At 44.0% G+C, this 144,179-nt stretch overlaps 1 protein-coding gene across 2 annotated transcripts; it reads left to right on the forward strand.

Annotated features, from left to right (window-relative positions):
* Window positions 1-16,749: 16,749 nt before the first annotated feature.
* LOC122932670 (retinol dehydrogenase 7-like) lies at window positions 16,750-64,315 on the forward strand. Of its 2 annotated transcripts, none has more exons than XM_044287217.1 (5): window positions 16,750-16,881; window positions 39,101-39,422; window positions 45,008-45,266; window positions 52,089-52,252; window positions 63,999-64,315. In XM_044287217.1, exons 2-5 carry the CDS (start codon window positions 39,110-39,112, stop codon window positions 64,214-64,216), a joined length of 954 nt encoding a protein of 317 aa, XP_044143152.1. In that variant the 5' UTR covers window positions 16,750-16,881; window positions 39,101-39,109; the 3' UTR covers window positions 64,217-64,315. The 2 variants fall into 2 exon arrangements, with proteins under 2 accessions (XP_044143152.1, XP_044143153.1); XM_044287218.1 differs by lacking the exon at window positions 16,750-16,881 and adding an exon at window positions 33,148-33,200.
* Window positions 64,316-144,179: the final 79,864 nt, after the last annotated feature.

Genomic DNA, 144,179 nt, shown 5'->3' on the forward strand with positions numbered 1-144,179 from the left:
GCAGCAACTTTTCCAATTTCCAATATTTATGTAATTCTCAAAACTTTTGGCCACGACTGTAGACCATGGGTAACGGGGGAATCATGGTTCAATTCTGGAGAGGGAGCCTGAGAAACAGCTACAGCTACCACATCCAAGAAGGTCAGCATGTGCGCAAATTACCTATTAGGTATAATTAGGTAAGGGACTGCAGAAGAACTGACCCTGTAAAAGATTGTAGGTAAAGGCCTGCTGGTGACCCTCAAAAATATTTGGAGCAAGGCCCTGCTGATCTGACCACCTAAAACATTAGGGCGAGGGCCTGCTGCCGCTTTGGTGACTCTAGATAACCTGGGGCCAATCGCATGTCCCTGTGACGGCGAAAATCCATTTGGATGTCTGCCCTATCAACTTTCAATGTTATTTTCAGCCCAAACCATGTAGACCATGGGTAACGGGGGAATCATGGTTCAATTCCAGATCTGGAGCCTGAGAAAAAGCTACGGCTACCACATCCAAGCAAGGCAGCATGCGCGCAAATTATCTATTAGGGTTAATTAGATGAGGGCCTGCAGGTGAGCTGACCCTGTAAAAGATTGTAGGTGAAGGCCTGCTGTTGTCACGGTCCCTCAGGTGACTGATGTTGGGAAATCAAGGAGATTGGCTGAGAGTTGAGGAATCTAACAGCCTCCTTGAATTCTCTTGATTCAGTGTTGATAGGGTTAATGACCACTTCCCTTTTCTCATCTGTTGATCAGTGGTCATCACTTCTACCCTTTATAGTCTCAACCCACCCTTCTGACTATGCGGTTGATAGCTACATTTTGGTTTGGCTGAGCTGGTGTGAGATCCTCTCTGGTATTCCTGTTCTTCCATCTCTACAGAAGTTAAGCATTGTGTTTGTTTGTTATATTCCCTGTTGTTGTATCTGGGCCTGAGACAGAGACTTCCAGTCATCCATCTGGGGAGGAATGGGTTGTCTCTGGTCCTATACTTATTCCAGGACCTTATAGGGAAATCAGGGCCTAGGTATACTGCTTATGAATATTCCTACCTTCAATGTCTATTCATATTGATAGGTAGCCAGGGCCCAGAATAGAGTTGTCTAGGAGGTGACCTGTTTCTTCCCTAGTTTCTAGGACCAGTTACTGTTCTCCTTCCCTCCTGTGTTCAGTGTGGAGTCCCCCCCCCCCCCACACTGATCGTGACATTATCAACCGCCACAAAAACCGCCATTTCGTTCAGGTCAGTGCAGCTATAGATCCTATGTCTGTACTGGTTGAACAGCTGCAGGGACTCTCTTTGGATGTAGCTGACCTCCACGCGACAGTCTTACGGATTCAGAGACCACAGGCGGCTGGTTCCAATGGTAGGTACCAGGCCTGCCCTGAACCTAAGGTTGCCCTCCTGCACAGATTTTCTGGGGGTAGTGACAATTTTATTTGGTTCAGGGAATCGTGTAAATTGTACTTTAAGCTGCGTCCATACTCTTCTGGGAATGAGTGTCAACGAGTGGGTATGATCATTTGTTTGCTTAAGGATGATGCACAGCCTTGGGCTTTTTCTCTGCTGACCGGATCACCGTCCCTCCAGTCGGTAGATGAATGTTTTAGAGCCTTGGGTCTTATTTATGATGACCCAGATCGGATCTCTTAGGCTGAGACCATGTTACGTGGTTTACGCCAGGGAGAACCCTCCGCGGAGATCTATTGCTCTGAATTTAGGATATGAGCTGCGGATACGGAGTGGAATGATCCTGCTCTCCGTAGCCAGTTCTATTAGGGTGTATCTAAGAGGCTGCAGGATGTGTTGGCCTTTCATGAAAAACCTGAGTCATTAGAAGCAGACGCCTGAGGGGGAGATCTAAGGGTCCTCATCCTCAGGACGTACTGTCAAATAAGGTGGCGGCTTCCCTTGACACTTAGGGTAAAGAGACACCTGTGGTTACGCTTTGTGAGGAGCCTATGTGGTTGGGAGGAGCTACTCCTGGGACTGCTTGCAAGAGATCTGGTCATATGAAGGGAGTCTGTTTTTGTTGTGGAAAGAAGGGACATTTCGTGAATATTTTTCCGTACATTCAGCGTCAAGGTCTAAACAAACAAAAAAACGCTTAATCCCCAAAATACTATTGGTGGTGTGGGTGGGGAGCAATAAAACTTACTTTTGTCATTTACTGGTAGTACCCGATTACTCCTGTCTGCCGAGGTGGCACTAGAGTCCAAAACTGTGGAAATCTAGGTATTTATCAACAGTGGGGCTGGGGTTAACCTGATTGATGGACAGTTTGTTCATATTCATGGGTTGACTACTAGTGCACTATAGAGAAGCTTTTTTGTCTTTGCAATTGATTCTGCACCTCTTACCCCAAAATGCCTGTCGCAGGTGGTAAATGACATCCATTTAAGAGTGAGTAATTTCCATCAGGAATCTGTCTCATGTTATGTGTTGGAGGGGTTGCCTGCTCCGATGGTTTTGGGCTTACCATGGTTAAGCAAACATAACCCTACCATCGACTGGCAAGCAAGACAGATTCTCGATTGGAGTAATTTTTACACGGCCAACTGTCTTAATGCCTCTTTCTCTGTGGTCACCACTAAAACTGTACCCTCATTAATTTCCGAATTTTCCAATGTGTTTTCTGAGAGTGGTAACCAGGAGTTACCCCCACATCGGGAGTATGATTGTCCCGTCAATCTTATTCCTGGAGCTAAAGTGCCCAAATCTCGGTTGTATAATCTTTCAGAGCCCGAAATAAAGGCTTTGTGAGAGTATATCACCGAGAGCTTGGCGAAGGGTCATATCAGACCATCCAAACCCCAGTTGCTGCTGGGTTGGTCTTTGGAAAAAAAAAAAAGATGGTACCCTTAGACCATGTCTGGACTTCCGTGAGCTCAACCGTATTTCCGTCTGTGATCCTTACCCCCTTCCTTTGATTCTGAATTTGTTTAGTCAGATTGTCGGTGCCAAGGTGTTCTCTAAATTGGATCTGAGGGGGGTATATAATCTGGTAAGGATCAGGGAAGGGGGATGAGTGGAAGACCCCTGAGGGTCATTTTGAAAACCTGTTCATGCCCTTTGGGTTAAACAATGCTCCAGCGGTTTTTTTTAACACTTTATCAATGACATCTTTCATCATCTGGTGGGGAGATTTGTTGTTATATATCTGGATGACATACCAATTTATTTTCTAGACATGGAGAGTCATAAGGATCATGTGAGACAGGTGTTACAGATCCTAAGTGAGAAATTCCTGGGTTACCTGCTCTCACCCTCAGACTGTTGGTATTCAGGAAAAAAGGGGGTTAGGATAAGACATACCTTCAGGCCCCCTTAATTTACTTATCCTAAAACAAAAGGACACGGACACCGCTCAACTGTTTCAACTCTCTTTTACTGGGTGATTGTCGGCCACAGCTCACATTATAAAGGCACATTTAAACTCCTCCTCCAACCACTCCTTCGGTGCGGTGTGCCAACCCCTGGACACCAGAGGGCACGTGCGCCAAATCTGCTCCCATCATGCTCCTGTTCTCTACATTGCCGCCAGCTGTGACTTCCGGATTCTGCACCAACTCAGGAACCTCGAAAAAGGAAAGACTACATAACCATCCAAACACAAGACAAACAAAAACCATAACAGGGGAGGGAGGGCGGGACCAGCTTGCCTTCGCCGAACAGAGGAAGAGGCAGGGGCAGGGGGGGAAGCGTATATATCACTTGCCATCGCCACCTCCCCTTCCTGCTCCTTAGCCACACCACCATTCCTTTAACCCTTCCCACCCCATTCCCAACCCCATTAACCATACATTGCCCCAACGGGCCATAAGGAAGAGGCAGGGGCCTGCTTATAACCTGGGAAGGGATGGAGGGGGCACCATCAGTCCCTCATCACCCTCCTTAAACTGTCGGGTGCTCTCCAGGTTTTCGTATGGATCCTGAGAAAGTCCATGCGGTGTTGGACTGGGATCGACCCGAAAATCTGAAAGCGATTATGCGGTTCTTGGATTTCACCAACTACTACCATAAATTAATCTTGAACTATTCAACTGTGGTTAAACCTTTAATAGACAATGACTAAAGAGGGGGTTGATTTCTCTGTTTGGTCTGAGGCGGCATTACAGGCCTTTTCTGCTATGAAGGAATGTTTTGCTTCAGCCCCTATTCTGGTGCAACCAGACATGTCTCAGCCATTCATTGTAGAGGTTGATGCATCTGAGGTACCAGATTTAACTTTATTGTCACCTAACGCCCTGGGGTTAAAAATGTCAAGGCAGATGCTCTGTCGCGCAGCTTTCCTGTGGGGGTGGGGGTGAGTCTTAAGATCCTATTCCTATTTTGTCTGAAGGGGTAGTCATATCTGCCCTATATCCTGATCTTGAGGCTAAGGTGTTGGAGGCCCAAGAGGATGCTCCCGACTCTTGTCCTCCAGGGAAATTGTTTGTTCCTTCAGACTTGCGTCATAGGGTATTTGAGGAACATCACTGTACTGTCTTGGCTGGACACCCTGGGAGTAGATCCACTGTCAATCTCCCGGGGCTGCGTAAGTGTGTTGAGGACTATGTGTCAGCCTGTTGTACCTGTGCTCGTGCTAAGGTGACACACACTCGGCTTTCTGGTTCTCTTTTTCCATTACCCATCCCGTCCAGACCTTGGACGCATTTGTCCATGGACTTTATCACGGATTTATAGAATTCTTCGGTAAAAACCACGATCTTGGTGGTAGTTGATGGGTTTAGCAAAATTGCAGATTTTATAGCATTGCCGGCTCTACCTAATGCCAAGGTGTTTGTCGATAACATCGTGAAACTGCATGGCATTCCCTCTGATGTGGTGTCTGATCGGGGGACTCAGTTTGTTTCCTGTAGAGGTGGGACGAATCAATTTTTTTTCAAATCCGAATCCGTAAAAGGTTCTCGAATATATTGAATCTTTCGAATCTCGAATCATACGAATCCTGTACATAAGAATTGTGTGAACGGTGTAAGAAACAAAGTGATCCAAACCCAATATTCTTTTAATATGAAAAAATAGAGTCGTTACTTTTTTTAACAAAGTATTCGTCAACACAGAAAGAAAGTAATCTTAAAGACAACTGAAATGAGAGGTATATGGAGGCTGCCATTACTTAAGCAATAACAGTTGCATGGCTGTCCAGCTGTTCCTCTACCTCGAAAACATTAGCCATAGGCCCTGAAGGAGGAGCAGGCAGTTACTTCCCAAAGTTCCCAATAACTGCCTTTAATGAGGACCATAGGCTTGGTCTATAGGACAGCTTCAGGTGTGTGCAGTCACAGTTAGACTGCACCCTCTGCATGTCTTATAAGAGAGGGGCTTATTGTGTCTACAGAAAAGTGACAAGATCATTGGGAAGTGCATTGGTACTATGACCCCAATCATCAGCCTTCCACTCACATAACAATAGGCAGCAGACCAGCGCAGCACAACTTACAAGAAGTCACTACTACTACTCCAACCCTCTCCTGACATAACAGCATGCTCGGTGCTGTAGTTTCAAGAGGCTGTTCAGTGAGTGCAATGAGAAACATAGGAGTACACAGAGCTGCGCACACAACTTACCCCGGAGCTCACAAACACATCTCTGAAGTGCAGCAGCCAGCAGATAAGGCGCCAGCAGATAAGACTACGGAAGCCGCCAGAGAATCAACAAGCTCAAGGACAGCGGCTGAAGGCATCAGTTTGTCTGAAGCTCCTCCTCCTCCCTATTTTGTGGGTGGAGAAAAAAAAAATTGGCAGGAGAGCTGTGCAAACAAGTCCAGAGAGTGTCACCCGTTGCCCGGGCACGGCAGAGGCGACTGCCAGGACTCGTGTGAGTGCGGTCCTCAGGCTGCTGTTATGCGGTGCTTGCTTAGGGTTTTACTAGGGAAAGTTCACGGGTAGGTAAATAGCAGGCGTCTCGGGAGGCGCGGGGACGTGACGTCACGGTGGGATTTGTCGAATTTGAATTTTGTAAATTACGTCGGGATTCGAGTCCACGAATCTGTCACGGATGGTGTAACAGAAAACAAGAAGTTACAAATAAGGATCCGACTGGCTTGATCCGAAACTAAGGAACAAAAGGGAGACCCCTATTTAAGCCCTGAAACTCTCCCTGTCTTCTCAGCCCATGCAAAGATCTCTATGATAGAAAATTGCATGCCCTCGTGCCTCGACTGTATGACACCTGAACACCCTATAATAGTGAGGGGACACGACCACCGGCTCCCTACACTTAATACGGAGGGAGTCAGGGTCACCTAGGATCAAGCAAACAGGAAAACACTAATTAATGAACAGACTTATCTGTAGAAGCATAAGTTGTAGCATCTAGCATGTACACACTCCAGGAAGTTGTATAAACCACAAAGTGATGCAGTATGGGAGGGGATTTAAAGGGATGCAATCAGTGCAACTAGATGACAGCTGAGAGAGGGAAACGAGATGACAAAACGAAAGCAAAACAAAAGAGCCTCAAGCAGGAGGTTCTGAAGAACGTCTGTCAGAGCTTCTCAGATGTCTGGTGGTGACAGAATCCCACAAATCCAGCAAAATTTGAGGTATTCGTGGAATTGACGGATTCATCGTCCCACCTCTAGTTTCCAGATTCGGGAAAGCGTTCTGTACTCGACTGGGGGTACAATTGTTTGTTTCTTCGGCTTTTCTTACTTAGCCGAACTGACAGACGGAGCGCACCAATCAGAATCTGGAGACTTACTTGAGATGTTTTGTTTCGGAGAGGCAGGAGGAGTGGTCTTCATTCTTGTCGTTAGCTGAGTTTGCCATTAATAACCATAGACATGAGTTCACTGATAAGTTGCTGTTTTTTGGGGCATATGGATTCCATCCACAGTTTGGCACATTGTCTGGTTCTTAAATTTCCGGTATTCCTGAGGAGGAACGATTTTCCTCTTCAATGTCTTCGATTTGGCAGAAAATTCTAAATAACCTGAAGAAGATGGGCAACAGGTATAAGCGTGTGGCTGACAGGAGACGTATGAATGGTCCGGACCTGAGAGTGGGTGATTCTGTGTGGCTGTCCACAAGAAACATTAAGCTTAAGGTACCTTCTTGGAAAATGGGCCCAAAATGTATTGGTCCAAATAAGATCACTGCCATTGTTAACCCTGTAGCCTTCCGTCTTGAACTTCCTCAGGCTTTTAAAATTTATAATATATTTCATAAGTCGTTGAAGAAATGTGTCGAACTTTTTGAGCCGTCCTTCTTGCCTCCAGCTCCTGTCATGGTGGACGGTAATTTAGAATTTCAAATCAGCAGGATTGTGGATTCACGAGTTCTCCGTAGATCCCTCCAGTATCTCATCCACTGGAAGGGTTAAGGACCAGAGGAGAGGATGAGGGTTCCAGCGGCCGATGTTAATGTGAATCGTCTGGTGAAGGCCTTTAACAGAGCCCATCCTGATAAGGTCGGTCCTTGGTGCCTGGAGGTCACCCGTAGAAGGGGGTGCACTGTCACGGTCCCTCAGGTGACTAATGTCAGGAAATCAAGGAGATTGGCTGAGCGTGGAGGAATCTAACAGACTCCTTGATTTTTTCTTGATTCGTCAAATTTGAATTTCGTAAATTATGTCGGGATTCGAGTCCACGAATCCCACAAATCCAGCAAAATTCGAGGTATTCGTGGATTCGACGGATTTGTCGTCCCACCTCTAGTTTCCAGATTCGGGAAAGCGTTCTGTACTCGACTGGGGGTACAATTGTTTGTTTCTTCGGCTTTTCTTACTTAGCCGAACTGACAGACGGAGCGCACCAATCAGAATCTGGAGACTTACTTGAGATGTTTTGTTTCGGAGAGGCAGGAGGAGTGGTCTTCATTCTTGTCGTTAGCTGAGTTTGCCATTAATAACCATAGACATGAGTTCACTGATAAGTTGCTGTTTTTTGGGGCATATGGATTCCATCCACAGTTTGGCACATTGTCTGGTTCTTAAATTTCCGGTATTCCTGAGGAGGAACGATTTTCCTCTTCAATGTCTTCGATTTGGCAGAAAATTCTAAATAACCTGAAGAAGATGGGCAACAGGTATAAGCGTGTGGCTGACAGGAGACGTATGAATGGTCCGGACCTGAGAGTGGGTGATTCTGTGTGGCTGTCCACAAGAAACATTAAGCTTAAGGTACCTTCTTGGAAAATGGGCCCAAAATGTATTGGTCCAAATAAGATCACTGCCATTGTTAACCCTGTAGCCTTCCGTCTTGAACTTCCTCAGGCTTTTAAAATTTATAATATATTTCATAAGTCGTTGAAGAAATGTGTCGAACTTTTTGAGCCGTCCTTCTTGCCTCCCGCTCCTGTCATGGTGGACGGTAATTTAGAATTTCAAATCAGCAGGATTGTGGATTCACGAGTTCTCCGTAGATCCCTCCAGTATCTCATCCACTGGAAGGGTTAAGGACCAGAGGAGAGGATGAGGGTTCCAGCGGCCGATTTTAATGTGAATCGTCTGGTGAAGGCCTTTAACAGAGCCCATCCTGATAAGGTCGGTCCTTGGTGCCTGGAGGTCACCCGTAGAAGGGGGTGCACTGTCACGGTCCCTCAGGTGACTAATGTCAGGAAATCAAGGAGATTGGCTGAGCGTGGAGGAATCTAACAGACTCCTTGATTTTTTCTTGATTCGTCAAATTTGAATTTCGTAAATTATGTCGGGATTCGAGTCCACGAATCCCACAAATCCAGCAAAATTCGAGGTATTCGTGGATTCGACGGATTCGTCGTCCCACCTCTAGTTTCCAGATTCGGGAAAGCGTTCTGTACTCAACTGGGGGTACAATTGTTCTTTTCTTTGGCTTTTCATCTTCAGTCGAACGGAGATATTCAAGATTCCGGTGATCTGTATAGACCACCACCGGATTTTCTGCTCACTCGAGTAAATGGTGCTACTCTTCCAGGGCATTCTTGATGGCGAATAATTCCCACTCGCCAACATCATAATTGCGTTCATCCCCGGTGAGTTTGCGGGAGTAGAAGGCCACGAGGTGTAACAATTTCTTCTCCTCTCGACACTGGAAAAGTACTACTCCGACTGCCCCCTCTGAGGCATCCATCTCCAAATAGAATGGGTGAGCGGCATCTGGCTGTGCCAAGACAGGAGCTTGTGTAAACATGCGTTTAAGGAGCTGGAACACCTGGTGGGCCTGGTGTAGTCTAGATATACCACCACATATGAATCGAGAAGGTCACAGAACATGTCATTGAAGTGCTGAAAAATGGCTGGAGCATTACAGAGCCCAACGGGCATTACGAGATACTCATAGTGCCCGAATCGTGAGCGAAAGGCCGTCTTGCATTCATTGCCTTGCCGAATGCGGACGAGATTGTAGGCACCCCAGAGGTCGATTCTGATTAAAAAACCTAGCGTCCTTCACCCTATCCAGTAAATCCGGAATGAGGGCAAGAGGGTACCGGTTCTTTTTGGTGATATCATTGAGAGCCCTGTAATCCACACAGAGGCAGAGGCCGCCATCCTTTTTTCCACTAAAAAGATGCCGGCTCCAATGGGAGAAGTTGAAAGGCGGATAAACCTATTTGCCAGATTCTCATCTATATATTCCTTTAGGGTCTTGGATTGTGATTCCGAGAGATTATACGGGCGCCCGTATGGCAACGGGGCCCCAGGGAGTAGGTCTATGGGGCAATCATACTGCCTGTGGGGCGGCAAGGTATCGGCACCCTTCTTCTCAAACACATCCGCAAACTCCCGGTATTTGTCTGGTAGGGTGTGCTCGAGGGTACCGAGGGCTGTGGGAGGTTTATTGATGGAAAGAACACTCACCACAGAGCTGGGAGGAAAACTAAAGGTGATGGATCCAGTGGCCCAGTCAATCAGAGGATTGTGTTTCCAGAGCCAGGGGATACCCAGGATGACAGGGAACAATGGAGAAGGAACGATGTCCCACGTGACTAGTGCGGAGTGATGGTTGCTGATGCAGAGGAGCAAGGGATGGGATTCCATGGCGATGGGGCCGGTCTGGAGGGTGCTGCCGTCCACCATGTGCGGCTGGGATGGATTACTCTTCGGACAATCGCAATGGAATCCCCAACTGAAGAGCCAGTTAGTAGTCCATGAAACAGCTGCTGGCACCCGAGTCAATAATGGCAGAGAGATTAATGCCATTCTTGTTCGACTGTAGGAAAACAGGAATGGTAAGGTGACATGACTGGTTGTACATTGGAGGGGTAACACAATGTGAAGATACGTCCGGCTTCCCTGCGGGAGGTTTGATGGGACAGTCCTTCAAGAAGTGGCCTGGTTTGGTGCAGTAGAGGCACAGGCGCAGTGCCCACCATGTGGTCCTTTCGACCACAGAAAGAGGGCCACAAACAACCCCAATCTGCATGGGTTCTTCCAGGGTGACATCGCCAAACATGGGAGCGGGAACCAGCCCCAAGAGAGGTAGGGGGTCCGGTCGTCGTGCCGGTGGTTGTTGTGTCAGCTGCCTCTCCTCACGCCTCTCGCGGAAGCATCTGTCCAGGTGGGTGACCTAGTGCATCAGGGCCTCTAGGGTATTGGGTACACTGACATGGGCTAGCTCCTCCTTCAAGGGCTCTGACAGTCCATTCCGAAACTGGTCTATGAGTGCGATCTCGTTTAGTCCTGTTTCCGGGGCTACCTCACGGAACTCGATGATACAGTCTTCCACCGGACGCAGAGTACTCCTGTCGGTGGAAGCCTGTATCATCATACAGTCCCTGCATAGCAGTGACAAAGGACTCCCAAGTAGAGAGCACCGGATCATCAGCCTGAAGTAACTGGTGTGCCCAGGTCTGGGAAGGCCCTGAGAGGAGAGGGATATCCATACGTACTTTGATATAATTAGTGGGATACATGCGTGGCTTCAGGGCGAAGAGGAGCTTACAGGAGACAATAAATGAGCAGTACTTCTTCCGATCACCTGCGAAGCACTCAGGAAGGCCGATCGATGGTTCACTGACAATGATTTCAACAGCATATGCTCAAGTAGGCGGAGGTGAGGGTGGCAGTGCGGTAGTTTCTGCGCTACGTTGCTCCTGTGCAACCACCCTTTGGAACAGATGCTCGTGACTCGTCTGCATCTCCTGAAATGCTTGTGTCATCAGTCTCGTTTTTGCAAGAGAGCTGCAATGGCGTCTGCTGCTCCTGCGGGTTCCATGGAGTGGTTGAGTTATTATGTCAAGTTCTGACAGGCGAGCTTAAGGAAAACAGCGAGGAGGGAAACCCACTGGCAGGTAGCCAGCCAGGAACGAGGTACTCAAGCACAATTCCGGAGTAGTCAGGCAAAATCCAAGGTTAAGGCAGAATGCTAAGGGTCAGAAGCGGGGGTTGGTCAAAGTTGGTACATGGAAATTCAGCAAGGAACAGCGAACAAAATGCCTAGGAAGCTTTGTATGTCTCACCATAAGGTGGAATAACTGAGTCAGGATCTAATCAGGTCTTTATAGCCAGAGGGTGTGGGTGTGGACCGGGAACCTCCCCCAGCAAAGCACAGCTATATATAAATATGTGCAGTAACCCACGTATCCCACGCCGCACTCTCTGACCCCAAGGGGAGATGACATCCCCGGCTTCCTGACAGCGCACACTTTAAACAGGAGATGTGGCGTGGATAATTTAACTGTCCGCAGCGGACACCGTCTATGGAAAAAGTACAATGGATGTCAAAAAAAATATTCAATTACACTCTCTGTCCCTTCCTATGCTCAGCTTTCCATGACTATGAATGAGTCGAACATGCATCATCAGGTGCTATATAGCACCCGATGACGCATTCTGGCCAGCCAATCACTGTAATGCCAGTGAGGGCAGTACTTACCTGCACGTTTATTGGCTGCATAGTAGCTAAGAAACGTGTGGGGAGGAGACTCAAGAATGGCGCTCGAGCACATGGCGGTACTTGGCCGAGTACCGCCATGTGCCGAGCATTGAGATGCTCGAACCAAACAGGTGTTCAGCCGAGCATGCTCGATCAACACTAACAGTGAAGACTCTCTAAGTACAGATATTGTAGTAGATGTTCCCTGCAGTCCTATGTGTAGTGCCCTGGACATTTGTGGACATTTCCCAATTGCAAATAAATATTATAAACATACTTTATTTCACATTAACGGGTTAACTTGCAATGACTTATACTGTTTAGTACTGTGTAACTGCATTTCATATGTTTGGTGTGATATACAGCATGCCCTGTTCATTTCCACAACACTGTGGACAGGGTTAATGGACACTGAGATACTTTTGGGACTGGTAATGTTTTGGAGCGAAAAAGCCAGACATTGGTTACCATCAAAACCAGACAGACTGACCTTCTAAATGCCAGGTGCTGCTATGTTGTTAGGTCCGAAAAACTGTTTTTGTCTGAGAAATCTGTTATGTCATTGGGTATTATTGAAACTCTAATGTAAGTTTATGAGAGACAGGAGTTGAAACATTTTATTTGTTGTGCTGAGCTTCTCCACTCCACCCCTCCCACTAGAAGGTTCTAGTTCAGCTAGAAACTGTATATAAGGAGAGCAGTCAATGCCCCTAAGGGTTCTGCAGTTAGGGAACGGTGCTTAGAAGAGGAGACTCTGCCAGACTACTGAGTGACCAGAAGAAGACACTGATACAGGAATACTCTACCACAGACCCGAGGCCTCCAGCCTTTGTACAGGGTACCAGCCTTCTGAGAGGGAGACACTTCTGCCTTTCAAAGACACTGTAATTTATCAATTTTTATTCAGAATTTGTGTGAGCAAGAGACTTTGCCTGTGTTTCAAGAAAACTGCTCTTAAAGAGTGTTTATGTGGCACAAGAACTGTATGCTTATTTTCTAGGAGATCCCAACTTCATGTATGCAGCGTCTCGTCTGGAACCAAAGTTCCTACCTATTTTTCCCAGGGGGGACAAGGATACTGACCATACCCTGCCGGACGCGAAGAGGACTCTTTCATCTTGAAAGTGTCCACGGAGCTGATGTTGCAGCATTACTCTCTGGACAGCCACAAAAGCAAAGAAAAGAGCTCCTATCCAGCAAAATATCCGATCCAGCAGTAACAGTGCAAGTCATTGTGGATCCAGCCCTAGAGAATCAAGACAGCAAGTGGCGATTACAATAATGCTCTAGCCTGCATCTGAGGTGAACCATCCCCATGAAAGCGTCTGCAACTGTAAGTGACTGTAAGCAAGTGACTGTACTAGTGAGACTGTATCCTGCATTACTAGCTAGTGAATTGCTAGTGAGAGACTGGGTTACTGCCTTATTGTGCTACTATGCTTTGCTGCCATGTCAGTAGACAGAGACCGTGATATGCCTGCTAGTTCTGGGGTCTCTAGCCCTTCTCTAATACCCTTGTCAGTACCATACTTTTTTGGTGCACCATGGTTAACAAAATATGGAGTAGCGTCTACAAGCCTCCAAGACTTTAGAGATCAAATGAGTGCCATTTACAAGATGATTTCCCTTAATGATGAACAGAAAGTTGCCATGTTGATTGGCCAATTGGAGGGAGCAGCCCTCAGGGAGGTTAAGTCATGGCCTAGTACTGAGAAGCGTACTGTTAACCAAATTTTAGACAGACTTCCCTGCATGTTTGACAGGCGCACATTTGTAGGGTCTCACATATGTGCGTGTGGTCCACTCTAAATTGTTGCTGAATCCATATTACAGGCTGGTAACATGCATTACATACTTCCACCACTAGAGGTCACCATAACACCATTTATATAGTGCAGACACAGGGAGTTAGAGGGAGATTAGGGGTTGGGAGTTAGGCGGAAGGAGAGGAGACAGCCTTTCTTTGTTCCCCCGGGCCTAGCCCGGGGAACCAATTTACCTCAACCCTTGAGTCCAAGATTAGGACTATCTGATCCTGCACTGTAGATTACCCTTCCGGGGAATAAAGTGATTTATCACTTTGAGGACCGCAACCTTTTAAAATAATGAAGCAGAGAGTTTGCCTGCCATGAGGGAGATCGCCCTTGGGTTGCTGGATTACTCAACTATAGACTATTGACAAAGGAAGATAATTGCTGTTTATCAGGTTCTATTCACCTTTGCATTAGGTGGAGAGTTTCTAGGCTACCGGCTGCCCACCATAACTAAAGATAGGCCATCTGTCAGAATACTCACTTACAGAGGATCTAAACTACTATTGAAAGGCTGAGTAACAAAAGCAAGATCAGGAACCAAGTACAAGTAAGAACATCACCTGTACTAAAGTGAGCTGGAGCTAACCACTACACTTCACCTCAGGGAGCCTGCTAATTTGGATTTGCAGTTTTACCCTTTTTGCCATCTGTATGCAAGACAAAGTGATGATATTGGATGCCTTACTATATCTGACAAGTAAAGGTCCTGTTTGGTTTAACTACTGTCTCCTTCCTCATTCTTCTGCTCATCTCATGAACTCAGGGGCCCAGCCACCAAAGCACCATAAGCATACCCAATTACCATCAAGGGCACCTCAACTTCCATCTGACTGATGTTCGTTCCCTACAATATAGAGTGCCCCAGAGGATTTAGTGCTGTCTTCCTCATCACTGCACACCGACCCAGGGAGCTACAAAACCGTGAGTACTACTACTCCCATCAGCCCACCGTTCACTCACATACTGCCCCTGCGGTCCAGTACGCTGCACATTATCAAAGTTAAAAATGCATTTCTTTAGCTGTAAACAAAAGATGGCTAAAAACGTGCAAGATTTTGCTGTAAGTCTCCAGGAAGGTCTGAGTGCCATCCAGCACATGGTTCCACGAGATACTTAACCCAGACCATACTCTGAAAGACCAGTATGTCTAGGGTACCAGACTAGATATTGCAAAAACCCAGCTGAGAGTTCTTGCATTACAACACCCTGATATGCCATTCCTTGACTTTAAGAAGCTTGAAGTAAAGGTATTGATTCAGACCCAGTTTATAATTGTGCCATTATGTGTAAGTGTTACAAAAAGAGGTATAGGGCATGAAACAAGGCCGCCATCCTGATAGAGGTACTGTACTTGGTACCCTAGAGACAGACTGAGATATGGTTCTAATGGTAGCCCTAGGAATTATGATCAACTACCCACTGACCAATGGTCAACCTACACGTATATGTCGTAAGTGTCAAAACCTCTGTGGGAAGGTGATCAGGGCATATTGGTTATATAAAATACACACAATGCTGCCCTGATATACTTTGTGTGTCTCTCATATGGTACCAGGGCAGCGTTATCTGATGTCATCAATGCGGCTGCAAGGGTGTTGTCACCCAGCTTTTCCTAGACCCTGAACGGCAAGCTGGTTTAGCTATATAAAGAAGTGTATCACTACATACTTAGACAAATTTGAATTTCAGCAATCTAGGAAAGCTCAGAAATAATCTCTGTGGGGCGGTGATGGGAGCATAGTGGTTACATAATATACACACAGTGTTGCATGGATACATTACGTGAATCCATCATATGGTACCTGGCAATGTAATGTGTTATCACAAATCCAGCTGTCTAGTGTTATCTCACATCTTTTCCGGGACCAAGAATGTCAAGCTGGCCTACCTGTATGAAGGGATTTATCACTACATAGATCCTAAATAAAGTAATCAGGACAACCGTGAGTATATACTTTGTAGGGAGTAGAAGGCAAATCTGGACAATCATGCAGTGAAGGGAGGAATTTTCACTGCATAACTAAACAGATTAGCTATTCAGCTGTATGTTCTATAGGTGGTATTATGTATATACCACAGCTGGTCGTGTAACTACATTTATTTTATACTATTAGTAACTAGGAGATTCCGTATAACAAAATGGCCACTCTCTCTGTGTAGTCCAAAAATTTCAGACATTACCCCCTCCCCCTTAAACGTACTGACTCACATGTATTAGCATCATCGAGGATAGAAGGAAAAGGAGAAGACATGGCTGCAGCCTGAGAGAACAATACGCTGCTATTCTAGTTTGTTTTTCATTGTCTGCAATATGATGATATCTTATGAAACAAGAAGAAATATCAAAGGCACATGAGAAGATTGTTTGTTGTTGCTTTTTTCTTTGTTTAGATTCTTTGTTTAGAGGCCCTTTAAAACAATCCCTCATATGGCTATGTCAATGGAAACATAAAAAAGTTATGGCTCTTGAAATGTGAAGATCAAAAAACAAAAAGGTGCCAAAGGCTGCACCCTTACAGGATTAAGAAAGGAGGAGACAATCTTTGTAATTAATCCATCCCAGACTTTCTTGCTACATAGACTGTATGAATACTGCTTGAAATAGTAAGAAGGGAACTAAAGGGAAATACTCTGAAAGAGGAAAAACAGCCTTTATCACATAATGCAAATAAAAACCAGTGTGAACACAATGTCTACGTGTTTTAGGTCCAACAGTAATGATTAAGTGTAGATGTTGTGTTCACACTGGATTTTATTTGCATTAAGTCATAAAGGCAGTTGCGATATTTTTGGAAGCTGGACCTGTTTTTCCTCCTTCTGCATTTGGACTTGTGCTGTGTTCCCATGCTACCATCGTAATTGATTCAGGAGAGCTCAGCTACTCATTTCCTTTTTGTGGTTGTTGTGAAAAATCCTGTTGCACTCCAGCACAGTGGGTTGCACTGTAGACGCCGCACTGCCATGTGTGCTCTCTCATCCATGTTTTCACACTTCTCAGTGGGTTCTTCCTGTGAGCTTGCTTCCTGCAAGTGTACGCCTCCTGACTCTGACCGCTCTGCGCTGTAGAGGGGCGGTTACATGATAAGTTATGCTCTGTCTGTTTATGCTGCCTTTGGTTCCTTATCTTTTTATTTTACACAAAAGGAGGGGGATCAGATAACAAGTAATAAAGTCCATGGCTCCCAAACATGGCCTGTGACATTTGTTCCCTATCATGTGGCACATTTCCTGCTTACCGAGTGTAGCTCCACATCAATTCCTCCATTTCTCCTGTCTTTTGAGAGGTACAGTAATGAAACACTTCTCAGCTATTGTCTACAATGCTAACTTTCATTTTGCATATAGGTTGCTTAAGTCTACTTTCACACTGGCGTTTTGGCTTTCCAAAACGGATCAGTTTGGTCCTAATGCATTCTGAATGGATAAGGATCCGCTCAGAATGCATCAGTTTGCCTCTGTTCCATCTCCATTCCACTTTGGGGACGGACACCAAAACGTTGCTTGCAGCGTTTTGGTGTCCGTCTGACGAAACTTAGCCAAACGGATCCGTTCTGAGACATAATATAAGTCAATGAGGACGGATACGTTTTCACTGACACAATCTGGCACAATAGAAAACAGATCCGTCCTCTATTGACTTTCAATGGTGTTCAAGACAGATCCGTCTTGGCTATGCTACAGATAATACAAACTGATCCGTTCTGAACGGATGCGGACGGTTATATTATCTGAACGGATCCGTCTGTGCAGATGCATAACGGATCCTCATCAAACGCGAGTGTGAAAGTATCCTAATAGAGCAAGCCACAGAATAATGCATGTGCAGTTCAGTACTAGAATGTAATATTTTACGATGGATTCCTTATGTTTCTCTGCCTGATATATGTAGAGGATAGATAGATAGATAGATAGATAGATTAAATAACTTCTACTATCTATATATTATTATATACATCAGTCAAATTAGTCATTCTTGAGTCTATATTGAATTTTAACTGTTTGATGAAAGTCAAAAATGACAGAAAATAATAAAAGAACCAGTAGTTACCTATTAGACATCCCTGCGGCTCCACTGCCACAGCACTGGTATGTGCCATTTGTTTGCTTAGTGTGCTGCAGGACTGCATCAGACTGACACGAATGATAGCTGCAGCCAATCCCTGGTATCAATGGTCTCAACATTTCCCATCACTGCCCCTTTTTAGGATAATCCTGAAAAACCCTTTTAATTTTTAAAGAAATTAATCAAACGAAACTACACGCCCATTGAGTACTGACATCTAAGACATCTGTATAGTTGAGTTATCGGAAGGTCGGCAGTTTGATATGTCAGTATGTATAGCTAACACTGAACAGGCTCTGGCTGCAGCTCTGAACGTAGGATTGAACTCTATAAGGCTTCATGCACATGGTCGTGTCCATATTTTGGTCTGCAAATAACAGACCCACAAAATACAGATTCATTCAGAGGGCATTGTACATTTTTCTCAATCTCGTCAATAGGAAGGGCTATTCTTCTCTGTAATAGGGCTTTCCACAATTTGTGGAATGGCCAAACAAATCGCAAAAATAACGTATGTGTGCATGATCCCATGGAAATTAATAGGTCAGTATGCCAGTCGCAAAAAAACTCTGCTCCACTGACTGCCTCCACAGACCTGAACCCAGCCTCTCCTCTCATTGACTGACAGCCTCATTCCCAGCCCTCTCCTTCTCCTCCCCAAACTAGCATGCACTTCCTTTCAACTTAATTCCTTTCGCTTCTCCCAAAAATTCTGCAACATATGAGGCTGAAAAAATTTATTGATGCTGTTCTCAACATAGTAAGGTCATATTCACATCTCCGGTGAACGTTTACGACAGGCTGTTCTTCAAGAGAAAAGTCTGCTGGTGTTCACCGGATCCAGCATTGCCAGGTTTTACAGATCACCTCTGGATCCTCTGGTGGGCCCAAGCTCTGACAATAATGGGCTGTTAAGGTGAAATATACACAAAGGGTGGGCCCTCAGAGTCATTTCCTCGGGTGGGCCCAATGGATTTCAGTCCAATGCTGCTCTGACTCTTCAACTAACTTAGTCTATCTTATGTGTGCACAAGAAGTCAGTTTCTCTATTGGATCCTATGAGAGCCTCAATGTCACTCTCCTAGGAAAAACTAGAGAAACTGACCTCCTGCCCACTTGTTACAAACAACAGTGTTTTCCCTGTTGTTCTTGTATGCTTACAGTTACTATACATCTGCCTAGCGTCTGATTCTGCGTTAGGTTATCACCTAGCTTAGCCTGGTTAATGTTGCGTGGAGTTGCTGATTGCTTAGCCTTTATATGTTCTGGCCGTATTCTTCTCTGGTTGTTGGGGATAGCATATGCTTTTTTCATTTTTTTCTAGATTCAGTACCTAGTTTTTGCTTATTGGATTTTATCAGTGTATACTAGGACTTGTGTTCCTCTGGTTTTTCATGGTTGTCAGCACTAATGTCTATCTGTTTACGTAGTTGTTTTTTGGTTTGTTTAGCTGTTTTGCTGGATTGTATTTCAGAGCATGGTCGTTTCAGTATATTTTTATTTCCATTCAGTCATTCGTCTCCTGCCTGCTTGTATATTCCAAGGCCGGACTCTCATCTCCTCCATCCATGGTCATCATGAGTTGGTTCCTGTGAACTAACAATGAGTTTATTTTAATGCATTATTGTCTGCCAATGTTAATATGTGCTTCATACACGTTTTCTGCGATAGAATTCAGTCCCACTGTAAGTCCTGTTGGTATCGGGGTTCTAAGAGACACTTTTATTACCTGAAAAGGTGACTGCTATAAGTGAAGTCCAGTTATGTGGTCTTGTGAACAACTGACATTGTTACACTACACATAAGACACTGTGTCAGTAAGAGAGTCAGAGTGTCAGCCTCATGATACAGCTGAGGACCAAAATGAAAAAGATAATCCACAAATACAGTCACCCGTTTAATCACTGCAACCAGGGGTCAAGTCCTGGGAAAAAAGTGTGAGAACTCACCCAAGATCCACTGCCACCCCGCTCCCCCAAAATATATATAGAAGGAGAAGGAGTGTGGGAGACTGTGAGGCCTTTTTTCTCCAAGCTTCTCTGGGGAAAAAAAAGCTAACAGCCCCAATGTTAATAAGACCCCAATAAGACCTCAGATCACATCTCAGCTCAGACCCCAATATAAATGACCCCCAATCAGACCTCAGATAAGAGCCCCATGCCTTATAGCAGCCCCCAGTGGCCTTATAGCAGCCCCCAGTAGCCTCATAACAGCCCCCAGTAGCCATATAGCAGCCCCCAGTGCCTCTCCCTCAGCCCCCAGTGCCTCTCCCTCAGCCCCCAGTGCGTCTCTATCAGCCCCCAGTGCCTCTCCATCAGCCCCAGTGCCTCTCCATCAGCCCCAGTGCCTCTCCATCAGCCCCCAGTGCCTCCCCTCTTCCCCAGTATTAAATTCATTGGTGGGCAGTGCGCCCTCCCCCCTCCCGGTATTAAAATCATTGGTGGGAAGTGCACCCTCCCCAGTATTAAAATCATTGGTGGGCAGTGCGCCCTCCCCCCGTATTAAAATCATTGGTGGGCAGTGCGCCCTCCCCCCCTACCCAGTATTAAAATCATTGGTGGGCAGTGCGCCCTCCCCAGATATTAAAATCATTGGCGGGCAGTGCACCCTCCCCAGTATTAAAATAATTGGTGGACAGGGCACCCTCTCCGTATTAAAATTATTGGTGGTCAGTACGTCCCCCTCCCGGTATTAAAATCATTGGTGGGCAGTGCGCCTTCCCCCCTCCCCTCCCCAGTATTAAAATCATTGTTCCACATTTCTGTGTAACGCGTGCGCAGCCTAAACATTTCTGTTACATCCAGTGTACTTTTTCTGTAGACAGTGTCCACTGCCGACAGTTACATTACTTGCGCTACATCTCCTGTATAACATTTGCCTATCCTAGATATCAGTGACATTAATTCAGTGTAATTTTTTTTTAGCCGCTGGTGACAGCGACATTACTTGCGCTATACTTCCTGTATAACGTTTGTGCACCCTAAATATCAGTGACATTCATTCAGTGTAATTTTTTATTAGCCGTTGGTGACAGCGACACTACTTGCGCTACACCTCCTGTTTAACGTGTGCGCATCCTAAAAATATCTATGACAATCTGTGTACTTTATTTGTGCATACACTTACAAAACCTGCGCTACTGTATATGTGACAAGCATATATACCATTTCATATGCGCAAGGAGAGCAGTAAGGGATGGGAAATTGGCCGTGCTGCTGATGGTGCACGCAGAGGCCGTGGCCCTGGGCGCAGTGAAACCGTGCCTGCTGCCAGAGCACAAGAAGCACACTTATCCACAATACCTAGCTTCATGTCCCAGTTTGCAGGGCGGTGCAGGACACCACTCTCAAAGTCATACCAGTGCTACCAGGTGGACGGTTGGAATGCAGCAGATAATGCTTCCAGTCGGTTAAGCACCACCCTGTCTTCCACAAAGTCCAGTCTAAGTAGCCAAGAGTCTGGTCAACAGAATCCTCACCCTGATACTCCTTCCACCCACCATGGAGAGTCTTGGCAAACAAGTGATCCCATACTCGGATATTCCGAGGAGCTGTTTTCATCACCATTCCTTAATTTGGGCCTCTCGCCAAGCCTGCTTGAAGAGGGACATGAGGAGATCTTGTGCCCTGATTCCCAAACTCTAGAGCATCGACAGTCAGAAGAAGATGATGGTGGGGAAAGGCAATTAGTGTTTCACAAGGTGGATGATGATGATGAGACAGTTGTCAATAACTGAGGTTGTTGTTAGGTTAACAAGTCAGGAGGATGACCAGAGTGAAGAAGTAGAAGAGAAGGTTCTGGACGATGAAATCACTGACCCAACCTGGTAAGGTGGCAAGCCGAGCGAGGACAGGAGTACAGAGGGGGAGGGATCCGCAGCACCCCAACAGGCTGGAAGAGGAAGTGGGGTGGCAAAAGAGAGAAGGCAGGCCACACCAAACAGGCCCGCAACTGTTCCCCGGAGCACCACCTTGCGGAAATCTCCCTTGCCAAGCGGTAGGTTTTCCACAATCTGGCGCTTTTTTGAGGAAAGTGCGGAAGATAAAAGAATTGTCATTTGCAACCTGTGCCGTACCAAAATGAGCAGGGGCGTGAACACTAGCAACCTCACCACCACCAGCATGATCTGCCACATGGCATCAAAGCACCCTAATAGGTGGGCCGAACGCCTGGGTCCACAACCAGTGTCTGCGGGTCACACCACTGCCTCCTCTTCAACTGTGTTACGTACTGGCCAATCCCCTGTCCAAGACATAGGCCCGTATGCCTCCCGCTATTCACCTGGACCTTCGCAAGCACCATCAGCTAGCACATCCACTTCTGTGTCCCAGCACAGCATACAGATGTCTATACCCCAGGCCTTTGAGCGAAAGCGTAAATACCCAGCCACCCACCCACAGACCATAGCACTAAATGCGCACCTTTCCAAATTTCTGGCCCTGGAAATGTTGCCATTTAGGCTTGTGGACACTGAGGCTTTCTGCAGCCTGATGGTGGCAGCTGTCCCATGGTACTCTGTCCTCAGCCGCCAATATTTTTCACGGTGTGAGTCCCAGCCTTACACCAGCATGTGTCCCGTAACATCACCCGTGCTCTGACCAATGCAGTTATTGGGAAGGTCCACTTAATGACTGACACATGGACAAGTGCTTTTGGCCAGGGACGCTACATTTCCCTGACAGCACACTGGGTGAACGTTGTGGAGGCCGGGAGCGAGTTGTACCCTGGGGTGGCACAGGTGCTACCGACGCCAAGGATTGGGGGCCCTACTTCCATTAGGGTATCCGCTGCCACCTATGTTAGTGGCTGCAACCCCCCTTCTCCTCCTAAGCCTCCTCCTCCACTTCCACCTCTGAATTATTATCTTGCAGCACCAATCAGCCATCAGTCAGTAGCTGGAAGCAGTGTAGCACTGCAGTGGGGAAGCAGCAACAGGCCGTGCTTAAACTTATCTGCTTAGGTGACAAACAGCACACCGCCACAGAGCTGTGGCAGGGTATAAGGGACCAGACTGAGCTGTGTCTCTCGCCACTCAACCTAGAATCAGGCATGGTTGTGTCTGATAATGCTCGTAACTTGGTGGCGGCTTTGGAGCTCGACAAGCTCACACACATACCATGCCTAGCCCACGTGTTCAACCTAGTGGTTCAGCGGTTTCTCAAAACCTACCCCAATTTGCCTGAGCTACTGGTGAAGGTGCACCACGTGTGTGCCCATTTCCACAAGTCATCGACAGCTTCCGCCGGTCTGGCAAAGCTGCAGCTGCGCTTGCAATTGCCAGCTCACCGACTGTTCCACAACTTAATGTTCCACATGTTTGCCAGGCTTTGTGCACAGCAGAGGGCAGTAGTGGAATAGCAACATGGTCATCATCTCTCCACTCAGCTTCCGCTCTTCACAAACGAAGAGTGGGCATTGATGTCTGACCTCTGTGAGGTTTTACGCAACTTTGAGGAATCAACACAGATGGTGAGTGGTGATAATGCTATTATTAGCATAACCATCCCACTTCTGTGTCTACTCAAACGCTCGCTGCTCACAATTGAGGAAGAGGTGGAAATGGGGGAAGAAAGTACACAGCGTGATTGCCAGACCACCCTCAGTTTGTCTTCTCAGCGCAAATTGGATGATGATGAGGAGGAGGAGCAGGAGACGGCAGCCTCCACTACAGAGGATTCGGCGTGGATGGATAGAAGAGGAGGAAGAGTATGAGGAGATTGTGAGTCATCCTCCTGATAAGGACAGCAAAGTCTTGTCTGTTGGCACACATGGCGGACTTTATGTTAGGCTGCCTTTCCAGTGACCCTCGCATTGTACGCATTTTGGCCAACACGGATTACTGGTTGTTCACCCTTTTTGACCCCGGCTACAAAGAGAACTTCTCATCTCTCATTCCTGTGGTGGAGAGGACAAGCAAAATGGTGCAATACCAGAAGGTCCTTGTGGAAAAATTGTTCCAAAATTTTCCAGCTGACAACAATGGCTGCAGAGTACGTAGTTCCTTGGCCAACCGAGGAGGAGAGACGAGGGGAACACACTTCAGTTCCAACAGATTCAGGGCAACACTCTCCAAGGCCTGAGACAGTTTTAGAACACCCCGCCAGCACCCTCAACCTAATCCACGGCCTAGTGTCACAAGGAGGGAAACATTTTGGAAGATGGTGAAGGAGTACGTAGCAGACCATGTCAGCATCCTCAGTGATCCCTGTCTGGGTTAGAACTATTGGGTGTCAAAGCTGGACACATGGCACGAACTGGCGCTCTACGTATTTAGTGCTGCATGTATTTAGTGCAGCATGCCCTCGCCCACAAAATTCTTTAGATGGTCAGCTCGGCAGCAGGCCCTCACCCCTAATGTTTTAGAGGGTCACCAGCAGGCCATCAATCATAATTTTTCAAAGGTGTGTATGATACCCTCCTTTATGTGTAATAAAGGGTGTATTTGAGTGCCGGTTCCTTGTAATTTTTGGCAGCCCTTTCCCTTAGTGCATAGGCTTTATGAGTGTAATAGTCCCACTACCTGAACAATTGTACCACAATGTGAATGAGGCTCTCCTTTATGTGATATTCAGGTTGTATCTGAGTGCCTCCTCCTTGTAATTGTTGGCAGCACTTACACTTTATATACAAGCAAATATACAGGAAAGAAGGTTTCCTACCAATTTTTCCTCTAAAATCGATTTTATCTTCGGTTTGGTGCATATTATTGTCAGTCTGTAAAAGTGGCATACTAGTCGGACAACATCGTTCCCAACAGCAAACTGGGAGTCCAAGATGCATCCAGACATCCTCCCCATGCTGTTCCCCAACCATTTCAGTGGTGTTTCTGCAATGAGCTGGACCGGGGTATGCACTCTGACGCAAAATTATGCAATGGCTGGGTCAGGTGTAGGTGACGGTCTATAGTTTTGTTTCAGTGTGTGCAGGGTACTGTCACAGGGCCCTCTAAGGTGTTGTAACTCACGTACCAGGTTAGGAATGCCAGAGTGGTGTAATGTCTCTGTATGGTGGTGGTAATGGTGTCAACGGTGTCTCCTACCTAGGTATGGCTGGACTCCTGGATCCTGGCTCACTTGCAATAAATTTAGTGTGGTGCTAGCAGGAGTAATAGAGGAATTAACAGAAGTAATTGAGATCCTTTACTGGTTGTAACTTTCATCCAAGCAAGGTACAGCATTAGTCTTTGGTCCCAGCAGGTATTGCAATGTGTGGCAGGAATATATCTTCTGCTCTATCATGTACCTGGAGCTTTGCAGGAAAAGGACGTATGCTTAGTAGCTCTAAACTGTGGCAGGAATTTGGCTTCTGTACTCTCTATCTTCTGCTGTCTGAGGACTGACTAGCTGAGGAGGAATATGTCTTCTCCTGAGTCTCTGGTCTGTACTCAGTTATTGTCACAGGGTATGGTTCTTCCTGGAACTGGAGTTGTCTGCTGGTTTCTTCCAGCTGAGGCTGAAGCTTCTCAGGCTGGGGATGATGATCAATGTCTCAGCCGAAACAAGATCCTGGCTTGGATCCCTATACCTGGGAGCTCCTAGCATGCACATCCTACCCCTAGCAGGGGGTGGGCTACACTAACTCTAACTTCCTTCCCCCCCCCCATGGGGCAGGATATGGGAGCAACCCATTTTGCTCACAGAGGGGGGAGTAAACTGGAATGAACTATTCCAGTCTAGAAACACTAAATTGAAACTAAGTCCTTGCTAACACATTGCTGCTACCTGCTGGTGAACACGGAAATTACAGCAACATACAATTAACAAGGTTTTCAATGCACATTTGTGAGGCTATAATGTAAAATTACATGAGATGACAAGGTTAAGGCTCTTAACAGATTGTAGCGGGGTAAAGGAGTTTAGTAACACAACTCTGGGGTATTACTTTTCCATCAATTTCTGACCTTTTCCTATGAACCTGACACCCTCCCTTCTTCAGAGCAGGGGGTGCCTGGTTTAATGTTCGGGTTCTCCCATTGACTTCCATTGTGCTTGGGTGCACCCGAGCATCCTGAGGTGTTCTACTTGAGCACCCGAGCACTTTGGTGCTCGACCAACACTAGTCACCAGGTATGTGGTAACAGATTTTCTTTAAATGGAACCTAATTACAAAGTACATTAAAATCAGCCCTCGGACTAAAGTAGACAGTATTGTTTATGTAAAAATACTGCTAGGAGCTTTCTTATTAGTAAGGAAGCTGCTGGTTGGTCCATTTGGGAGGGCTGTTGTACCATTTGGGGGTTCACATTGAGACTGCTGAGGAGGATGACTCGTGTGGTGTGGTGCCGCAAATGTTACCAGTGTTCTGGTATAAGGTTATTTTCAGAATTGTTTCCTTTTGCAGTAGTAGCAATCTGATTATATTCATGTAGCTTCTATGATGGCGTGTCCGCCCTGTGCATACAAGCATCCCTGTGATCAGTTGCAGTGAGCCATACCGACAGGGGAATTATAGGTGGGCCAAAGTAAATACAATTCTGGTTACTCACAGTTATTTCGTCCCTGGGCAGGCCTGCACAATTAATGAGGAGAACGGCACAGGAATTCTCTGAGGCACACTCTGGTGTAAGGGACACAGGCCAGATGGTGTTTTTGAGGTGCCCTTGATGGTCTGTATTAATCTTCCTATGGCAAGGTCCTTTGTAGTTGTGACGCCAGTACCTTTTATGGTGGTGCAACCATTTACTGTAGTTTTAATTGAGGAATTGGAGACTGAGACAAGGATGGTGTGATCCAGCTCATAACCTTTACTGAACGTTGCTCCTGATAACGGTTACATCCAAGTACAAAACAGTCTCTAGTACATCCAGATATGAAATACAGTATTACATCCAGATATGAAATACAGTCTCTATTACATCCAGATATGAAATACAGTCTCTGATGCATACGAGGGTAGAATATTGTAAGTCCTCAGGTAAAATAGGCTCTTTTATTTATATGAAAGCTACTACTTCAGACTAGGCTTTTGAAGAATAAAAAGTCTTAGGCTGGTACTAACTCTCGCCTTATTCAAACCTGAATTAAATGTGGTTTTCAGAATCCTTGAACATCTATTTCCAGTGCTTTTGTGACAGTTGTCCTAACTGTCCTCAGGATTTAAACTGGAGGTGTGGATGCCGGAAGCTGTGTCCTACACCTAATTGCAAAGTTGCCTGGGAAGCCTTTGAGTGCGACCATTTGCTATCCTTTGACTTGAATAAAATATACTAGTCCCCTTGAATACTTGCTGTTTGCAGCTTATTACTAGTCACCCCGGAGGAGCGAGCTATAGAAGTAGATTTCTCACCTCTAGGCTGAATCTTATAGGCTTTAACCCTGGACTGTGGAGCCAACAGGGAGAGAGCAGAGAGGCAGGAGGCCTCTCTCCAGCACGCAGCTACATCATGGCTGCTCACTGACTAGACTTCAAGAAAAGAGCTTCTATTTTTTATTTATAGTCGGTATTGTACCACTTTTATCTAGAATGACCCCCATTTCTTAGCTCTATTGTTTGTATATATAACGGTGTGCAGCCATTTTGTTTTTTGTATTCAGGAAAAAAAGAGTCCTAACTAGGCCTGAGCTAAGCTATATATACACTGTAACACTGCCCCATCTAGTGGAGAAACTAGTGTAGTGCACTACTAACTAGGCCTATATAAAGGATCTTACACATATAGAGTCACATAGTGACATGGGAGAATATGACATGAGATGAAGTACAGCATACAGGCATAATATATGACAATAAAACACAATCAAACTAGTTTGCGGTGCCCACGATCACAAGTGGGACACTGCACAGTCACCGGGACTGTTTCCTGTAGGGGACAATATAACACCCCAGAGTTGTGTTACTACACGCCTCTACCCCGCTACTATCTTCTTGGAGCCTGTATATTGTCATCTGATGTAATTTATATTATGTCTTCACAACTGTGTATCTAAAACCATGTTAAACACAATTGTTTCTGGAATTTTCCCAGGTTCACCAGCAGGTGGCAGCAACACTTTGGCAAGGTACAAGTCCCAGTTTAGTGAATCTAAACTGGAATAGATTATTCCAGCTTAGTGCCCCCTCTGTGAGCGAAGTGGGCTGTTTCCACATCCTGCAGCATGGGTGGAGAAGTAAGTTAGAGTCAGTGTGTAGCCTCCCCCCTGCTAGGGGAAGGCTGTGTGATAGTGTTCAGGAGAACCCCTGCATAGGGAAGACAGCAAGGATCATGTCTCAGCTCAGAGACGTGATTACATCCCCAGTCAGCCATTCCTCCTGAGCTGGTCTGTCCCCACGGGGCATAAGGTTATAGAAAAGTGCCAAAGATTAATTCCTGCCACAAGTGCAGAGCTTCCGGGCAGACGACTTGTCCTGTGGGCTCTGGATTTGGGGGGGCGGGGGCGCTCATTCCTGCCAATACTTGCCGGAACCTGCTGGGACCAGAGACCAAAGCTGTACACTGCTTGGATGAAAGTTATCTTCAGTAAAGAAACATTTGAACTTCATTTAAAGGTCTGGACATCATTTTTGCTGCAGGGTTCCTCTACTACTCCTACTGTCACTACACTCAAATTTATTGCAAGTGAGCTAGGAGCCAGGAGTGCAGCCGTACCCAGGTAGGATACACCATTGACACACTTATCACCATCCTACAGACTTTATAGGCCATTACACCACTCTGGCATTCCTAATCTGGTACGTGCGTTATAACACTTTGGAGGGCCCTGGGGTAGTACCTTGCGCCCGCTGCAATTGGCATCACGACAAATACAGAACTTTAACAACCCGTATCTTGGCCATTGCAACAATATCTGTTCATGCTCCAAAAATTTGTCCATGCATCAGAATTTTATATGTGCGCCAAAAAAGTGTTCATGCGCCAAGAAATTGTATAGTCTAAGTTTACAGAACCTATAAGTTTCACAGCAAAAATGTGCCAAACTTTTGCAGCATTACTAGAACGCTGAGCTACATTTAGGCCACGTCCCTTTCCACAAAGTCACAACCTTTTCCCGGAAAGCCACGTCTAAATCTGCCCCACTGAGCTAACAATACACCAAAAGTTTGGCACAAAATTCAAATGTAAAGTAAGGGCTGGTACACATCATCGTTATGGATTCCGTTTTTGTTTTCCGTTATAACATGGTTATAAAGGAAAATAACGGAATCCATAAGATGGAACTCAAAACGGAAGCCTTTAAGAGGCATTCCATTTTGATCCATCATAATAGAAGTCTCAGGGAATCATAACGGATCCATCTGGTTCCTGTTATACAAGATGGAAAACAAAGTCCTGTCGATAGGATTTTTTTTCCGTTCTACATAACTGAAACTAGACAGATCTGTTATGATTCCCATAGACTTCTATTATGGCGGAAAGAAAAACGGAATGCCTTTTAAAGGATTGCGTTTTGCATTCCATCATAATACAAGCCTATGGGCAGTATAACGGATCCGTCCTGGTTTCCGTTATGCACGACTGGACTCCTGCATAATGGAAACCGGGCAGTTCCGTTATGCTGTCCATAGACTTGTAATATATAGGATCAAAACGGAATGCCAATTAAAGGCTTCTGTTTTGACTTCCGTCTTATGGATTCCGTTATTTTCCGTTATAACCATGTTCTAACGGAAAATAAAAACAGAATCTATAACGGTGATGTGAACCCGCCCAAAACGGGACAAAAGTGTGTAGCCATGCACCAAATTTGTTATCCAGCATAAGCAGCTTTGATAGATTTGGAACATTTTTTATACCGTTTAGTTTAAGCTTACACTGTATAAATAGATAGAATTTGTAAACCTTCCCCACTGTGTTATTGCTTCATTGGATAAATGACAAAAAGCAGTAATCTCCCTCTACTGGTGGCTACAGGTTTGAGCTCTGCATAAAGAAAAAAAATATTTATTTTTAAAAAAATGTGCAAACACAGTGTCCACTTAAGGGGGGAAAAATTCCTTCCCGACTCCAATCAGGCAATCAGAATATTTCCCTGGATCAACGACCCCTCTCTAGTAGCTATAGCCTGTAATATTATTACGCTCCAGAAATACATCCAGGCCCCTCTTGAATTCCTTTATTGTACTCACCATCACCACCTCCTCAGGCAGAGAGTTCCATAGTCTCACTGCTCTTACCATAAAGAATCCTCTTCCATGTTTGTGTACAAACCTTCTTTCCTCCAGACGCAGAGGATGTCCCCTTGCCACAGTCCTGGGGCTAAATAGATGATGGGAGAGATCTCTGTACTGACCCCTGATATATTTATACATAGTTATTAGATCTCCCCTCAGTCGTCTTTTTTCTAAAGCGAATAACCCTTATGTTGATAATCTTTCAGGGTACTGTAGTCCACCCATTCTAGTTATTACTTTAGTTGCCCTCCTCTGAACCCTCTCCAGCTCTGCTATGTCTGCCTTGTTCACAGGAGCCCAGAACTGTACACAGTACTCAATGTGTGGTCTGACTAGCGATTTTTAAAATGGTATGACTATGTTCTCATCACGGGCATCTATGCCCCTTTTGATGCAACCCATTATCTTATTGGCCTTGGCAGCCGCTGCCTGACACTGGTTTCTACAGCTTAGTTTGCCGTTTATTAAAATTCCTAGGTCCTTTTCCATGTCAGTGTTACCGAGTGTTTTACCATTTGGTATGTACGGGTGACTTGCATTATTCCTTCCCATGTGCATAACCTTACATTTGTCAGTATTAAACCTCATCTGCCACTTCTCTGCCCAAGCCTCCAATCTATCCAGATCCCTCTGTAGTAGTAAACTGTCCTCTTTTGTGTTAATTATTGAAGAGAATAGCGCCCAATACTGACCCCATTCTTAGATAAAATGGTATTGGACATTCACTTTAAGGCTACATTTAGATGGACATTGCCACACTTTTCCCTTTTGAGCTGAAGAGAATGACCTGTTATTTAAATCACATTTTTATGTTCAACATATTTTTAAAGATTTTTTTGATTGTGTTATTTTTAATTTTGCATGTAAATATCTATATTTAAACAAAAAAAATATAAAATCCTGCAGTTTTTGCATTGGCTACTAAGCCTAATAATAGTAACTACTTCTTGCTCTGTACAGAAAAAATTTAAAGGGGTTCTGCAGTTTTTTTAAACTGATGATCTATCCTCTGGATAGAACATCAGCATCTGACCAGCGGGGGTCCAACATCCGCGGCATTCTCGTTGTTTACCGCAGGCCCAGTGACGTCACGACTAGTATCAATGGCCTGGGCGGGGCTAAGCTCTGTTCACTTGAATGGAGCTTAGCCGCGCCCAGGCCAGTGATACTAGTCGTCATGTCACTGGGCCTGTGGTAAACAGCGAGAAGGCCACCGCGCTACTGCCAGCGCCGCTGTCTTCTCAAACAGCTGATCGGCAGGAGTCCCGGGTGTCGGACCCCTGCCGATCAGATGCTGATGATCTATCCAGAGGATAGATCACCAGTTTAAAAACACTGCAGAACCCCTTTAAGGCAGTTATCTGCTTATCTGTCTCAAATGTTGTCACCTCTGTGTATAGATAAGACTGGGTCCACCATTCACAATAAGGATCTTATTACACCAACAGATAATCTGCCCAACAAAGATATGTGTGTGTAAACCGTCATCTTACCAATAATTGGTCAGGAAATCTATTAGATAATCTGTTGGTGTAATGCAGCCCTTCATTGACAAAGCTTATCTATTCTTTCCGTGTACAATGACCTCTGCATCGGTCACAGGGCATTCCTAGAAAACTCTCCCATAGAAGTCAATGAGGTCCCCTCCTGACCATTGTGTCTATGGACCATGGGGCTACCGTAAAGCAATTTTCTTAATGCTTTCTAAATGCTGTTAAAAAAAAGCTCAGGCAAGATGGCCGCCCCCCATAATCATGTTCAGAAACTAGAATTTAAAAAAATCTGTAATCAGAAAATAAAAACTGATTAAAAAAGGATATGTGTGTTGCTATCTGGTTTTCACTGCGATAACATTTTTGGTAACACATTAAAAACTATGGGTGATATATAGGAAACTGGTGTAAAGTAGAACTGGCTTAGTTGCCCATAGCAACCAATCAGCTTCCACCTTTCATTTTCCAAAGGTGCAGTAAAAAATGAAAGGTGGAATCTGACTGGTTGCTATGGGCAACTAAGCCAGTTCTACTTTACACCAGTTTGATAAATGACCCCATATATGTGCAGTACGCAGACCTGCAGGGTATTGCGATGTGAGGTCACGGTTAATAGGCACACGAGGGTTGCTCTGGGTTACTCACAGTTTGTAGGGGGACCCTGGGCAGGCGTACAGCAGTGATGGAGAGGCTGGCACAGGAGACCTCTAGGGCACTCTCGGTGTATAGGGACCAGGCCTAATGGTAGATGAGGTGCCCTGGATGTTGCAGGTGTTTAATGTGCCGGTGGCAAGATCCCTTTAAGATTCGTGACGCCAGTGCCTGTAACTGTGGCACACCGATTTATAGTAGTAATAAGTGAGGAACACGATGTTGAGGTGAACCAAACTTCCTTTACTGGAAACAGTTAACTTTTTACAGTCTGGGTTCAGTTCCACATGGCAGCAGAAATCATAAGCAGGCTTTAACATCAATGGCAGGTACAATGTTCTTTGCAAGATACTCAGAGGGTAAAAACACTTACAGATCAGGCTGCACCTTTTCCTCAGAAATCCTGTGCACTATTCCTCAGAACTCCTGGCTGTCTCAATCCCAAGGCCCGTATGCCCTAATGCTGGCTTTATCCTTGGTACAAAACTTCCTCAGGTATATATCCCTTGCTTTAGGTAAATAATCCTTCTGCCCTTCAGCCCTCAGGTTGGCTGGTTACTCTTCTGCTCTGCACTTAGCTTTGTGGGAACTGCAGGTTTCTCAAGAGGTACACTCTTCTCTTGGTGACAATCTTCTGAGCTAACTTTGGCTCAATGTCCTCAGGTAGGCTGGACTGCATTCACTAGCCTCCTGGAGGCAACTAGAAGCCTGGGCTGTCTAGCTGCATGTCAGGAGGAGGCCCTCAGCTTCTCTCTGGCTAAGGTGCACTCTCACTTCTGTCTCCACACAGACTCCTGACTACACAGACTGCCTCCTCCCTGTCTGGGCCTAAATATATATACTAGGGGTTCCCTAGTTCCCTCTAGTGCCTAGGATGCTGAACTACACCCTAATAGGCCTGCTACACACATCACAGGGAAAATACACATAAATATACAGTATATTAAAATGGACTGTGAAATACACCGCCACTGTCCCTCAGGAGTAGGAGTACCACGTGGCCCAATTGACCCTTGTGTAGTGCCCACATTTACCTAGTGGGACACTACATATGTACTCTAAAATAAAACCAGGTGAACCTCTTTTACCACATCATAGAATTGCAGCTTTGCATTTTGTGGCGTGCAGTCCGTGCACTACTCAAATTTCTATTTGCTACTTTTTCCTACACTGGGAATTTTAGCATAGGGTGGCAGGCAGCCAAGTCATGCTGGCAGAAGGGATATCCTGGTATTTTAAGGGAAGTACAAGAATCTCTTGATTTCGCCATGGCTGTTCCAGAAGCATGTAAGTACACAGACTCTCTCTTTCATACCGTACTCTCTTCAAACACGATTCAGAGACAAAGCTGATTTCTTCTTGTATGTCGCAGAGCATTGCATACTATATGTTTGAAAGCTTTTTCTTATCCCAGAGAGTATAATGTGATGACATGCCCTGCAGGAGTCAAATACATCTAGACGTTCATAGAATGTGCAATCCAGCTAATCTTACTTATCTTATCACTGCGCCGTACAAAGGGCAATGTTAAAACACAGATTTAGGGTGTGTTCACAAGATGAAATGCCTACACATCTGGGGAATAGGTCGTGATTATTCACCGACACATGCCTCCAACAAATGCCGCTGTTAGGCCACTTAGGCTGTGGTATACTGTGGTATACTATACCGTAAAAGAAACACAGTTTTCTCCTCCAGTTGCTACAGGGAGCCTATGGCTACATTACGTGTACGCAACAGAAACCTTCCTAGCACATATGACAATGTGTTACATTACATTACAGTCGCCTAATTTTTTAATAATAGCAAACAAATTAGATTAAAGCTGGATATGTAACTATTTATAGACACCTGTAGATTGTACTATAAGTTCTGCAATGCTAAACTGTTATATATGTATTTCTTCACACAGGTCAAAGATTCTGTTTCTTTTTCCCTCCCACCCCCACAGGGCCGTACCGCCAATTAGACGAGCTGAGGCGATCGCCTCAGGGGGCGCGGCCCTGGTGACAAGTGGGGGGTGGCAGGGCAGCTGGAGAGGAGCGTTTCCATTGTGGAAGCGCTCATCTCTATATTCATCTGTATCGCTGTCCTCAGAACAGCGATACAGATGGCTGTGCGTTGGGACAGGGGAGAGGCTTCTCCCTTTGCCGTTCCTCTGATAGGCTACAGGCACTAGGCCTGTGGCCTAGCAGATGCTGGTGCAGGTGGGGCAATGGCATCATCACGCCGCCTGAGCCTTACAGCAAGAAACACAGGCCGGAAGAGGCCTTCATCGCATCGCTGAAAGCTGCATGGAGGTAAGTATATGTGTATTTTTTTTATATTGCACAATGTAGGAAAGAAGCACTATGGGGGCATCTAGGGGCACTCCTTAATGCACATTATTGGTGGGCACTATGGGGGCACAAAAAATTGATATTTTGTATTGGGGCACTATGAGGAAGGGGGCAGAGGAAAACTGTGAGGGCATCTAGTGAGGGCACAAAGAAGGGGTATTTCATATGGGGGGCACTATGAGGGCATCTACCGGGGGCTTTGCATAGGGGCATTTTATACTGGAAAGTTACGGGGGACACTGAGGATAACTACTGGGGCACTATATAGGGGCATTTTATACTGGTACATTATGGGGGACACTATAAGGAAGGGAGAGAGGAGCACTATAGGGGCAATATATAGAGGCATATTATACTGGCACACATTATGGGGGCACTATGGGGGCATCTATTGGGGACACTATATAGGGGTATTTTATACTGGCACATTATGGGGGCACTATGGAGAAGGAGAAGAGCACTATAGGAGAATCTAGTGGGGGCACTATATAAGGGAATTTTATACTGGCACATTATGGGGGCACTATGGGGAAGGGAAGATAGTAGCACTATGTGGGCATTGACTTGCTGGCATTATATATGGGTATTTTATACTGGCACACATTATGGGGGCACTATGGGGACATTCGCTCAACTGTGGGCATTAAAGGGGGGGTATTCTTCACACTAGCACACATTCTAAGGGGGCATTTTTTGTAATGGTGCTCATTTTAAGGGGGCATTTTTCTACTGTCACATTATAAGAATAATTATTACTACTGGGGGGGGGCATTTTGGTGGGCTTTATTACTACTGGGGGACTATGGGGAACATAATTATTAGTATGGGCACTAGGGGAGCGTTATTACTACCAAGTGTGCTCTAGCAGAGAATTATTACTATTGGTGGGAATTTGGGGAACAATATTACTGTTGGGGCTACCCTGGCACAGTTATTTTGGGGGGACATTATGTTTACACTATGGGTATCAGGAACACTATTTGCTGGGCACAGTTATTTTAGGATACTACATGCCAATAATTATTGAAGGCCAATATCTACATGGTACTACTATTTTCAGGGGGTGTATCTTTTTCTGCAGTATAATATTTGGGAGCACAGTGGCACAGTATTTGTGGGGGTAGGATGACAATTTTTTATTTTGTCAAACTGCAGAGACGAGAGATGGCTGAAAAATCATCATGGTGGCCTGGTCTGAATGGAGGAGATGAGGAAAGAGAACATATACATCAGAGGAGACGTCACTTGATGTAAGAGGTATGGAGAGCTATATTATCCTGTATGTTTTGTAGTGATATACCTGCCCCCACCTCACAATCACATACACATGTAGATACAGACACCAGTTTTCCCTCAAATAACATTTATCCTCTATCCACTGTCAATCGCAAGAAGGGTGTTCCATGTAACCCCGAAAATCCCTTATCCCCCTCATAAAATGTAACATACCATACATAACACTATACCACATGTACTGTACATTCTATATGATGCACACATACCTACATTGCACACGCATATACACATTGCAAACACATATATACACAACAAACATACATACACATTATACATACAGTATGCATATGGATTACTCATATTTAACTTTCTTGCAGCTAGTTTCCTCATTTCAGCTAAGAAGTGGAGAAGGACCTATGATAAGCAGAGAATGTGCTGCACTCTTCCTGAGCTGCTCTCTGCAGACCCACTCCTACTCCATCTTATGCCGGTCCCAACAGATTGCCTGTATCAGGTTATAACAGCCCTTAAGATGCTTTGGCTGTTTAAATAAAAATGAACACTAGTGAGAGGGAGAAAGATGGGGAAGGTAGGTTCTTCTGACCTCTTCATCCTGTGATCCCCTCCACATCCCTACTGTAACAAAGCAGGTGTTGACCAACTGTGTCACCTGAACAGATTTCACTTAATATCTTACTCCCAAGGGTGTTGTTTAAGTAGCCCATCTGGACTTCGCTGCTATCTCTTATAGTAGTCTCTGTTCAAGCAACAGTTGACCCACAGGGGTTTGAGAGACTCTGGTTGCAGTGACCGAGTGGATCACTGCAAAGGGTTAATTTAATGCTAAGGAGTTAAATGTTGTGATTTGTTGTTAAAGTACTCTTTTCCATGCACTATGTATTGCTAATGGTTATGTATGGACAGTATATAGTTAACACTGGCAGTCCTTGTTAGGTTGGTTAGGAAAACAGGCAGGGTAGTAGGGTTAGGTGTCTAGTCATCAGAGTTAGAGGCAACACATGCACGTGTGAGCTCCTGAGAAATAGGCATGGAGAAAATCACTCCCATCACTGCCACTACTACCACTCTCCTCCTGGCTCTATACCTATGGGTTGCTGCATGGTGAGGACTGCCTAGGAATCCGGCAAAATCATCTTCAGGGATAAGCCAAGGGCAGGCAAAGTTGTGTGATACAATAAACAGCCCAAGGTCAGGACGGGCAGCTCAGGATCAGAACAAAGAGAGCAGCAAAGGGTCAAATCTGTGAAAAATGAAAAAGTTGGTACATAGGCAGAGAAGTGTAGAACAGTACACCTTTGCAGGATACTAGCAGTCTAGAACCTATTGATGAGGCTCCTTTTACTAAGGAAAATACCTAAAATACCTAAGACAGACAGACATTGGCTGGAGAAGACCAGGGCATGCCCACATCCTCTGGGAGAGCAGGAAGGAGGTCTCAGCCTGCAGAATCACATTTACTACTCCTGCAGCCCTAACCACCACACAGGATGAGACAGATGCTGACTTGACCAGGACACCCAAGCAACAGAGGAAGCAGAATGGTGAGCAGCATGGCCACCATGCTCATCAGGGAGAATGAGATGGCCGTAGGCACGGACCACCACCATAACACCTATCTTATTGCATCCAGGGCAAGTGCCACAGCTACCCCCTCAGCTATGCTGCTAGATAACACTTGTCAGTGTAGGTAGTAAATTAATACTTGTTTTTGGGGAAAATTAGTGTACTTGGCTTAGTAACTGGTACTTTGATGGAAAACAGAGGATAGTTAGCTATAAACAAATCCTCTGATGGCTAGAGATGAGCAAAGTTCTCAAAACTTCAATTCGGCTGCTTCACCGAATTTCATAAAGAAATTTGCTGCGTGACGAATTACTTCACGAAGTGCATTTCTTTGTGAGTAGGGAGTGAAATGAAGGGAATCGGCGATTGCACCACCTCCTGTCATTGAACCCCTCAGATGACTCGTTCATGACCATTGAGGGCTGTCAGGGGATAATCTGTAAAAAAATAAAAATTAAATACTCGCATTATTCATTTGATCACAAAAAGCCTGCTGCAGCCATCCTGCTTGAAGATCCAGCGTGAAATCTCACGCAGTGCATGACATCACGCTGGCAGCGTGGTGATATCATACATCACTGCACATGAGATTTTGCATGGGATCTTCAATCAAGATGACCACATAGGACTCTTTGAGTGCAAATGAATAAGGTGAACATGATTTATTTATTTTTTACCACCATTTTAGGGAAAATTGATTAGTTACCAAGAAGCACAAAGAAATTCGGCTTCGCGGTGAATCGAATTTTCTCTTAAATTCGGATCGTAGTCCACTTCGTCAACTTTGATTTGCTCAACACTACTGATGGCATTCATAGACCATCATTATCAAATTGCTGGAGTTCCAACTCCTGACCCCTCAGGGGACACAAGACACATTCCCTTTAGTAATTTGATTGGTGTGTATAATTGGAGTCAAACCCCCACCAATCTGATACTAATGGCCTATTGTTAGGATAGGCCATCTATCACACTCTCTGCCTACTATATCCTTTGCCGTTGACAGAATACCATGTTTCCAATTCAGCTCTGCTGTCTGTGCACTGACTTTATATTACATGATTACACCCCAGTTCAGCAACTAGAGTCCTTTTATCTTTCAATATTGAATTAGCTATTGTAATACATGAATTGCCTCTGGCTTTGAACTTCCACCATATGCCTTTGACCTTGTCTGCTTGGATTATTGTATTGCATGAACTCTGCATTGTCTATGAATTCTACACGTGAGGTGCTGACCTCCATCCATTGCAACCCAGAGGATCCATTATCAAGGTAGGCCTTGTGTCAGACAATCTGATACTGATGGCCTATTGTAGAGATAAACCGTGTGTCATGCTCTCTACTCACTATGTCTATCACAGCTGACTCTACTGTATCACCTGACCACATATAATTTAGCAATGAAACAGTCCTTAACTTTTTAAGTACTCAAGTAGATTGATTTGTTAGTTTCTGTAGGACTTGGATTGCCCCTGACTTTGACATTCTGACCTTTTGCTTTATTGATTTTGTGATTACAAACTTTACTCACCTCCAGCCGTGGCAAACCAGAAAAGCTACTTTCCAGGTAGGCCTCATGTCACAATCACTGCTATAGTCCTGGAAAAATTTTTGAAAGTTTAGTGTGGACACATATAAGGTTATGTACTTTGGCAGAGAAAAAACATTCAACATTTGAACAAACAACATTTAGCTAGGCCCCCAGATTTCAATGACAAATATTATTACTTTTGCTTCTGTACTCTAAAACATTTCGGGAAAAAGGTTAAAGAATTTAGAATTTTTTGTCAATGGAATTTAGTTCCCAGTATGAGTCTCAGTTATTCCTGTGTTATGTATAATGCCTGTCAGTTTTACACTGACAGGCAAACCATTAGGCCATGCCTTAAAAAATAACAAATGAAACAGCCTTAGATTATTTAGTGCAATGTACAGTAAATTGGCTTCTCATTACCAAATTAATAAACAGTAGAATATATTTGAGAGCATATCGTAACTTTATATTCCTTGCATTTTTTTTTCCAGGACTGAGTCATGTGGCTATTGATCCTTGTGGTTTTAGCTTTGATCTACATTTTCAGATGGAACCAAAGACGTTGGATTCTTCCAAATCTCATAGATAAGTATGTGTTAATCACAGGATGTGATTCTGGCTTTGGAAACTTGGCCGCCAAACAGCTGGACAGACGTGGCATGCATGTACTTGCAGCTTGTCTTACACAGAAAGGAGCTGAAAACCTGAAGAAGGAGACATCTAGTAGGCTGAAGACTGTGATCCTTGATGTTACTGACAGCCAGAGTGTGAATGATGCAGCTGTATGGGTTGCTTCCATTGTAGGAGATAAAGGTATGATGTTTCATTAACATCATCCATTATACAGTATATTAGCAAAGCATTGACTTAATAAGCTCCAAAGATTACCTTTACATTGGTCAACAGTGCAGGCAATTATCAGGAATAAACTATTAAATCCCAATAATTGCCTGATTGTGAGCTGGATTTGGATGCAGCTACTGTAATTGTACATCCCCATAGTGACCCATTGTTTTTAGACAGCGGATCACTGTTTACAAAGGACAAACTGCTGTGCAGAAATTATGGTTTTGGTGTCCCCATCAACAATGCTTTCACCAAATAAATGAGGTGATCGGGTGATCGGGTGATCAGTGGCACCTTTACACAGGGCAATTATCAGTAATAAGTGGTTCTATGAATGTCCTCCCCCAAAATTGCCCCGATTGTTGGCACATGTAAAGGATCTTTTAGATGTGACGCAGAAAACCAAACATTATTAAACTCCAAGCAGCCACCAACCACCAGTTGTGAAATCAGGAGATTGAAAGGAGTAAATTCCGATAAAACAAGAAAAACATGTAAACATCAGCACATAAACAAATGCCACAGGCAAACTACCAAGTACGTAGGGGGCAGGAGGGCAGGAAGCTCCAGCAATCCACCGGTGAAAATGGTAGGTGGAGCATCATTATATTAACCCCAGTTGGACAGTGCCCTTATTCACAACTTGCAGGGTGAGGAGAGGGTGGGGAAACATGCCAAACCCTGCCTAGGGTAGCCTACCTCCCTTCTCCCTGATCCCTACAACATGACAGCTCCCTGGGAGGGGAGAATACAGCAGCCCGAGAAGGTTCATATTAACCCCTTTGGGTGCCTAACCCGGTGTCTCCTGCAGTCAATGACAACTTCTCTAAATGGTTTGTTGTCTTCAAATTTCTACATTGGCTTCACTGTCTATTAATGCATTTATTCCACTATTCTAATGTCACAATGTCGCAGAATTAGAGCGTACTCCACATTTGTGCAATAATTTATGACTTTTTGATATTTTATGCTTATTTTGCTGCTTTTCAAAAGTGCTGTGAAAAGGTAGGGTTTAGTAAGGGAGTCGAGCTTCCATGGACCAAAAAAATTGACCATGGTAGTCATAGAATGCAATTTCTGGTGCAAGAAAAGTCAATGATATGCCAAGTTAAGAGGCATGTGTCTGGCTCATCTTACTTCAAAGTATATTACTTACTGGTGTATGGATCTCTACCAGAGTGTTGTTAACATGCATACCTACAGAACATACATAGTACACATATACAGTACTGTGCAAATGTTTAAGGAAGCTGTGAAAAAATGCTGCAAAGAATGCTATCAAAAATAGAAGTGGTCTCACCAGCCTTTGCCTTCAGAACAGCATCAATTCTTTTAGGTACCCTTGCATACAGTTTTTGAAGGGACTTGGCAGGGAGGTTGTTCCAAATCAATTTTTCTCACTTTAGGGGAAAAAAAATTCCTTTCCGACTCCAATCAGACAATCAGAATAACTCTCTGGATCAACAACCCATTTCTAGTAACTATACCCTATAATATTATTACACTCCAGAAATACACCCAGGCTCCTCTTGATCTCTTTTAGTGAATTCACCATCACCACCTCCTCAGGTCGAGAGTCTCACAGCTCTTACAGTAAAGAATCCTCTTCTATGTTTGTGTAGAAACCTTCTTTCCAATAGACGCAGGGGATGTCCTCTCCTCACAGTCATAGTCCTGGGAATAAATAGATGATGGGAGAGATTTCTGCATTGACTCCTGATATATTTATACATAATTATTAGATCTTCCCTTAGTCGTCTTTTTTCTAAACTGAAAAACCCTAATTTTGATGTTCATTCTGGGTACTGTGGTCCACCCATTCCAGTTATTACTTTAGATCCCATTCTCTGAACCCTCTCCAGCTCTGCTATGTCTACCTTGTTCACAGGAGCCCAGAACTGTACACAGTACGCCATGTGTGGTCTGACTAGTGATTTGTAAAGTGGTAGGACTATGTTCTCATCACGGGCATCTATGCTACTTTTGATGCAACCTATTATATTATTGGCCTTGGCAGCAGCTGCCTGACACTGGTCTCTATAGCTTAGTTTGCTGTTCACTAAAATTCCTAAGTCCTTTTCCATGTCATTGTTACCCAGTGTTTTACCATTTAGTATGTATGGGTAACTTGCATTAATCCTACCCATGTGCATAACCTTACATTTGTCAGTGTTAAACCTCATCTGCTGCTTCTCTGTCCAAGCCTCTAACCTATCCAGATCCACCTGTAGCAGTATATATTTAGAATATATAATATATTATAATATATTATAATATATTATGGCTAAAACATCAGTAGTAGTTTCCCACATATTATGCATTCATATATATCAGAAGTATGATTTTATACATATATATATATATATATATATATATATATATTATAATTACAAAAAAAAGGAAATATATACATTTAATTTAACCTCTATTTCTAAAAAGTTTCTGATGGGATTCAAACTCACAACCTTCTATATTACAGCCCAGAATGTGGACCACTACACTATAGAGCTGCATGGCCAGTTACTTAAAAATATATATATAAGGGTCCATTCACACGTCCGTTTTTTCTTTCCTGATCTGTTCCGTTTTTTCAGGAACAGATCAGGACCAGATCTGGACCCATTCATTTTCAATGGGTCCTGGAAAAAATCGGACAGCACAATGTGTGCTGTCCGTTTCCGTTGTTCCGTTCCGCATGTCCGTTTAAATATAAAACATGTCCTATTCTTGTCCTGAAAAATCGGATCCTGGTACAATACAAAGTCAATGGATCCGCAAAAAACGGATGACATTCGGATGTCATTCCGTATGTCATCCGTTTTTTGCGGATTCTGTTCCTGGAAACACATACATTTTTATTTTTTTTTCAATTTTTTTTCAAAGAAATCCAAACAACTTTATTTGATTATTGAAATGTATACATGTTTCCGTTTTTTGCGGATCCGCAAAAAACGGATGACATACGGATGACATCCGGAAACATTTTCAGGAACAACGGATCCGCAAAAAACGGACCGTTTTTCAGGATGAAAAAAAACAGGACGTGTGAATGGACCCTAAATATGAGACTTCTGCTGTATAGGAATATATACTACTAGTCTCATTTTTTTTTTTCTAGTGGTTACGATTCTTGGCTGTAATGTAAAAGGTTGTGAGTTTGAATCCCACCAGAAACTTTTCAGAAATAGAGGCTAAATTAGATTTAAATACACTGACTTGAGCACTGCGATGTGCCGAGCATAGCGATGCTCGGGCCGAACTGGTGTTCGGCCGAGCGTGCTCACCCAACACTAGTTAATGGGTCTACATCCACAAATTAAGTGCACACAACCAGTGCCCATGCAATGCAGACTGCTATTTGTGGTCCACAGCATGGGCACTGAGCGCTTATTCTTATGTGCATGTCACTAGGATATGCCCCCATTGTCTGATAGGTATGGGTCCCATTGCTGGGACCCGCACCTATCTCGTAAAGGCAGCTATCAAAGACCTGGAGGGCACACCGCGCAGGCTCGGCTTTTTATGTCAGCCCCATGGAAATGAATGGGAGTGGTGGCGGTGCAATGGCAGCGTGCTCCCATTCACTTCTATGGGGAGTGCTCTTGGTGGTGGCCAGACCCCAGGAAAATCGAGGTGCTCCAGCCACCACTTTCCCCGCTCCATTATTGATATAGGTAGGGGTTCTAGAGGTGGGACACACACCTGTCAGACAATGGGGACATATCCTAGCGATGTCCCTATTGTCTCAGATGGGATTAGCCCTTTATTGACATTGGCTATATGTTTGGCTATATGTTTGGGGTTGTAGTCTTGCTGCAAAATAAATTTGGAGACAATATTATGTCCTTTCATGGTATTGCATGATGGATAAGTATCTCTCTTTTGAAGAAGCATAAAAAAATGGGCAATGTTAAGGACTGTATACACAGGGGCGGCCAAGCAAAGGGTGGTCACACCGAATACTAATTTGATTTAGATTTCTCTTTTGTATATTATTTATTATTTAATTACATTTAGCATTTTATTAATTAATAAAAATAAACTATTACAGTAATACTTATACTTTGAAAGCATTTCTTACATTGCAGCATTTTTTCCACACCTGCCTAAAACTTTTGCACAATATTGTATTATTGTCCATGCTCTTGTAGAACAAAAAGACAATTACCGGTATATTCTATTATATACAGTTTTAACATATATAATATATTGTATTGTATACCAGTCTGTGGGGGGTGCAAAGATAGCAAGACCCTCATGCCTAAAGAGGCTTAAAAACACCCCTGCTACATAAGACAGCAATATCACAAATGGCATATGGTAGGTAGTGGAGGAGATTCATTTTAAACCTTTAGGCCTGTATTATAGTCTAGTGCTGCATTGACAACTGGAACCAGAAAAAATCCCAACAGAAGGCTTTTGGAATAGAATTCAGCTGACCTACTGGATGGAACTAAAGGACATAATAGCACAAAGAGACTGAACCGGCACTTAGGCAAAAGAAAGCATCAGGAACTCAGACATACGGAAACAAAGACTAGGAACAACGTGCAGAATAGAAGATATTTGTGGAACTCAGGAATACCATAGAAACCAGACCAGAAGTGATACTGCAGGGACCATGGCAGGCAGAACCAAATGGATCAACAATTAATGTAGCGAGAATAATTGCATAGTCAGGGTCTGGATATATGCTTGAAACAGCTAATAAATGTGGCACTTGCCACGCACACTACAATTCTGGATCAATTTGATTAGTAAATCTGTTTCCATTGTTCCTAGCACTACTTCAATGGAAAATAACTACTCTACGACCAGGGGCGTAGCTAAAGGCTCAGGGCCCTGGTGCAAGAGTTCAGCTTGGGCCCCCTCTTCCCTCAGTGCTTTATGGCCGGGCACAGGGAAGCACATAGCCTTCGAGGCAAAAATTGAAATGGCATCCCCCCCCATGCCAAATTATCGACCAAACCCCTTCCCTCCATCCAAAGGTGTAACTTGACCTGCATGCACTTTCTACAATACCAGTGTCTTCTTATGTGGCACAAGGGTCTTTGGGCCCCTCAGGCTCCTGGGCCCGGTAGTGACTGCTACCTCTGCACCCCCTATAGCTAATCCCCTGTCTACGACTGTACTAACTGCATTTTCAGTGCTGTATTTTCCCCATTGTCACTTAACAAAATGCAGTGACACATGCAAGAAACATTTAAAAAAAAGTCACCTACGGTTTTCAAAATGTACTTGCATGTAAATCTGGGCTACACTTTTTTTTTCTTTCTGTGACAATCGATATTTCATGCTAGGTGTGAGCTGTCAGTATGTGCTGCCTGGAATTACGTGTTGTTTAATAAGTTTATGAAAAATATGGAAGCAAATGCATATATGCTATTTATTAGCAGACAGTGATTTTCCATGCATTACAAGAGAAATAAAAATGCATTACAAAGATGCTAAGCAGATATATGATTTCTGTCAAATACCTAATTAAAAAGATACAAAAACTGACTTTCCATATGAGCTTTTTTGGCTACACATTTTCTGCTTTCTTATACTAGGTCTCTGGGGTTTAGTGAATAATGCTGGTATTTCAGTACCAACTGCCCCAAATGAATGGCTGACTAAAGAAGATTTTTCAAAAATTCTGAATGTGAATCTGTTGGGCGTTGTTGATGTCACTCTTAAGATGCTGCCTTTGATTCGAAGAGCTTGTGGACGTGTAGTGAATGTCGCAAGCATTGCGGGTAGATTAACCATCTGTGGAGGAGGATACTGCATGTCTAAATATGGAGTGGAATCATTCTCCGATAGTCTCCGGTGAGCAATCTGACTTTATTCTCCTCTTTTTCAGATTTTCTTTGCTAAGCTTAGGTTTGTCACCTGCATGAATTTCCCAATTAGCCTACCTGCACATGTTGTAGATTATGCACAGACTCTCGTGCGGGAAAAAACACAGCGTTAGGCCTCATGCACACGACCGTTGTGTGCATCCGTGGCCGTTGTGCCGTTTTCCGTTTTTTTTCACGGACCCATTGACTTTCAATGGGTCCGTGGAAAAATCGGAAAATGCACCGTTTGGCAGCCGCATCCGTGAGCCGTGTTTCCTGGCCGTGAAAAAAATATGACCTGTCCTATTTTTTTCACGGCCAACGGTTCACGGGCCCATTCAAGTCAATGGGTCCGTGAAAGAACACGGATGCACACAAGATTGGCATCCGTGTCCGTGATCCGTGGCCGTAGGTTTTAGTTTCATACAGACGGATCCGAAGATCCGTCTGCATAAAAGCTTTTTCTGATCTAAGTTTTCACTTCGTGAAAACTCATTTCCGACAGTATATTCTAACACAGAAGCGTTCCCATGGTGATGGGGACGCTTCTAGTTAGAATACACTGCAAACTTTGTACAAGACTGCCCCCTGCTGCCTGGCAGCACCCGATCTCTTACAGGGGGATATGATAGTACAATTAACCCCATCATATCCCCCTGTAAGAGATCAGGGCTGCCAGGCAGCAGGGGGCAGACCCCCCCCCCCCCCTCCCCAGTTTGAATATCATTGTGCGGCCCCCCCCCTCCCCTGTTGTTAACTCGTTGGTGGCCAGTGTGCGCACCCCCCTCCCTCCCTCCCTCTATTGTTTTAATACATTGGGGCCAGTGTGCGCGCCCCCCCCCCCAACCCCCCCTCCCTCCCTCTATTGTTTTAATACATTGGGGCCAGTGTGCGCGCGCCCCCCCAACCCCCCCTCCCTCCCTCTATTGTTTTAATACATTGGGGCCAGTGTGCGCACCCCCCCAACCCCCCCCCCCCCCTCCCTCCCTCTATTGTAATCATCATCGGTGGCAGCGGAGTAGAAGATTTTCATACTTACCTGCTTCTTGCTGCTGCGATGTCTGCGTCCGGCCGGGAGCTCCTCCTACTGGTAAGTGACAGGTCTGTGCGGCGCATTGCTGTCACTTACCAGTAGGAGGAGCTCCCGGCCGGACGCAGACATCGCAGCAGCAAGAAGCAGGTAAGTATGAAAATCTTCTACTCCGCTGCCACCGATGATGATTACAATAGAGGGAGGGAGGGGGGGGGGGGGTTGGGGGGGCGCGCGCACACTGGCCCCAATGTATTAAAACAATAGAGGGAGGGAGGGGGGGGGGGGTTGGGGGGGCGCGCGCACACTGGCCCCAATGTATTAAAATAATAGAGGGGGGGTTGGGGGGCGCGCGCACACTGGCCCCAATGTATTAAAACAATAGAGGGAGGGAGGGGGGTGCGCACACTGGCCACCAACGAGTTAACAACAGGGGAGGGGGGGCCCACTGGCCACCAATGAGTTAAAAACAGGGGGGGGGGGTCTGCCCCCTGCTGCCTGGCAGCACCTGCCAGGCAGCAGGGGGCAGTCATGTACACAGTTTTTTTGTATATTCTAACCTGAAGCGTCTCCATCACCATGGGAACGCCTCTGTGTTAGAATATACTGTCGGAAATGAGTTTCACGATGTAGCTCATATCCGACAGTATATTCTAACATAGAGGCGTTCCCATGGTGATGGGGACGCTACAAGTTAAAATATACCATCGGATTGGAGAAAACTCCAATCCGATGGTATAACAGAACTCCAGACTTTACATTGAAAGTCAATGGGGACGGATCCGTTTGAAATGGCACCATATTGTGTCAACATCAAACGGATCCGTCCCCATTGACTTGCATTGTAATTCAGGACGGATCCGTTTGGCTCCGCACGGCCAGGCGGACACCAAAATGACTTTTTTTTCATGTCCGTGGATCCTCCAAAAATCAAGGAAGACCCACGGACGGAAAAACGGTCACGGATCACGGACCAACGGAACCCCGTTTTGCGGACCGTGAAAAAAAACGTCCGTGTGCATGAGGCCTTATACAGTACCAGGAAAATGTATGAGAGTAGACAATTCTCATGTACACTTTGCTTTTTTCGTTCCACGTGAAAATTTCCCTGCTGTGTGGATTTTTAAATCCGCAGCATAATAAATAATTCTTTGTGCAGTTCTTTTGAACGGATTTCAACCTTTTTCGATAGAAGGTTGAGATCTGAGTCAAAACCTCATCAAATCTGCACCCAAAACTGCAAGTAACACTTGGTTTTTGGTGCAGATTCGGTGTGAGACAGCCTGCACCATGTGCAAGTTAACTTAACCTTAGCGCCATACATGTACGGCAGAAGGATGGGATTTAAATATGGAGCAGCAGAGGCCCCGGACTAACATCTTTGACTGATGATAACGCCGATTGCAGAAAGTTTTTAATGCTAAAAACTCGGAAGAGTGAGCTTCCGGGGTTGGCAGGGCCATTCCTTTGCTCTGATGCGCTAGGTCTCTGAAAAAGCCCAGCATATTAGAGCTGTAGTTCCAATGGAGGCCTGCAGGTGGCAGGGCTCCATAGGATAGCAGCAAATTAGGCCTACATTGTAGTTCTATTAAAGATCTCTCTCTCTCTCTCTCTCTCTCACTATATATATATATATATATACAGTTGCAAGAAAAAGTATGTGAACCCTTTGGAATTATATGGATTTCTGCACAAATTGGTAATAAAATCTGATCTGATTGTTGAGGGAAGTGTTGGATTTAAATATATATATGCCCTTACAAATATGCATATATATTGGTCCTTTTGCATGGGCCAGTCCAGGTGGTAGGTGTATACATAGAGATGTATGTATGCCCCCTTGTCAGCATACATCTCTATGTATATAATATATGTATAGGTGGGCTTATTGCTGACCATTCAGACCCCCTGTTTTATATATATATATATATATATATATATATATATACTTATGGATGTGCCCCAAGCATCTATAAGTGTATATATACAGTTAAACTGTGCCCAGAAGCTCCCATGGATGCCCCCCTCTGGAATGTGCCTGCTGGGTGGGGAGAGACCGACAACTGGACAATTATGTCCAGTTTCGACCTCTTCAAAGGACAGATGATCAAAAAAGATCCTCTGCCCTTTGTCACCATCTCCGGCAGCGCTGGAGATGGCATGCCTGGTATGCCTAACAGGGACATGAGAACAGAGTTCCCATGCCCCTGTGTGCCGCTCACCTCCGGCGCTGTAATTACAGCGCCAGAGATGTGCGATATCTCCACAGGCGGGAGGCTCAAAGGATCCCCATGTCATATCACCGCGCCAGCCCACGTGGACCTGGCTGCAGGTGTGCGTGGGCACGCCTGCAGGGTGGGAAAACGGGAGCGAGCGCCGCGGGGTTTAAATACCCCAGCGGCACTGCGCTCAGACAGAGGATCTTTATTGATCATCTGTCCCTTGAAGGAGAGCGCATCCGGCGCTCAGACGGAGAACCCCTACCTGCCGCCCAGCAGAGCGCTGTGCTCTGCGCACTGGAGTCCTCCCCCTACATAGAAGAGAGCACAGGCAGCCATCCGGGCTGCGCTGTGCTAGGAGTTGGATACCCCGAACGGCCTCCCTGAAGAGGAGCGCGGCCAGTGCTCAGACAAGATCCCTTGGAGTACATATTATGTGGTAAAAATATATCAGAAAAATAAGTAATAAACCAATTATAAAAAAATAAAACATAAAATATTAATAAAAATACAAATGAAAATAAAAAGGAAAAAGTGAAAAATTAACCAAAAGGGTCAGTGTCCAAGAAAAGGTATTTTTTAACTCAATTTTTATAAAAAATTAAGTTAAAAAAAGATAAAAACAAATAATAAAATACATTTTAAAAAAAACACCCACACCAACCAAAACTGTCACCATTATCACCCCATTCACGTGAAACTATACATATTATATTACAAAATGACAGACACAAAATAAGTGAACTAATTATAATAATTTATTATGGTGTCAGTTTGCATATTTAAAAAATAAGGAGCTATTGTTTGAAAAAAATATACTTTTTAAGAATGTTTTGTACAGTTTTTCCTCCAAATAAAACAAAAAAATAAATTATAAGACCCTATGTGTCAAGTTAAAAAATTGTTGCAAAAATTATTTTGGTAGTCCCAACACATAAAACATAAAAAAGTTACAACCATTTGAACCACCAAGTGCGCTAAATCACAAAAAAAGGTGTGTTCAATCCTGGTTATTAAAGTGTGGCGCCTGTAACTGGGGGGCAGGAGGTGGTAATAACCAATGAGCGCCGTCCTCTGCGGTGAAGGAAAGTGCTAACTTATGAATAGGCGGTAGGATGGAATAAAATGTCTTTCCTGTTTTTTCCTGTAAAAATTATTTTTTAACAAGTTCCTGCAGCATGGCCCCTGAAACAGAAGAATCATACTTACCTGCTCCATGCCGCCCTGGTCCTTTGTGCTGCCCCCTTTGCTTCCATCTTCTGGTTCGTGCAATATTTACACCTGGCATTGCATGGCCTTGGTCACATGCACCTCTCTCAGCCAATGACTGGCTTCAGCAGTGACATGCTGCTTGTGGCCACATTACCGCTGAAGCCAGTCATTGGCTTGAGAGGTGCATGAGACCATGGGCATGCACTGCCAGGTAAAAACAGCACGGGGACTGGAAGATGGAGGCAGTGGGGGCAGTGCGGAGGACCGAAGCAGAGGGGAGGAGGTAAGTTCAACTCTTCAGTTTCCAGGTGCCATGCTGCAGGAACATGTTAAAAATTCATTTTTACTGGGAAATCCCTTTAAGCCCCTAATACAGGTCCTTCTAAAAAAATTAGCATATTGTGATAAAGTTCATTATTTTCTGTAATGTACTGATAAACATTAGACTTTCATATATTTTAGATTCATTACACACCAACTGAAGAAGTACAAGCCTTTTATTGTTTTAATATTGATGATTTTGGCATACAGCTCATGAAAACCCCAAATTCCTATCTAAAAAAATTAGCATATCATGAAAAGGTTCTCTAAACGAGCTATTAACCTAATCATCTGAATCAACTAATTAACTCTAAACACCTGCAAAAGATTCCTGAGGCTTTTAAAAACTCCCAGCCTGGTTCATTAGTCAAAACCACAATCATGGGTAAGACTGCCGACCTGACTGCTGTCCAGAAGGCCATCATTGACACCCTCAAGCAAGAGGGTAAGACACAGAAAGAAATTTCTGAACGAATAGGCTGTTCCCAGAGTGCTGTATCAAGGCACCTCAGTGGGAAGTCTGTGGGAAGGAAAAAGTGTGGCAGAAAACGCTGCACAACGAGAAGAGGTGACCGGACCCTGAGGAAGATTGTGGAGAAGGACCGATTCCAGACCTTGGGGGACCTGCGGAAGCAGTGGACTGAGTCTGGAGTAGAAACATCCAGAGCCACCGTGTACAGGCGTATGCAGGAAATGGGCTACAGGTGCCGCATTCCTCAGGTCAAGCCACTTTTGAACCAGAAACAGCGGCAGAAGCGCCTGACCTGGGCTACAGAGAAGCAGCACTGGACTGTTGCATGTCATTCGGAAATCAAGGTGCCAAAGTCTGGAGGAAGACTGGGGAGAGGGAAATGCCAAAATGCCTGAAGTCCAGTGTCAAGTACCCACAGTCAGTGATGGTCTGGGGTGCCATGTCAGCTGCTGGTGTTGGTCCACTGTGTTTTATCAAGGGCAGGGTCAATGCAACTAGCTATCAGGAGATTTTGGAGCACTTCATGTTTCCATCTGCTGAAAAGCTTTATGGAGATGAAGATTTCATTTTTCAGCACGACCTGGCACCTGCTCACTGTGCCAAAACCACTGGTAAATGGTTTACTGACCATGGTATTACTGTGCTCAATTGGCCTGCCAACTCTCCTGACCTGAACCCCATAGAGAATCTATCGAAGCAACCTATCGAAGCCGCTATCGAAGCAACCTGGGCCTCCATAACACCTCAGCAGTGCCACAGGCTGATTGCCTCCATGCTACGCCGCATTGAAGCAGTGATTTCTGCAAAAGTATTCCCGACCAAGTATTGAGTGCATAACTGAACATAATTATTTGAAGGTTGACTTTTTTTGTATGAAAAACACTTTTCTTTTATTGGTCGGATGAAATATGCTAATTTTTTTAGATAGGAAATTTGGGTTTTCATGAGCTGTATGCCAAAATCATCAATATTAAAACAATAAAAGGCTTGAACTACTTCAGTTGGTGTGTAATGAGTCTAAAATATATGAAAGTCTAATGTTTATCAGTACATTACAGAAAATAATGAACTTTATCACAATATGCTAATTTTTTTTAAAGGACCTGTACACTGAGATATTCAGGTCAATTACTGGGAACAAGAGTTCATAGGAACGCTCATTCATGATAACAGCCCTGTATAATCATGCCGCCGATCAGCCGATAAAAAAGGAATCACTCGTTTGTCGGCTGATTTGCATATTTTATCAGGATGCAAATGAGCGCCGATCAACTTTTTTATTTTATTTGCGGCCCCTTGAAATAGAGCGATGTGACAATGTGGCCCTCAGACCAAAAATGGTGGTGCACCCCTGTCCAATAGGATATGTTGTTACTTTATGATCTGTGAGGTTCTGGACCTTGACCAGAGATTGAAGGAGACACAATGGGCTTTTTCTCTTGAATGGGGCTGCGATGGGGGTCCCTGATGTATTACAAAACTCATACTGGCTTCTGTATGAAAAAAAGCAAGAAACTGTTGTAGGTCATCCAAGCTGACTGTATTTATATCTTATAGCCGTGAGATGAAGCCATTTGGTGTGAAGGTCTGTATCGTAGAACCAGGTTTCTTTTCAACGCAAGTAACAGATACTAAACTGATGAAAGAGTGCACCAATAAACGTTGGTCTCAAGTACCAGATGAAATCCGCAGGAGCTATGGACAGCAATACTATGAAAAATGTGAGTGGATCACCACAGGAAGTATACATATGTATGGCTGTTACGATTGAGCTTCTGTGTATAAAGTGCTGCTTGATATTTTAGACTTTATGGGAGCAAAGATGAAATAAGCCTAATGTCGATATCTGAAGGGGTTTATTTATTTCTCTTGCATATTAAGCAAAGCTTTATAGACATTGGCATTACTCACTGTCCCCAGTGGGGCTCACAATCTGAAGTCCCTATCAGTATGTTTTTGGTATGTCGGAGGAAATCGGAATACGTGGAATAAACTCACACAAACACGGGGAAAACATACAAACTCCATGCAGAGGTTGTTCTTAGTCCCATTTGAACCCAGTACCCCAATAAACCAGTGCTAACCACGGAGCTACTGTGCTGTCCCAAGATATTTTGGTTTGGAAAAAATTAGGCTTGAAGGGGTTGTGCAAGAATGAAGGCTTTTTGGCAAGCAACCCTTCCCCTCCCCAGTTGGCCGGACCTGTAAAGGGAAGCTTACTTACCGCCTTCCTGGCACTGGCTCCCTGCTCCTTCTCCTCCCAGCTCCTCTGGGCTCCCTAAATGAAAACCTCCAGTTTGACATGGCTGTGGCGAAACCAACCTCGCCACTGGGTTTTGGAGAGGACTGTTTAAAAGCCTCTTGCCTCAGGATTATGGCCCATAGTAACTTTAAAGGAGAAAACAGACCGCCGTACAGCTTAAATCTGTCTGTAGAATTGTATTTTATGTTATTATGCGTTCGGTTAAATTGTATGTTATGTGAGGGCACCCAGATAGCTAATATTATTGTATTCATGTATTCTGAGTGCCATTCACCTAATGATATGCACTCAGACTTGAGCTATCTGGGGATATGTTAAATGTCTGTGTTTGCTGTGGGGGTGTGCCATTGTGTGTTTGGGTGGTGATTCCTGTCCTGTTGTCTCCACATGTGTATTGGTGATCTCCCCTTTGTCCTGAGAGATAATTGGATTGTGTTTGGTCGTCTCCGGGACAGAGGGGAGGAAACCATGATGCATTGTGGGGATATGTTGTATCTGTTCTGTATCTGCAACAAACGGTAATAAAAACCAGGCTGGGTGTGCCAGCACTTCAGACCACTGTTTGACCCTCAAGACGGAGCCTTGTCTCGTTATTGGGGGGATTCGCTGTATGCTGTTGGAGACTGATTGCCAGGAGTGTAAGCTGACGGATACGCTTTTCCTGTTCGTCTGACTGACAGCTACTTGTGAGGTTCCAGTTTGGAGTGCTATTTTGTATCCAGTTTGGGAGGTTGGTGTTCTGCAGTAGCTGTGCCTGTCTCTCGGAAAGGGGCCTATCGCCTAAACGGATTTTAACCCCTTGTCTGCTGAAACGGTGCCGTTACATTGGTGGCAAGCAGCGGGATCGTTCCTACAGCCAGAAGGACAGCTACAGGAGACACCATTTCTTTGGATTCTACAATTTAAGGGCAACGCATGTCCCAGTACAGCGACCCTAAAAGCACCAGGATGGAACCAGCAGTGTTATACGAGGAGGAGGACCTGGATGGCCGGGATGCATTAAGGAAAGGCATCTGGTACCAGGCCCTGGATAATGTACAATACCAGCGAGGTGAGAGTCTCCCCAGTGAAGAGCAGCGGTTGCAGAAGCAAGTGGCCCTGCGGATGTCCTTCCTGGGAGAGCAGCCCCTGGAGGAATGGGTGATAGAACTACAGCACCGGGTATGGCAGGAGCTATGGCTGGAGGATGCCTACCAGGCGCTTTGGTGGTATGTGGCACAGTTTATACCCTGGACAGCTGAGCATGACAAGCCAGAGGGAGAGGAGTTTGATGGTCCTGGCTTGTTATGGGAGTCCTTTGCAGAGCCTGACTTCGGGAGCCCTGCACAGTCCAGACTTCAGGACATTTTCTATGAGAGGGAGGCTAGGCATGAGTTGGATGACCCCCATGAAGTAGAGAAAGACCTGGCTCACCTAGCAACCCTGGAGTGGGAACTGGAGCAGGACTACCGAGATCTCTTCCACTCCATTGAGAAGGCTCAGCAGGACGGTAAGGTGACAGATCCAGACCCATTCAGCTGGGCAGATATTGTTGATGTTTACTGGGAAGAACCCCAGGTGGCCGGTGGAGATGGGACCGAGGTCTCTCCACCGGTCCTGCAGGGAATTGGGAGCCTAGTCTCCATTCCCCAGCGGCAGGCTGAGTTACAGGGGGCAGAGGTAGTCGTTCCTGCCCCCCAGCAGCAGCATGATTTTTTGGGAATTGGGAGCCGAGTCTCCATTCCCCAGCGGCAGTGTGAAGTGCAGGGGGCAGAGGTAGTTGTTCCTGCCCCCCAGCAGCAGCATGATTTTTTGGAAATTGGGAGCCGAGTCTCCATTCCCCAGCGGCAGGCGGAGTTACAGGGGGCAGAGACAGTCGGTCCTGTCCCCCAGCGGCAGAGTGTCCTACAGGGAATAGAGAGCCCAGTCTCCTTTCCCCAGCAGCAGGACACTGTATTGGGAGCGGAGGCGGTCGGTCGCACTCCCCAGCGGCTGGAAGTATGTATGGGAGAGGAGCTCGTTACCCCCTCTCCCCAGCGGCAGCTTAACGCACCAGGGGGAGACAGTAAGCCCCACAACAGTGCAGATGGGACCGTGGTCTCTGCACTTACAGCACAGGGGGTAGAGACAGTCGGTCTCCCCCTCCAACAACCAGGCTCCAACCAGGCTTCTTCCGTGGTAGCGCTGGCACCAGGGCTGAGTACCGCTGATCCCTGCCCACAAAGCAACCTCCACTCCAAACCAGGGAGCAACACAGAGACCGGGAGTACCAGCTTCCAACATCACCTTGGTGGACTCACTGGACAGAGACAGGCTACGAAATTCAGCAGGTCCAGTATTGGGTTGTGGGTGGGCTGCCAGACTAACTCAGGTACCGACCGGCGTGAGGTCAGGTATCTGGTTAGTCTTCCCTGGGGGGGGGAGATGTGTGGCGAAACCAACCTCGCCACTGGGTTTTGGAGAGGACTGTTTAAAAGCCTCTTGCCTCAGGATTATGGCCCATAGTAACTTTAAAGGAGAAAACAGACCGCCGTACAGCTTAAATCTGTCTGTAGAATTGTATTTTATGTTATTATGCGTTCGGTTAAATTGTATGTTATGTGAGGGCACCCAGATAGCTAATATTATTGTATTCATGTATTCTGAGTGCCATTCACCTAATGATATGCACTCAGACTTGAGCTATCTGGGGATATGTTAAATGTCTGTGTTTGCTGTGGGGGTGTGCCATTGTGTGTTTGGGTGGTGATTCCTGTCCTGTTGTCTCCACATGTGTATTGGTGATCTCCCCTTTGTCCTGAGAGATAATTGGATTGTGTTTGGTCGTCTCCGGGACAGAGGGGAGGAAACCATGATGCATTGTGGGGATATGTTGTATCTGTTCTGTATCTGCAACAAACGGTAATAAAAACCAGGCTGGGTGTGCCAGCACTTCAGATCACTGCTTGACCCTCAACACGGAGCCTTGTCTCGTTATTGGGGGATTCCCTGTATGCTGTTGGAGACTGATTGCCAGGAGTGTAAGCTGACGGATACGCTTTTCCTGTTCGTCTGACTGACAGCTACTTGTGAGGTTCCAGTTTGGAGTGTTATTTTGTATCCAGTTCGGGAGGTTGGTGTTCTGCAGTAGCTGTGCCTGTCTCTCGGAAAGGGGCATATCGCCTAAACGGATTTTAGCCCCTTGTCTGCTGAAACGGTGCCGTTACAATGGCTATAGCCAATAACGGGCTGCGGCGGTGACTGGATGCCCTTGCATCATGTGACCATTTCTCCTGATGTAAGGGCAGCTGGTCATTGCTATGGCCAGTACTAGGGACTTACATGATAATTCCCCTGCTCTTTCCTCTACTATACACCCACATGGCCACTGCAGCCAATCACAGGTGATGCTGACATCTGCAGATTGAAAATGCTGTAGCCAATAATTGGCTTCAGCAGTTAAGTGGGTGTATGGTATGTCAGCGCCTCAAATTGCTGGGAACCATTAAGTAGGTGAATTTATCAGGTTACTAATGGTTCGTTTTTTATTTGGTGGCATTGCCTCTATTGATCCTCCTTTTTTCCAATCCTGGAAACCTTCTTTAACCCCTTAAGGATCGGGCTCATTTTCACCTTAAGGACCAGGCCATTTTTTGCAAATCTGACCAGTGTCACTTTAAGTGCTGATAACTTTAAAACACTTTGACTTATCCAGGCCATTCTGAGATTGTTTTTTCGTCACATATTGTACTTCATGACACTGGTAAAATAAAGTCAAAAAAATTAATTTTTTTGCATAATAAAATACCTAATTTACCAAAAATTTGGAAAAATTAGCAAATTTCAAAGTTTCAGTTTCTCTACTTCTGTAATACATAGTAATACCCCCAAAAATTGTGATGACTTAACATTCCCCATATGTCTACTTCATGTTTGAATTATTTTGGGAATGATATTTTATTTTTTGGGGATGTTACAAGGCTTAGAAGTTTAGAAGCAAATCTTGAAATTTTTCAGAAATTTACAAAAACCCAATTTTTAGGGACCACTACAGCTCTGAAGTCACTTTGCGAGGCTTACATAATAGAAACAGCCCAAAAATGACCCCATTCTATAAACTACACCCCTCAAGGTATTCAAAACTGATTTTACAAACTCCGTTAACCCTTTAGGTGTTGCACAAGAGTTATTGGCAAATGGGGATGAAATTTGAGAATTTCATTTTTTTGCCTAATTTTCCATTTTAACCCATTTTTTCCACTAACAAAGCAAGGGTTAACAGCCAAACAAGACTGTATCTTTATTGCCCTGACTCTGCTGTTTACAGAAACACGCCATATGTGGCCGTAAACTACTGTACGGCCACACAGCGGGGCGTAGAGTGAAAGGTGCGCCGTGTGGTTTTTGGAAGCCAGATTTTGCTGGACAGTTTTTTTGACACCATGTCCCATTTGAAGCCCCCTGATGCACCCCTAGAGTAGAAACTCCATAAAGTGACCCCATCTAAGAAACTACACCCCTCAAGGTATTCAAAACTGATTTTACAAACTTTGTTAACCCTTTAGGTGTTGCACAAGAGTTATTGGCAAATTGGGATGAAATTTGAGAATTTCATTTTTTTGCCTAATTTTCCATTTTAACCCATTTTTTCCACTAACAAAGCAAGGGTTAACAGCCAAACAAGACTGTATCTTTATTGCCCTGACTCTGCTGTTTACAGAAACACCCCAAATGTGGCCGTAAACTACTGTACGGCCACACAGCGGGGCGTAGAGTGAAAGGTGCGCCGTATGGTTTTTGGAAGCCAGATTTTGCTGGACAGTTTTTTTGACACTATGTCCCATTTGAAGCCCCCCTGATGCACCCCTAGAGTAGAAACTCCATAAAAGTGTCCCATCTAAGAAACTACACCCCTCAAGGTATTCAAAACTGATTTTACAAACTTTGTCAACCCTTTAGGTGTTGCACAAGATTTAATGGAAAATAGAGATACAATTTCAAAATTTCACTTTTTTGGCAGATTTTCCATTTTAATATTTTTTTTCCAGTTACAAAGCAAGGGTTAGCAGCCAAACAAAACTCATTATTTATGGCCCTGATTCTGTAGTTTACAGAAACACCCCATATGTGGTCGTAAACTGCTGTACGGGCACACGGCAGGGCGCAGAAGGAAAGGAATGCCATACGGTTTTTGGAAGGCAGATTTTGCTGGACTGTTTTTTTTTATACCATGTCCCATTTGAAGCCCCCCTGTTGCACCCCTAGAGTAGAAACTCCAAAAAAGTGACCCCATTTTAGAAAGTACGGAATAGGGTGGCAGTATTGTTGGTACTAGTTTAGGGTACATATGATTTTTGGTTGCTCTATATTACACTTTTTGTGCGGCAAGGTAACTAGAAATAGCTTTTTTGGCACGTTTTTTTTTGTTATTTACAACATTCATCTGACAGGTTAGATCATGTGGTAATTTTATAGAGCAGGTTGTCACGGACGCGGCGATACCTAATATGTATACAAATTTTTTTATTTATGTAAGTTTTATACAATAACTTCATTTTTAAAACCAAAAAATTGTTTAGTGTCTCCATAGTCTAAGAGCCATAGTTTTTACAGTTTTTGGGCGATTATCTTGAGTAGGGTCTATTTTTTGCGGGATGAGATGACGGTTTTATTGGCACTATTTTGGGGTGCATATGACTTTTTGATCGCTTGCTATTACACTTTATGTGACGTAAGATGGCAAAAAATTGCTTTTTTTACACTTTTTTTTTCTTTTTTTTTTACGGTGGTCACCTGAGGGGTTAGGTCATGTGATAATTTTATAGAGCCGGTCGATACGGACGCGGCGATACCTAATATGTATACTTTATTTTTATTTATAAAAGTTTTACACAATTATTTTATTTTTGAAACAAAAAAAATCATGTTTTAGTGTTTCCATAGTCTAAGAGCCATAGTTTTTTCCGTTTTTGGGCGATTATCTTGAGTAGGGTCATATTTTTTGCGGGATGAGATGACGGTTTTATTGGTACTATTTTGGCGTACATGCGACTTTTTTGATCACTTTTATTACCTTTTTTGGGAAGTAAGGTGGGCAAAATTTCAATTTTCTCATAGTTTTTATTTTTTTATTTTTATGGCGTTCACCGTGCGGGGAAAGTAACATGACCGTTTTATAGATCAGGTCGTTACGGACGCGGCGATACCCAATATGTGTAGTGTATTTTTTATTTTATTTTTTTATTCAGTGATAAATGTTTTTTTATTTTATCTTAACTTTTTTCACTTTTTTAAAAAAAAATTGGACCCAGACCCACTTGGTTCTTGAAGATCCAGTGGGTCTGATGTCTATATAATACAGTACAGTACAATATATATTGCACTGTACTGTATTTTACTTACACTGAACAGATCTATGCTTTCAGCACAGATCTGTTCAGCACCATGGACAGCAGGACGCCTGAGCAGGCGTCCCGTTGCCATGGGAACCTTCCCCGTCTGCCACAACTTCGCAGACGGGGAAGGGTGAGGACGGGGCTTCGGGGGGCTCTCTGGGGGCTCTCTCCCTCTCCCATCGGGGGGCTGCAAAGGCACAGCAGCCTCCCGATCGGAGAGGGAGGGAGCTCCTTGCGCTGTTAACCTTTTCCATACAGCGGTCCATACGGACCGCTGTATGGAAAGGGTTAAACGGCTGACATCGCATCAACGATGTCAGCCGTTTATACCAGGGTGCCAGCAATGTGCTGGCACCCTGGTATAACCCACTGTACACCAACGATTATGCAATGGGAGGCGGGCGGGGGATCGCGATCCCGCCTGCCGCACCGCCCGCCTCCCGCAATGCCCCCACTGCCTGCGACACCCCCCCTGCACCACCCGCCACCATCAAATCATACAGGGGTGCAGGGGGGGGGGGCGCAATATTGATTTTAGGCACTCAGAAGTTTCTGATCCCCGCGGTCAGGGACCGCGGGGATCAGAAACTGCAAAAAGCGCAGCAAACCGCAGGTCTGAATTGACCTGCGGTTTGCTGCGATCGCCGACACGGGGGGGTCAAATGACCCCCCCTGCGTTGTTACGGGATGCCGGCTGAATGATTTCAGCCGGCGTCCCGTTCCGATTAACCCCTGCGGCGCCGGAATGCAGATTTTAAGTCAGGACGTACCGGTACGTCCTCGGTCCTTAAGGACTCGGGAAATAGGGCGTACCGGTACGTCCTCGGTCCTTAAGGGGTTAATGCTCTCATATGCATGGCATTCCCATATATGTGTGGAGGTTTCAAGCATAACTAAAATTTCCTCCCCTCCCAAAAAAAAGAAAAAAAAACATCAACATACAATATCAAATCAGAAAAGCTGCATTCACTGTATTTTTCTGTTTTGCTTCAGTGCCCATTTTTACACAGAAGGTACAGCCATATTTAATTAATTAACATTTTTAGAAAATATGACGTGTGTCACTTTATGTAGTAATAACTTTAAAACGCTTTTACTTATCCAGGCCATTCTGAGATTGTTTTCTCGTCACATATTGTACTTCATGACAGTGGTAAAATTGAGTCCAAAAATGTAATTTTTATTTATAAAAAATAGCAAATCTACAAACAAAATTGCAAATTAGCAAATTTCAATTTCTCTACTTTTATAATATATAGTAATAACTCCAAAAATAGTTATTACTTTAGATTCACCATATGTCTATTTCATAACTTTTTAAGGACCAGTTCAGTTATGAAGTCACTTTGTGAGGCTTACATAATAGAAACCACCCAAAAATTACCCTATTTTAGAAACTACATCCCTTCAAAACTGATTTTTACAAACTTTGTTAATCCTTTAGGTGTTCCACAAGAATTAATGGAATATGAAGAGGAAACAAAGCAAGGGTTAACAGCCAAACAAAACTCAATATTTATTGCCCTGATTCTGTAGTTTACAGAAACACCCCATATGTGGTCGTAAACTGCTTACGGGCACACAGCATTGCGCAGAAGGAAAGGAACGCTATATGGTTTTTGGAAAGCAGATTTCACTGGTATAATTTTAAGCTGTCATGTCACATTTGAAGACCCCCTGATGCATCCCTAGAGTAGAAATCCAACAAAAAAAAACATTTTGGAAACTATGGGATAAGGTGGCAGTTTTGTTGATACTATTTTAGGGTACATATGATTTTTCGTTGCTCTATATTACACTTTTTGTGAGGCAAGGTAACAAAATATAGCTGTTTTGGCACTGTTTTTATTTTTTGTTATTTACAATAATCATCTGAAAGGTTAGATCACGTGTTATTTTTATAGAGCCAGTTGTTTTACGGAAGCAACAATACCAAATATGACTTTGAGATTTTTTTAGTGTCTCCATATTCTGAAAGCTATTTTTCTATTTTTTTTTTCGTCTTATGGCGCTAATTTTTTTCAGTATGGGATAACGGTTTGATTGGTACTATTTTAGGGTGCGTATTACTTTTTGATCGCTTGCTATTACACTTTTTGTGATGTAAGGTGACCAAAAAATGACTTTTTTTACACCGTTTTTATTTTTTACGGTGTTCATCTGATTGGTTAGGTTATGTGATTTTTTTTTAGAGAAGGTCGTTACGGAAAGAAAAAAAATCATGTTTTAGTGTCTCCATAGTGTAAGCCATAGTTTTCTTTAATTTTTGGGGCTCATTTTTTGCAGGATGAGGTGACGGTTAGATTGGTACTATTTTTAGGGGGCATAAGCCTTTTTGATCGCTTGGTGTTTCACTTTTAGTGATGTAAGGTGACTAAAAAATTATTTTTTTAGCACAGTTTTTCTTTTTTCTTTTTCTTACTGTGTTTACCTGAGGGATTAGGTAATGTGATATTTTTATAGAGCTGGTCGATGGATGCGTCAATTCCTAATATTTTGTAACTTTATTTGGGGAAAAGGACTTTTTTTACTTGAAACCTCACTTTTTATTACTTTTTATATTTGTTCCACTGTGACTTCCCCTTTTCAGTTTTTGACTGCTGTTTCAATTCAGTACAATACATTCTGTATTGTACTGAATTGAACTGTCAGCCTCTGTAAGGCATCGGGGCTGCCATGGCAACCATCAGGTCCCCGCCACCACAGAGGGTGGACCCGATGGCTAAGGAGAGGAAGCGCAAACATCCCATATGCCGCGGTCAGTGCTGACCACGGCATATAAGGGGTTATTCCACCGGCATCGGTATTATCACCGATGCTGGTGGATGCAGCCGGGATTCAGCTGTCAGTAACAGTCGAATCAAAGCTGCTGATCGTGCCACAGCACATGAGGGGGAAGAAGGACCGCAGGACGAGAATGCTCGTCCTGGGGCGGAAAGTACCGGCCATTTAGGATGAGCATTCTCGTCCTGCATCCTTAAGGTGTTAACATGTTGAAAAATTTCCACTTTGCTGAGATGCTGATAAAACAAGTAGTTAAACAAGTAGTGTTACTACTTAAACAGCACCAGGGGCATTACTAGGGTCTCAAAAGGTCCGTAGCCAAAGCCCCAATGAATATAGCCCAGTTCTCTAAGTCGTTCCCTCCCTCCCCCACACACTGCATTTTACTGTACTTGCTATACAGCAGCACATACCTATCATATCCAGGGCCTCCCAGGTGACGTCTCCTCCGATGCAGATCTTCTCTGTTATCATCTTCTCCATTCGGTCCATACTTCTTTCAGCCACGCCTGGTCTTTGCAGAGTGTAACACAGACATCTTAGCTTCCTCACATTTCTATCATCCCCCAATCTGGAATCTGTTATCCTGCTGCTCGCTGTGCTCCCCAATACCCCCAAATTCTATCCTGAAGAAAAATTAGTGCCCCCCCATAGTAATAGTGCTCCTCATAGTCCCACCAATAGTAATTCCCTTCCCTCATTAGTAATACTGTCCCCTACAGTGCACCAACAGTGATAATGCTCCCCAAGAGTGCCCCCATTAGTAGAATAGCCCTCCAATATTAATTATACCCTCACAGAGCCCCCAGTAGAAATAAGGCCCCCTATTGTTCCCCCAGTGGTAATAAAGCTCTCTACAGACCCCTCAGTAGAAATAAGGCCCTCATATTGCTCTTAGTAGAAATAAAACCAATCTTTAAGTCCCTCTTATGGAGCCCCCAGTAGAAATAAGAACTCCTATAATGTCCCCTGGATTTATAATACCCCTACAGTACCCACAGTATTTATACTACCCCTACTGTTATAATGCTCACCCTGAAGTACCCCAGTATTTATAATGCCCCCTGGAGTGCCCCCTATACTTATATTCCTCCCTCCAGCTTACAGTCCCATGTAAATAACATCACACCATCTCTCCTGCCCCCTCCAATATAAAGTCCTATGTAATTAACATCACTCCCCTCCCTTCAGCCCCTCCAAAATATAGTCCCATGTAAATAACACTATTTCCCCTCCCTCCGCCATAGAGTCCCATGTAAATAACATCACACCATCTCTGCAGCCCCCTCCAATATACAGTCCCATGTAAATAACATCACCTCCTCCCCAGCCACCTGCAACATACAGTCCCATATAAATAATATTACCCCCTCCCCTGCCGCCTCCAACATGCAATCCCATGTAAATATCATCCCCTCAACATTCAGTCCCATGTAAATAACATCACTCCCTCCCCCAACCACCTTCAACAACAGTCCCATGTAAATAACATTGCCCCCTCAACATTCAGTCCCATGTAAATAACATCACTCCCTCCCACAGCCCCCTCCAACATACAGTCCCTTGTAAATAACATCACTCCCTCCTACAGCCACCATAAGTCCTCTTCTGCACTGTTCACATGATGGTAACATCATTGCAGGTCCTTTTCAACCACTGCCTGCTTTACTGGTCACAAGACCTGTGATGTCATCACAGGTCCTTCAGCTCATCCAGTGCATTAGATCATCCTGAGGATGGCAATACAGTTATATCTAGCAGGCAGGCAGGACATTCGAGGCCTGGGACAAAACATCAGGGGCCCAGGCCCCAAATGTTTTGAACCTAGCAACGCCCCTGATGAGCACCTAATTCAAAACTGGAACCTATCAGAAAAAAGTTTCTTGTCCTTATTTGCCGCAAAATATATGGCCGTTAGAATAAATATACAGCTATTACGGTTGTCCTGAAATAATCTGGGTGTTCTGAAGGCTATCCATTTTAGATACACAGGCAATAATGCATTGACATATATAGTTATTGTCCTCTTCTGTGCCCTTAGTGTAACAAATCTTGTTTCTTTTGCAGATTGTGACATTCTTGACCTGACACTGTCATCATCCAGCACAAAGCTGTCACTGGTGTCAGATGCCATGGAGCATGCTCTGACTGCTGTCCACCCTAAGACACGTTATTCTGCTGGATGGGATGCCAAGCTTCTTTACCTTCCCTTTTCTTACTTGCCTACTGTAATCACTGATTTCCTTATTTGTGTTATAAATCCTAAACCAGCAAGGACTGCCTAAATGTCTCCCTTGTCAATGAATGTATACTTTCTATTCAAAATGTAGAACGTTACAAAATAAATGTGTCCGGACACTACCTAATAAAGAATTCCACATGTACAGTTGTGCGATATCTGGTTTCCTACATACTACTCTGCTTTACTGCTTATTCACACATCCATACAAAAATCATTCATGGTGGGCCAGTGAGTTCTCTATGTTCATGAAGTACAGGAACCTAGTGTCCACTGGAGAACATTGTCTCCAAAGGTCTGCAGGTCTGAGTTACATGAGGCGTTGCCTTCTGTGGGACCTATTCTGAGCAATAGTAATTGATGTCTGAGTGACACTGACAAGCATAGTTATGGATAAACGCAGATGACTTTAACATACAGCATGTTTAAAAACTCGTGTCGGCACATATTACATTTTTTTTTCATATTTCAAAGCTTCCAAAAACTGTCCATTATGGCTTGTTGAGGGAACAAGTATCAAAAAATGATGCCTTGACAAGGTTGGAATACCTGCCCGTATGACATGCATAAGTGTTGATTGTCAGACGAAAAAGTGGCTCGCTGTGAACAAGCCTAAAACAATTCTTCCTTTTAATTAGAAGCAGTGACAGTGCAGTGTGGATGTAGAAAGGGTATGGTATGGATATCGTGGTATGCGGCAGCAGAAGCAGCATAGCATGAAACATACAAGGCTGTCTATGGTAGTAGTAGTAGTGACAGTGCTAGTAGTGGCAAAAGCTTAGAGTTAATGGTGGTGGCAGCAGGAGATTAGCAGTGAGGAGTGGCATAGTGAGGGGGGGGCAGCCAGGGCACATGCCCCGGGCGCAGAGGCTGGAGGGATGGTGCACCCACTGGTCAGTTCATTTAGATGGTAAAGTAGGGAGCCGTCCGCTCCCTGCTTCACTGTTCAGCTGATCTCCAGCTCTCCCCAGCAGGCTGTACATTGCACTGCTGGCTGTGTGGGAGGAGTAGTGAAAGCCCAGGAACCAGCCTTCTGCACAGCCAGCAGTGCAATGTGTTTGTGTGAGTGCATCATACTGCCGGGGAAAGCAGGATGTGCTGATCATCAGGGAAGTAGGTGAGTATATGTGTTTTTTTTTATGGAGCTGGAGAGGGCACAAGGAGGAGATAACTACAGTGAGGGGGCACAAAAGTGGGCATAACTACTGTGAAGGAGCACAAAGGTGGGCATAACTACTGTGAAGGGGCACAAAGGTGGGCATAACTGCCTTGAAGGGGTGCAAAAAGTGGGCATAACTACTGTGAATGGGCACAAAGTTGGGCATAACTACTGTGAAGGGACAAAAAAGTGGGCATAATTACTGTGAAGGGGCTCAAAGGTGGGTATAGCAACTGTGAAGGGGAAAAAAGGTGGGCATAACTACTGTCTGGGGGAAAAAGTTGGGTATAACTACTGTGAAGGGGCCCAAAGGTGGGCATAACTACTGTGAAGGGACCACAAGGAGGACATAACTACTGCAAAGAGGCCACAGGGAGGACATAACTACAGTGAGGGGCCACACAAGGTGAAAATAACAGCTGTGAAGGGGCACAAAGCTGGACATAACTTCTGTAAAGGCGCGACAAGGAAGACAAAACTAATGTGAAGGGACCACAAGGAGTAGATAACTACAATGAGGGGCCACAAGGAGGGCATAACTACTGTGAAGGGGCCACAAGGTGGGCATAACTACTGTGAAGGGGCTATAAAGAGGACATTACTGTGAGGGGACATAATATGGGCAAAACTACTGTGAGGGGACACAATGTGGGCATAACTACTGTGAGGAGGCACAGTGTGGGCATACTACTGTATGGGGGCACAATGAGGGAAAAAACTACTGTGTGATAGCACCAAGGGGAAATGCCCTAGAATACTCTGTTATACATTGGAATGGTTCGGTCTTACAGGGCCAGCACAGCGCCCCCTGCTGGTGATTTCACAGGGGCAGTTACAATCTCTTCCTTATATAATTATTCTTTTTGCTCTATCACTGAGAGATCAGCAACCTTCGGCACTCCAGCTGCTGTGAAACTACAACTCCCAGGATGCAAACACGCTCAGCTCTTCTTCTAACTCCCATAGAAGTGAATAAAGCATTCTGGGAGTTGTAGATTCTGAACAGCTGGAGTGCAAGAAGTTGTTGATCCCTGCTCTATCACCACAGCGACCTTGTTCTGTTCCAGGGGACATCATGCCGGCATACCAGTGATACCCTGGATGCGGTAGCACCAGTTGGTTCTTTGAGAAGGTAGGTCACGGGGAGAAGAGGATAATGGTAGCTTTCCTCTATACCTAGAAGTCATCTCAGCTCAGATCGTGTCTATAATAATAAACTGGGGAGTTTCCTTAATAATCTTTCAAGTTTTTTTTAAATAAACTGGAATTAGTGATGTGTGAGGAGGACTATGACATAGTAGGAATAACTGAGACATGGCTGGATGATAGCTATGACTTGGCGGTAATGGACAGGGTTACAGTCTGTTTCAAAAGGATTGCCAAAACCAGAGAGGGGGAGGGGTCTGCCTTTATGTAAAGTCCTGTCTAAAGCCCACAGTCAGAGAAGATATAAGTGCGGGACATGAACATGTGGAGTTACTGTGAGTAGAAATACATGGAGGCAAAAACAATAATAAATTACTAATAGGAGTGTATTATAAACCACCTAATATACCAGAGTGCACAGAAAATTTACTACTAAACGAGATAGACGAGGCGGCAGATCACAATGAGGTCGTTATTATGGGGGACTTCAACTACCCAAATATAGACCGGGAAACTGAAACTTGTATATCTCATAAAGGAAACAGGTTATTGGCAATAACCAAAGACAATTACCTTTCCTAACTGGTTCAGGACCCGACTAGAGGGACAGCCATACTGGACTTATTATTAATCAATAGACGTGACAGAGCAACAGATGTGCAGGTTGGGGGACAGCTGAGAAATAGTGACCATAAAGTAATAACCTTCAAATTATCATTCAAAAGAGTGTTTCTTCAGGGAGGAACAAAAATACCAAACTTCAAAAAAGGTAAATTTAGCCAACTAAGAGAGACCATAGGCCTAACTAACTGGGACAAAGTCCTCAAAAATAAAAATATGGCCACAACATTGGATATTTTTAAAAGCATCTTAAAATCTAATTGTGAGAGGTAATTCTAATACCTTATGGGAATAAAAGGTTGAGGAGCAAGAAAAAAAAAACAATGTGGATAAATAGAACTGAAAAAAAAAGCAATAAATAACAAAAAAATAGCATTTAAATCACTAAAATAGGAGGATAGGGAGGAAGCAATGAAAAACTATTAGGAAAAACTAATAAAAGCAGCCAAACTAGAGACCGAGAGAATAATTGCCAAAGAGAGCAAAACTAACCCTAAAATGTTCTTCAATTATATAAATGGTAAAAAGTATAAATCTGAAGGTGTTGGCTCTCTACAAAGTGATGAGGGGGGGGAGTTGCAGAGAGCGATGAGGAGAAAGCAAAGCTATTAAATATTTTTTTTCCCACTGTATTCACTGAAGAAAATAAACTGTCAGATGAAATACAGAATGTAAAAGTTAATTCCCCATTAAAAGTGTCCTGTCTGACCCAGGAAGAAGTACAGCAGCTTCTTAAAAAGATTAAAATAAACAAATCGCCAGAACCAGATGGCATGCACCTCCGTTTCCTAAGAGAATTAAATAATGTCATAGCCAGACCCTTATTTCTGATATTTAAGGACTCTATACTGACAGGGAGTGTTCCACAGGATGTTTGAAGGTTTTCTAAGAGATGCTATCTTGGAGTACCTCAATGAAAATAAGCAAATAACGCCATATCAGCATGGCTTCATGAGGGATCGGTCATGTCAAACTAATTTAATCAGTTTCTATGAGGAGGTAAGTTCTAGACTTGACAGCAGTAAATCAATGGATGTCATATTTCTGGACTTCTCTAAAGCATTTGACACTGTACCACATAAAAGGTTAGTTTAGTATATAAAATGAGAATGGTTGGACTGGGAGAAAATGTCTGTATGTGGGTAAGTAACTGGCTCAGTCATAGAAAACAGATGGTCACTCAGATTGGGTCACTGTCACTAGTGGGGTACCTCAGGGGTCAGTATTGGGACCTATTCTCTTCAATATATTTATTAATGATCTTGTAGGGGGGGCTACACAGTAAAATATCAATTTTTGCAGATGACACTAAAACTGTGTAAAGTAATTGACACGGAAGAGGACCGTATACTGCTACAGATGGATCTGGATAGATTGGAGGCTTGGGTAGAGAAGTGGCAGATGATGTTTAACACTGACAAATGTAAGGTTACGCACATAGGAAGGAATAATGCAATGCACCAGTACATACTAAATGGTAAAACACTGGGAAACACTGACACGGAAAAGGACTTAGGAATTTTAGTGAACAGCAAACTAAGCTGTAGAAACCAGTGTCAGGCAGCGGCTGCCAAAGCAATAAGATAATGTGTTGCATCAAAAGGGGCATAGATGCCCGTGATGAGAACATACAGTCGTGGCCAAAAGTTTTGAGAATTACATAAATATTGGAAATTGGAAAAGTTGCTGCTTAAGTTTTTATAATAGCAATTTGCATATACTCCAGAATATTATGAAGAGTAATCAGATTAATTGCATAGTCCTTCTTTGCCATGAAAATTAACTTAATCCCCACTGCATTTCATTGCTGTCATTAAATGACCTGCTGAGATCATTTCAGTAATCGTCTTGTTAACTCAGGTGAGAATGTTGACGAGCACAAGGCTGGAGATCATTATGTCAGGCTGATTGGGTTAAAAAGGTAGACTTGTCCTGTTAAAAGGAGGGTGATGCGTGAAATCATTGTTCTTCCATTGTCAACCATGGTGACCTGCAAAGAAACGCGTGCAGCCATCATTGCATTGCATAAAAATGGCTTCACCTATTGTGGCTACTAAGATTGCACCTCAATCCACAATTTATAGGATCATCAAGAACTTCAAGGAAAGAGGTTCAATTATTGTTAAGAAGGCTTCAGGGCATCCAAGAAAGTCAGGCAAGTGCCAGGATCGTCTCCTATAGAGGATTCAGCTGCGGGATCGGAGTTCCACCAGTGCAGAGCTTGCTCAGGAATGGCAGCAGACAGGTGTGAGCGCATCTGCACGCACAGTGAGGTAAAGACTTTAGGAAGATGGCCTGGTGTCAAGAAGGGCAGCAAAGAAGCCACTTCTCTCCCAAAAAAAACATCAGGGACAGATTGATCTTCTGCAGAAAATATGGTGAATGGACTGCTGAGGACTGGGGCAAAGTCATATTCTCCGATGAAGCCTCTTTCCGATTGTGTAGTGTCCCACTAGGTAGGAGTGGGCACTACACAAGGGTCAATTGGGTAACGTGTTACTTCTGCTCACAAGGGACAGTGATATTATATAGGGATGAGCGAACCCGAACTGTATAGTTCGGGTTCGTACCGAATTTTGGGGTGTCCGTGACATGGACCCGAACCCGGACATTTTCGTAAAAGTCCGGGTTCGGGTTCGGTGTTCGTCGCTTTCTTGGCGCTTTTTGAAAGGCTGCAAAGCAGCCAATCAACAAGCGTCATACTACTTGCCCCAAGAGGCCGTCACAGCCATGCCTACTATTGGCATGGCTGTGATTAGCCAGAGCACCATGTAACCCAGCCTCTATTTAAGCTGTAGTCACATAGCGCCGCCCGTCACTCTGCTCTGATCAGCATAGGGAGAGGTTGCGGCTGCGACAGTAGGGCGAGATTAGGCAAAAGGACTTGATTAATTGATCGATCTGCAGCTGTGGATCATTGAGCTGCTGATACTCAATTGCTCACTGTTTTTAGGCTGCCCAGACCGTTTGTCAGTCACTTTTTTCTGGGGTGATCGGCGTCCATTTTGTGTCTTGTGGTGCGCCAGCACAAGCTGCGACCAAGTGCATTTAACCCTCAATGGTGTGGTTGTTTTTTGGCTAAAGCCTACATCAGGGTGAAGCTGTCACACCAAGTGCATTTAACCAGCAATAGTCTGTTTATTTTTTGGCCATATACTACATCAGGGGCAAGCTGCGCCTGTCACCAAGTGCATTTAACCCTCAATGGTGTGGTTGTTTTTTGGCTAAAGCCTACATCAGGGTGAAGCTGTCACACCAAGTGCATTTAACCAGCAATAGTCTGTTTATTTTTTGGCCATATACTACATAAGGGGCAAGCTGCGCCTGTCACCAACTGCATTTAACCCTCAGTAGTGTGGTTGGTCAAGCTGTCACACCAAGTGCATTTAACCATCAATAGTGTGGTTATTTTTTGGCCATATACCAGTCTAATTCTGTCAGTAAACGTATACCTGTCACCCAGCGCCTAAATACTAGGCCTCAAGTTTATATCCAGCTAAATCTGTCGTTACTAGTGTGGCTGCTCAAGTTATTTAGTGTCCGTCAAAGCAAATTTTTTGTTCTGGGTTGATATACAATTCCCAATTTAGCAATTTCATAATTTAGTGGTTTCTGCTGTATCAGAGCTATTTGAAATCTATCCCTAAAAGGGTATATCATATTCAAGGTGCACATAGGGTCATTCAGAATAACTTCACACACCCGCTACTGTGCATTTCCAAGACTAATTCTGTCAGTAAACCTATACCTGTCACCCAGCGCCTAAATACTAGGCCTCAAATTTATATCCTGCTAAATTGCTGTGGCTGGGCAAGTTATTTAGTGTCCGTCCAAGCACAGTTTTTGTTCTGGGTTGAAATACAATTCCCAATATAGCAATTTCATAATTTAGTGGTTTCTGCTGTATCAGAGCTATTTGAAATCTATCCCTAAAAGGGTATATCATATTCAAGGTGCACATAGGGTCATTCAGAATAACTTCACACACCCGCTACTGTGCATTTCCAAGGCTAATTCTGTCAGTAAACCTATACCTGTCACCCAGCGCCTAAATACTAGGCCTCAAATTTATATCCTGCTAAATTGCTGTGGCTGGGCAAGTTATTTAGTTTCCGTCTAAGCACAGTTTTTGTTCTGGGTTGAAATACAATTCCCAATTTAGCAATTTCATAATTTAGTGGTTTCTGCTGTATCAGAGCTATTTGAAATCTATCCCTAAAATGGTATATCATATTCAAGGTGCACATAGGGTCATTCAGAATAACTTCACACACCCGCTACTGTGCATTTCCAAGTCTAATTCTGTCAGTAAACCTATACCTGTCACCCAGCGCCTAAATACTAGGCCTCAAATTTATATTCAGCTGAATTTGAATACAATACATTGGGCCAAATAATATTTTTGTTGTTGTGGTGAACGATAACAATGAGGAAAACATCTAGTAAGGGACGCGGACGTGGACATGGTCGTGGTGGTGTTAGTGGACCCTCTGGTGCTGGGAGAGGACGTGGCCGTTCTGCCACATCCACACGTCCTAGTGTACCAACTACCTCAGGTCCCAGTAGCCGCCAGAATTTACAGCGATATATGGTGGGGCCCAATGCCGTTCTAAGGATGGTAAGGCCTGAGCAGGTACAGGCATTAGTCAATTGGGTGGCCGACATTGGATCCAGCACGTTCACATTATCTCCCATCCAGTCTTCTGCAGAAAGCGCACAGATGGCGCCTGAAAACCAACCCCATCAGTCTGTCACATCGCCCCCATGCATATCAGGGAAACTGTCTGAGCCTCAAGTTATGCAGCAGTCTCTTATGCTGTTTGAAGACTCTGCTGGCAGGGTTTCCCAAGGGCATCCACCTAGCCCTTCCCCAGCGGTGGAAGACATAGAATGCACTGACGCACAACCACTTATGTTTCCTGATGATTAGGACATGGGAATAGCACCTCAGCAAGTCTCTGATGATGACGAAACACAGGTGCCAACTGCTGCGTCTTTCTGCAGTGTTCAGACTGAACAGGAGGTCAGGGATCAAGACTGGGTGGAAGACGATGCAGGGGACGATGAGGTCCTAGACCCCACATGGAATGAAGGTCGTGCCACTGACTTTCACAGTTCGGAGGAAGAGGCAGTGGTGAGACCGAGCCAACAGCGTAGCAAAAGAGGGAGCAGTGGGCAAAAGCAGAACACCCGTCGCCAAGAGACTCCGCCTGCTACTGACCGCCGCCATCTGGGACCGAGCACCCCAAAGGCACCTTCAAGTAGTTCCCTGGCATGGCACTTCTTCAAACAATGTGCTAACGACAAGACCTGAGTGGTTTGCACGCTGTGCCATCAGAGCCTGAAGCGAGGCATTAACGTTCTGAACCTTAGCACAACCTGCATGACCAGGCACCTTCATGCAAAGCATGAACTGCAGTGGAGTAAACACCTTAAAAACAAGGAAGTCACTCAGGCTCCCCCTGCTACCTCTTCTGCTGCTGCCGCCTCGGCCTCTTCTGCTGCTGCCGCCTCGGCCTCTTCCTCCGCCTCTGGAGGAACATTGGCACCTGCCGCCCAGCAAACAGTGGATGTGCCCCCAACACCACCACCACCTCCGTCACCAAGCATCTCATCCATGTCACACGCCAGCGTTCAGCTCTCCATCTCACAAACATTTGAGAGAAAGCGTAAATTCCCACCTAGCCACCCTCGATCCCTGGCCCTGAATGCCAGCATTTCTAAACTACTGGCCTATGAAATGCTGTCATTTAGGCTGGTGGACACAGACAGCTTCAAACAGCTCATGTCGCTTGATGTCCCACAGTATGTTGTTCCCAGCCGCCACTACTTCTCCAAGAGAGCCGTGCCTTCCCTGCACAACCAGGTATCCGATAAAATCAAGTGTGCACTGCGCAACGCCATCTGTAGCAAGGTCCACCTAACCACAGATACGTGGACCAGTAAGCACGGCCAGGGACGCTATATCTCCCTAACTGCACACTGGGTAAATGTAGCGGCAGCTGGGCCCCAGGCGGAGAGCTGTTTGGCGCACGTACTTCCGCCGCCAAGGATCGCAGGGCAACATTCTTTGCCTCCTGTTGCCACCTCCTCCTTCTCGGCTTCCTCCTCCTCTTCTTACACCTGCTCATCAAGTCAGCCACACACCTTCACCACCAACTTCAGCCCGTCTGTTCGCGCTTCCGGCGTTCACATCCTGCCGCTGCTCGCCTGTCTGCGCTACAGCGTAACTTCGGCCTTCCCGCTCACCGCCTCATATGCGACGTGCCCACCAGGTGGAACTCCACCTTGCACATGCTGGACAGACTGTGCGAGCAGCAGCAGGCCATAGTGGAGTTTCAGCTGCAGCACGCACGGGTCAGTCGCACTGCGGAACAGCACCACTTCACCACCAATGACTGGGTCTCCATGCGAGACCTGTGTGCCCTGTTGCGCTGTATCGAGTACTCCACCAACATCGCCAGTGGCGATGACGCCGTTATCAGCGTTACAATACCACTTCTATGTCTCCTTGAGAAAACACTTAGGGCGATGATGGAAGAGGAGGTGGCCCAGGAGGAGGAGGAGGAAGAGGGGTCATTTTTAGCACTTTCAGGCCAGTCTCTTCGAAGTGACTCAGAGGGAGGTTTTTGGCAACAGCAGAGGCCAGGTACAAATGTGGCCAGCCAGGGCCCACTACTGAAGGACGAGGAGGACGAGGATGAGGAGGAGGTGAAGGAGGATGAGGATGAAGCATGGTCACAGCGGGGTGGCACCCAACGCAGCTCGGGCCAATCAATGGTGCGTGGCTGGGGGGAAACGCAGGACGATGACGATACGCCTCCCACAGAGGACAGCTTGTCCTTACCCCTGGGCAGCCTGGCACACATGAGCGACTACATGCTACAGTGCCTGCGCAACGACAGCAGAGTTGCCCTCATTTTAACGTGTGCGGACTACTGGGTTGCCACCCTGCTGGATCCACGGTACAAAGACAATGTCCCCACCTTACTTCCTGCACTGGAGCGTGATAGGAAGATGCGCGAGTACAAGCGCACGTTGGTAGACGCGCTACTGAGAGCATTCCCAAATGTCACAGGGGAACAAGTGGAAGCCCAAGGCCAAGGCAGAGGAGGAGCAAGATGTCGCCAAGGCAGCTGTGTCACGGCCAGCTCCTCTGAGGGCAGGGTTAGCATGGCAGAGATGTGGAAAAGTTTTGTCAACACGCCACAGCTAACTGCACCACCACCTGATACGCAACGTGTTAGCAGGAGGCAACATTTCACTAACATGGTGGAACAGTACGTGTGCACACCCCTCCACGTACTGACTGATGGTTCGGCCCCATTCAACTTCTGGGTCTCTAAATTGTCCACGTGGCCAGAGCTAGCCTTTTATGCCTTGGAGGTGCTGGCCTGCCCGGCGGCCAGCGTTTTGTCTGAATGTGTATTCAGCACGGCAGGGGGCGTCATTACAGACAAACGCAGCCGCCTGTCTACAACCAATGTGGACAAGCTGACGTTCATAAAAATGAACCAGGCATGGATCCCACAGGCCCTGTCCGTCCCTTGTCCAGATTAGACATTAACTACCACCCCTTAACCATATATTATTGTACTCCAGGGCACTTCCTCATTCAATCCTATTTTTATTTTCATTTTACCATTATATTGCGAGGCTACCCAAAGTTGAATGAACCTCTCCTCTGTCTGGGTGCCGGGGCCTAAATATATGCCAATGGACTGTTCCAATGTTGGGTGACGTGAAGCCTGATTCTCTGTTACTGGACCTCTCTCCTCTGCCTGTGTGCTGGGCCTAAATATATGCCAATGGACTGTTGCAGTGGTGGCTGACGTGAAGCCTGATTCTCTGCTATGACATGCAGACTGATTCTCTGCTGACATGAAGCCAGATCCTCTGTTACGGGACCTCTCTCCTCTGCCTGGGTGCTGGGCCTAAATAAATGACAATGGACTGTTGCAGTGGTGGCTGACATGAAGCCTGATTCTCTGCTATGACATGCAGACTGATTCTCTGCTGACATGAAGCCAGATTCTCTGTTACGGGACCTCTCTCCTCTGCCTGGGTGGCTGAGCCTAAATATATGCCAATGGACTGTTGCAGTGGTGGCTGACGTGAAGCCTGATTCTCTTCTATGACATGCAGACTGATTCTCTGCTGACATGAAGCCAGATTCTCTGTTACGGGACCTCTCTCCTCTGCCTGGTTTGCTGGGCCTAAATATATGATAATGGACTGTTACAGTGGTGGCTGACGTGAAGCCTGATTCTCTGCTATGACATGCAGACTGATTCTCTGCTGACATGAAGACAGATTCTCTGTTACGGGACCTCTCTCCTCTGCCTGGGTGCTGGGCCTAAATAAATGACAATGGACTGTTGCAGTGGTGGCTGACATGAAGCCTGATTCTCTGCTATGACATGCAGACTGATTCTCTGCTGACATGAAGACAGATTCTCTGTTACGGGACCTCTCTCCTCTGCCTGTGTGCTGGGCCTAAATATATGACAATGGACTGTTGCAGTGGTGGCTGACGTGAAGCCTGATTCTCTGCTATGGGACCTCTCTCCAATTGATATTGGTTAATTTTAATTTATTTTATTTTTATTTTTATTCATTTCCCTATCCACATTTGTTTGCAGGGGATTTACCTACATGTTGCTGCCTTCTGCAGCCTTCTAGCTCTTTCCTGGGCTGTTTTACAGCCTTTTTAGTGCCGAAAAGTTCAGGTCCCCATTGACGTCAATGGGGTTCGGGTTCGGGACGAAGTTCGGATCGGGTTCGGATCCCGAACCCGAACATTTCCGGGAAGTTCGGCCGAACTTCTCGAACCCGAACATCCAGGTGTCCGCTCAACTCTAATATTATATAAATCTATGCACTTAATGTATTTTTCAATGTGTTTTTACATGTATGGTTTCCCTGTTATATGCTTATCAGGCCTAGTTGGGTGTAATTAAACATTCCAGACACTAGAGGGAGATAGGGAGCCCCTAGTATAAATGTCCAGGCCCAGACAGGGAGGGGGGAGGTCATAGTCAGGAGTCTGTGGAGACAGAAGTGAGAAGGCACCAGCCCAGGATATGCTGAAGGCCTCCTCCTGACATGCAGCTAGATAGTCCTGGTTTCTAGTTGCACCAGGAGGCTAGAAGGAGTACAGCCTGCTTGGAGACCGAGTGTATTCCAGGGGACTAGAGGAGTTACCTAGTCAGCCTGAAGCTCCTGAGGCTAAGGATAGCTCAGTTGAGATACCCCAGTAGTAGGAGAGCACCTCCTGGGAGAAACCTGCAGCCACCTTTCCAAACCAGCAGTGAAGACAGCTAGGAAAACAAAGGTATTGTAATCTCAAGCAAGTGCCAATACTGGAGGAAGGATTGTTATATACCAAGGATTTAAGCCAGCCATTAGGCATCCGGGCCTTGGGATCCAGCCAGCTAGAATAGCTGTGGGGATAGAGCAGCATTGTACTGCAAAGCATTAACTGTATACCCTCAAAGTATCTTGCAAGATTGAAACCTGCTGTGCTGTGAAGTAAACCTGCTGTGCATATGTACTGTAAAGGACTGCATTATACACCCCTGCAACTGATTGTATAAAGTTGGACTGTTGTCTAAAGTAAAGCAACGTTTGGTTTACCAACTGTGTACTCTATTAATCCTCCTGCAAACCGGTGTGCCACCGTTACAGGCACTGGCGTCACGTTCCTTAAAGGGACCTTACCTAAGGCACTCAAAACACCTACAACATCCAGGGCACCTCACATACCATCAGGCCTGGTCTCTATCTACTGAAGAAGGGTAGTTGAGCGGCACTCCTTTAGATAGTTGACGGTGCTCAGTGGTAAGGGTGCATAACTTAATATCAAGAAACCAAGGCACTCTATAGCTGCTTTTGAATCACTTGTTTTATTTTTCTTTATATATATTTTTTCATTTTTATATCCATCCAAAAAATAATAAGCCACTGGCCAATGTTTCGGTCTATTCGAGCTTGTTCACGGCCTTAGTCTGCATAGTAAGAGAGTCTCTGGGACACAGAGTATGCCCCAGAGGAACTAGTGTCTGCCTCTCCTTCACTGTTGCATGCCTGCCCAGGGTTCTCCTCAGAAAAGTGAGTAACCCTCGATTGCCCATACCGTGACCTCACTGTCGCTAATACCCTGCAGGTCTGGCGTGCTGCAATTGTTTGGGGCATCAGGAAAAAGGCTTGTCCGGAGAAGAAAAGGTGAGCGCTACCATCAGTCCTGTGTCATGCCAACAGTAAAGCATCCTGAGACCATTCATGTGTGGGGTTGCTTCTCATCCAAGGGAGTGGGCTCACTCACAATTTTGCCCCAAAACACAGCCATGAATAAAGAATGGTACCAAAACACCCTCCAACAGCAACTTCTTCCAACAATCCAACAACAGTTTGGTGAAGAACAATGCATTTTCCAGCACGATGGAGAACCGTGCCATAAGGCAAAAGTGATAACTAAGTGGCTCAGGGGCCAAAACGTTGACATTTTGGGTCCATTGCCTGGAAACTCCCCATAATCCCATTGAGAACTTGTGGTCAATCCTCAAGAGGCCGGTGGACAAACAAAAACCCACTAATTCTGACAAACTCCAAGAAGTGATTATGAAAGATTGGGTTGCTATCAGTCAGGAATTGTCCCAGAAGTTGATTGAGAGCATGCCCAGTCGAATTGCAGAGGTCCTGAAAAAGAAGGGCCAACACTGCAAATACTGACTCTTTGCATAAATGTCATGTAATTGTCGATAAAAGCCTTTGAAACGTATGAAGTGCGTGTAATTATATTTCACTACATCACAGAAACAACTGAAACAAAGATCTAAAAGCAGTTTAGCAGCAAACTTTGTGAAAACTAATATTTGTGTCATTCTCAAAACTTTTGACCACGACTGTAGTCCTCCTATTTTACAAATGACTAGTCAGACCACACATGGAGTACTGTGTACAGTTCTGGGCTCCTGTGAACAAGGGAGACATAGCAGAGCTGGAGAGGGTACAGAGGAGGGCAACTAAAGTAATAACTGGAATAGGGGGGACTACAGTACCCAGAAAGATTATCAAAATTAGGGTTATTTACTTTAGAAAATAGATGACTGAGGGGAGATCCAATAACTATGTACAGGTCCTTCTAAAAAAATTAGCATATTGTGATAAAGTTCATTATTTTCTGTAATGTACTGATAAACATTAGACTTTCATATATTTTAGATTCATTACACACAACTGAAGTAGTTCAAGCCTTTTATTGTTTTAATATTGATGATTTTGGCATACAGCTCATGAAAACCCAAAATTCCTATCTAAAAAAATTAGCATATTTCATCCGACCAATAAAATAAAAGTGTTTTTAATACAAAAAAAGTCAACCTTCAAATAATTATGTTCAGTTATGCACTCAATACTTGGTCGGAAATCCTTTTGCAGAAATGACTGCTTCAATGCGGCGTGGCATGGAGGCAATCAGCCTGTGGCACTGCTGAGGTGTTATGGAGGCCCAGGATGATTCGATAGCGGCCTTAAGCTCATCCAGAGTGTTGGGTCTTGCGTCTCTCAACTTTCTCTTCCCAATATCCCACAGATTCTCTATGGGGTTCAGGTCAGGAGAGTTGGCAGGCCAATTGAGCACAGTAATACCATGGTCAGTAAACCATTTACCAGTGGTTTTGGCACTGTGAGCAGGTGCCAGGTCGTGCTGAAAAATGAAATCTTCATCTCCATAAAGCTTTTCAGCAGATGGAAACATGAAGTGCTCCAAAATCTCCTGATAGCTAGCTGCATTGACCCTGCCCTTGATAAAACACAGTGGACCAACATAAGCAGCTGACATGGCACCTCAGACCATCACTGACTGTGGGTACTTGACACTGGACTTCAGGAATTTTGGCATTTCCCTCTCCCCAGTCTTCCTCCAGACTCTGGCACCTTGATTTCCGAATGACATGCAAAATTTGCTTTCATCCGAAAAAAGTACTTTGGACCACTGAGCAAGAGTCCAGTGCTGCTTCTCTGTAGCCCAGGTCAGGCGCTTCTGCCGCTGTTTCTGGTTCAAAAGTGGCTTGACCTGGGGAATGCGGCACCATTAGCCCATTTCCTGCACACCCCTGTACACGGTGGCTCTGGATGTTTCTACTCCAGACTCAGTCCACTGCTTCCGCAGGTCCCCCAAGGTCTGGAATCGGTCCTTCTCCACAATCTTCCTCAGGGTCCGGTCACCTCTTCTCGTTGTGCAGCGTTTTCTGCCACACTTTTTCCTTCCCACAGACTTCCCACTGAGGTGCCTTGATACAGCACTCTGGGAACAGCCTATTCGTTCAGAAATTTCTTTCTGTGTCTTACGCTCTTGCTTGAGGGTGTCAATGATGGCCTTCTGGACAGCAGTCAGGTCGGCAGTCTTACCCATGATTGCGGTTTTGAGTAATGAACCAGGCTGGGAGTTTTTAAAAGCCTCAGGAATCTTTTACAGGTGTTTAGAGTTAATTAGATGATTCAGATGATTAGGTTAATAGCTTGTTTAGAGAACCTTTTCATGATATGCTATTTTTTTGTGATAGGAATTTGGGGTTTTCATGAGCTGTATGCCAAAATCATCAATATTAAAACAATAAAAGGCTTGAACTTCTTCAGTTGTGTGTAATGAATCTAAATGTAAGTCTAATGTTTATCAGTACATTACAGAAAATAATGAACTTTATCACAATATGCTAATTTTTTTTAGAAGGACCTGTATAAATATATCAGGGGTCAGTACAGAGATCTCTCCCATAATCTATTTATTCCCGGACTGTGACAAGGGGACATCCTCTGCGTCTGGAGGAAAGAAGGTTTGTACACAAACATAGAAGAGGATTCTTTACAGTAAGAGCAGTGAGACTATGGAACTTTGGAGGTGGGGATGGTGAGTTCACTAAAATAGTTCAAGAGGGTCCTGGATGTATTTCTGGAGTAACATTGTAACATAGTAATATAGTACATAAGGCCGAAAAAAAGACATTTGTCCATCCAGTTCGGCCTGTCATCCTGCAAGTTGATCCAGAGGAAGGCAAAAAAAAACTGTGAGGTAGAAGCTAATTTTCCTCACTTTAGGGGAATAAAAATTCCTTCCCGACTCCAATCAGGCAATCAGAATAACTCCCTGGATCAACGATCTCTCTCTAGTAGCTATATCCTGTAATATTATTACACTCCAGAAATACATTCAGGCCCCTCTTGAATTCCTTTATTGTACTCACCATCACCACCTCCTCAGGCAGAGAGTTCCATAGTCTCACTGCTCTTACCGTAAAGAATCCTCTTCTATGTTTGTGTACAAACCTTCTTTCCTCCAGACGCAGAGGATGTCCCCTCGTCACAGTCACAGTCCTGGAAATGAATAGATGATGGGATAGATCTCTATACTGTCCCCTGATATATTTATACATATTAATTAGATCTCCTCTCAGTCATCTTTTTTCTAAAGTGAATAACCCTAATTTTGATAATCTTTCAGGGTACTGTAGATGCCCCATTCCAGTTATTACTTTAGGTGTCCCCCTCTGGACCCTCTCCAGCTCTGCTATGTCTGCTTTGTTTACTGGAGCCCAGAACTGTACACAGTACTCCATGTGTGGTCTGACTAATGATTTGTAAAGTGGTAGGACTATGTTCTCATCACGGGCATCTATGCCCCTTTTGATGCAACCCATTATCTTATTGGCCTTGGCAGCAGCTGCCTGACACTGATTTTGCAGCTTAATTTGCTGTTTATTAAAATTCCTAGATCCTTTTCCATGTCAGTGTTACCGAGTGTTTTACCATTTAATAAGTACGGGTGACTTGCATTATTCCTTCCCATGTGCATAACTTTACATTTGTCAGTGTTAAACCTCATCTGCCACTTATCTGCCCAAGCCTCCAATCTATCCAGATCCCTCTGTAGTAGTATACTGTCCTCTTCAGTGTTAATTACTTTACACAGTTTAGTGTCATCTGCGAAAATTTATATTTTACTATGCAAGCCTTCTACAAAATCATTAATAAATATATTGAAGATAATAGGGCCCAATACTGACCCCTGAGGTACTCCACTAGTTACAGTGACCCAATCTGAGTATGTACCGTTAATTACCACCCTCTGTTTTCTATCATTGAGCCAGTTACTTACCCACTTACAGACGTTTTCTCCCAGTCCGAGCATTCTCATTTTATATACTAACCTTTTATGTCGTACAGTGTCAAATGCTTTGGAGAAGTCCAGATACACGACATCCATTGATTCGCCGCTGTCAAGTCGAGAACTTATCTCCTCATAGAAACTAAATTACATTTGTTTGACATGACCGATCCCTCACGAAGTGTAATAATATTACAGGCTATAGCTACTAGAGATGGGTCGTTGATCCAGGGAGTTATTCTGATTGCCTGATTGGAGTCAGGAAGGATTTTTTTCCCCTTAAGTGGGGAAAATTGGCTTCTACCTCACAGGGCTTTTTTTTTTTTGCCTTCCTCTAGATCAACTTACAGGCCGAACTGGATGGACAGATGTCTTTTTTTCAGCCTTATATACTATGTAACATAGGCTGGTTGAGGTGCTGTACATGAAATATACATTCACCTAAAGAATTATTAGGAATACCATACTAATACAGTGTTGGGCCCCCTTTTGCCTTCAGAACTGCCTTAATTCTACGTGGCATTGATTCAACAAGGTGCTGATAGCATTCTTTAGAAATGTTGGCCCATATTGATAGGATAGCATCTTGCAGTTGATGGAGATTTGAGCACATCCAGGGCACCAAGCTCCCGTTTCACCACATCCCAAAGATGCTCTATTGGGTTGAGTTCTGGTGACTGTGGGGGCCATTTTAGTACAGTGAAATCATTGTCATGTTCGAGAAACCAATTTGAAATGATTCGAGCTTTGTGACATGGTGCATTATCGTGCTGGAAGTAGCCATCAGAGGATGGGTGCATGGTGGTCATGAAGGGATAGACATGGTCAGAAACAATGCTCAGGTAGCCCGTGGCATTTAAACGATGGCCAATTGGCACTAAGGGGCCTAAAGTGTGCCCAGAAAACATCCCCCACACCTCTACACCACCACCAGCAGCCTGCACAGTAGTAACAAGGCATGATGGATACATGTTCTCATTCTGTTTACGCCAAATTCGGACTTTACCATTTGAATGTCTCAACAGAAATCGAGACTCTTCAGACCAGGCAACATTTTTCCAGTCTTCAACAGTCCAATTTTGGTGAGCTCGTGCAAATTGTAGCCTTTTTTTCCTATTTGCAGTGGAGATGAGTGGTACCCGGTGGGGTCTTCTGCTGTTGTAGCCCATCCGCCTCAAGGTTGTGGCGTGTTGTGGCTTCACTAATGCTTTGCTGCATACCTCGGTTGTAACGAGTGGTTATTTCAGTCAATGTTGCTCTTCTATCAGCTTGAATCAGTCGGCCCATTCTCCTCTGACCTCTAGCATCAACAAGGCATTTTCGCCCACAGGACTGCCGCATACTGGATGTTTTTCCCTTTTCACACCATTCTTTGTAAACCCTAGAAATGGTTGTGTGTGAAAATCCCAGTAACTGAGCAGATTGTGAAATACTCAGGTACTTAGAGAGGGCTCACCTACTGCTCAGGCAATGAAAGGGTGCACCTACAAAAAAGGATTCACCCGATCCTTTAAAAAATTTCAAAAAGAGATAAAGATAGTAGGGCACACCACCACTTGATGTCACACGGATATTTATTATAACTTATACTGTCTAGAACATATAAAATACAATCCAATACGGTAAAATTGTTAAAATATAAATACTAAAATATAGTCATCAATACAAATTAAATGTAGGTTAATGGATTCGGCTATGGCCGCAAATTTCCTTATATGATGGTAGCTTCAATACATGTCTTTGAAGAATACAGTTCAATCCTATGGTTAGTTCCGATGCTGTTTAAAAAGTCACTTATATCTGTGTGTTTTAACACTGAGTTGTGGCAATGCCGCAGATAAAACGCTGCCCAAAATCAAGACTTCTACCGGAGTGGTTTTACTCACTATTTTAGATGATGCCGGTTTCCTTATCACTCGTGGCGTCCCACGTACAGTGAGAGTCTCTTATAGGCTGCGGCAGAAAAAGATGAAGTGTAGACTTGCGGGATCCTCGGTGATTGTAAATTGGCTGTACCGTCTCACTGGTCACCTGGAAGTATATGCCCTCTGCGTTGTTTGTTCACAATGTGCAGGGTTAACTTTCACCAGGAAATAAAGGACTCAGCATAAAGACGGATGTTCATTTTTTCTTTACCATAAAGTACAACTTCACCGATCCCTTCTTTAAAGCGCTTGTTAGTCTTCAAATCTGTATGTCATGGGATTCATTACCATACGCGTTTCGGAGGCTAAGGCTCCTTCTTCAGTGGTGCACCACTGAAGAAGGAGCCTTAGCCTCCGAAACGCGTATGGTAATGAATCCCATGACATACAGATTTGAAGACTAACAAGCGCTTTAAAGAAGGGATCGGTGAAGTTGTACTTTATGGTAAAGAAAAAATGAACATCCGTCTTTATGCTGAGTCCTTTATTTCCTGGTGAAAGTTAACCCTGCACATTGTGAACAAACAACGCAGAGGGCATATACTTCCAGGTGACCTGTGAGACGGTACAGCCAATTTACAATCACCGAGGATCCCGCAAGTCTACACTTCATCTTTTTCTGCCGCAGCCTATAAGAGACTCTCACTGTACGTGGGACGCCACGAGTGATAAGGAAACCGGCATCATCTAAAATAGTGAGTAAAACCACTCCGGTAGAAGTCTTGATTTTGGGCAGCGTTTTATCTGCGGCATTGCCACAACTCAGTGTTAAAACACACAGATATAAGTGACTTTTTAAACAGCATCGGAACTAACCATAGGATTGAACTGTATTCTTCAAAGACATGTATTGAAGCTACCATCATATAAGGAAATTTGCGGCCATAGCCGAATCCATTAACCTACATTTAATTTGTATTGATGACTATATTTTAGTATTTATATTTTAACAATTTTACCGTATTGGATTGTATTTTATATGTTCTAGACAGTATAAGTTATAATAAATATCCGTGTGACATCAAGTGGTGGTGTGCCCTACTATCTTTATCTCATTGTGAAATACTCAGACCGGCCAGTCTGGCACCAACAACCATGCCACGCTCAAAATTGCTTAAATCACCTTTATTTCCCATTCTGACATTCAGTTTGGAGTTCAGGAGATTGTCTTGACCAGGACCACAACCCTACATGCATTGAAGCAACTGCTATGTGATTGGTTGACTAGATAATTGCATTAATGAGAAATAGAACAGGTGTTCCTAATAATTCTTTAGGTGAGTGTATGTATGTAGTGCAGTGCGCAGGGGGTTGAACACTAGGGGCCCACCTTGCTCCAGGGCCCACCAGGGGATTCACCTGTACCCCTGCAGGCCAGTCCGAGCCTGGAGGCAAGATGGGACACCTCCAGCAAGGCCAGATCTATTCATCATCCGCAGCTGGAGGACAGTGAAAATTCTCCCCAATCTAGGCTTGATACATCTTGACAAAAGTGATGTTTTGGACTCTGACGGGTAAGGTCAGTCTTGGTACAGTTTTCACAAACTCCTCCTGTCCACACGGGCACAGAGAAGCAACAAGCTGAGAGAGCCTTTTCAATGACCTAGTAAAACAGCGCGTTCTCAGCCCAGGAAGATTGCCACCAGTTTCTTGTTTGATATAAGCCCGGTCCCCTAACGGGAATATATAGGGTAAGAAACCAACCCGCAGTGGCGTATAACTAGGCCGAAACACGGATGTGGGGATTCGTGATCGAGATGCAAGACAGCATGGGGGGGCATAGCCGGCGGCGCAGAACGCACGCTAGCTGAGCTCCGGTGCCATTAAGCCTGTATAGCGGCTCGTAGCGATTTTTCCAGGACAGCTGGTGAGTTGGTTTTCCCCCTAGTAGGAGACAGAGTCAGGGGAGAATGGTCAAGCCGAAAAAGAAGCTGGCATCATCTAAACTCACCGAGTTTTTTCCGGCGGTAAGCGGCAGCCAAGATGGCGCGGGGGGAAGCGCGGCTGCTGGAGCGCCGCTGCCTTCTCAAACAGCTGATCGGCAGGAGCCCCGGGTGTCGGACCCTGGCCGATCAGAAGCTGATGATCTATCCAGAGGATAGATCATCAGTTAAATGAAAGTGCAGAACCCCTTTAACATCTGGGTCTGGACGTGGGGACAATCCCCTTACAGAATCCATGCTCATTGCACTGATGGGGGACCTGAGGAAGTCCCTGCAAGCGGACATTAAAGAAATTTTACTTCCACTGCAAAAAGAGATTACAGCTGTGGGTCACAGAACGTCTCACCTAGAAAATAAAATGTCAGAGTTCGCCAGAGCGCATAATGACCTTGTAGATTCACAAAATGAGAAAGAAGAGATGCTAAAGCTTCTGAGAGCGAAAGTAATTGATTTGGAGGACCGTTCTCGCAGGAACAATATCAGTTTTCTCTGCATTCCAGAGACGGTTAAACAGGAGGAACTGCACACTTTCTTGATGGATTTATTTGTGGCCTTACTTTAAGACCTGTCGCAAACTGAGCTGTATATTGATGGGGCTCACAGGATTCCCAAGCCCAAAAGTCTGCCGTCTGAGGTTCCAAGAGATGTTTTAGCCCGGATTACTTTCTACCACGTAAAAGAAAGATTAATGGCAGCTGCCAGGCAGAACCCCAGCTTACCTGATAGATTTCAAGCTGTGTCCCTATACACAGATCTGTCAGCTTCTACACTAGCAAAGAGGAGAGAATTTCAGGAGGCGGCTAAGATTCTTCGCCACCATGGAGTTCAATACAGATGGGGGTTCCCGGCAAAACTACTCATCTCGTACAGAGGCAGGAAATTCGTAGCTTCGACAGTGGATGAGGCCGTGTCCTTACTGGACAATTGGAACTTGTCATCAACCAATGTACAGAGGTCCAAGACTCCTTCCCCGGCTAAGTTGGATGGCGAGTGGTCTGAATTAGCAAGCGGACGTGATCCAACCACCTGAGGAGGCTCCTTGTAGTGGAGGAGGACATAAATCCTACAATGCCAATTAGGCTACTTTCACACTAGCGTTCGTCGGTCCGCTCGTGAGCTCCGTTTGAAGGAGCTCATGAGCGGACCCGAACGCCTCCGTCCAGCCCTGATGCAGTCTGAATGGAGCGGATCCGCTCAGACTGCATCAGTCTGGCGGCGTTCAGCCTCCGCTCCGCTCGCCTCCGCACGGACAGGCGGACAGCTGAACGCTGCTTGCAGCGTTCAGCTGTCCGCCTGGCCGTGCGGAGGCGAGCGGATCCGTTCAGACTTACAATGTAAGTCAATGGGAACGGATCCGCTTGAAGATGACACCATATGGCTCAATCTTCAAGCGGATCCGTCCCCCATTGACTTTACATTGAAGGTCTGAACGGATCCGCTCAGGCATCTTGCGCACTTAGAAATTTTTCTAAGTTATTAATGCAGACGGATACGTACTGAACGGAGCCTCCGTCTGCATTAATATGATCGGATCCGTTCAGAACGGATCCGATCAAGCACTAGTGTGAAAGTAGCCTTACACGGACACTGTGTCATAGTCAAGCTCAAACGGTCGTAAGTGGTTATTACAACCCCCACTAGGACGCAATGACACCGGCGTCCTGATATGGAAAAGTTGAGGTTTACTTGTTTTTTTGCTATTTGTATGTACCATGGTCCAGAAATATGTACCTGCACTGTTATATGTTTATATCCCACAAGGCACATTGGTGGTTGACGGAAGAATAGGAAGGGGGCCCATACTGACTAGTGTCTATTATTCTTGTCAAAATGGTGATTAAGTTTACAACCATTAATGCAAATGGGCTTAATAGTCCTTTTAAAAGATCTCAGTTGTGGAGGAATGCGCTGTTGGACAGGTCAGATATCCTGTGTGTTCAGGAGACGCACTTCACCACGGCTGACGCGCATAGATTTCTACATAAGAAATTCCTGCATGTTTTCTCTTCCACTCTATCGGATAAGAAAAAGAGAGGTGTATCAATAGCCATAAAAGATTCTGTGGCTTTTAAGATGATTAATTCCAGAATAGATGTTGGGGGGCGGTATATCATCTTGGTCTGTGAAATTAATAATGTCCCATTTACATTAGTAGCACTGTAAGCGCCGAATAAGGGACCTTTGAAATTTTTACGAAAACACTGTTTCAGGTCTCAAATTAGGTTCCTTAGTAATCATGGGGGATTTTAATTCATTGATGTGGCCTGCATTGAAATTCTTTAATCTTCAGCTGCTGAGAAACAGGGTGCGCCCTCCAAATTATTTACAGTTACGCAACAGGAAGGTTTAGTTGATATTTGGCGGGCTAAACATGCTGATGAATGTGATTATAGTTACTTCTCTCAGAGGCATAAAACTTACTCTAGAATTGATCTCATTCTATCTGATTTAAACACTTTGCCTAGAGTCATCTCTTGTGATATAGGATACATTAGTTGGTCTGACCATGCTCCAGTTCATGTTACACTTACGGAGCAATTCGGATCAGGCACTCACACTTCGTGGCGTTTAAACGAGTGCATTCTTCACTCAGCAAAATATATTCAAGGGTCGCATAGATATATCAAATAATTTTTTACCTACAATGACACAGGGGAAGTTAATATTAGGTCGGTATGGTGCGCTCATAAAGCCTTTGCTAGGGGGCATTATCTTAGTTTAGCAGCTAAAGATAAAAAAGAAAGAGAAGCACATAGAGCGCGGTTAGTTAACTCTATTATTAGAATTAGCTCCCTAAATAAGAGGGCGTTCTGTGCAACACGTGAGCAGGAACTAAAAGAGTTTAGACAAGAGTTATACATCCTGGATCTGCACAAATACGATCTGGCGCTCAAGTGGATGAAATCCCAATATTATGGGAGGGATAATAAGGCAGGATCTTTATTAGCTTCTAGATTAAAAGCACGGCAATGTAAAAAAAAACTTCCCTATATACTTAGTGGTAATGGTACAAAAAATTTTGACCCTCAATTGATAGCTGAGGAAATGGCTCTATTTTACTAGTCGCTTTATAATCTAAGGCTAAATGACACAACGATCCAGCCCTCCGTAGAGGGAATTGATAGATTCTTAGAAGGGGTAAACTTGCCTGCAGTATCCCAATCTCATCTAGAGGCTCTTCAGGCAGAAATCACGGATGAGGAAATAAATTGTGCCATTCGAGGTTTAAAGCCAAACAAAGCTCCTGGTCCGGACGGCCTTACAAATAGTTATTATAAGGAATTCAGGTAATATCTCGTACCTTCGCTTAAGAAACTTTTTAATGAGGTGAGAAGGGGGGTGACTTCCCGGCGGAAATGCTGGAGGCAACTATTATTACACTCCCGAAGCCCGGGAAATCTCCGGATAAGCCGGAGAACTTTCGTCCAATCTCATTGCTGAATACAGATTTAAAATTGTATGCGAAGATACTGGCCGTGAGATTGGCGGAGGTTCTCCCTAGCTTGGTCCATAAAGATCATTTTGGCTTCGTAAAAGGCAGACAATCAGCGGACGGAACCAGAAGGTTCATAGACCTAATTGAACTGGTTGAGCAACGTTGAACGCCTTCTCTGCTCCTATCTTTGGATGCGGAGAAGGCGTTCGACAGAGTCCATTGGGGATACCTCGATAAGATCTTAGATAAATTTGGAATTGTGGGGGTAGCGAAAACGGCAATTTTGGCTATGTACTCTAAACCATCGGCTAAAGTTCTAGCCTCTGGTTTCATGTCTAAAGCGTTCCCCATCACCAACGGCACGCGACAGGGGTGCCCGTTATCACCCCTGATTTTTACCCTAGTCATGGAACCTCTGGCAGAATATATCCGAGGGGCACATAATGTCTCGGGAATCCGAGTGGGAGGGAAGGAGCATAAAATAGGCTTATTTGCGGACTACGTCATTATAGCGTTGACGGAACCGGCCAGCTCTTTAGTAGCAGTGTTGTCTATACTGGAGGAATTTAAAACCAATTCGTACTACAAACTCAATGTTAATAAGTCAGTAGTGTTAAATATGGGACTATTAGGCTACTTTCACACTTGCGTTCAGAGCGGATCCGTCTGAGACGGATCCGCTCATATAATGCAGACGGTGGATCCGTTCAGAACGGATCCGTCTGCATTATATTGTAAAAAAAATTCTAAGTGTCAAAGTAGCCTCAGACGGATCCGTCCAGATTTTACATTGAAAGTCAATGGGGGACGGATCAGTTTGAAAATTGAGCCATAGTGTGTCATATTCAAACGGATCCGTACCCATTGACTTACATTGTAAGTCTGGACGGATCCGTTTGCCTCCGCACGGCCAGGCGGACACCCGATCGCTGCAAGCAGCGTTCAGGTGTCCGCCTGCTGAGCGGAGCGGAGGCTGAACGCTGCCAGACTGATGCATTCTGAGCGGATCCGCATCCACTCAGAATGCATTAGGGCTGGACGGAAGCGTTCGGGGCCGCTTGTGAGAAGCTTTGAACGGAACTCACAAGCGGCGCCCCGAACGCTAGTGTGAAAGTAGCCTTACCTGTTGAGCAGTCATTCATATCCTCTAAATTCCCGTTTAAATGGGCAAAAGAAAGTATTACGTACTTGGGGGTAGAATTGTCATTCCCTTCTAAAAAGTTATTTAATGTAAACTATGTGCAGTTGATAGATACAATAACAGAGGACATCAAAATCTATGCGTGCCATGAGCTGTCGTGGGTAGGTCGGGTAGCTACGATAAAAATGATGGTGCTTCCGAAAATTCTATATGTGTTTAGAAATGTTCTGATTTCTGTGTCCAAAAAATACATAGCGAAATTGCAGTCATTGCTGTTACGTTTTGTATGGAAAAATGCCAGACACAGGGTAGCAGCTGCCACCCTCTATAAACCAACTGCTCAGGGAGGTCTTAGTTTTCCTAATTTACTATATTATTATGCAGCACTTTTGACGTCCTTGAGACAAAGCCTGGCAGATCCGAATCCACCGCTATGGGTCCAGGTAGAGGCGAATACGTCAGCAGTAAAGAATATTAGGGTGACTTTACAATGCCCATATATTGATCCCACCAGTAGTGAATCAAAGTCAACACTGATCAAAGCAGGGTTCCCGTTGTGGAAGAATGTAATTCTCGCCAAAGATCTAATTCATATGAAATGCTCAGACATACCGTTGGAAGCTATTGAGCAGATGATACCAGATATATCCTTTAACTCGTGGATGCATAAAGGACTTAGGTCAGTAGGAGAGGTGAGAGAGAATACAGGGATGATGCAATTTTCTGTTATCTCTCATAAGTTTGGGATTTCTAACACAGAGTTCTACAAATACTAAAGATTGAGATCTTTGTTGAATTCCCTACCAGATGAAGTAGGTAAACCGGATTCACTATTTGCATCCTATTTTTTTAGTGCGGGAAATAAGGAGAAGGGTATTTCCAAGTTCTATAGGCTGCTTCTAGACGCTCATAACAATGAGACCGTGACAGGTTTAGATAATTGGGCCAAAGATTTGGGACTGCCTGCAGATCAAATTGCGTGGGAACACATATTTTTGCTACCTCAAAAACACTCTAAATGTTCGTATCACTTGGAGGCAAACAGGAAACTAATTTATAGATGGTACATGACTCCAGAAAGGTTGTCTTTGATATTTCCGGAAGTATCAAACTTGTGTTGGAGGTGTGGGAGGAATGTGGGGGGTATGATGCACATTTTCTGGGAGTGCACCAAACTAAAACCCTTTTGGAAGGCAGTGCTTAACATGCTTTCCTCGTTTCCTCACCTAACTGTCCCCTTTACTCCAGACTTATTGCTCTACGGGTTACACTTAGTGCCAAAGGCCTATCGCACGATTGTGTTTCATGTATTAACGGCTGCCAAAATCCTTATAGCTAAATACTAGAGTTGAGCGAACACCTGGATGTTCGGGTTCGAGAAGTACAGCCGAACTTCCCGGAAATGTTCGGGTTCGGGATCCGAACCTGACCCGAACTTCGCCCCGAACCCGAACCCCATTGAAGTCAATGGGGACCCGAAATTTTTTGATATGGCTCTTTTTTGTTTTATATAATCTTGATTTGTTTTGGTTATACGTTTAGCTCATATCAGTTGACTTTTTGGTATACCTTTAAAAATATGTGAGGCGTGATGGCTAGTATAAAGCAATAGATTGTTTTGATCAGTGGGTTTGGAGTATAATATGGTGTTAAAACCTCCTGTTTCTTCTTTTGTGATTTCTACATCTAGAAATTGTATTGTAGTGGGATGGTAATGTAGTTGAAATGTAATTGTTTCATGACATGAATTGAGATATTCAATAAATGTCAATAGGGATTGCTCAGTATCTCTCCATAGAAGGAAAATATCGTCCACATAACGTAACCGTGTGGTTGTGGCAGATAATTTTCCTGTACTGCAAATATAGTTTTCTTCAAACATGGCCATGAAAATATTAGCAAAACTTGGTGTTGTGGAGGACCCCATCGAAGTCCCCCTTAGCTGCAAGTAAAATGAATCGTCAAATCCAAAGTCGTTTTTAGTGAGGACGAATTCTAGAAGGGTCATAAGAAAAGCTATGGTCCTATTATCCATTGCAGAAAAATATTGTAAACTGGGATTTAATAAAACGTAACCTTTACTAGGTCATTTAAAATAATGTATCACACTGGGTGGGAGACGACATTGACAACACTAACAACAATAATCTCCTCCACTGTATCAATTCATATATTATTAATAAAAATGAAATGAAAAAAAGGGTGGATCTCACCTCGTCTGGGCGGGGTCCACGACCATGGAGGACGGTCCTGGCGGTGATGTTACCTTTGACCGCTGTGACCGGATGCTGATGTGGTAATTGGCACGGTATTAACTCCTGGCACACCCTATTATGGCTTTCCTGCCTGTCTAGGGGTCAAGGGGCTGTTCTTATAGCCTGCCTACCACAATGGAGCACCTGCCCCGACAGGGGCGACCCCACACCGAACCTTTCCCTCAGTATGGGTCTAAAGTTCTATCAAGCCCTAACTACAACGCCCTACATGCCATGTTTCTGTCTTTTCCAGACATCATCAGTGGACTTCACATGTATATTCCAGGGCAACTACAAATAGAAATTATGAACAAACACTAAATATAGGTCACAAATATCTGAGCGCCGCATGTATAGTGGCTTATCAGCAGCCTCAGTTTACTTACTGGAGATCAAGGTGATTTTAGCCTCGTATCCTGGGACAAGATGATAGGTAACTCTTGTCCTCACTGTTACAGGGGAAGTTTCCCATGTCAGTCCATGTCTCACCACAAATAACAGTGATTTGGGTGAGCATTGAATGGTTGTTAGCCGCCTCCTAATATACCCCTACTCCCAGTATGTGTACGCCCCCCATGATTATTGATCTCACCTGTCCGAATCTCTCAGGATGCTTGTTATTCCATGTGGAACGCACGCCGCTCGTGTGCGTTCCACCGGACCGGAAGTCAATGTCACGTGATGCGGGCTAAACCGGAAGTGAGGTCAGGGCCTGAGTCAGAGCATTGCCAGTTGCATAGCAACCTCTAGGCTCATGACACTCGGCCCTGTTTCAAGGCAAATGATAGCTTGCCTGCTTTTTGTATATATGCAGAATCGCATTGCGGATTTCAATTGGCAGGACAGCCACACACAGACCATCTTACTCCAAATACCGGCCAGTAACTGGGCCAGGGAGCCTAATCTATGTCAGCTGGAGTACATACTTTGGAATATTACAATTCAAGATAAGTCCACCATCGGATCCAATGCGCTCATCATTTGGATGAGACAACATCGGGTCCGAGGGGGACTAAGTCAGGTGACCGCATTACATTAGCAAATTGCCCTTATGAGTTTTCCGACCGTGTCTACCATCACATCCCATGCACTCATGATATGGGCACATGCGATACAAGGGGGGACACGGTCGGATCACATCCATCCTAATTCGTCTTTTATTGCGACTCAGAGCACAAGAAGCAGCAATAATTCTGTTGTTCATTTAAACCGGATGGATGGACCGTTTTAAGATAGAAGATCCATTTGGCTTCACATTGCAGGATCCTCTTATCAAAATCACCCCGTCTTATTCCTGGCTTGATTTTTTCAATTCCAGAGAAGGAAAGACAGTCCAATCTGCCTTCGTGTTCGGTGTTCACATGTCGTGCCACCGATGTGTCTCTGTCATTCCTTATGTCGCTCAAATGCTCTCCTATTCTTCTCCTCAACTCCCTACTAGTCTTCCCAACATATTCCTTTCCACATTCACATGTGATTTTGTAAACCAAACCCATGCTTCTGCAGTTAATAAAGTCCGTAATTGTATAGACTTTATCTGTATTGTTGCTCCTAAATGACTTTGCTTTGGCCACAAAGGGGCACGCCACGCATCTTCCACATTTATAGTTGCCACTAAAGCCTCTCTCCAGCCAAGTCTTTTGCTGGGGCCCTGGTGTATAGTGGCTGTGCACCAACATATCACGAATGCTTCTGCCACGTCTATATGTGATGCTGGGGTGCCCCTTTATGGCCTTGCAAACGTCAGGATCCATTAAAAGCACATGCCAGTGTTTAGATATAATATCTCTGATTCCAGAGGACTGCTGGTACCAAAATGAGGATGGGGCAAGGGAAAACTAGGAAAAGGAAGCCACCGGCCCCCTATTAACTTTGAACAAATAAAACTCGGACAACTTAGTTTATAAACCAAACTTTTACTGGGTGATGATCGGCCACAGCAAATTGTTTCCTTATTACAAAAACGGTATCAAAAACCCCACCTCCTCCACGAATCACTTCTCCGATGCGGTATACCACCCTGGGTCCCCAGGGCGTACGTTCGCCAATAACTGTTTACCACGATCTTCCTTTCCAAATTCCGCCAGCTGTGACTTCTCTTCCTCCTTCAACGAACCTCAAAAGAGAGACATCATGAACCAGACTGGTCTGTCAACCACAAGCCACCAATATTCTCCCTTATTACCATTTCCTCCCCTTTATATATTTTTATTAATTTATTTTTTATTTATTTTTTATTTTTTTTAAATGCAAACTGCAACCTAAGGGCGGGAGGGAGGGCAACTCGGCTTACCCTGTCAAGAGGAAGTGACAACCACTGTCCTCCTCTATATAAACCTGCCTTACTCCTCCTACCACCGTCTCCTCCTCCATACCCTCTCCACCTACATTTTCCTTAACCCCTTATCTCCCTCTTCACTACTATAACCTAGGGGCCTATTCCTCAACCCCAAGCCAGGGAAACTAAGGGAGGGGGAGGGGGGACCAACAGTCCCTCATCACCCTCCATACCCAGTCGGGTGCTCTCCAGAACAGCCATTGTATGTGCTGATAAAACGGATCTCCCTGTTCTCACTGGAGCTACTGTGCATGGGGGCGTCTACTCGCGGCGCCAATAGAGACACTCTATCCTTATTCAGGGCGGTCTGGTATGCTGGTGTAAGTACACCTGCTGGATATCCACGGTCTAAAAAACGAGTTTTCAAGTCCCCCGCTTGTTTCACGAACTCCGAGCGCTTCGAACAATTCCTTCTTAATCGCAGATATTGACCTCTCGGTATTCCCTTCCTGAGGGGGTGTGGATGGCTACTTTCCCACCTCAGGAGGGAATTTGTTGAGGTCGGCTTGCGATATATGGATGTTTCCAGACACCCCTGATGGTTTATATTGTGGCTGTCCTGCCAATTGAAATCCGCAATGCGATTGTGCATATATACAAAAAGCAGGCAAGCTATCATTTGCCTTGAAACAGGGCCGAGTGTCATGAGCCTAGAGGTTGCTATGCAACTGGCAATGCTCTGACTCAGGCCCTGACCTCACTTCCGGTTTAGCCCGCATCACGTGACATTGACTTCCGGTCCGGTGGAACGCACGCGAGCGGCGTGCGTTCCACATGGAATAACAAGCATCCTGAGAGATTCGGACAGGTGAGATCAATAATCATGGGGGACATACTGGGAGTAGGGGTATATTAGGAGGCGGCTAACAACCATTCAATGCTCACCCAAATCACTGTTATTTGTGGTGAGACATGGACTGACATAGGACACTTCCCCTGTAACAGTGAGGACAAGAGTTACCTATCATCTTGTCCCAGGATACGAGGCTAAAATCACCTTGATCTCCAGTAAGTAAACTGAGGCTGCTGATAAGCTACTATACATTCGGCGCTCAAATATTTGTGACCTATATTTAGTGTTTGTTCATAATTTCTATTTGTAGTTGCCCTGGAATATACATGTGAAGTCCCCTGATGATGTCTGGAAAAGACAGAAACATGGCATGTAGGGCGTTGTAGTTAGGGCTTGATAGAACTTTAGACCCATACTGAGGGAAAGGTTCGGTGTGGGGTCGCCCCTGTCGGGGCAGGTGCTCCATTGTGGTAGGCAGGCTATAAGAACAGCCCCTTGACCCCTAGACAGGCAGGAAAGCCATAATAGGGTGTGCCAGGAGTTAATACCGTGCCAATTACCACATCAGCATCCGGTCACAGCGGTCAAAGGTAACATCACCGCCAGGACCGTCCTCCATGGTCGTGGACCCCGCCCAGACGAGGTGAGATCCACCCTTTTTTTCATTTCATTTTTATTAATAATATATGAATTGATACAGTGGAGGAGATTATTGTTGTTAGTGTTGTCAATGTCGTCTCCCACCCAGTGTGATACATCAGTTGACTTTTTGGTATACCTTTAAAAATATGTGAGGCGTGATGGCTAGTATAAAGCAATAGATTGTTTTGATCAGTGGGTTTGGAGTATAATATGGTGTTAAAACCTCCTGTTTCTTCTTTTGTGATTTCTACATCTAGAAATTGTATTGTAGTGGGATGGTAATGTAGTTGAAATGTAATTGTTTCATGACATGAATTGAGATATTCAATAAATGTCAATAGGGATTGCTCAGTATCTCTCCATAGAAGGAAAATATCGTCCACATAACGTAACCGTGTGGTTGTGGCAGATAATTTTCCTGTACTGCAAATATAGTTTTCTTCAAACATGGCCATGAAAATATTAGCAAAACTTGGTGTTGTGGAGGACCCCATCGAAGTCCCCCTTAGCTGCAAGTAAAATGAATCGTCAAATCCAAAGTCGTTTTTAGTGAGGACGAATTCTAGAAGGGTCATAAGAAAAGCTATGGTCCTATTATCCATTGCAGAAAAATATTGTAAACTGGGATTTAATAAAACGTAACCTTTACTAGGTCATTTAAAATAATGTATCACACTGGGTGGGAGACGACATTGACAACACTAACAACAATAATCTCCTCCACTGTATCAATTCATATATTATTAATAAAAATGAAATGAAAAAAAGGGTGGATCTCACCTCGTCTGGGCGGGGTCCACGACCATGGAGGACGGTCCTGGCGGTGATGTTACCTTTGACCGCTGTGACCGGATGCTGATGTGGTAATTGGCACGGTATTAACTCCTGGCACACCCTATTATGGCTTTCCTGCCTGTCTAGGGGTCAAGGGGCTGTTCTTATAGCCTGCCTACCACAATGGAGCACCTGCCCCGACAGGGGCGACCCCACACCGAACCTTTCCCTCAGTATGGGTCTAAAGTTCTATCAAGCCCTAACTACAACGCCCTACATGCCATGTTTCTGTCTTTTCCAGACATCATCAGGGGACTTCACATGTATATTCCAGGGCAACTACAAATAGAAATTATGAACAAACACTAAATATAGGTCACAAATATCTGAGCGCCGCATGTATAGTGGCTTATCAGCAGCCTCAGTTTACTTACTGGAGATCAAGGTGATTTTAGCCTCGTATCCTGGGACAAGATGATAGGTAACTCTTGTCCTCACTGTTACAGGGGAAGTTTCCCATGTCAGTCCATGTCTCACCACAAATAACAGTGATTTGGGTGAGCATTGAATGGTTGTTAGCCGCCTCCTAATATACCCCTACTCCCAGTATGTGTACGCCCCCCATGATTATTGATCTCACCTGTCCGAATCTCTCAGGATGCTTGTTATTCCATGTGGAACGCACGCCGCTCGTGTGCGTTCCACCGGACCGGAAGTCAATGTCACGTGATGCGGGCTAAACCGGAAGTGAGGTCAGGGCCTGAGTCAGAGCATTGCCAGTTGCATAGCAACCTCTAGGCTCATGACACTCGGCCCTGTTTCAAGGCAAATGATAGCTTGCCTGCTTTTTGTATATATGCAGAATCGCATTGCGGATTTCAATTGGCAGGACAGCCACACACAGACCATCTTACTCCAAATACCGGCCAGTAACTGGGCCAGGGAGCCTAATCTATGTCAGCTGGAGTACATACTTTGGAATATTACAATTCAAGATAAGTCCACCATCGGATCCAATGCGCTCATCATTTGGATGAGACAACATCCAAGGGTATGGAGGAGGAGACGGTGGTAGGAGGAGTAAGGCAGGTTTATATAGAGGAGGACAGTGGTTGTCACTTCCTCTTGACAGGGTAAGCCGAGTTGCCCTCCCTCCCGCCCTTAGGTTGCAGTTTGCGTTTTAAAAAAAAAAATAAAAAAAAATTTATAAAAATATATAAAGGGGAGGAAATGGTAATAAGGGAGAATATTGGTGGCTTGTGGTTGACAGACCAGTCTGGTTCATGATGTCTCTCTTTTGAGGTTCGTTGAAGGAGGAAGAGAAGTCACAGCTGGCGGAATTCGGCGCTCAAATATTTGTGACCTATATTTAGTGTTTGTTCATAATTTCTATTTGTAGTTGCCCTGGAATATACATGTGAAGTCCCCTGATGATGTCTGGAAAAGACAGAAACATGGCATGTAGGGCGTTGTAGTTAGGGCTTGATAGAACTTTAGACCCATACTGAGGGAAAGGTTCGGTGTGGGGTCGCCCCTGTCGGGGCAGGTGCTCCATTGTGGTAGGCAGGCTATAAGAACAGCCCCTTGACCCCTAGACAGGCAGGAAAGCCATAATAGGGTGTGCCAGGAGTTAATACCGTGCCAATTACCACATCAGCATCCGGTCACAGCGGTCAAAGGTAACATCACCGCCAGGACCGTCCTCCATGGTCGTGGACCCCGCCCAGACGAGGTGAGATCCACCCTTTTTTTCATTTCATTTTTATTAATAATATATGAATTGATACAGTGGAGGAGATTATTGTTGTTAGTGTTGTCAATGTCGTCTCCCACCCAGTGTGATACATTATTTTAAATGACCTAGTAAAGGTTACGTTTTATTAAATCCCAGTTTACAATATTTTTCTGCTATATTTGGGTGTAATTACATACCACGAACACAAACCTGTAGAGGTGGTATATCTAATTAATTTTCCTATTATCCATTGTTACATCCTGCATAAGGATCTCCCTGATGCACTGCAGACCCTCCTGTTGAGGGATGTTGGTATATAGACTTTGTACCTCAAGGGTACATAAATATGTTAACCCTTCGCTGGTTTCTGTATTTAATCTTTCTAGAAAGTCAGTAGTGTCTAACAGGCATCTAATTCGTTTTTTAACCCTATCTTGTAGAAAGTAATCGATGGAAATAGATATAGGTTGTAAGAGGGATCCTATGCAGGAAACAATGGGTCGTCCTGTTTTTTTTTTATCCTTATGAATCTTGGGGAGCAAATACAGAACGGGCACTTTAGGTTGTTCACATAGCAGTGCGTTTGCGGTTTTCTCGTTTATGATACCTGCATTGGTATATTTTAAATTCTTTAGTAAATGTAGTGGTGGGGTCGCCTTTGAGTTTTTTATAGGTGTTTTCATCATTTAATTGTTTATATGCCTCTGCTATATATGTTTCCCAATTCATAACAACGATCGCCCCACCTTTATCGGCTCTTTTTACTACTATAGAGGTATCTTTTTGTAGTGTTTCTAATGCCATTCTTTCTTTTTTTGTACAATAATTTTTCATTTTTTTTACATCGGACCATTTAGATATAACCTCATTAGTGACAGCTTGTTCAAAGGATTTTAACATATCCACATGGTATGTCCGGGTCAAATGCAGGGTCCTCCCCTCCCTGCAGCGCAACGACACACAAAACCCTTTAGGGCATGGTACCGTTATTTGGTTTCTGTTGGGAGATATGTGTATCTCCCCTCCCTGGCATCCCATCACCAAGCTGTGACCATGGGCCTGTTCATCGTGGCCACAGGGATACGAATATGCATCTGGTTTATGTCTGTGATGGACAGGCAATTCATAATTCCTTATAAATCGCCGGTTCTGTGATGTCTGATAATGAGCATTGAACTGGGGAATGGCCTAGACCCCCTGCAGGGAAGATTTTCCTGTTCCATTAGCTGGGTTCCTGGCTGGATGAATGGAGGTGAGAAATGCAAAGGTGGACTGCTAGAGGTATTCTGCCATCTGGCTGGATTTAAAGCAGCCCCGCCTCCCCCTGTGGAGCTCACTACCTCTGCTATCTTCCAGCATATGGTTGGTGTGGGACCATGGCTGACAGTAAATATTAATCCATATTCCTCACAAGAGGCATGTTTCTCTATTAGAAGAACACAAACTGTTCTGCCTCCAGCAGAGAGAGATTCCTTTTAGTTCATGTCTATTTCATTTCTAATTTATTCTGCTGCAATTTCTGTATTCCTGTAGTTATTAGTTAGGTAACAGCACCATCTAGCAGTGGTAAAAATGTATTGTGCCTTGTTTTCTTGTTAATAAAGATTATTGCTTTGTGGGAGGTGCTAGGCATTGTGGGTAGTGCAAGGCATTCTCGGAAGGAGAAGCCCAGTCTTCAGTCTATATACAGACTACAGGACATCAGCAGAGCTGTTCCATGTAGCTCTCCTTCTTAAACTCCACCATCTTTGTGCAAGTATATCTGGTGAGTGAGATCTACCTTGTTTCAGGGACATTATGTTATGCAGAGATGTTTAGCTAGGTATAAATGTCAATCAGGGAGTTATTTCTGTTAGCTAGACATGCAGTTCTATGTATAGGCCGCCATTTTGGACATCTGATTTATCTGTCAATGTATTACTGTACATACTATTCTATATGTTTTACTTACACAAGCCATTTCTATTCTTGAAGTTTTACCAATTCACAATCCTGTTGACCAATAAACAGGTTAGACTACAGAAAACAGTCCTCTTATTTGGAAGACAGGAATGGTTTATACTGAATGTCAGACTGCATACTGTGTGAACGTGTATGAAGACAGAACACAAACAAATGCAATGGCGGCGTTCACACAGCAAACACTGCATTGTTTTCAATGGCAGGCAGCACTGAAGATCGCAGGGCGGCATTAAAGCCAGGACCGCTCCAGAAAGTAAAATGTCCCTCCTTGGCATGGTGTGCAGACAGCTGCCGCTTGAAGTTGTAGCTGCTCTCTGCTTACAGCTTAGCTTCAAGCGATGCTGCCTGCGCCTGCAATCTCCCCGCCCAGCGCCGCCTCCTAGCTAATTTATTAACTGCACTTGCCTCTGTGAAATTGAATAGAAGCGCTGCAATCTCGCACAGGCACACTGGCAGAGGCATTGAAGTGCGCATGCACCGTCTTCCTGGAGTCTGCCAGTGCGCCTGTGCGAGATTATGGCTCTTCTCTTCAATTTCACAGAGGCAAGGCAAGCGCAGTGAATAAATTATCTAGGAAGTGGCTCTGGGTGGGGGGATATCTGTGGATGACACTGAGGGGGGCATATCTGTGGATGACACTGAGGGGGGGATATCTGTGGATGACACTGAGGGGGGGGATATCTGTGGATGACACTGAGGGGTGATATCTGTGGATGACACTGAGGGGGGTGTATCTGTGGATGACAGTGAGGGGGGTGTATCTGTGGATGACACTGAGGGGGGTGTATCTGTGGATGACACTGAGGGGGTGTATCTGTGGATGACACTGAGGGGGAATCTGTGGATGACACTGATGGGGGGATCTGTGGATAACACTGAGGGGGGATATCTGTGGATGACACTGAGGGGGGATATCTGTGGATGACACTGAGGGGGGATATCTGTGGATGACACTGAGGGGGGGAGTATCTGTGGATGACACTGAGGGGGGAGTATCTGTGGATGACACTAAGGGGGGTGTATCTGTGGATGACACTGAGGGCGGATATTTGTGGATGACACTGAGGGGAAGGGGATCTGTGGATGACACTGAGGGGAAGGGGATCTGTGGATGACACTGAGGGGGGATCTGTGGATGACACTGAGGGGGGGATCTGTGGATGACACTGAGGGGGCGATCTGTGGATGACACTGAGGGGGCGATCTGTGGATGACACTGAGGGGGGGATCTGTGGATGACACTGAGAGGGATCTAGGGAGGGGTGTGGGGATGTTGGGGTGGGAGCTCTGGAAGGGGTGGGAGGTCCGATAGGTATGTGGGGGTGGGAGATCCAGGAGGGAGGGGCCATACATTTTTTTGCTATGGGGCCCAGTCGTTTCTAGCTATGCCCCTGGTAAGATTGGGTGGGCACTGGAGCGATAGAGAGCCCTGCTGTAGGAGATGAAAGGAGGATCTCCCAGCTCCTGGTGGTGTCAGGCATTCGGCGCAAGCATGGCGGTGGAGGATCTGACTGAAGCCTAAAGACCAGACATCAAGGTAGACCTGCAGAAGAAGACAGCGCAGTATGTGATGTATACATGTGTGTAATGTATGTAGTGCAGTGCATGATCATCACATACTGCACTACATACTTTACACACATGTATATATCACATGCCCCCTCACAGTAATAATGCCAAGATATGAGCCCTCTTCACAGTAGTAATGCTCACACATGCCCCCTCACAGTAGTTCTGCCCAGATATGTGCCCCCTCACAGTAATAATGCCAAGATATGTGCCCTCTTCACAGTAGTAATGCTCACTCGTGCCCCCTCACAGTAGTTATGCCCTGATATGTGCCCTCTTTACAGTAGTTATGCCCTGATATGTGCCCTCCTTACAGTAGTTATACCCTGATATGTGCCCCCTCACAGTAGTTATGCGCAGATATGTGCCCCCTCACAGTAATAATGCCAAGATATGTGCCCTCTTCACAGATGTAATGCTCGCACATGCCCCCTCACAGTAGTTATGCCCAGATTTGTGCCCCCTCACAGTAATTATGCTCAGATATGTGCCCTCCTCACAGTAGTTATGCCCTGATATGTGCCCCCTCACAGTAGTTATGCCCAGATATGTGCCCCCTCACAGTAGTTATGCCAGATATGTGCCCTATTCACAGTAGTAATGCTTGCACATGCCCCCTCACAGCATTTGCATTTCTTTCTGGCAAAGCTACCTGGTTCCGGCCTGCAAAATTTATGCCAAGTCCAGTGCGGCCCTCAGACGAAAAATGGTTGGGCACCACTGCTTTAAGCTGAAGGGATCCTTAAGAGACAGTGCAGTATGCATCAATCCCCTATGTAATGCACAGAGCTATCTAATTGAATGGCACCTTGTTTAATAGATAAGCAATTCTATTACGCCTTTATTCTCACATTGGGGTGAATAAGCTATGTAATATAACTGTTATTGGGGTGCCCACCTTGTTCAATATATAAGCAATTCTATTATGCCTTTATTCTCAAATTCGGGTGAATAATCTGTGTAATATAACGGCTATTTGGGTGCCCACCTAGTTTAATAGATAAGCAATTCTATGACGCCTTTATTCTCAAATTGGGTGAATAAGCTGTATAATATAACTGTTATTTGGGTGCCCCAGCTTGTTTAATAGGTAAGCAATTTTATTACGCCTTTATTCTCAAACTGGGATTAATAAGCTGAGTAATATAACCGCTATTGTGGTGCCCACCTTGTTTAATAGATAAGCAATTCTATTACGCCTTTATTCTCAAATTGGGCTGAATAACCTGTGTAATATGTATGATATGCACAGACCTGCACTCCTTGGAACAGGTAGGTTCTCTTTCTCAACAAGAACTATGACCTCCACAGACGTTGTAATTGTCTCCTTCGGAAGATTTATTCCTACCACCAACCTCTTGCTGTTAAATTAGAGATGGCTTGCACTCAGAAATGGCCGAGACCTCCGTGCATTCCGTCCTCAAAAGAAAAGCATGGACATAGCGCAGACCTAAACACCAGAGACTTCACACAAAGACAATTTAATAAGTTACATAAAAATGCTTGAACGGCACATGTAATATAAACTTGCCCGACCCGGGTTTCGCTCCGCTTCTTCAAGGGCGTCATGTAGTTTTTAAACTTTAGCCTTTAATCCTTTAAAGAAAGTAAATAAAAAGGAATATTAGGCTGTTCAAACAAATATCATATCAGTGCCAGCATTTTTCTTTAAAAACTCAAGAAAGCAATGTATAAACTAAAAAAATTCACTTTACTTTGAATTACTGAACTAATATTTAGTGGCATAACCATTGTTTCTAAGAACTGCTTGACATCTCTCTTGCATGGAGTTGACCAACCTCTGGGACCTCTGAACAGGTATTGCAGCATAGGACGAATAGACTATATTCTACAGATCGCATTTTTGGGTTTTGCCTCATAAACCACATTTGTTATGTCACCCCACACGTTCTTTATGGGATTGAGGTCAAGGGACTAGGCTGGTCACTTAATGACCTTAATCCTGTTTGCCTGTAATCAAGATGTTTTTTGTTTACTGTTGTATTTTGGGTCATTGTCGTGTTTCAAGGGCATTTCTTCAGCATTGAGCAACATGATCTCCTCAAGTATTTTGATATATTTAAACTGATCCACAAGGCCTAACACCATGGTATGAGAAACACCCTAATGTCATGATTTTTGGACCACCATGCTTCATAGTGTGATGTAGCTTGCATTCATTTTTTCGGGGTGGCGGGGGACATCTGACATACTGTCTGCAGCACTAAAAAACAATTTAGCTTTCATCAGTCCACCAAGCGTTACACCATTTCTCTGTCGGCCAGTCAATGTGTTCCTTGACAAATTTTAACCTATTCAGGACATGTTTTTCTTTTCAACAACGGGACTTTGCAGAGAGTTCTTGCTGGTAACTTTGCTTCACTCAGTCATCTTCTGATTGTAGCAGTACTTGGTAACTTCAGATCTTGTTTGATCTTTCTGGAGGGGATCATTAGCTGACCCTTTGCCATTTTGGCTATTCTTCAATCCATTCGCACAGTAGTTCTTGGCTTCTTTCCTTGTCTTTCAAGTTTTGAATTGCCCCTCATCAGTGCAGAGAGGAAAGTACTGGCTTAACTGGGTGAGAGGCCTAGGCATTAGAGACAGAGCTTGTTAAGAGCTCATTTACATCCCTTTCTTCCCAGAATTCCAGAAGAGCATGTATGGCCCATAAGTCACCTCATGCCAATTAAGACGCTCTCTCCCCAAGGAGAGATAGTGCCCCCCAAAAGCATTTCAGATAATTTTAGTTGAGCAGTCTATAATTTGCTGCACTTCTATACTGTATATGTTTTCCCTCTCCAATCATTTTTTTAAATTAAAATCTGTTCTTTACCAGAATAATGTCTGGATCAACTTATTGCCCTCAGTATTTCAGAAGGAAATGCACTATAAACAGCATATGCAACATTTGCCACCCTCCTTTGTTAAATAAGGGCCAAAACTGACACCTGCTGTTCCACATAATGAATGGCTATGTACACCTTTGGGGGCATTTTATTATTATTATTATTGCATTACACTTATTTTTTAGCTAAAAATCATTTTTTCAATTGGTCTTTATTAACAATATGGAATCCTTTTTTCTGTACAGAGCTGACATGCTGTACTATCTGCCTGTGAATTATTTGTCCTTTCCATCATCTGGGGAGAAGAAGGACTTCTTATCTGTGCTCTCTCACATCATAAACACTCATTAAAGCTCAATCCTTATCTTACTAATAAGAATGTGGCTTAAAAAAGTGTTTATGACCTCTCAGTAGTTTAGAAATAAGGGTAATTAGATGACCTGTGCAGTCGTCCGGCGCACAGCAAGGGATCCCTTAAAGTACATTTTTGTCTTGACGCCAGTTGCTGTGCAGCAACAAAGGCACAGGGCCCCATTTAGTGATACTGTGGATGGTACCCAGATGTAGGAATGCCAGAGTGTTGTAGGGTAGGTTATCATGTCCCTTAATAGTTTGTGCACATGTCACGGTGCTCCTACATGGATACGCTGAACCCCAGGCATTGCCTTCCGAAAGCAGAAAAAGGGTAGCTGAATTCGGAGATGAAGAATACATTTGAGTCCAGACCATGTATATAAGTTGAACGGCAGCTTTATTTGAATAAACGTTCATCAGAAACTTTGTCTTGGTTTCAGCAGGTTTTGGCATCAACTGTGGCAGGCAAACTCCTCTCTGATACATCTGTTGCTCTCTGGCTCTGCTGTATGGACAGGCTGACTATACAACTCAGCTTCTTCTTTATGCTGTACCTCACTTTGTAGTCTGGTCTGTCTCTAGATTTGTCCAGGAAAACTTTCTCTCCTGGCTTCTAAGGCTTTAAGCTGTGGTCTCCATGTCCAGCAGAGCTGAAGGTGCTCTAGCTGGTCCAGACAGGGCTCGTCCAACAGGGACATGCTCCTGCTTCGTTCTCCTAGCAGTGGGCACGCTCCACTCTGACCTCTAACTATAACTCCACCCTCCCTGCAGCAAGTGGGAAACGCCCCCCACCACACCACAAGGGGGTTGTTAGAATGGAAGTGAAAGCGCCATTCTCTGTACCTGTAGCTCGGCCATTGATACTTCGCTCTGCTGGTGAACCAGGCATATTACAATTGAACAGTTACATAACAAGATTATGAATTCACATTGTACAGGACCTGGAAATAAATACATAGAATGACATGACACTAGCCCATTGGAGATGTAGTAGGAGGAGTATCAGGGTGCAGAAGTGGTAATGCACCTCTGGGGAGTTACACCGGCACAAAGTGAAAGTGAGAGTACCAGTCACACAGTTAGAAAAACTGTTAACTCTTTGTGACTGAACAGCTCAATATTTTTAACCACTTCCCGACCGCCCATTGACAATAAACGTCCTTGGGCGGCTGGTTTATCTCTGACGTTCTGGAATGTCCATTCAGAGATTGCAGCTGCACGCTAATCGTGCAGCTGACGAGCGGGGGGCCCGCTGTCAGTGACAGCAGGGCACCCCATAGGGAAGGCAGGGACCATTCCTGGGTGTCCCTACCTTCTAGATCACTGTATACACAGCGCTCAATGAGATCGCCGAGGCCAGGTGAGTGCAGGAGCTGTCGGGTCTTCCATAGATCTTGATCAGCCCTACACTGAGGCTGTACAGCGCAGTATTATGTTGTAAAGCCTCATTCATACGTCAGTGTTTCACATACATGTTATGTATGTGTCCTCCACGGACAGCACACATCCCCATTCATTTGAATGTGTGTATTCACACATCAGTATTTTAGCACGGTCCGTGAGTCTGTGTTTTCAGCATGAATGCATGTCCTATCTTGGTCTGTGTTCCCGGATCCCTCACGTCCATTATAGTCTATGGGTCCATGAAAACGACGGATGCAACACGGACAGCAAAAAATGGACACAAGGACCCAACACGATTCCTTCACAGACAGCTTCACGGATATCTTTCCAAATGCAACATCTCTCAAGTGCAACTCTTAAGTGCACAGACTGAATTATACCAGAATTGGACCAGGTAATTACATAGTTAATGCAAACAATGTTTCAACTTTTCATCTTACTCTTCCCACTTTTCCACAACCTCCTGAAATACCCCCACATCCATTCACCCAGCAAGGAGCTATTCATCTCTTCCTCCATCTTACCTTCTCATCTGACCACTTGCACAAACCTGTTTGGCAACATAAAACACTTCCTTCCCAAACACACACACAGATACCTCCTGCCCTCTCTTATTCTCATCTATTAACACTTTCTCTGCTTCTCCTTACTGCTGGTGATATCTCTCCAAATTCAGGCCCCCCTCAGCAAATCCCCACTATCACCTCTTCATCCCAATACAAATCTCCTACAAATTTCTGCAACCCCTTAAACCTAATAACCGTTCCTCTGACCCCTGCTCCTTTGGTTCCTCTTGCAGGAGCATTATGGAACGCACGCTCTGTCTGTAACAAACTGTCGTACATTCATGAGCTTTTCATCTCTCAAAACCTTTCCTTTCTGGGTCTCATAGAAACATGGCTGACACCCTCTGACACCTCCTCCCCTGCTGTACTCTCTTATAGTGGATTTCAATTCACTCACACCCCCCGCCCCGGCTGCAAACATGGTGGAGGAGTTGGTCTTCTCCTATCAGACACCTGCTCCTACAGCCCAACTCCCCTGCCACCCTCCATTACGATCACCTCATTTGAAGTACACTCTGTTCGCATCTACTCTCTCTCCAACCTTCAAGTAGCTGTCATTTACTGCCCCCCAGGCCCAGCCACCATCTTTCTTGACCACTTTAACACCTGGCTACTACACTTTCTTTCTGCCGACATCCCCACTATCATCATAGGTGACTTCAAGATCCCTATTGACACCTGCCACTCGGCCGCCTCTAAACTCCTGATACTCTCTTCCTCCTTCGGCCTATCACAGTGGTCTTCAGCTCCCACCCACAGAGATGGTCACACTCTGGATCTCTTTACCCGCCTCTGCTCCCTATCTAACCTTTCTAATTCGCCTCTCCCCCTATCCGACCACAACCTACTCACCTTCTCTTCATTGGTCTCTTCTGCTGCTCCCCCGGTCCACTCACTAGCACACCCCCGCAGGAACCTTAAACATCTCGACTTTCGCTTGCTTTCTGACTCTCTTCTCCCACTCTCTACCATCTTTTCTCTCAAAGACCCAGATGCTGCTACCACCCTATATAACACCACAATAAGTACAGCTCTGGACACTGTTGCCCCCCTCACACACAACAAAACCCGAAAAATTAAAGGACAACCCTGGCAGACCAACCTGACCAAAAAACTCAGACAAGCTTCAAGGGCTGCTAAGCGGCGATGGAAGAAATCCCATTCTAAAGATCATTTCACCGCATACAAGCAATCCCTCCTCATATTCAAATCCTCACTCGCTGATGCAAAATAGGCCTACTTCTCATCTCCCATATCTTCCCTGTCCCACAGCCCTAAACAACTTTTTAGCGCTTTTAACTCCCTTCTCCATTCCCCAGCGCCCCCACCTTCTCCTCTCTTCTCAGCTGAGGACTTTGCCAAATATTTCAAACAAAACATAGTCAACATCAGAGAAAACTTCACTACACAGTCCCCACAGACCCTCTACACAACTGTTCGGTCCTCTTCTCCCAAAACCCGCTTCTCCACCATTACAGAAGAAAAACTCTCCACTCTACTCTCCAGATCACATCTCACCACCTGTGCACTTGACCTAATCCCATCCCACCTCATCCCTACCCTCACCACAGTGTTTATCACAGCCCCAACTCATCTCTTCAACCTATCACTAACCTATGGTGTCTTCCCCTCTGCCTTTAAACATGCTACCATTACACCCCTCCTCAAAAAGCCTTCACTTGACCCATCTGCTTTGTCAAGTTATCGCCCCATATCACTTCTTCCGTATGCCTCCTTGAACAACATGTCCATTCTGAACTGTCCTCTCACCTCTCCGCCTGCTCCCTCTTTGACCGCCTACAATCTGGCTTCCGACCCCACCACTCGACTGAGACTGCCCTTACCAAAGTCACCAATGACCTACTGACAGCCAAAACCAAGAAACAATACTCTGTCCTCCTTCTCCTTGACCTGTCCTCTGCCTTCGACACTGATATAAAAAATTTTTAAATAAAAACAATAACGTTTTAAAAAAAAATAAAAATAAAACAGTTTCACATTTAAAAAAAATTGAAAAAAATATGTAATTCACAATGACCAGCTCTATAATAATATCATATGATCTACCCCATCAGGTGAACTCCGTAAAAAAAAAAAAAAAAAAAAAAAAAAAAAAAAAAATTGCTCCAAAACAGATTTTTTTGTGAGCTCACCTCCCAAAAAAACATGTTAATCAATCAAAAAGTCGTATGTACCCGAAAATGGTAGCAATAAAAAAGTCACCTCATCCTGCAAAAAATTAGCCCCCACACAAGACCATAGCCAGAAAAATAAAAAAATATGGCTCTATGAAAATAAAAAAAATAGACATATTTGGTATTATCGCATCTGTAGCAATTGGATATACAAAAATATCAAATGATCAACCCCATCAAGTGAATGGTGTAAAAAAAATATAAAAAAAAGTGATGCCAAAACAATTTTTTTTGTCACTTCACCTCACAAAAAATATAATATCAATCAATAAAAAAGTTGTATGTACGCCAAAATGGTAGCAATAAAAACGTCACCTCATCCAGCAAAAATAACAAGCCCTCACACAAGACTATAGCCAGAAAAATGAAAAAAATATGGCTCTAAGAAAATGGCAACACAAAAACATGATTTTTTTTTCTAAAAATGTTTTTATTGTGTAAAACCAATTTTTTTTTAACAAAAAATAGACATATTTGGTATCGTAGAGGCCGTAATGACTGGCTCTATAAAAATATCACATGATCTACCCCATCAAAAAGAATTTAAAAATTATACCAAACTGATTTTTTTTGTGACTTCATCTCCCAAAAATGAGATAAAAAGCAACCAGAAAGCCAAATGTACCCCAAAATGGTGCCAATAAAAACTACAGCTTGTCTTGCACAAAATAATAAAATTCCATGTTAGAAAGTCCAGATGCCACTCCTTCTCTTCTGATCCCTGGTGTATCCCCAAATAACAGTTCACGACCACAGTTGGGGTGTTACTGTATTCAGGAGAAAGTGGGTAGAAAATTTTGGGGGATATTCTCCTTTTATCTTTTGTGGAAAAGAAAGTTTGGGCCTAAAGCACCATTTTCTTGCAAAAAAAAAATTACATTTTTCATTTTGACACCCAAATATTAGAAAGTCTATGAAACAGCTGTTGAGTGAAGTGCTCGCTACACCCCTTAAAAATTCCTTGGGTAGTGTCGTTTAAAAAATGCAGTCACTTTTTGGGGGTTTTCACTGTGGGGTTACATCAGGACTTTTTCAAATGCATCATGGTGCCCAAAAACCATTCCAGCAAAATCTGCCCTCCAAAAACCATATGGCGTTCCTTGCCTTCTGTGCTCTGCTATGTGCCCAAACAGTGGTATGGGGTGTTTCTGCAAACCGCAGAATCAAGGTTATAAATATTGAGGTTTGTTTTGTTGTTTACCCTTGATGTGTTCCAGGAAAAAAAATATTAAAATGGAAAATCTGCAAAAAAAAAGGGACATTTTAAAATGTCACCTCTATTTTGCTTTAATTCCTTGCTTTAAAGGGTTAAAAACATTTCTAAAACCAGTTTTGAATTTTGAGGGGTGTCATTTCTAAAATCAAGTCATTTATGGGTTGGTTTTATCATGTAAGCCCCACAAAGTGACTTCAGAACAGAACTGGTCTATAAAAAAGTTGACATTCAAAAATTGCTTCTAAAATTATAAACCTTCTAGCGTCCTAAAAAAGTAAAATTTCATTACTAAAATGAGTAAAGGTAAAACATATTGACTCAAATTTACCATTACCATGAAGTACAATGTGTCACGAGAAAACAATCTCTGAATGGCTTGGATAAGTAAAAGCGTTCCAAAGTTATGACCACATAAAGTGACACATGCCAGATTTCCAAAATTAGGAAGGGAGTAAATGGCCCGGTCTGGAAGTGGTTATTAAAGGCCAATTGAAAATATGAATTTTAGCCAAAATTAACCTCTTGACATCACACTAACGCCGAAAGGCGCCAGGACCGCAGTGCTCTCAGGTCTCAGCGACGCCTATTGGCGTCTTCTCGTGAGACCCGAGATTTCCTGTGAACGCGCGCTCACAGGAGCGCACGTTCACAGGATTGCGCAGATCACAAGTTGAACTACAGCCTGCCAGTGCTGATCATTTGCTGGCAGGCTGTAGATTTTTAAAATAACCAATCAAAGAGGTATATCAGACGCTATTTTGTAAATAGCGTCTGATATACCTGCTACCTGCTCCTCTGGTGGTCCCTTTTGCTTGGATCGACCACCAGAGGACACAGGCAGCTCTGTAAGTAGCACCAAACGCCACACACACATTACACCACTGCCTCTATCACTTATTAACCCCTTATTAACCCCTGATCACCCCATATAGACTCCCCGATCACCCCCTGTCATTGATCACCCCCCTGTAAGGGTCCCTTATCACTGCCAGGTAGTTAGCTACTTGTTAAATAGTTAGCGCCCAGCCCACCGCACCGCAGTCACTGATTAGTCGCCGATTAGCGTCATCGCTGTCGCTAATCAGCACATGTACTATATAGTATCTGTAAGTGATCAAGACTGATCGCAATCAGATCTATATCAGTACATTAGGGTCACCTTAGGCTCTACAAAAAAATGCAGTGTTCGCCCGATCAGGCCTGATCTTGTGCGCACACTTGCGTTCAGTCCGCCCCACCGCAGTGACATAATTTTTTTTTTCTGATCACTGCAAAAACCCTGTAAAATCGCAGCGGTGCTATAAAGATCACTTTTGAGCTTTCTGGATCTTTATCAGCGATCGCAGTTATACTTCGCAAGCACTTCTTTTTACTAGACAGGTGTGCTCTTTTTCCTGGGTAGTCTCAGAGGAATACCCCCTAAATTTAGTTAGCCCAAAATGTCAAAGGGCTATTCCGCTGAAGAGACCTACAGGATTCTGGCCCTGATGGATGAAAGCGATGGGGACGCCTCACCCGCTGAATGCAGTGGTTCAGAATATGAACCTGTAGACAGCAGTGGCACTCTAACCGCTAGTGAAGATGACGAGTTTGAGGTCCCTGCTATGGTCAGGCGTACCCGACCCCATGTCAGTGTTCTGCATACTCTGCGTGATGAGCCTCATTTGCAGCAGAGTGGTGCTAGCGCTGATATTTTTTATAGTGCGACATACACCAGAAACGCAGCACATCCTGGACCTTCTACCAGCACTGCCGTATTCCCTGGTGAAGTGGTGAGCACCAGAAAGGCAGTTCAAGCTGGAATGGTGGCACGTGCAGTAACTCCCCCGTCGCAGCCACCACGTTGACAGGCCCGTAGAGCCCTTAGTCTCCCAGAGGTGCTGGCAAACCCAAATTGGCAATCCCCTGCTTCCGCCGCACCCGTATAGCCCCCTTTCACCACCCAGTCTGTAGTTCGCGTGGAGACAGCTCATTTAGGATCGGCCCTCGAGTTTTTTGAGCTGTTCTTCACCGCGGATCTCTATGACTTAGCGGTGGCAGAAACCAACTGCTACTCAACACAGTATATTAACGCCAATCTGGAAAGCTTCTATGCCCAGCCTTTCCGGTGGAAACCAGTCAGTTTCCAAATTTTTTTGGGCCTTACCCTCAGCATGGGTCTAACTAAAAAAAAATTATTGCGGTCCTATTGGTCTAAAGACCCAATACATTACATGCCCATGTTCTCTGCTGCTATGTCCAAGGCACGTTTTGAGGTCATCATGCGCTTTATGCATTTCACTGACAATAAAACCTGTCATCCAAGAGGCCACCCTGCTTATGACCGGCTCCACAAAATTCGGCCCCTCATAGACCGTTTGTCATCCAGGTTTGCAGATGTGTATACCCCAATCAGAACATCTGCATAGACGAGTCCCTTGTACATTTTACCAGGCGCCTTGGCATCAAACAGTACATCCCCAGCAAGCGCGCCCGGTATGGGGTCAAACTGCATAAGCTCTGTGAAAGGGCCACAGGCTATACATATCGTTTTAGGGTTTATGAGGGAAAAGACTCAAAACTGGAGCCGGTCGGATGCCCTGACTACCTGGGGAGCAGTGGCAAGATTGTCTGGGACTTGGTGTCACCCTTACTACACAAGGGGTACCACTTATACGTGGACAATTTTACGGCATACGGCACTTACAATTTTACGGCATACGGCAATTTTACGGCATACGGCACTTACATCTAGTCGGAATTCAATGCTGTGGCACCGCGCGACCTAGTCGCCGGGGCTTCCCCCAACGGATCGTTAATAGGGAGAGGGCTGCCTTGTGTGCCCAAGAACTGCTCGCGGTGAAGTGGAGGGACAAGAGGGACTTTTACCTTCTGTCCACCATTCACGCAGACACGACAGTACAAATTGACAGGGCAACAGAAGTCATTGAGAAACCCCTCTCTGTCCACGACTATAACCTTCACATGGGAGGGGTGGACTTCAATGAGCAGATGTTGGCTCCCTATTTAGTGTCCCGCCGCACCAGACGCTGGTATAAGAAGGTGTCTGTTTATTTAATTCAATTGGCTGTCTATAATAGTTTTGTTCCCTACAGTAAGGCTGGGAGAACGGGATCCTTCCTAAAATTCCAGGAAGAGATCATTTCGGAACTCCTGTATCTAGGAGGGTCCATGCCCCAAGTCCCTGATGTAGTTAGCCGGCTACATGACAGACACTTCCCGAGTGTCTATCCTGGTACCCCAACTCAGCGTTCCCCAAGAAAAAGATGTTGTGTCTGTAGCAGGGCTGGAATAAGGTGTGACAACACAATTTTTGGCCTGACTGTCCTGACCAGCCTGCCCAATGCATAGGGGCGTGTTTCCGCAAGTACCACACACTATTAGTGTAGGGATTGCGTGACACAGGACAGGCACACAGGGGTCTTAGGGGCCTTTCACACAGAGCTGCTACAAACCTCTCCTTTCACCTGGGACAAAGTGCATAATGTACTTCGCCACATCTCTGGGCGATTTGCTCATTGCACATTGTCCCATGGGGAAGGAGAGGTTTGTCCTCTAAAGGTAAAAAAACAACAACAAAAAATCACAGGTAAGCAAAAAAGTTAATGTTCTGTTTCAAATGTTAAAAGTTGATGTTAATAAATTTATTGCGTTGCTGCCTGTTTTGCTTTTTTACCTTCTAGGTGGACCGAGCGATCAACCAGCTGCAGCACTGATGTGCATTCTGACAGAAGCATTGCGCTGCTGTCAGATTACACAAAGTAAGTGTATGCGGCGCTGCAAGACGAGATTTCTCCTCTGCAGTAAAAAAGATATGTTTGCCGAGGCTTATGAGCTGAGGGGCAGTGTTCATATGCTTTGGCAAATATTTTTTATATAAAAAAATAATAATTCTGGCAATGATTTATTGATCCACATCGATTGATGTGAATGGAGAAATCGGGTTTGCCAGGGCATACGAGCTGAAGTGGGTTTGGATGTTGGGCGGAGCTCCTATGTCCTGGCAGACGCCTTTCCCCTCTTCTTTTTTCTTTTTTGCACATTTTTTGGCAGAGATTTTTTCATCCACATTGATCGATACGAATGAAGAAATCTGTGCCATTCATTTTTTCTTTCAGCCCAGAGGCTGAACGGAATAAAGTATCTCATTACCCATATGCTCAATATAAGGAGAATAGCAGAAACTCCTAATGCTGGCCATATATGTAATGATTGTGGAGACCCTCAAATGCCAGGGCAGTACAAACACCCTACAAATGACCCCATTTTGGAAAGAAGACACCCCAAGGTATTCGCTGAGGGGCATATTGAGTCCATGAAAGATTGAACTTTTTGTCACAAGTTAGCGGAAAAGGAAGACTTTGTGAGAAAAAACAAAAAAATCTATTTCCGCTAACTTGTGCCAAAAAAAAATCTTCTATGAACTCGCCATGCCCCTCGCGGAATACCTTGGGGTGTCTTCTTTCCAAAATGGGGTCACATATGGGGTATTCATACTGTCCTGGCATTTTAGGGGCCCTAAAGCGTGAGAGGAAGTCTGGAATTCAAATGTCTAAAAATGCCCTGTGAAATCCTAAAAGGTACTCATTGGAATATGGGCCCCTTTGCGCACCTAGGCTGCAAAAAGTGTCACACATGTGGTATCGCCATACTCAAGAGAAGTAGGGCAATGTGTTTTGGGGTGTATTTTTACATATACCCATACTGTGTGAGAGAAATATCTCTGTAAATGACAACTTTTTAATTTTTTTTATACAAAGTTGTCAATTTACAGAGATATTTCTCTCACCCAGCATGGGTATATGTAAAAATACACCGCAAAACACATTGCCCTACTTCTTCTGAGTACGGCGATACCACATGTGTGACACTTTTTTGCATCCTAGGTGCGCAAAGGGGCCCAAATTCCAATGAGTACTTTTAGGATTTCACAGGGCATTTTTACGCATTTGGATTCCAAACTACTTCTCACGCTTTAGGGCCCCTAAAATGCCAGGGCAGTATAAATACCCCACAAGTGACTCCATTTTAGAAAGAAGACACCCCAAGGTATTCCGTGAGGGGTATGGTGAGTTCATGTAAGATTTTATTTTTTGTCACAAGTTAGTGGAATATAAGACTTTGTAAGAAAAAAGAAAAAAATAATAATCAATTTCAGCAAACTTGTGCCCAAAAAAATAAACTTCTATGAACTCGCCATGCCCCTCACAGAATACCTTGGGGTATCTTCTTTCCAAAATGGGGGTATTTATACTGCCCTAGCATTTTAGGGGCCCTAAAGCGTGAGAAGTAGTTTGGAATCCAAATGCGTAAAAATGCCCTGTGAAATCCTAAAAGGTACTCATTGGAATTTGGGCCCCTTTGCGCACCTAGGATGCAAAAAAGTGTCACACATGTGGTATCGCCGTACTCAGAAGAAGTAGGGCAATGTGTTTTGGGGTGTATTTTTACATATACCCATACTGGGTGAGAGAAATATCTCTGTAAATGATAGCTTTTTAATTTTTTGTATACAAAGTTGTAAATTTACAGAGATATTTCTAGGTGCGTAAAGGAGCCGAAAGTCCAACAGGTACCTTTAGGCTTTACAGGGTTCCTCACAATTTAGCCCCGCCCAAAATGCCAGAACAGTAAACACACCCCACAAATGACCCCATTTCGGAAAGTAGACACCCCAAGATATTCACTGAGGGGCATAGTGAGTCCGTGGGAGATTTTTTTATTTTTTGCCAGAAGTTAGCAGAAATGGAAACTTTATTATTATTATTTTTTTCCTCAGAAAGTGTTATTTTCCGCTAACTTGTGAAAAAAATTTAATCATACATGAACTCACCATGCCCCTCCGTAAATACTTTGGGGTGTCTTCTTTCTAAAATTGGGTCATTTGGGGGGTATTTATACTATCCTGGCATTCTAGCACCTCAAGAAACATGACAGGTGCTCAGAAAGTCAGAGCTGCTTCAAAATGCGGAAATTCACATTTTTGTACCATAGTTTGTAAACGCTATAACTTTTGCGCAAACCAATAAAAAAATTTCATCAAAGACATGTAGCACAATAAATTCTGATGCAAACTTGTATAGAAATGTAATTATATTTGAACAATTTTACCAGAAAATGTAAAAAATACACTTTTTTTTTGAAAATTGCGGTCTATTTTAATTAATATCAGAAAAATGAAAAATCTCAGCAGCAATCAAATACCACCAAAAGAAAGCTGCATTTGTGAGAAGAAAATGAGGCAAAATTCATTTGGGTGCCAAGTTGCATGACCGAGCAATATACCGTTAAAGTTGTGAAGTGACAATTTGTAAAAAAAGGGCCTGGTCACTAGGGGGGTATAAACCTGTGGTCCTTAAGTGGTTAAGTTAAATGCAATCATAAAAAAATGACTCCAAAAGGTATACATAGCCTTTAACTACTCACTTATATTATTTTGAACACATCCCTTTCAATTAATGATTAAAAGCTGCATGCATGCCCTAATTGTTGGGTCTGTTTTTTATTACCCTACTACATTTATAAGGTTAATGATGTTGGACTGCTATTTTCTTTAAAGGGAATGTGTCATCATAAAATTACCTATTACTTAAATAACTTTTTCATGTATAACATATTTTTTAAGAATTTTTGTTGATGTTACTTTTAATTTTCCATGTCAATATCTATACTTAAACATAAACCATAAAAGCCTACAGCTTTCGCACTGGCCACTAAGCATAATACTAGGCACCACTTCTTGGTCTGTACAGAGCACTTTACTGCTGTTACATTTTATCTATACACAGAGGTAATATCATTACAGCCAGGATTAGAATTACAGATAAAACAGCATCCACCATTTACAATAGGTGATTGTCAAAGCTTATCTATTCTTTCCTTGTACAGTGACCTCTGCATCGGTCACAGGGCATGCCTAGAAAACTCTCCCATATAAGTCAATGAGGTCCCCTCTTGACCATTGTGTCTATGGACCATGGGGCTGCCGTAAAGCAACTTTTTTTAATGCTTTGTAAATGCTGTTAATCATGTTCATGTTAACCATAATCATGTTCAGAAAATTGAATTAAAAAATCTGCAATCAGAAAATAAAAACATATTAGTAAAAAGGATATATGTTGCTATCTGGTTTTAACTGGCAGGTAAAATTTTTGGTGGCACATTTCCTTTACCACTACTGTATGTAGCAGCACATTGCTTCATGCGCAAAGACACATGCAAACGCTGGAAACAAGGGTCACACTGAATTGCATTACTGCTATACTTATAATACATGAAAATCTGAAGCTCCTTGCACACACTTTTTTTTAAATCAAAATTGTGTTTGGCCCATCTACCAATGGCAAGGTGGCTTCTGTAGATGGGAACCTAACACTATCAGACTTATATCTCCCTTGCTCAGACCTACAAAATTCAGGGCAGTGCACCTGTACTTTATTTCAGATTCTTTAGAGGGGCTGGTCTATTTTTTTCCTATTACAATAGCAATAGAAGTTTATTTTGGAACTTATTACGTTTGTGTTGGAGAAAAATGTTTTTCGGTACAATGGTACATTTTAACTCCGGACTTGACAGGTGTGAAATTCCCACCCAGTTTTGAGAATAGAATAGAAATAGAAATCAGTTAGAGGATTAGAGTATTTTGTAAAATATATGAACCCTAACAATTGTAACTGATGCTTCACTTCAGAGTATAGTAGACAATCCATTTTTTTAGATTTGCAAATTTTCAAGAATAATACCTCTTTGTGCACTAGGACTTTCTTCAAGGTTACAGATTACAGTAGTTATATAGAAAGGAATAGCTGTCATTTTAGGCCCTGGTTATGAAATATACCAGGTGGGCAAATGAAACGTATACAAAGGAATTGTACTTTTGAGGAGGATTTTGACCAACAATATGAAATGGTAAAAAAGAGGTTACTAGAAAGAATAACATATTGATAGTTCCATTAAAAAGGTGAGGGAATATTATGAAGCGGCAGTGTTAGATAAAGACGTTGGTGGTGATCAGTTGAAGTTAAAGAACGATAGGATGGGTGCTATTAATATGACTTTCATCACCGAAAACTTTGTTTACAATATCTCCTCCATAGTGCGCTAAAATGTACGGGCTCTGCTAAGGCCTGGAAAAGCTGCAACTAACATGAGACTTGCTTCGTCTCGTGTCTATGGCGTTACACTTTGTTTATGTGCATATACATTATTTAAATTACTGTTTCAAAATCTCATTAACGAAGGTGAGTTCAGCTTCGAATTTTGGAACAGAAATTTATGTGCATAAACGAAGTAAGGTCATAGACGCACGACAAAGCGAGTCTTGCGGTATTTGCAGCAAGATTTTCCAGGTCTCAGTGGAGCCCATACATTTTTGCACACTACAGAGGAGATATTGTAAACAAAGTTTTCAAAGGAATCGAGTTCGGATAGAGCAATCCTAACCCGATTCGCTCAAGCCTATTAAGAATTTTATACAAAAGACTTGGAAGATATTACTGAATGATCTGGTTATTAGAACGCTAATACCAACCAAACTTCAGATTGTTTATTATCAGGCAATGAGCATAAAAGATATGATGGTTCATAGTCAAGTTGGGAAGGTTGATAACAAGAAAGGTTCAGGGACAGGTTTTTATCAGTGCATTCTGTGTAAACAATATAGAATATCACATCAAAAGAGGATTCCAAAGGGTAAGAGTATGCAATCCAAGATTTTAGTATGTGTGACAATGTTTTACAGACAGTGGGTATGGACACACTGTGCCAACTAACCAGTTTGAGTTTGGGCTAAACCTAAGGGTATTATCCTTACTGTTCCCTGGTATTTACCTTTTAACCCCTACACAGGAATCTAGTCGTCACTGCAGGGAACCAAAGTAGTATAGTTGGCAGCTGACCCATGGGGGTGAGAGACACCAATATGAAGCACAAAGGGATCAGGCAATAGGCTTAGTCTGAATACAGTCCAAAGTCAGAGCAGACTGAGTATATTTGTAATCCAATTAGCAAATCCAAGGTTGGGGCAGGTTGAGTACATGCATATTTCAAATTAATCTGAGGCCAGGGCAGGTTGAGTATGTGCCTAATCCAAATAGCAAATACGAGGTTAGGACAGACTGCGAAGAATCTGAATTGAAAAACAGTCAGGGTTCATCCACTGGCTGACAGACAGAGTAAACTCATCTTCACTAGGGCTAGCAAACATTAGAACGCCAAAGCTCAGACAAGAAGGTGGGATACCTGCTCAGGTAAATAGGATGGTTGATGAGCACCTTAGCAGCTGGGCAGAGAGCAAGAGAGAAGGATTAACTGTAGCAGCGCTGAAGAGAACTTAACTGAGCAGTAGTCCCAATACCCACAGGGTGAGTGGAGTGACGTCATCGCCTGTCTGGGAAATAGGACCAGTGGTGGACACAGGCCACCAGCATTATTCAACCCCCCCCCCCCCCCCCCCACACACACACACACACACACCTTACACCCCTTCTTCTTTGGTATGGATTGTACTGGGAATTTTTGGGAATAACTGAAGCATTGATGTTCTCTGCAGTCTTCCAAAACCTATTCTCAGGGCCAAAACCCTTCCAATCCACAAGATAAAAGGCGTGGCCCTGACTTTCTTCATAACCAAAATATTGCTGACTTCAAATTCATCTTCAACACCCACGGCAAAAGCTACGAAGACTTGGAGTAATGTTTAACACCAAAAGTCTGAGAAGTAATACATAAAAGAAATTGGGAATATGGAGAGAAGGTGGAAAGCAATGGTTGTAACAGACAGGATTGGCTTAAGAAATAACTTCAAAGGGTATTAAAACCAAGAAGTGAATTTAAAAGGTGGCAACATTACAAAAATGTTTCATGAAGAGAACCAGACCTTGTCACCCAGAGAAAACTGTGGGGGAATTCTGTTTCTTTTCCACACCCCTCTTCATTGATATTGAGGCCCAAGAAAGAGAAGCTTTGGTCTCCTGCCAGACTTGAAAAAACTCCTGGGTCTGACATCTGCGACTCTCTTACCATCAGTAGCTCATGAGGTATAGGGACCCAAGGATGCTGTCCATTAATAATAAAGAAAGGAGACTTGTTTGAGTGATTATTGTGGCAGAATTCAGCCCATGGGAGCAGGGATACTGTCATGGACGCTCCCGCGACAGGTGGCAGTAGATCGGTGAGACTGGCAACACGTGGTTTGATCTGTTGTGGAAATTTTATTATGCGGACATTTTATCTTAGGATGTGTGTGTGTTTTTATAGATTGTCATCTGTCTCCCTGTGTCGGATTTAACCGAAGAACGCTCTAGCAAAGGGTACTTGGGTTGAATCGGGACCAGTGGTAAAACCGTCAGTATGAAAACCTTCTCATGGGCTTGGAGACGTTTTCTCAGTGTGTAGGGGGGCGTTTGCCGGTTTGTGAGCACTAAGTGCAATGCACTGGGCTTTTTCCCTTCAAATGTCTATACACATTAGAGAAGTGAAGTCTGCATAACGAGAGATACATATTATACCTCTGCTGCGGCTTCGCTATCCCTTTCTGGATACATATCTGCTTTGAAGACATGCATATCTGCCTTGTCGGTATACTCGTACCGTATACTGACAATAGCCGTAGCAATGTCTCGCCGATATTCTCAAACCTATAAGAACCAGTAGAATGATCTTCACTAGATAGTGGTCGCTTTGAGCAGTATTGAATGGGATCCATGCTGACAGTGGTGGGGGATGGGCGGCCACCGGGCTGATCAGACAATAAACATGGCTCATCCTTCCTTATACAGGGATGGGGTGTGTGCATTCCACTGTCCAGCCACGTTGATGCCCTCCCCTGTCCTTTGACAAGTCTCACTTCCTGTATGTCATCACTTCCTGCATCCTTGTTATGGGCCAGCCCCTTTTACACCTTTTGTGAGTAAATAAAAGAAACAGACTGGGCAGGGGGAAGGGGGTGGCTCAGAAGAATTCAAGATGGTAACACCTGTGTCTGACTCTGACTGCGGTTGAGGGAAAAGGGATTTACCTTTCGTTACAGTTTGATGCGAGCGGATTACAACTATTAATATTTCTATAACAGATCTGACATGTTTTCCATTTGGATCAAATGACGTCTGTGTTGTTTCTGGTGTTTGCCACACCTTCTTTCCCCAGGTGTGGCTATTAGGGTCATTTAACCTTTTCTATTTATAGTTGCTTCTCACAGAATGCTGTGCGGTTTATAGCTTCTGTTTGGACCTTTGAATAGATTGTGGTTGGATCTCGGCTGAGTTCCTGGTGCTTCTATTGCTCCTTAAGTCTTTCCTTTCCCTTTTGTATTTTGTTTGGGTTCTGTGTGTTGCCTTTCCCTATTGTTTTTATTAGGCCTGAAAGAGACTCCTGTTCGTCCTGCCCTTTGAAGGAACAGGTAATCTTGTCCCTGCCATTAGTACCAGGGTCCTATAGGGCATGATAGGACTCTAGGTATTCCTGCGTATGAACTCACCTACCTTTGGGGTCTGTTCATAGTGGTAGTCAGTCAGGATTTTTCTTAGGGTTTTCACTAGGAGGTGTCCATTTTCTTTCCCTAGTTCTTAGGCCTGATTCCCTGTTTTCACCTTCCCTCCTATGCTCGGTGTGGTGTTTCCCTCGCACACCAAAGTGTGAGATTATAAGCCGGGAAAAAACATAATTTTTTGTTTGTTTGTGTGCAGCCATGGATCCTATTGCTGCACTGGCAGGTCAGCTGCAAAGGCTATCTTTGGAGGTAGCTGACCTCCGCATGACTGTCTCGCAGATGCAGAGATCCCAGGTCCTGCTGGTAGTGGTGGAGACCAGGCCTATCTAGAGCCTAAAATTTCCCTCCCAGACAGATTTTCTGGGGGACATGATAATTTAATTTTGTTAAAATAGGCGCGCAAACTGTATTTTAGGCTACATCCACACTCATCTTGGCATTAGAAACAGTTAGCCGGTGTGGTTAATTCCCTGCTTAAGGGGAATGCGCACTCACTAACGTTTTCTCTTCCGACCGGATCACAGTCTCTCCGGTCAGTAGATTAATTTTTTGAAGCTTTGGGTCTGATCTATGATGATCCGGATCGGACCTCTCTAGCCGAAACCCAGCTGCATGGCCTTCGTCAGAGTGATCGTTCCAGTGAGATTTATTGCTCTGAGTTTAGGAGGTGGGCTACAGAGTGGAATGATCCTGCCCTCCGTAGCCAGTTTTGTTAAGGGTTAACAGAGAGGCTGAAGGACGCTTTGGCCTTTCATGAAAATCCAGTGTCTCTGGAGGCTGCTATGTCTCTTGCTATACGCATTGATAGACGCCTGAGAGAGAGATCCAGGACGTACTATCACAAGTTGTATCGTCCTCCTCTGATACTTTAGGTGAAGTTACTCCTGGGTTTATGTCTGGGGACGAACCCATGCAAATAGGGGGAGCTACTCCTGGATCCGCTTTTAAGCATACTGGTAATAGGAAGGGAGTGTGTTTTTTCAGCGGACAGAAGGGGCATTTTATCAGAGTACGTCCATACATTCAATGGCAAAAAGAAAAAAGAGGGACATTTAATTCCCATCTGACTCTTGGAGGTGTGACTTAGCAGTTGAGCTGTAAAAGTCCTTTCCTCCCAGGAGATTTGGGCCGAGCAATGGTGCACAAACCAATTCGATTGGATCTCCCACTTTGTGACATCCAAATATTCCAGGGATTACATTTTTATGTCTTTCCTCAAGGGGCAGGCCTGAGGGGGAGTCTCCCTCACACCTCTGACTCAGCCCCTGTGGGCTTAGTTTCATTACACATGCAGCCTGCCCCGCTGACCATCTAGAGAACAGGTGTGAAAATATCAAAAATATATTTTCCCAGTTGCCCTGGTGAAGATACAGGCCCCAGCGCCTCTTCATAATTCATATCTCACCATTCCGAGTCCTAGCATATCAAACGAGACACGTCCAGGATGCTCGGATAGTGAGATCCATGTCTGGTGTCAATGTGATGCCTCTATCATACAAGAGGTGATGAGCTGTATTTTGGAGACATCCGTCCCCTCCTGAACAAGTTATGAAGGACTAAAAATTATTGTTGATTCTCTGGTTAGGAACCTCCCTGCGGACAAAAGGGGCCAGTGACTCTGCAGTTCCCTGTCCTGAAGCAGGATCAGCAAATGGGCCCATTCTCGTTTGCATCTCTGTCTAAACGACCTCCCGGGGAGCAGTTTGGCTGTTTCGCAGGAACGAGGCAGACAGCTCGACTCACTCTATGCAGCCTTAAACCAATTCATAAATCAATTACCCCCAATATGGCTGCTGGCCTTGTAATACAGAAGATACAAATACATAAATACACACTGTATATATATATATATATATGTAAATCACACCGGAATATGTTACACTACGACATATAACTAGAGTTGAACGGACACCTGGATGTTTGGGTTCGACGGGTTCGGCCGAACTTCGGAAAAAAGAGGTCGGGACTTGACCCCGAACCCGAACCCCATTGAAGTCAATGGGGACTCAAACTTTTGAGCACTAAAATGGCTGTAAAAATGTAATGGAAAGGGCTAGAGGCAATGCAAATGGCGTCAAAATGTGGTTAAGAGCATGGCAAGTGCTCTGCAAACAAATGTGGATAGGGAAATGACTTTAAATAACATAAAATACGTAAAAATAAAAAATTATAATCTTGATCTAGGAGGACCAGGTCCATTTGGAGTAGGAGGTTGAGGAGGCGGTGGATGTGGCGGTGTAGGTGGAAGCAGCGGTGGAGGAGCAGGTAGCCTACACAGGTTTTTGGTTTTAAATGTTATTTTTCAAATTAGGGTATACCCCAAAACATTGGGAAATATAACCTGTGATAACCCCCCTCCAGTCATGCTAAACACACATTCAGACAATAAACTGTCTGCAGGGCAGGCCAGCACCTCCAAGGGGTAAAGGGCAACCTCAGGTCATGTGCCCAATTTGGAGACCCAGAAGTTGCAGGGGATGACTCCTGTCAGTCAGTTCGTGTAGGCGTGTGCACACTTACTGCCCCACCATGTCGCACGTCCCCGTGATGTTCACGATCCAATTTGATATCTGCTCTATCAACTTCCAAGGACCACATCCAAGGGAGGATACATTTTTTCAAATTTAAAATTATAGAGTTGAAATATGGGAGAAATTATTAAAGCATATAAGTGTGACAACTTTTCAAAGTTTAAGCATTGAATGAAAGGATGTGGTGCGCATTAATTACTGAATAATTTATTAAATTTTATTCCCTGTCACCTATGCATAGCAGGTGTTTATTTACGTCATCCCAAGAATGTAACAGAAAAATTATTGAAATTTATTAAGCTGTGAACTAGGTAGAGGAGGTGTATATTACACCCAAAAATTTGGTAATTTCACCATAAAATGTAACTGACAATTTTTTTATTTTTTTTTACCGGTCCACTAGGTATAGCAGTTGGTAGTATACACACCAAAATTGGTGAAATTCACCTAAAATGTAAAAGAGAATATATTCTTTTGTTTAACCTGTCTACTAGGTATAGCAGTGGTACAATACACCCAAAAACTTGTGAATTTCACCCGAAAATGTAAATGACAAAGTAGTGAAATGATATAAAATAAAACACGTACAAAAAAATAATGGATTTATGAGGTGGCGTTCCATATGGAGTAGGAGTTTGAGGAGGCGGTGGACGTAGCGAAGTAGGTGGAAGCGGCGGTGGAGGAGGACGAGATAGCCAACACAGGTTTTTGGTTTTAATTTAATTTTGCTAAATTAAGGCACACTCCAAAAGAATGTGAAATATCCAAAATACAAACAATTGCGCTGCAGTATAACAATGGCTGCTTAGTGCCGGTATACATGTCTATTCTGGACAAGGTACGGACAAGTCCTGAGGGATCAAATCATGTGAAATCAAACATAGGGGTAATCATTATCCCATCCAGATACCACCATAGATTAATTTGTGTACCGTTAGCTTTTCTTTTTTTTTTGCTTTGCTTGTTTATCTTGGAATTTTTGTAAAATTTGTTCATTACAGGGGTCCCTCTTCCTAAAGTGCGCGCTAAGCGCTCTAATAATAAGAAGGTGGTGGAAGAGGAGATGATGGAGAATGAGGAGCAGGCAGGACCATCAGGACATCAGGCCCATAGCCCACCGGAGGCAGATGATGTCCAGGAGGATGAGGAGGAGGAAGAAGACGAGGTGGTGACCACCCCCCGCCAGGAGGGTAAATATATTCTGTTGATGTTTTAATTTAAAAAATGTCCCCACACACATACAGGTGTCAGTTTAGTCTTCACCACAGGCAGATTTTATTCAAGAAAACAATTATAAACAAGTTCAAGTTCAACCTCTAATTGTTATTCAGACTTCAAATATTACATAACCTAAAGTCCCACACTTTGCGTTCGCTCCAAGCAGTGTAACAAAAATATTAGTATATCACCAATCTTTAAGGTCTGTCAAAGAACATGCTCATTTCTCTGCAGGTTCAGTTTTCACATCTCCTGTCCACACTTGAAAAGAACAGCATTTTTAATCCAAACTTTATTATGACACTATATCTGTGTGGGCACTCAGTCCAAAAACACGGACCCTTATTAAATACACGTAAAAAAAATTTTTTTTACAGCTAGCTGATGTTACTGGTGTACTGATTTCCATAAAGTATCTAAACGAGGCATACAATTTAATTAAGATGTAACGAGCATACAAAATATAACATTTTTCTTAGACTAAAAAATAAAGTGCACAAAACCATATTAATATTTATCTAAAAAATTTTGTAAAAACTATGAAACTGTCAACAAAGAACATACAACACACAACAGTAATATAAAACATGAACACTATAAAGTAATTAATCTACATAAAATGCATTAACTTAACTACTAAGTCCATAACCCTAAAGAACTATTATTAATCCTAACTAAACCAATATATAATGGATTAACACAGTAACATAGTACATAAGGCTGAAAAAAGACAATTGTCAATCCAGTTCGGCCTGTCATCTTGCAAGTTGATCCAGAGGAAGGCAAAAAAAAAAAAACTGTGCGGTAGAAGCCAATTTTCACCACTTTAGGGGAATAAAAAATTATTTCCCAACTCCAATCAGGCAATAACAATAATTCCCTGGATCAACGACCCCTCTCTAGTAGCTATAGCCTGTAATATTATTACGCTCCAGAAATACATCCAGGCCCCTCTTGAACTCTTTTACTCTTTAACTCGCCATCACCACCTACTCAGGCAGAGAGTTCCATAGTCCCACTGCTCTTACCGTAAAGAATCCTCTTCTATGTTTGTGTACAAACCTTCTTTCCTCCAGACGCAGAGGATGTCCCCTCGTCACAGTCCTGGGGATAAATAGATGATGGGATAGATATCTGTACTGACCCCTGATATATTTATACATAGTAATTAGATCTCCCCTCAGTTGTCTTTTTTCTAAAGTGAATAACCCTAATTTTGATAATCTTTCAGAGTACTGTAGTTGCCCCATTCCAGTTATTACTTTAGGTGCCCTCCTCTGGACCCTCTCCAGCTCTGCTATGTCTGCCTTGTTCACAGGAGCCCAGAACTGTACACAGTACTCCATGTGTGGTCTGACTAGCGATTTGTAAAGTGGTAGGACTATGTTCTCATCCCGGGAATCTATGCCCCTTTTGATGCAACCCATTATCTTATTGGCCTTGGCAGCAGCTGCCTGACACTGTTTTTTGCAGCTTAGTTTGCTGTTTATTAAAATTCCTAGCTCCTTTTCCATGTCAGTGTAAGGCCTCTTTCACACTACAGTATGTTCATTTCAGTGTTTTGCAGTCCGTTTTTCACGGATCCGTTGTTCCGTTTTTTTGCTTCCGTTGTGGTTCCGTTTCCGTTCCGTTGTTCCGTTCCGTTTTTCCGTATGGCATATACAGTATACAGTAATTACATAGAAAAAATTGGGCTGGGCATAACATTTTCAATAGATGGTTCAGAAAAAACGGAACGGAAACGGAAGACATACGGATGCATTTCCGTATGTGTTCCGTTTTTTTTGCGGACCCATTGACTTGAATGGAGCCACGGACCGTGATTTGCGGCCAAATATAGGACATGTTCTATCTTTCAACGGAACGGAAAAACGGAAATACGGAAACGGAATGCATACGGAACACATTCCGTTTTTTTTGCGGAACCATTGAAATGAATGGTTCTGTATACGGACCGTATACGGAACGCAAAAAACGGACCGCAAAACGGAAAAAAAAAACGGTAGTGTGAAAGAGGCCTTACCCAGTGTTTTACCATTTAGTATGTACGGGTGACTTGCATTATTTCTTCCCATGTGCATAACTTTACATTTGTGAGTGTTAAACCTCATCTGCCACTTATCTGCCCAAGACTCCAATCTATCCAGATCCCTCTGTAGCAGTAGATTATACTCTGTAGTATATATATATATATATATATATATATATATATATACAGTATACTGTCCTCTTCAGTGTTAATTACTTTACACAGTTTATTTTCATCTGCAAAAATTTATATTTTACTGTGCAAGCCTTCTACGAGATCATTAAAAATATATTGAAAAGAATAGGGCCCAATACTGACCCCTGAGGTACCCCACTAGTGACAGTGACCCAATCTGAGTGTGTACCATTAATAACCACCCTCTGTTTTCTATAATTGAGCCAATTACTTACCCACTTACAGACGCTTTCTCCCAGTCCGAGCATTCTCATTTTATATAGTAACCTTTTATGTGGTACAGTGTCAAATGCTTTGGAGAAGTGCAGATATACGACATCCATTGATTCGCCGCTGTCAAGTCTAGAACTTACCTCCTCATCGAAAATGATTACATTAGTTTAGCATGACCGATCCCTCATGAAGCCATGCTGATATGGCGTTATTTGCTTATTTCCATTGAGAAGCTCTAAGATAGCATCTCTTAGAAAACCTTCAAACAGTTTACCCATGACAGATGTTAAACTTACCAGCCTATAGTTTCCATGCTCTGTTTTTGGACCCTTTTTGAATATTGGCACCACATTTGCCATGCGCCAATCCTGTGGGACATCCCCTGTCAATATAGAGTTCGCAAATATCAGAAATAAGGGTCTGGCTATGACATTACTTAATTCCCTTAGGATACGGGGGTGTATGCCACCCGGTCCTGGCAATTTGTCTATTTTAATCTTTTTAAGTCAAAGATGTAGTTCTTCCTGGGTCAGACAGGACTTTATCTGCTTTATACACCAAACAATGATTGTCTTTTAAAGTACATTTAAAATGTATATTTCCTTTACTTTTACAGCGATAAACAACTTAATGGAAGAAATGAAAATTGTGCAGCGGGAGCAGTGCGAACGCATGAAGAAGGAGGAGGGAGCAGAATCTCCAATTCTCCCATGAGCTGACCCTAGCAGAGGAGGCCAACCAAAAGGCCATGGATGGACTGTTCGAAAAGTTAAAGCAAATTAAAAAATTAACTTAATTTTTTTTTCATTTGTTTTTTGGGGCTTCGGTTATTTATGTTCTTAATATTTTTCTTTATTTAAAGATTGTTTTATAAAACTTTATTGTTCTATAAAATTTGTTGTGTTTTGTTTTATTGTAACCAATGGGGTTACAGTACAGACAATTTAGTCTGGGCCAAAGTAATAATTCATTCTCATTACATACAGCAGCCGCCGTTACATTGAAACAGGGTAATAGACATGGCGCCGCTTATGGTCGCACTACTTATTCACTATGACTATTTTCTTGTGCCGGTGGTCATGTGTGTGCCACAATTCAAACCGAATACTGCGGACTGTGGCGCTCTTAGCAGCACGCTTGATGGGACCAGGTCCAATCATAGACCTTGCACAACATGCATACATGTAATCAAAAACTTTGAAAATACAAGTATTTGTACTTAATGTAATCATGTCATCAAAATGTAAAAAAAATTATGGCTATAAATGGAAAAAATTTGATTTTAGGTTACCGTTATAACATTACATTGTATTTAAATTGAATGTGTGTGGGGTATGAGCAATGGGGTATTAGCCAATGGCCATGTGAGGAGAGGTGTACCTGTGTAGTGAGGTGACAGTAAGGTATGGGGTGTACAGCTGGTTCGCCTCTACGTGGTGCACCCTGGGTTATGGTAAATGAACCAGCAAATACTGAAATACTGGAGGTCACTCATTACTTATCATAAACTGTGTGTAAGTGAGGAGGTGGGGGGGACATGATGGAGGGGGCTTTAATGTGGTGGAGGGTTTAAGGGGGAAGGTGGGGTTAGTGTGGGTTTTATAGCGTGGGATATACAGTGTGTAGCACATAAATAGAGGTGCGATGTGCATATGAGAGACATTTGTCTGCTATCCATACATACATGTTACAGACATTGTAGTGTGATGTAACTACTTTAATTTGTGCCATAATCATTTACCGCTTCACACCCAATGACGTAGCTATACTTCATCCAGCAGAATATTTAAACATAGATCAATCCTTATGCGGGCGCCGTGGCCATCTGCTTTGTGTGGCTGCATAAACCCACGGCTAATGTCCGTGACCGTCAGCAATACCGATGGTAGACATTTAACGCATAAGATGTAGTGGTCACTTGTTAACTATAACAATACAAGCAATACAAATATTTTAGCAATAGTGTTGAATTTGAAATGCAACAAATTTTTATTTCATTGCAATTCCAGCTTTGGAGATTTTGCTATACGTGGTATGGGTAGAATTAACTAATAAAACAAATATAGTACTGTATGTCAGAATAGTGCCTTATGAAAGTTGGATTCACAATGTGGTTAATAATAATAGCAAATATTATCACATTGTGATTAAAAATTAGCACTGCTAGATTCAATATCAGTTAAGTTAGTTAATTCTACACCCATTCCATTAGAGACCCAGCAGCAGCCTCAAGTTGAAATCGCAATCCGATTAATATAACTCGAAGTAATCGCATGGCGATTTCAACTTAGTACTGCTATATTCCATATTCGTTAATTCTAGCCTAATATGGAATATAGCAGTGCAAGTTGAAATCGCAATTCGATTAATTCAAGTTATAATAATCTAATTGCGATTTCAACTTGGAGCTGGTTTAATATGGTTGGCTTGGTAGAATATGGCGAATGTATTTGTCATATTCCTCATAACAAAGTATTCTCCATCTTCGTTTTAGCTACCTATTCATCAACTTCGCTAATTCTAGCAATCATTTCAAATAGGAAAGTTGACTATAGAGACAGGTAAGTTTAATTCGATATGCGATTATATTACTTTGCTTTTTTTTTATTAATAGAATAATTATAATACTTGATAATTATAATTATTCTATTTATAAAAAAAGAAAAAAACAATATAATCGCATAGCGAATTAAAAACAGCTGTCTCTATAGTCAACGTTCCTATTTGATTGCTAGAATTAGCGAAGTTGACGAATATGGAGCTAAAACGAAGATGGAGAATACTTAGTTATCTTCGTTTTGAGGAATATGACGAATACATTCGCCATATTCGCTAATTATACCAAGCCAACCATAGTAAACCAGGTCCAAGTTGAAATCGCAATTCGATTATTATAACTTGAATTAATCGAATTGCGATATCTACGTAATTCTCAAATCCGACAGTACATTCTAGTATGGAGACGTTCCCATGGTGATGGGGACGCTCCATGAGCACGGAAGTCGGCAGAAGCGGCAACGGGCACTGACTGGAGCAGCCAGGAATATCAAATTTATAGCACTGTATTCTAAATATTTTCGCGAATTAGTGAAGTGACGATATTCGCTAAAAAAATTCAATATTCGAATATTCACGCTCAACACTAGTCAGGGTGCACTACACTCGATTCTCCACAGGATGGAGCAGTGTCAGTGTGTATAAATAGCTTAGCTCAGATCTAAGTTAGGCTGTGCAAAGTGCAGAGGCGGTGCAGTGCAGTGCAGTCATGTGTCCTGTGCAGTTGTGTGCTGTGCAGAGCAGTTCAGTTCCTGGTTGAGGTAAATCCAAAACAGTGCAGATGAGCTCAGGTAAATCCAAGTGAGAGTTCAGTTGAATGTAGCTCTCTCATGAGCCTTCAAGAAAGCAACAGCCATGTAGCTGAATATCTGGAGGGAGGCCCTTTCCTAGCCTCTCTACTCTGTCCCTGTTGGTTCCATAACCCAGGGTTAAGGCCTGCAAGTATTCTTCCTAGAGGGGAGCAATCCACTTCTATAGATCGCTCTTCTAGAGAATCTTTAACTGTCTTAGGAATAACGGTGAGGCTGCCAGAAGCTATTAAGTCCTTCACCAAATTACAAAGGCGCCAAGAAACTGTTTGTGCCGTCGTAATTGTGTCACAAGGTGTTTAAGGAATATCACTGTAGGGTTCTTGAAGGACAACCTGGGATCAGATCCACTGCTAACCTCATCTCTCGTAGATTCTGGTATCCGGTGTTGCGTAAGTGTGTTGATGACTATGTGTCAGCCTGTAGTACCTGTGCACGCGCTGATGTGACAAATACTCGGCCTTCCGGAACTCTACTTCCGTTGCCCACCCCGTCCAGACCATGGACTCATTTATCTATGGATTGTATCACTGATCTGCCTAATACTTCAGGAAAGCCAGTTATTCTGGTGGTAGTTGATCGCTTTAGTAAAAAGGTGCACTTCATAGCGTTGCCGGGCCTACCTAATGCTAAAACACTTGCACAAGTGTTTGTTGACAACATTGTGAAACTTTATGGCATTCCCTCTGACGTGGTCTCGGATTGTTTGCTTCAAGATTCTGGAAAGCATTCTGTACTCGACTGGGGGAACAACTGTCCTTTTCTTCGGCTTTTCATCCTCAGTCGAACGGACAGACGGAGCGCACTAAACAGAGTCTGGAGACTTAAATGTTTTGTCTCTGAGTGGTCTTCGTTTTTGTCTTTGGCAGAGTTTGCCATAAATAGAATTGAGCGGACACCTGGATGTTCGGGTTCGATGGGTTTGGCCGAACTTCACAAAAAAGTTCGAGTTCGGGACCCGAACTTGACCTGAACTTGACCCCGAACCCCATTGAAGTCAATGGGGACCCGAACTTTTCAGCACTAAAATGGCTCTTAAAAAGTCATGGAAAGGGCTAGAGGGCTGCAAATGGCATCAAAATGTGGTTAAGAGCATGGCAAGTGCTCTGCAAACAAATGTGGATAGGTAAAAATAATAATCTTTATCTAGGAGGACGAGGTCCATATGGAGTAGGAGGTTGAGGAGGCAGTGGATGTGACGGTGTAGGTGGAAGCGGCGGTGGAGGAGGAGGAGGTTAAATAAATTTTTATTTTTTTTAATTAGGGTACACCCCAAAACATTAGGAAATATAACCTGTGATAACCCCCTCCAGTCGTGCTAAATAAACGTTCAGACAATACACTGACTGCAGGGCAGGCAAGCACCTCCAAGGCGTAAAGGGCAAGCTCAGGCCATGGGCCCAATTTGGAGATCCAGAAGTTGCAGGGGGCAGACCCATCAGTTAGTTTGTGTAGGCGTGTGCACACATACTGCCCCACCATGTCGCACGTCCCCGTGATGTTCACTATCTGCTCTATCAACTTTCGATGTTTTTTTCTGCGCCTACCATGCTGATCACGGTTAGCGGCGAATCAGTTCCGCGCCGGAGAGGGAGTGTGAAAAAGGGATAGCACATCCAAGGGAGATCAATGAATGAAATTTAATTGTGATCAAGCGGAAATGTGGGAGAAGCTATTAAAACGGAAGAATTGAAGGAAAGGAGGGGGCGCGCGGGAATTACCCACTTCCGACTCGGAGAGGTAGTGACGATAAATAGTAATACAGGACTCTTAAGATGCCTTGTTATTGGAATGATTAATAAAATATTATAGGTAATGTCACTGGGGTATTTAGGATTTGGAAACGTTAGACAGGAGAGGCCCTGCTGCCGCTTTGTTGACTCTAGATAACTTCTGCCTGATCACACGTCCCTGTGACGTCCACGATCCATTTGGATATCTTCTCTATCAACTTTCGATGTTCTTTTCTGAGACTACCATGTTGATCACGGTTATCGGCGAATCAGGATTCCACGCCGGAGAGGGAGCATGAGAAAGGGATACCACATCCAAGGGAGGTCAATGGCTGCAATGTCATCGACCTGAAATGTGGGACAAGTTATTAAAGCGGAAGGATCAAATGAAAGGGCCAGTTAAAGACTAATTTTACAAATTTAATTCCCTATCACCTATGCAGAGCAGTGTTTTTTCATCGCCAGAAATGGGTTAATGTCACCCACCAATGGAACAGATGATTTTTAAACATTTCGGTCCTTGTCAACTATGCAGAGCAGGGGTTTATTCACGGCAAAAATTGTAAAATGTCACCCAAGAATGTTAATAATTTGTGAAATTTATTAACCTGTCTACTAGGAGACTGGGTGGAAGACAATGTAAAGGAACTGGAGGCACTGTCAGCAACCCAATCTACTATCGCCTGTACATGTTCTGGCCTCACCATTCTTAGAGCCGCATTAGGCCCAACCAAATACCGCTGAAGGGTCTGTCGCCTACTTGCACCTGAGGAAGATGTTTCACTTGTGCTTGTAGCTGGCACAGATCGCCCACGTCCTCATCATGCAACAGGAGCACCACGACCGGGGCCACGTCCCTTATTTCACACTCTCCTCATATTTCTCAAATTTAGAATCTTGCCCAAAATGAGTGTTTTTTAAATAGCAGAATAGAACAACAGTATCTAAAGGGTGTATCTCACAATGACAGATGTAGAAAAATCTAAAAAATTAAGATTTTTGCCCTAAATATGTGTTTTTTTAATAGCAGAATAGAACGGTATCTAAAGGGTGTATCTCACAATGACAGATGCTGCAAAGGCTGCCCAAAAAGGATGTTTTTTGAATAACAGAATATGATAGTGGTATATAATGCTTGAATTTCACAGGTACAGATGCAGACAAGGCCGCAAATTAAGTATTTTGCCCAAAATGGGTGTTTTTCTAATACCAGAATAGCATAGCAGTATCTAAAGCTTATATCTCACACTAACAGATGCAGACAATGCTGCAAATTAAGTATTTTGCCCCAAATGGGTGTTTTTCAATAACAGAATAGCACAACAGTATCTATAGCGTGTATCTCACACTGACAGATGCAGACAAAGCCGCAAATTAAGTATTTTGCCCAAAAAGGGTGTTTTTTTAATTACAGAATATGACAGCAGTATATAACGCTTGAATTTCATACGTACAGATTCAGCAAGGGCTGTAAAATTGAGCATTTTGCCCAAAAAGGGTGTTTTTTAAAACTCAGCAAATTATAGCTATATTTCTAGTTTAAATTGCACACTGACTAATGCAGCAGAGGTCCAAGATGTAGGGTATTGCCAAAAATGGGTGTTTTTAAAACCCAGAAAATTATTGAATTATTTCAAGCTTGTTTTTTAACAATTAAAGATGTAGCAAATGCTGCAATATTAAGTACTTTGCGCAAAATGGGTGTTTTTTTACTAACAGAATATGACAGCAATATATAACGCTTGACTGTCACATGTGCAGATGCAGCAAGGGCTGTAAAATTGAGTATTTTGCCCAAAAAGGGTGTTTTTTAAAACCCCAAAAATTATTGCTGTATTTCTAGGTTAAATTGCACACTGACTAATGTGGCAGAGGCCCCTTATGGAGGGTATCGCCAAAAATGGGTGTTTTTTTAAAACTCAGATTATTATTGCAGTATTTCAAGCTTGGATTTGAATGTCACAAAAGAACATATGGTGTGCTGGTGCACTGAGCTTGCATAAAATGGCCACCGCCGCCCACCTAACTAACAGACGGATAAAAGTTATTTTTCTGTGTCACTGGGCTCAGGGCAGGGTAAAAAGATTGTGCACTGCACCCACAAAACTAAATCAAGGCAGATTGCTGAGTTAACAAGCACTTCTGATTAAAGATTCTTTCCTATGCTCTCCCTCACAGCAGCAGTATCCTCTCCCTACACTAGTAACAGCAGAGTGACTCCAGCTTATTTAGAGGCTGGGTCACATGCTGCATTGGCCAATCACAGCCATGCCCCTAGTAGGCATGGCTGTGATTGCTTCTAAGAGAAATACCAGTGACAGGTGAACCTTGTCCGGAGGCAAAAAAATATATATATATCCAGGGAATATACTAGATGGATCCCACCAGACGTGATTCAAGAAAACAGAAAACACTACAAAAGGCGCCACTCCCAAGGATGTAAAAAGGGATAAGTGAAACGAATGATGATGTTAGAATAATAAAAACTATAAGATAATATATGGTAATTAGATAAAAATTATTATAAGGTACTCTCCTAGAGTACCTTATAATAATTTTTATCTAATTACCATATATTATCTTATAGTTTTTATTATTCTAACATCATCATTCGTTTCACTTATCCCTTTTTACATCCTTGGGAGTGGCGCCTTTTGTAGTGTTTTCTGTTTTCTTGAATCACGTCTGGTGGGATCCATCTAGTATATTCCCTGGATATATATATATTTTTTTGCCTCCGGACAAGGTTCACCTGTCACTGGTATTTGTCTATAGGGAATGAAAGTATTTTTCACTTCCCTACAACACTTGCGCAGCCTTCCCCAAATATTCATTGAATAGGTACGTAGTTTTGTGGTGCTACTTTATTTCATTTTATATTTCTCTTTTCATTTATACCTACATATCCTCCATCCCTCTGGCGCCTCGTTCCCAGGACCTCCAGTCTTGGTAGAACTACTCAACCTCTTTTTTCTTTTCTCTTATTGCATTGCTTCTAAGAGCACAGAGTTAAACACTTGTTGATTGGCTGCTCTGCAGCCTTTCAAAAAGCGCCATAAAATAGCCGAACCCGAACTTTTACTGAAATGTTCGGGTTCGGTTCCGGGGTCCAAAAATCGTAAAGTTCAGTACGAACCCAAACTTTACAGTACGGGTTCGCTCAATCCTAGCCATAAATAATCATAGACAGGAATCGACTGGAAAGTCGCTGAGTTCCTGGTGCTTCCATTGCTCTTTTGAAGTTAAGTCTTTCCTTTTCCTTTTGTATTTTGTTTGGGTTCTGTGTGCTGCATTTCCCTATTGTTTGTATTAGACCTGAAGGAGACTCCTGTTCATCCTTCCTTTTGGAGGAACAGGTAGTCTCGTCCCTGCCATTAGTACCAGGGTCCTATAGGGCTTGATAGGACTCTAGGTATTCCTGCATATGAACTTACCTACTTTTGGGGTCTGTTCATATTGGTAGTCAGTCAGGATTTTGGTTAGAGTTTTCACTAGGAGGTGTCTATTTTCCTTCCCTAGTTCTCAGGCCTGATTCCCTCTCCCCCCTCTTCCCTCCTATGCTCAGTGTGGTGTTTCCCTCCCACACCGAAGCGTGACAGATACCCAGTCATCATGCTTGGCAGAAGCAAAAAAGTGCAGATAGTTCTGATTAGTTCTTTCCACCTGCCTGTTAGATTGTTTGTGATATGCAGAGGAGAAATCCAAATTCACTTTTAACAACTTGCAATAAAACCTTTAGAATTTAGAATTAAATTGTACTCCTCTATATGAAAATATATTTTTAGGGTGATCATGCAAATGGAAAATGTGTTTGATGAATAAGAGGGCCAGTTGTACGGCAAAGGGTAGTCCAAACAGGGGAATAAAGTATGCTTTTTTTGAAAACCGGTTCACCACTACCAAGCTCACTGTACAGCCCGAGGAGGGAGAAAGATCCGTGATAAAATCCATTCCTATATGTTGCCATGGGGAATCAAGTATAGGCAAAGAAAGTAGTAGATCGGTTGGTTTCTGCCTAAAAGGTTTGTTTTAAATACAATTCAGACAAGCAGATACAAAATCTTGAACATCTTGAGACAGCCACCAATAGTGACTGGAAATTAGCTGAAAAGTTTTACGAACCCCAGAATGCCCTGTGAATCCTTGTATGTCTGCCCAATGTAACTTAAAGACTATGGACACCTTTGTGCCATAAAAATTAATAAAACCATATCTTACTGTAATGCAGCACATAATAAAATTGCACTTGTTTGTTTACTGGTATCAGCTTTGCTTCACACGCACTCAGACATGCTCATATGAGAGTCACTCACTGTTCGGATGTCTCCTGAGACTTTGTGGGTGTTCTTGTTGATTTTACAAGCACCAGTACATCTCTGCTCCACAGCCCCACACCTACATCCTGTTACATAGCTCATAGCTGCACTGCTATCAGCTACTTACAGTACATACAGACTCCTTGTATGCTACAGCCTGTAATCAGCAGCTATGGTATATTTATCACTTTCTTTTCTGTAGAAAGTCAATTATTTGAAGTCACAATAGATATTTCTGCTTATAAGGTTAGTGCAGCAATCTACAGTCAGAACCATGGCATTATAAGCAGTATATAGATCTGATTACTAACAGCTCTCACGTGGTCACAACATGCATTCTCTTCTGAATACAGTATTTGTGTGCAGTCCGCACAGTGAACTTTCACTTTTACCACACAGATTAGTACAGTGTGATGACACACAATGCTATGTACACATAGGAGGTCACAGTGGGGGAGATTTATCAAAACTAGTGCAAAGGAAAACTGGATCAGATTCCTCCATATCATTTAATACAGTCCTGATCAAAAGTTTAAGACCACTTGAAAATTGCAAAAAATCATATTTACCATGGCTGGATCTTAACAAGGTTCCAAGTAGAGCTTCAACATGCAACAAGAAGAAATGGGAGTGAGACAAAACATTTTTTTAGCATTTATTTTAATGAAAACAACGAATAAACTAAAACAGGCTGTTTTTCAGCTGATCAAAAGTTTAGGACCACACCTCCCAAAAAAAAATCTAAACCCCCCCCAAAACAGAAATCCAACTTCCAAACATAAACTCAGTAATGAGTAGCTCCGCCGTTATTGTTTATCACTTCAAAAATTTGTTTCGGCATGCTTGATGCAAGCGTTTCCATGAGGTGAGTGGGAACATTTCTCCAAGTGGTGAAGACGGCCGCACGAAGGCCATCTATTGTCCATTTTTGTAAACTTCCCTTGCCATCCATCCCCAAAGGTTCTCAATTGGATTTAGATCAGGGGAACAAACAGGATGGGCCAAAAGAGTGATGTTGTTCTCCTGGAAGAAGTCCCTTGTCCTGTGGGCATTGTGTACTGTAGCATTGTCCTGTTGAAAAACCCAGTCATTACCACACAGACGAGGGCCCTCAGTCATGAGGAATGCTCTCTGCAACATCTGGACATAGTCAGCGGCCGTTGGACGCCCCTGCACTTCCTGAAGCTCTATTGTTCCACTGAAGGAAAAAGCACCCCAGACCATTATGGCCCCCATCCACTGTGGCGCGTAGAAAACATCTCAGGTGGGATCTGCTTGTCATGCCAGTAACGTTGGAAACCATCAGGACCATCAAGGTTAAAAAAAATCTCATTCAGAGAATAAAACTTTTTTTCACTTTTGAATGTCCCATGTTTGGTGCTCTCTTGCAAAGTCCAAATGAGCAGTTCTGTGGCTTTCAAGGAGACGAGGTCTTTGAAGACATTTTTTTGTTTTTGAAGCCCTTCAGTCTCAGATGCCGTCTGATGGTTATGGGGCTGCAGTCAGCACCAGTAAGGGCCTTAATTTGGGTTGAGGATCATCCAGTGTCTTGACGGACAGCCAATTGGATCCTCCGGCTCAGTGCTGGGTCTTCAACTTGACTTTTTTGTTCCATAACCCTCAGGATCATTTAAGAAATTCCAAATGACTGTCTTACTGTGTCCCACCTCAGCAGCGATGGCGCGCTGTGAGAGACCCTGCTTATGCAGTTCAACAACCCGACCACGTTCAAAAAGGGGAGTTTCTTTGCCTTTGCCATCACAACGTGTGACTACCTGACAGAAAATAACAATGAATCCACATCTTTGCACAGATTTGGCCTTTTAAAGGCATGTTGTCCATAAAATGTTTTGTCTCACTCTCATTTCTTCTTGTTGCCTGTTGAAGCTCTACTTGGAACCTTGTTAAGATACATCAATGTATAATATGATTTTTTTTGCCATTTTTCAAGTGATCTTAAACTTTTGATCAGGACTGTATCTTCCAACTTTCCATGGAACTTCCTGCAGAATCAAAATGACCCATGCTTGTTCACAACTAGAGATGAGCGAATCGAAGTTGACAATGTGGAATTTGATCTGAATTTCAGGAAAAATTTGATTTGCACCGAATCCGAATTTTCTCTCGCTTCGTGGTAACGAATTGTATTTTTTCCTAAAATTTCTGCTTCACGTGTTAGGACATGAAGCAAGGAACTTCTGGGAATGAGGGATTACCCACAATGCCATGCATGCAGCTAATCAGCAGCCAGCCAGCCCTGTGATGTCACAGCCCTATAAATAGCCTCAGTCATCTTGCATTCAGCCATTTTCCAGTGTACTAAGTGCAGCAAGAGATGCCAGCAGGCGCTAGGGACAGTGGTAGAAAAGACTTTAAAACTTTTATTTTGCTGTATAGAAGTTTAGGGAAAGGATAGGGAGGAATCATTCCATAGTATAGAAGGGAGTTTACAGCCTGGGTAATAGGAACAATCCTATTACACCTTGCTGCACTGACTGGTGATCAAAATTGCCATTATACAGCTCTGTAATTCCACCAAACCGTTCTTGTTATTGGGGTTCAAGTGCTGTTTGATACAGCCATTAACAGGGTTTATTACAAGGAAATATTTCATATTTGCCCTTGTGCCATGCAGTTATATGTTCTAAAGCATTTTTTGGCTTGTATTAGTGGGAAAAAGCCACACAACGGTATTAGCCATTGTGTGGTGAAGTGAGAAAATTACAGCCCTTTTTGGCGGGTAAAAAATATATATTATTTGCCGTTCAGCGGTGCAGTTATATGTTCTAAAGACCTTTTTGGTGTGTATTAGTGGCAAAAAAATATATATTATTTGACGTTCTGTGGTGCAATTATATGTTCTAAAACCTTTTGTGGCGTGTATAAGTGGAAAAAAATAAGGGCCTATTTGCAGTTCAGCAGTGCAGTTATATGTTCTAAAGCCCTTTTTGGCATGTATTTAGTGGCAATAAAATATATATTATTTGCCGTTCAGCAGTGCAGTTATATGTTCTAAAGTTCTTTTTGGCGTGTATTAGTGGCAAAAAAATATATATTATTTGCCATTCAGCGGTGCAGTTATATGTTCTAAAGTCTTTTGTGAGCTTATAAGTGGAAAAAAGTAAGGGCCTATTTGCCGTTCAGCGGAGCAGTTAAAGTTCGAACTTTAGATTTTTTGGACCCCGTACCCGAACCCGAACAGTAACGAAAAATAAGGGCCTATTTGCAGTTCAGCGGTGCAGTTATATGTTCTAAAGCCCTTTTTGGCATGTATTTACTGCAATAAAATATATATTATTTGCCGTTCAGCAGTGCAGTTATATGTTCTAAAGTTCTTTTTGGCGTGTATTAGTGGCAAAAAAATATATATTATTTGCCGTTCAGCGGTGCAGTTATATGTTCTAAAGTCTTTTGTGAGCTTATAAGTGGAAAAAAAGTAAGGGCCTATTTGCTGTTCAGCGGAGCAGTTAAAGTTCGAACTTTAGATTTTTTGGACCCCGTACCCGAACCCGAACAGTTCTGTAAAAGTTCGGGTTTGGTGTTCGGCGCTTTCTTGGTGCTTTTTGAAAGGCTGCACAGCAGCCAATCAACAAGCGTCATACTACTTGCCCCAAGAGGCCATCACAGTCATGCCTACTAATTGCATGGCTGTGATTAGCCAGAGCAGCATGTGACCCAGCCTCTATATAAGCTGGAGTCACGTAGCGCTGCACGTCACTCTGCTGTTACAAGTGTAGGGAGAGGATGCTGCTGGACTTTCAGGGAGAGAATAGGAGAGAATCTAACACAGTGATCTACCTAGAAATAGTTGTGTGGGTGCAGGGCACAATCGTTTTACCCTGCCCTGAGGCCATTGACCAAAAAAATAAAAATAAATTTTATATTTCAGTTAGGTGGGTGACGGTGACGGTGGCGGCGGCCATTTTATGCAAGCTCAATGCACCAGAACTGCATCTCTAAGCTTTTGGGACATTGCAAGTCACCTTTTTTTTTTTTTTGCAAAGTACAACATCTGGATTAGTTAGTGTGCAATTTAAGGTAGAGATACACCCATCATTTTCTGGGGTTTTAAAAACACACCATTTTTTTCAAAAAACAGTATTTGCCAGATCTGCAAGTGTTAAATTCAAGTTTAATATATACAGCTTTCATATTCTGTTACCAAAAAAAGACTTTTTTGGCAATCTACAACATCTGGATTAGTCAGTGCGCAATTTAAGCTAGAAATACACCCATCATTTTGTGTGGTTTGAAAAACACACTTTTCTGACACAAAAAAAACACATTTTTCAGGCCTTGCAGCACCAGCACGTGTGAAATGACAGGCTTATATACTGCTGTCAAATTCAGTTGTTAAACAAACACTCGTTTGGGCACAAAAAATGTAGTTGTCAGCCTTTGATGCAGATGTCATTGTGAGATATGCCCTTAATACATTTGGGTTACATTCAGAGATTTTAAATACCGCCATTTGGTGCACCAATATTGAATTCAGGCCTACACTGGTTCAGGCCATGTGAGATACTCCTTTTACATACAGGGGTTTGATTCAGGGATTTGAAATACAGCCATTTGAAATACAGCCATTTTGTGCAAAGATATATTTACTTCAGGCCTACAGTGGTTCAGGTCCTGTGAGATACCCCCTCTACATGCAGGGGTTTGAATCAGGCATTTGAAATACAGCCATTTGAAATACAGCCTTTTTGGGCAAAGATATATTTACTTCAGGCCTACACTGGTTCAGGCCCTGTGAGATACTCCCTTTACATACTGTCGTTCTATTCTACTATTAATTAAACACCCATCTAGGGCAAGATCCTAAATTCAAAAAATATGAGAAAAGCGTCAAATAAGGGACGTGGCCCAGGTTGTGGTGCTGCTGGTGGAGCTCCTGTTGCAGGGAGAGGACGTGGTCGATCTGTACCAGCTACACGCACAAGTGAAACCCCTTCCTCAGGTGTAAGTAGGCGACAAAACCTGCAGCGGTATTTGGTCGGGCCTAATGCTACTCTACGAATTGGTGAGGCCTGAACAAGTACAGGCGATAGTAGATTGGGTTGCTGACAGTGGATCCAGTTCCTTCACATTGTCTCCCTCCCAGTCTCCTGCTGAAAGACCACAGTTGGCACCTGCAGCCTATGTCCATCAGTCTTTCACCTCACCCCTTTGCAAATCAGCCAAGCAGTCTGAGCCCCAAGTCATGCAGCAGTCTCTTCTGCTTTTTGATGACTCTGTTAGAAGGGTTTTCCAGGGCCATCCACCTAGCCCTGCCCCAGAAGTGGAAGATATTGAGTGCACCGATGCCCAAACACTTATCTTTCAAGATGAAACACGTGCACACGATAAAAGGCACACCTATAGGAGAGGTTGCCAGGTGCAACCGCATGCCTACTGCAGCAAGCTGCCTAGCACCGCTCAGGCTGCTCTGCTGCCACATACCCAATGTTGCCAGCGGCAACCACAGGTGAGGCAACATACTATAGCCCTCACCTGTGATTGACAACAACACCAAGACCGCAGGCAACTGCATGCGGCCACAAGAGTCACGACCATGACCAAGGGTTGTGACACTCCCACCCCTCAAAGCCCCCCCAACCGAAAAGGGAAGCTGGTGGGGCCAAACAACAGGGAGGGGGGGAGGGGCAATGCCTGATAACCACCAGTGTCTCCCTCCAGAACTGCCGCCAACAAACCTGGACCGACACAACGGTCCCAGGTCGTCAGCCACCAAAGCAGACTGGAGGAAAGAACAACTGGAGGCACTGCCAGACAGGTACTCGTATCCTCCTCCAGAACTGCCGCCAACATACCTGGACCGTCACCTAGGTCCCAGGCAGCCAGCCACCAAAGCAGTCTGGAGGAGAGACACTGGACACCGCGTCCAACTCAGGAAAACGTTCCTACTCGAGGTCGCTGCCAGCAGACATTCCCAGACCAGCACCGAGCAGGTATACCATGGAAAACTGCCAGCAGACGACCAGAGAAAGGAACCCTGAGAGGGACGAGGGGTCACCAACACGGACACGGTTAGCAAGGTGGCGGGGAATATACCACCAACCGCGCCGTTAACGGTGATCCCCAAAACGCTCTCCCTCCGGAGAACGTGCATGCACCCCATCAGCCTATGGCGATGCATGCTTCACCCTCTTTCGAGGGAGACGCCACGTGAGGAGCCATGGTGGTCATACTGTCGCGGCTGAGGATGGGGAAAACCCTCAGCCGTGCGGTATCAGCAGATGGAGTCGCTGCAAGGCCAGGACAGAGAATTAGGGAGCTGGTCACCTCCTGCACATCCCTAATTCTGACCCTGTCTCCTATCTGTATGAGCCAACCCTGAAGGTAGGAGGGCTCATACTCTGGAACCTGATATTCCTGCTCGCCCTCAGGGTGGCCCTGGACTAGGAGCAGGGTAAGACGACCCGTTCCTCCTAGACACGGAGGAACAGGAGTCTCACTGGCCAAGCTACATAGAAAAGGGGAACATAAACAGACATATGGCATTGACAGGTAAGTTAGACTAGTACCACACTTACCTGCCACAGACACACAACCTGGAACCCACGTACAAGTGCTGTTATCCACAACAAACACCAAGGACACAGCACACAACAGACATCACACGGGAACCCAGTAAGCCATAAGCTGCAATAACACATAAACCATAAACTAACACCAGACATAAAGTTTATGACCACCAGTGTGGCCCTCACTGGCAGATGGTAAGTAACCAG

The sequence above is a fragment of the Bufo gargarizans genome, chromosome 3 (genome assembly GCF_014858855.1).
Source record: "Bufo gargarizans isolate SCDJY-AF-19 chromosome 3, ASM1485885v1, whole genome shotgun sequence".
In the NCBI taxonomy this organism is placed as follows: Eukaryota; Metazoa; Chordata; class Amphibia; order Anura; family Bufonidae; genus Bufo; species Bufo gargarizans.

Coding starts and splice junctions, on each gene's coding strand:
- LOC122932670 (XM_044287217.1), top strand. CDS start 39,110: ATGTGGCTATTGATCCTTGTGGTTTTAGCTTTGATCTACATTTTCAGA. Junction 39,423..45,007: donor TTCCATTGTAGGAGATAAAG/GTATGATGTTTC, acceptor TTCTTATACTAG/GTCTCTGGGGTTTAGTGAAT. Junction 45,267..52,088: donor TCATTCTCCGATAGTCTCCG/GTGAGCAATCTG, acceptor TATATCTTATAG/CCGTGAGATGAAGCCATTTG.